The 121896-nt window shown below is 36.1% G+C and overlaps 1 protein-coding gene across 2 annotated transcripts; it reads left to right on the forward strand.

Annotated features, from left to right (window-relative positions):
* Positions 1 to 3980: 3980 nt before the first annotated feature.
* On the forward strand, positions 3981 to 120698 carry LOC122522599 (protein rhomboid). 2 transcript variants are annotated; one of them, XM_043643804.1, is made up of 6 exons: positions 3981 to 4093; positions 37321 to 37438; positions 94026 to 94168; positions 103997 to 104109; positions 115680 to 115835; positions 120372 to 120698. In XM_043643804.1, exons 1-6 carry the CDS (start codon positions 3981 to 3983, stop codon positions 120617 to 120619), a joined length of 891 nt encoding a protein of 296 aa, XP_043499739.1. In that variant the 3' UTR covers positions 120620 to 120698. The 2 variants fall into 2 exon arrangements, with proteins under 2 accessions (XP_043499739.1, XP_043499738.1); XM_043643803.1 differs by lacking the exon at positions 3981 to 4093 and adding an exon at positions 9522 to 10445.
* The last annotated feature ends 1198 nt before the right edge of the window (positions 120699 to 121896 follow it).

Genomic DNA, 121896 nt, shown 5'->3' on the forward strand with positions numbered 1-121896 from the left:
GTGTATCTTATTACACCTTTCGTAAAATTCACGTTTATCTTTTTCTTTGTCGAGGTCATCCAATTATCGATTTCTTTTTTTTGTCCCGATCCTTTTAAACGATACATATAATATACATATATACATACTTATTTTATATACTCGATTATCATTTTTTTTCTTGCTTTTCCTGATTAATCAGGATTTTTTTTGTTTATCGATTATCGCTATACTCTTATAAGATATATTTATAGCTGATTTATTTTAATTGTTAAAATACATCATTTACTTACTATACGGGATATATTGTAAATGATAAATTATATCGAATGCAAATTCAATCAAGTGTACAATTATTCCGGGAAAATTTTCAAACTTATTTTTATCAAAAACAAAAGCTTGCATGAACAAATTTTATTATTATTCGATTTATTATTAGTCTTTCGTTTAGAATCATCCCCTGTTAGTTTATATCAGTAGTTACAGAATACTCTGTGTGTATGTACGTCGAATATATGATAAATATTATGCGTTATTCGATCGTATTACATCGATAAAAATAAAAGCGATCGAGCATGTAGGACAAAAATATCGTCTCGATTTTCCCATATATTTTCCATATTCGATTAAATAAACCATTCGTTTATCTAACACATATGAAATATCCATTTTCCGAGTTCATCATCGATGAAGTAGAAAAAGAGAAGAAAAACATAAATAAAAAATAAATATAAAAAAAGAAAAATAATAATAATAATAAGAAAAATTGAAGAATACAATGCTCATTGAAATGTACAATTCCTGTATTTGACGAAATTCAAAGCAAGTAAGATCGATATACGCGAGAACTCTCGAAACAAATTTCTTCCGAATGAAATGATTTTTGAGAGATAGCAAGAGAGAAAGAGAGAGAGAGAGAAAAAAAGAAAGAAAGAGAAGGGTCTCGAAAGAGGAAACATTTCAAAGGAAGAATATTCTCTGAATGTTTGCCTGAATATACGCGGTTTTAAAACGATGCAGTTTGGAATATTCATAGACCGTTGTAGCATGTATAACGTACCGATAAACCGGACTAACGCGGAACCGAACGAAACGCACGAGCCTTTGCCAGAGATAGGACACTCCATTTTGATGGTTAAAAGATGCAATGGTAATTGAATTAATGAATCATTCGTTCTACAGAGAGAAATAGAAATGAAGTGAAACGGAGGCGGTCCGTGACAGAATACTTATTTGGATTACGGGATAATGGTACGGTTTGGTATTATGTAGCTATCGTTAAACATTTCAACAAGGGATAGTAAACGGCTTAATAATAATTCTCGTTCGCGAACAAAGTTCAACAAAGTAACGTATGATTAAATAATGGATAATAGATAGATAAGTAAAATAGGATAGAAAATAAAAAAAAAAATAAAAAGACAAAGAAAAAAAAATAGGCAACATCGTCATCGGCATTATTTGCATTAGTTAATCCGATAAATAATTCGTTATCACGTTGTTACACTGATAAGCCGATTAATTAATTATTTAACGATCGCATTTCGGACGGCTATTAATTATCAACCTGACTCTAACATTTTTTTTTCTTCTTGTATTTTTCCATTATCAAGTTTTCACGAGAAAGAAAAAAAAAGGACAAAAGAGAACGAAGGAAAAGATCTTCTATAATATTTGTTGGGTAAAAGATTTAAGGAAAGGAAATGGTGGCAAAAGACTTTCTAGTTCGCGATAGGCAGCGTATTAAAATGCATCAAGTTGCATATAGCTAAGAAGAAAGATCGATCCTGTAGCATCCCTTAGTGACTGTCAAGTTAGTAGAGTGGCATGGAAGCAGACTTTTCGTAATCGAAGAGCCTCGAGAAAGTAGACGGAGGGAAAGCTTGCTAGATAGTAGGAACGGGAATGAGAAGGAGGAGGATGGGAGAAGAAGAAGCAGGTGGAAGATGAGGTGGAGGGGAAGAAGAGAAGAGAAGAGAAGAGAAGAGAAGAGAAGAGAGAAACTCAGCTGCAAGGTGGAAGCGCCTAATACCACTATTATAGACAGCCGAGTAATCCTGCAGATGGGTCCTTCTATGACCGTGATTGCTCGTTTGAGACGACCAACCTACATACATACCACTGTACAAGCTTCTACCTAACCGACGTTATCTACGTCGATTTTCACGGAGACAACTTATTTTAGATTTTTTTATTTTTCCTACAACCTTCCTTGCTATTTTAACGAGAGAGAGAGAGAGAGAGAAGAAGAAGAAGAAGAAGAAGAATCGTTAAATGTTCTTGAACGAGGAGAAAGGATGAAAAATCGACTAAGTAAAGATAAGGAAGACCAAATTAGGTCTCTCTCTCTCTCTCTTTTTCTTTCTCTATCTCTCTTTCTCTTTTCTGCTTATTCACCTTCACGAAAGAGAGACAAAGAAAGAAAGGACGATTTGAAAGCAAATTAAATTTACCTCCAGCCACGAGCTTTACCTCTCCTTCTTATTCTATCTATCTCTCTCTCTCTCTCTCGGCCTTCTTTTTGGCAATCAAACGTGCAAGCAAGGAGGAATCAAGCGCATGCGTCGTTTGAACTCCCCTCTTTCCTCTTCACCCTGGTAAGGGGAACACTCTCGTCATACAGCAAGCAAGCAAGCAAGCAAGCAAGCAACCCCTTGGCGCATCCCCCGTCCATGGTAGCCGCAGCGAGACCGAAATTCGATCCTCTCTCATCCTCTTCCACCTTCGTCTAACTACAAGGAAGTTCAGTGGCATCGTAATCAGAGGGATACGACAAGCGAGAAGGGCCTGCTGAGACAGCGTTTCGAATTATTACGGTAATACGCGTATATTTGAAACGGGAATTGGAGGCTCTCGTCTTGCTTTTCACGTCGAAAGCTGAAACTCTCTCTCTCTCTCTCTCTCTAAAAGGGGAAGAGAAGGGGGGACGCTTCAGGCTATATTCTGTGTGGGAGATAGCAGGACAGCAACCATTTTACGGATCGCTTTGCACGATCTATTTGTTAATCGATTCGTTGGTCAATTACGAGAGCACGTTAAGCTAAAGCGAGTGCGCCCGCGTTTATCGTTCATAGTACGATAATTCGATATCGAATGGTAATGGGTAGGGTGTATCTATTATTACGAAACGTTTCGATAATTTTACCTATGCAAGAGAGAGAGAGAGAGAGAGAGAGAGAGAGAGAGAGAATTTAGGTAGAAATTTCCCTAGGAGGCAAGTAATAGTAAGTATACGTTTCTCTCTACGCTACTGAACCCAACGTACTACTTAGCTTTGTATACACCAACGCAAAGTACGACGAGTATAAGACGACGTTCTTGTGTTTGACCAGAGCGTGCACGCGCACAAACACCCGTACGATCACCTGCTTGCTTTCTCAACGTTAGAGAAGGAATACATGCATACCTGTACGTGTATACTTACTTACTTACTTACTTGCTTACATACACATATACGTGTATATGAGTGTATACATAAATGAGAAGAGAGCACACCTACTACGTAACTTAACGTCTCAGAGTTTGCTGCTAGCGTTCTTGCTTACATTTGCCTAACAGCGTTAACGGATCCTGATCCAAATATCAGACTTCGTGCTTCGAGGAAGACCGCAAGCGGCCTTACTCAAAATGATCTTGCCAAAGCTTCGGGAAACCGCCTCGTTTAGCAGCCTCTTCGGACTCCCTCGACTCGTGTCTTCTTTGATAGCAACCGTCGGATCGTTTGATCTACAGAAATTTTATGCGAGGGCAACGTGCCAAACTTTTCTTGCCTTCGAGCATCTCGATCTTATTTTTTCACTCTATTTTCTTTTTCCTTTCTTTTTCTTTTTCTTTTTCTTTTTCTTATTTATTTTTTTTATTTTCCAAGATAAAACGAGAACACCAACTTGAATGATGCTTTTTTTTGGTGAGATTCCACCAAACTCGGACTACGTTTCGCTGTTTTCTTTTTTCTTTCTTTTTTTTTTTCTAATGTACTGTTGTTTTTCCTTTGCTTTCAGATGAGCGGTAAACGTACGAGAAGTTTCAAATGCGCGGTCCACCATCGCGACCGTGAGGTGTGCTCCGAAAACGACTTCCATCTGCTGGTTCACGAGCCACCCTTGTTTCGCAGGTAATATTTAATCTATAATTCTTTTCTGTCATAAAGTTTACGATATTTCTAATGTTACATAACCAGTATCATTATAAAATATGCTAAATCAAACAAAAATCATAGGTGTGCAAGTACAAAAAATATTCAATACAATAAAATAATACACAAAATATACAATTTGCTTAAAACAAATTCTCTCATTAAGAATAAAATTAATAAACTTTTTCTAAGATACATTTTATCGTAAAATTATTAGGAAAAAAAATAATTAATCAACATTTTAACACGCAATAATCCCGTTTATCGAAATTACCTTTCGTTCCTTAAAATAGAATAAAAGATAAAAGAAACAACAAGAAAAAACAAACAAACACGACAAGAAAAAAGGAAAACCTAGCTAGCCGAGCTAAAGGTAGAGTATAAAAGGGCAAACTCAGATAAATCGATACTTTCCCTCTCTCTCTCTCTCTCTCTCTCCCTCTCCCTTCCCCCTTTCTCTGTGACATCTCGTGGAGACGGTAAAAAGGAGTTTTCCCGAAGTATAGAGAAAGAGAGAAAGAAACAATTTCTCTCTCTCTCTCTCTCTCTCTCTGACGAGGGGTGAATCTTAGCTGGGTACGGATACCTACTGGTAGAGAAGAAAGATGCGCAAGGTGAACGGATAAAATGAGATAAAATGAGAAGAAAACGTCGAGGTCCTGTGTTTTACTATTCCACTGGAATATCTTACAGTACGTACCGTACGTATCGTACGTATATGTATGTGGGGGATGGAGAACAGAAAAGGGTGGGAGACACGACCGTTCTTACTGTGTTTCTGCTCTGCATTTTATGCGCCGCATCGTTACCCATGCGAGGGAATCTCGAGCGTGGGAGGAGGGAAGAAAGAGGGCAAGGGATCGGGGGGGAGGGGGAGGGAAAGAAGAAGAGGAAGAGTGGCGACGTTGCTTGTAGCTCGTACGACCCGCGAACCATCAACGTCTTCCTGTTTCTCTTCTTGGCTCAACGACGAGAACGATCTCCCGTTCTTTATTCCTTCTTACCCACCCCCTCCCTCCCCCTCCACCCCTTTACCACGTCCCACTGATCCCCCTACTTCTTTCTTTCTTTCTTTCTTTCTTTATTTTGTTACTCGTCTTTCTTCGATTCGCGAACGAATTTGGAGGAAACGTCTGGCGCGTTATTTAAAGATTTAACTTCGCTACGAAAGAATATGACTTTGGATGAATGGATTTCTTGCCCCTTTTTTCCCTTCCATCGGTTTTCCTCCTTTTCTTTTCGTTCTTTCTCTTCTCCATACGCGAATACGGTTCGTTGTAGGAATCGCGTTATCCTTCGTTAAAATTGTAATGAAAGTAAACGATTGAGATGATTTTATTGATAATAATTGGTTGATTTAAGAACGTTTATCTTTGTTTTTAATTAAGGGTAGTATTATTTGAATGGAGTAGTTAATATCTACCGTTAACCCTATGGTAAAAACTAAAATAGAAAAATGATACTACTCGTTTTCATTTATCTTTTTTATTTCGTTTTTCAGAAACGATAGGTAAACGCGTAAGAAGTAGTACCTCCTCTTTTCCACCCGCGTTCTTCTTCATTTTCCAAGACTAATTACGACTTAAGCCAAAACTAAGAAACTAATTGTATGTAACGTCCGATCCTTAAAGCTCGTTATCTTCGTGATTAATGATGCAGAGCTTCTTTTCTCTCTCGAATGGAAAGTTCGGAACAAACGTGGATAGATATACTACTTCTCTTTCTCTCTCCTCGCGTGTTCCACGCTTTTCTCGAGTTTCGCGACTTTCAAGTATTACCAAGTTACTGCTATTACTACTATTACTACTATTACTATTACTACTACAATTAGATTTTCTCGTACTTTCTCGCCGTAGTTCTACGGGGAACGTAATGGTACAGTAAAAATCGTCGTTTTCTTATAAAATTCTATGCTCTTTTAATAATTACCAGAATTTACTTCGTTTCGTGAACTTAAGAATAAAAAAAAAAAGAAAAAGAAACTAAACGAAAAGAATAATCAAAGTTCAAGTATGGTAACGAAATAATTCAGTGTCCCCCAAGAGTCACTTTACTGACAAAAATAATCAATATTTATTTATTAAATACAATGACAATATTTTATTCCTTATTACAAAATATACACATTTTCAATTACATAATTGTTAAAAAATAAGTATAACAAAAATGAATTTATAATAGTATGAGTAATCGGTTAACGAACAATAATTACATCATTCAAAGATTATATTAGCGATTCGAATTGTCCGAAAATAGAAATCTTTTGCAAAAGTATTCGTTATCCGATTTGTTAGTTAACTAATCACCCACTGTATTTCAATTCGGTAAGACGATTTTATGTGGGATATTTAAATAATATCTTTATTAGGTTTAGAAATCGACTAACATTGTTAATAGAAATCAATCTTTTAATATAAAAACTCATACAGTCTTATATATATATCCAACATTTTTATCATGCACCTGAAACCATGAAAAAAAAAGAAAAAAAAGAATAAGAATAAGAATAAGAATTTTTAGCGAGATACGCTAGTAACAGTAATAGTTGTAGCCAAAGAGGAATGGTAAAACGTAAAAGGAGGAGGAGAAATGAGAGGGTGTTGTATATACACGCGAGAATAACCGCGAGTAGTATGCTAGCGCCAAGACTTAAGGGTTCTACTCACACCGAATTTCAAGTACACAACTCCGAACCTGCTCGGAATATAGCCTCTTTTCATATTTTCGTTGAAACTCTGTTCTCTCTCTCTCTCTCTCTCCCTCCTGCTCTCTCTTTTTCTCTCTCATACATTCGTAACTCCGCTACAACGATTTTCTTCGGCCCTTCTTCTACCTCAACACGAGACGATATTTTATTTGCAAGGAACCTGCCTGCAGGTTGCCGTGCTTCTCTCTTATCTTGTGTACACAGGAATTTCATCGCGGCACGGAGATTTCGTGTTGTTAAAGTTAGAGAGATAGACCGTGAGAAAGAGGGAGAAAGAGAGAAAGAGAGAGAGAGAGAGAGAGGGGAAGAGGGCTAATGCTGTGTCTCTTTCCTTGATCTTTCTTTTCCCCCTTACGTTTCGTCTATCTTTCATTAACTCTTCTCGGTTTTACCTCTCTCGTAGGGTTCCTCGACTATGTTTTACTCTTTCTCTCTCTCTCTTATTCCTTTCGCACAGACGATAAGATGAATTATTTATGAATAGCAGCCGGGAACAAGTCGTATCGAACACGCTCGAGGAACCCCTGGCACTGCTGCTCGACGTTTGATACGTATCCCACATTCGTCTCTTTCGTGATAAGTTTTGCTCTTATAAGAGACATGAATTTTCTTTATATATTTTACCATAACAATATTTTCTTACGATTCTATAATTAATATCGAGAAACCGAGTAATCGAGAATGTTTATATATTATCATTTATAATATCGCGACAAACGAAGAGAGAGAGAGAGAGAGGAAACGTTTGTACGAATTCATTTTCGTGGATTTTTCTTCGAGGAACTTGTAAATTTGTTTTCTTTTGTTTTCTTTTTTCTGTTTAATTCCCAATCAAACAAATTTTCTTGCAATTTTAATTACATTGAAATATATTTACATAAAATTATTCGATAATATATTTATTATCGATACGAATCGTTACGAATGAAAGTAGTGATATATATTCGTAAGAGATTCTTTTTTTCGTGAGGGTGCTTCTAAAAATGTCAAGAAACGTCAACGACGTTGGATTTTCTTCTCGTCGAAAAGAACGAGGAAGAGACTTGTAACGAGTTACGTGACTTCTCTTGTATATACTTTTCCAATTGCCGAAGGATTTTCTTTTAAAATAAGAATATAAAAAATAAAAAGGATAGATGTTACTTGAATAATACGAAACACGTATGTATTCCCAGATCACGAAGAAAATCCTAGTGGTGAAAACAGATATTCCTTGTTGAAAAATGACGTTAAAAGACAACGCCTGAATATCTTTTTACTCGCAACATCGAGTTGGCGTTTCAGTCTTCGTTCTTTCATAAAATAGATACCACAATTTTTTCTTACTTAGTGAATATAATTAAATACCTTTGTGCAATCTATCGTGAAAAAAATATACAACACCAGTAATATCGCACCATGTTAAGTATAACGAGCTTAAGTTTTTTTTTTCTAAAGAATGTTTGTGATAATTTCGTGCAAGTTTTCTTTTTTTTTGCTCAACGTATGAAACATTAGAATCACAAAAGTTGATCTTATGTAATTTTGTCTACATACAAAATTGTATTTTTTAGAAAGAAAATTTATGGAAAGGGATGAGGAATTTCAAAGGAGTACACAGAATGACAATAATCGATTATTTTGCAAACGTGTTTTATTAATTTATCGAAAAAGAGCATTTGGTGTAAAAAAAAAACTTGTCACAAAAAATTGTCACATAAAAGAAGAAGAAGAAAAGAAAGAAAAGCAGAAAATAAACAATTAGTCTTAAATGTCAGCAGCGTGGTCAATCGATCGAACGATAAAATCCTTAAAGGGCACCGGGGTTTTGGAAGGTAGATTATCCATAGCAGGTCCGAGTGGTCACGCAACTAACGTGTCTCCAGCTAATAGAGGGATAACGTAAAAGGTGACGTGGCAAAGTGGCCCATTGGTTCGTGAAAAATACGCAGGGCTCGTCGAGGGTGGCGAAAACATCTGCACCTGGTTTTCGTTGGCATCGTCGTCGTCATTCACCAGGTTGGTTCGAAAAAGAAAGAGAGAGAGAGAGAGAGAGAAAGAAAGAGGGGGAGACAGCAGAACAGCATCTTGCGTTCGAGACACCAAATATTTTATGGAGTGCATCACACTATCCGAAGAATCGAACGGCACGAGCAAACTCCATCGTAAATCATTTTTAACACCTATGAATTATTTCACCCACGTGTAATATATATTTCGTTCTTCTTCGATTTATATACGAAGAACGAGATGACACTTTCAGTAGTTTTCGACACGGAATATCTAACAATCGAATTTGGACGCGCACTGACTCGACGACGACGATACGTGTGACACTACTTGCGTTTGTTTGATTTCGATAAAAAGCTATAAAGGATAAAAGAATAGAAGAGAAGATAAAAAGAGGATAAAAATAAAAACAAAAAGAGATAAAGCAAAGGGGAAACGTCGAATGAAATTTAACGACGACGCGCACCGCGCGACGTGCGTCGAGCGAATGCCGTCCGTGCTAGGAGTCGCAGGGGTCGAGTCGGCGGCGCGTACGAGCGGCGTGGCTCGTGACTGGCTAGCGGAGCTCCCCACCAAGATCCGAGAGCGGCAGGGGCCTATCGGTGATGCGGTCTCCCCACCGAGCCCGTAGGACCGCGTGTGCACCCACGCAGGGCGGCTCGTGGCCGCTCGTCGCTCGAGGCTCCAAGCAGTCAGTCAGTCAGTCAGTCACTCAGTAGGCCCGCGGCGCGCCACGAGGTGGGACCTGCGAACGTACGGCATTGTACATGTGAAAACACGTTTTCTTCGGCCGCGATATATATCGCGCGCGCGCGAGCGCGCTCTTACACCTGTCAGTTTCATTGGCCGAATCAACGATCAATTATTTATAATCATTCTCTTTCTCTCGTTTCTTTTAACGAGAAATAAGAGAAAGAAAGGTGAACTTAAAGTTAACACAATAAGGAAAGGAAGGTTTGTCAGAATAGGGACCGTGGCGCGTAATCGAATTCCTCGTTTCGTCGAGGACGAGCGTGCGAGAGCTCGCGTATTTCGCGCGAGCGATCGCGCACCCGATCGCGAAAGGACGTCGTCATCATTGACGAACATCGATAACGACAAAACCGGTATTAGAAAATTACGTTACGATTTGTCGAAGGTGTTACTATTTTGGCTACCACGAGCTAGAAGTTTGAGGAATCATCGTCGTAACGCGGTCTCGCAGGAAAAAAACGCGTGACCTTCGCGATATCAAAAAGTGCCGCTGATTACTCCTGACGCTAGTGCTACTCTTATATCGGGAGGTGCTAACGAATGTGCAGCCACTACTCGAGAATTCGTAACTCGTGATTCTATCGATTATGGTGCTGCTGGTGTGCTGATACGAGATTGTACCTCCTCCTCCTCACCGGCAACGTGGAGACAAGAGGTCGGTGGGACAATGTGCGTGACCGCCACGCCACTGAGCGCGACCAAAATTGTGAAGGATAACGCGAGACAGGGAACCAGGACTACTGCTACTAATAATAATAATATTACAACTGCTACTGCCGTCAACATCACCAACGCACAAGTTACACAGGTGCAAGGATCTCACGGCACCACTACCAGCAATGTTCTTCCCGAAATGGACAGGCCACAGCACACGTCGATCATGTAAATAACAAACCACGTATTTTCTTCTTCTTTTTCTCTCTATGCGCTTTCACATTTTTTTTAACTTTGATGAATAACAAAGAGTTTATGCTACATTCTATTGTTTTCCCTCGATTCTTCGACTGTTCTCTCAATATATTGAAGAAAATTACATCCAACCGGTGCTCGTCCGTTTGATGACTGCTTTCGTTTCTCGTGACATTCGTTCGTTTCTTCTTGCGAAAGCAGGATGTTGTATTTCGAAATAAAAAAGACTAAAGACTCCCGAAATATATAGGAATCGAAAATAGAAACGCCTCCAAGTACCACATATTCGAAGAAACATTCTCAAAACGATTCGTATATTAATAACAATCATAATAATAATAATAATAATAATAATAATAATAATAATACAAATTTGATCAATCGGATATGTTTATGTGTCGGCAAGACATTGCAAACTATTCTCATCATTCTCTTCGAAAATTTCATATCTTCGAGAGAAGAAAAATGTAAGAAAGACCACGATTTGACGTAAATATTCTACAATAGTAATATTTTATCCGATTAGATGATATTCGTGTATTTAATAAAGTAATATTTAATAAAGTAATCCATCTCTATTTAACTCTATGTAAGAAAATTCACTTGTTTACTTAGGTAAACTTCACGTAAGTGATTCGCGTAAAATATATCCGCGTTTTTACTTAATTTCTATCGATATATACAATACGTTACGAGTGTTGTACGTGTTTGTTATGATGTGAGAGAGAACGAACGTTTCGAGAATCATTGTTTTCGTAGGATAGTACGATAGAAATCGAACGACGACGTAAGAGAAGACACAAAATAAAGGAGAAGGCAACGTGGATAAACAACGTACGATCTTTTCAAAGTCGTCCGTTCTTTGTCGGCTTCTCGTTTGCTCCTCTTCCTCTCTCACTCTCCTGAGGTGTAACGTCGATGTTGCGCTTTGTCTCACTTTTTCAACGGCGACCCAACGTGTAAATCTTACTTTCTTTTTTTTTTGTCCTTCCGTCTAAACGGAAGAAAAAAGTGCTATCTTATCGCGTGTCGAAGGTATACAACGTTCTTTGTTTTTCTTTTCTTTTCTTTTCTTTTCTTTTCTTTTTTATCTCCTCTTCTTCTTTTTTTCCCCCCTCTCCTCCGAATTTCATATTTTCCTCTAATTGAAAATACGCATATCAATAATAGGGGAAATTGGACGTAACGTATTACACTGTGTGTCATGCATATTTTATATATAAATAAATATACATTCATGTATGCGCATTTAGTAATAATTTATTCGTATGTATGTATATATATGTTTCAGTATGCATGCATATCTCTATTTCTCTTTCGGTGTAATAATGCAAAATATGTATCACCCTTTTAATCGATTCCGAATGAACACTTTCTATTCGTGTAATCACGTTTTAACATTTATTCGATAACTCCAACGTTATTTATTCGAATCGATAAAGGTATTATTGGTAGAATACACAACATATAAATATATATATATACATACACACATGCATATATATACATCTAGTATCCTATTCTACCTATACACGCCAATCATTTATTATATCAAAACTGATTGTTTGCGATGCATTTGTCGAACAACAATCTTTCTTCTTTTCATTCATTCATTCATTCATTCTCAATAACAAACATATTAACTTAAACGATTCATAAAATAATTCCAATCAACTACTTGAATCGAAAGAAAAAAGGTAGTAGCAGAAAAAATGGCGGGCAAATCACACACACGACGTACAAGCAAGAGACACGCATATGTATATGGATGGTGCACGTACACACTCGTATAAAAATGGTTTGGTTGGTGGAAAAGGTAGACAAATTTTCCTCGAGTCGCGATGCGTTACCAACGGACACTTCATCGTCCGTCGGCACCATCTGTCGAACGTGAGTTCTCAACCCTCCCTCCCTCCCTCACTCCCCCTCATCTTTCCCTCCTTCAGTCCCTCCTCTCTCTTTTTATCTTTCTTTTTTTTTCCGTGACATGGAAAAGCGGGACGCACGAAAGAGGCCTGTGCCGTCGACTCTTCTTTCTTTTATTTTTTCCTTTTTTTTTTTTTTTAACTTTTTTCTATGTATTATTTTGCTCTCTTTTCCTCACCCTCGCATATTTGTTCGCTTTTCACGTCCGACCTCTCCCTCCTCTCTTTCTTCTTGCCTTCTTTACTCACTCATTCTTTCACTCACTCACTCACTCATTCAGTGTTTTCTTCCTCGTCGATCCGATCGAACCATTAGTTCCGCGTTATAAAATGGTATCGCGCTATAAATTGGAATCGCCCAAAGCGCGAAACTTTGTCGAACGATAAAAATCTTTTTCTCCGTTTGTTGTGTTGTGTTGTGTTGTTGCTGTTGCGTTTTGTTCATCGGTTCGCCAGCGAATCGTTTTATTTTTTTCGTGAACGATCACAGTTAAAAGAAAGAAGGTATGAGAGGGAGAGAGAGAGATAGAGAACACTTTTCTTCCGATCTTACTTTGTTTTTTCTTTCTTTTCTTTATAAGTATTTTTGTGTGTAAGTACAGTAAAGTTTCGAAAGAAGAAAATGTTTTTGAAATAAAGGGTGAGAGAGAGAGAGAGAGGATTTTTACATGATGGCGGAAAATCGTAGAAAATATGTGCCAAGAAATTTAAAACCGTCGAAATGAGACGAGATTTCCTTTTTTGTACTCCTTTTTTCCGTTCTTTATTTTTTTTTATTATAAATTATTTTATTTTATGATTTCTTTTTGACGCGTGAGAGCGTACCCAACGGGTTTGAATTTCCTTTTCGAAATCCATTCTTTTGATATAACAAAAAGAAATAAAATACATGTATGTGTATTAAATTTTAACAATTTATTTTTCTCTGCTTCGTTACATTCGTCTTTCGGAGAAAAAACGTCTCTCTCTCTCTCTCTCTCTCTCTATCGTAGATATTTTTTCCTGACAAATGAAAATTGTCGGTATAGAGATTTATATTGAAAAAGGAAAATAAAAAAATAAAAATAGATTTAATACGTTTATTATAAAAATAATATACATGTATATGCTTAACTTAGGTAAAAGGGACAGAACTTTATTACGAATAGAATTTTAATGAAACAACTCGAATAGAAACGTCAATTAGAAAATGAGAAAACTTTTTTTTTTATGCGTCCACTACTACTACTACTACTACTACTACTACTCATACGTACACGTATTTAACTACAGAAAATTACAAAATAAAAGAAAAAAGAAATTTTTTTCCAATAAAAATGCAAATAAGTCGTAGGTACATATAAATTACTTACTATTCGCTTTTACCATATATTCGTAATTTTCAAATTACGTTATATTTCATTGAAATAAATTTAACGAAAGAAAAATAAAAAAGAAACATAAAACATGTCTTATCTTTGTAAGAGAGAGAGAAAAAAAAAGGAAAAAAATAAATTATATTTTAATTGTTAAAAACGTATTAGAAGAGGAGATAATCGTGACTATGGGATGATCGATCATTACTTTTCACTTTGCTCTCGTGTAAACTGAACAAAAAGTAACAGAAAGAAGAAGAAGAAAAAATAGAAATAGAGAGATAGGGAGAGAGAGAGAGAGAGAAAGAGGAAGAAAGAGGAAGAAAGAAAACTAAACGAAAGTAAGCACGCGACAGGTTGGTGCGTCACTCTATTTATCCTGACTAAGGAGAAAGGTAAATAAGAAGGACGATGCTTGTGTTTCGTTAGTGTCTCGGAAGCGGACAAGAAGAACGAAGCCTTCTATCTTCCTCGTTCTCTCTTTCTCTTTCTCTCCCCAACTATCTAACTCTCTTGTGTCGAATGCGAAACAAAAACACCATACGGGCAAAAAGTTTACAGCTCGATATATACCTATGGTGGGGGAAATAAACGATAGAGAATATATTCTAAAGAACGAATAAGAGTACATTTAAGTTCCTGGTTGGTTGTGTACATCTCGCAAATAGGGCAATTTCATTTTTAAAAGGGCCACTAAAATTCGAAAATGAAGTTAACGATGAATTTTTTTTGTCTTTTGAACTTTTACTTATCTTTTTTTTTTTTTGGAAATTTACTTAGGATTTTATTTTTGGAATAAAATTAGAATTATATATCACGAACGGAGGGTGGGGTGGGGGGTGAACATTTGCTAAGGTGAAACATGTTTCAAATGTTGGGAATTAAAAGGGACACTAAAATTCGAAAATGAAGTTAACGATGAATTTTTTTCTTTTGAACTTTTACTTATTTTTTTTCTCTTTTTTTTTTTTGGAAACTTACTTAGGATTTTATTTTTGGAATAAAATTAGAATTATATATCACGAACGGAGGGTGGGGTGGGGGGTGATCATTTGAAACATGTTTCAAATGTTGAGAATCACCGATAAAGTATTTAAATACTTTAATGCTTCGTTGTTTTACTCACTTCGATAAAATTCTTCGTTGAAATATCGCGTATTTCATGTATCGTAATTGTATTTATGGAAAAGAAAAAAAATATATCTTCTTAACAATTCTGAACGATTGAAAATATTAATAGGTTTTCCTCTTCTATGAAAGAAATTTTGTTGTAAAGTGACAAGCTTCTCGCTTGTTGCATTAAAGAACGCTTGTTTCAACACATGTCGATAATAACTTTTGAGCGCACTGTCAATTGTGCAAACACGATCGAAAATTGAAGCGGGACGGGAGGAGGAGGAGGAGGAGGGGGGTAGAATTTAAACGAAGGAAAAAAATCATTATTAAATTGAATCATTCTCTTGGAAAATTGTTTCGATGATTACTTTCGTTTCGTCGTGTATAAAGAATGTTATTTAATATTTTTCAATCTTTCAACAAAGTAAACAGGAAAATAGTGGAAAAAAGATTTCACGAGATATTTCGAATTTGTTCGTAAAAATAAATAGCTGTTCTTATCGTCTCGTAGAAATCAAAGGTTTATCAAGAAACAAGGAGTTTATTTAGAGAGTTTTAGACGAGGAGGAGGGGAAGGAGAGAGAGAGAGGGAAGGGTGAAGGGTGGTAAAGGGATAAAATTTTTTGTCTCGAGTGAAAATCGACGCGTCGCGGGCTAAAACTCGCGAACGAACTAAACTCCAGATGAAAATCCTCTTACGATCGTTTATCCCGATGGAAATAATCTCTTTTTCTTCTCTGAGTGGTAGAAAAGGGTGGAAGGGAAGGAAAAGAAGAAGAAGAAGAAGAAGAAGGAGCTACTCTTTAAGGCCTTAGTGGGTCTTCGTGCTACTCTCAAAAATACAGGATTTACATACTTAAATGTAAAATAGGGTAAAAATTATCGAACTCTGCTTGAAAAATATATGCTAATGCTGTCGATTATCCAAACCGACTTTGAAAAAGATTTACCTACCTACCTACCTGACTATGTATATATCTACTTACTTACCTTTCGTTAAAAGTAATTGTCAAGTTTAATTAATTGCTTTGCCTTTAGATTAAATTCCGATGAAAAATAAAATCGAGGGAGTACACGTGTAATATTTTCTTTTTTCGAATTTTTATTTAAATACACAAAATATGTTAAAAATCACTCTTTACCGAACTGACAAATAATACGAAATTGATTTTAACCATGTATTCAGAAGATCGTATTTTTAACAACATTGTAATTGATGATTTATATCTTAAAATATAAAAACAAAATCTATTGTTATTTTATTAACGCGTTAAATGTACATCTCGCGTATACACATATGCGTTATTGTAGACAAAAAATTATCTATGAAAAATGACTCATATATTTCACGTAGTCGGTTAACAGATTGTTACAATTAATATTTTATATTATATTTTGTTTTCTTTTTAACGAAGTAATTTTTGAGGGAGGGGGCGGGGAGAATACGCTATATAACTATCGTAGAAAATTATGGTCAAAGAAATTTCCATCGTATTATATTTTTCCTGTCTATCGCAGGAACGCGTTAGTGATTAGTATCGATCTTAAGAAATCGTAGGCGGCGGACGGGTGTGTTTTTCTTGTTACGTCATTCTTCGTTCCCCTTTTGACGCTTTTTCATTTATAATAGACGAGCGATTGTGTAGTATTTTATACTATATAAATGGTAGCCAATGCACGGAAAATGCTTTGCCTATAAGCGAACGTTTTAAGAGAAACATAAAATAACCATAAGCGGCGGGCAAACGTGTATCCGATGGTGCTCTACCATTTATTATAAGAGATTTACAAACAAAACCTTATTCGTTTTTTCGGATTTGAAAGTCGACGTATAAAGTGAATTTTTATGTTTAAAATACTTTTCCGCTACTACTATTACATGGTAAATACATGCACATGCGATACATATTCGTGTGCTGCATACGAACGGTGGGGGGAAAAGCTCTACAACAACAACGAAATAACGCGGGGAACTATTAAGGACGATCCCTTTAATATCTCACTTTACATTTTTACAATGGTGGAAAAATAATCTTCCCCATTGGTCACAAAGGAATATGAAATATAATCTCTGCGGAATTTTAACGAAAGAATTCTCGCGTAGATATACTTACTTACTTATTTTTAACACACACACACACACACGCACACACAACACTAACCTTGTTAACGCGTTAACTTTTTCTTCACTGATTTGGAATCAAGATTTCTCTAATTTTGTTGTCCAGAATTTTAACAAAACACTTAGTATTTTATAATAAATAAATATTTAATAGTTATATATAATAATTAATAATGCGAAAGAAACGTTTATTCTTAAATTTGTATTAGATAAATGAAAACAAGTGAAGGTAGTAAAATAAATGAACCTATGCTTATTTACTTAAATATAATTTAGTAAACATTGATTTAAAGATTCTAATGGTCTAAAAAGTTTCTATTTGAAACCTTTGTACTGTCGAGTCTTCATCTTAAGAGACATATCATACACTTCATAATTACAAAGTATAACAATAAAGTAAATAAAACGGATATTTTACTTTCCTTACTTATTTAAACTGTCTTATTTTTTAGTTAAAGTAAAGTTCAAATAAAAAATTTAGAAACGTCGAAAACTGTTGATAAAAAAAAAATTGTAATATAATTCGGAGTGCAAAGGTTTAATATTACTTACGTGGATATTACCTAATGAAATGTATAGTAGTGGTAGTAATAATAATGAACGGATTACGTGCGAGCTTTAAATTTGCTAAATCGCGACATCGCGAATCGTTCAGGGTTGCGATGTGGTTTGTCGTTAGGCAGCCGTTGATAGAGTTACTACTATCGCGTTCACGCTAATGATCAATTACGTTTCGTACCCATCCATCGATTTGTCATTACTAGCGATCTGTTTTGCGGATCGCACGCGGCCTGTTTAGCACCAGCCGGTCGTTACAAACAACGTCTCTGAAATTATCCTGGCGATCGCATGAAGAGCCCTATTTCACGATACCGACAAAACGATCATTAAATCGTTGACGTTTAGTCGAATCTAGTCGTCATTTTCGGTCCTGTTCGTTGATCAATTACGAAAACAGCAGTAGAAGGAATATACAACCCGTCCGTGTTTGTACGCGAACATCTAATTGGTTACTCGTTTTATCCAATTTTTGTATTATTAACTGGATCATCAATTAGTTTCGAATAGGAAACAAATTTTCGATTTTAACAAGTTCGATGATTATATTCTTTACATAACGATTTCTGTTTCTTTTTTTGTGCATTTTGTTGTTTTGTTTAATACAACGCTTCCGGACAACTGTTCGTTCTCGTTGAAAGATATTTTTTTATAATCAATAAATCGAATGGTTAATTGAGGAACAATGGATTGGTATATGCTGTTACCTACCTAGGCTCGTTTAAATCGAAATAATAATTTAACGTGAAACGTATTTAATGGTTTCGTTGCAATTTCGCGAATCAGAACGGAGAGCGTAAGAGTTCGTAACGAGTGAAAAATAATTTATACTTTTTTGGTGTTTGCGTGTCTTCCTTCATATTTTTGTTTTCTAGTGGAAAAGCTATTCGAAACAAATCGACGGAAATAAAGTCGAGAAAATGAGCAAAAAAAGAATAAAAGAAAGAAAGAAATTAAAAGTTTCTCAAACTACCTTAAGTGTTATTTTGTTGTTGTTCATCTTTATACGCTTAAATAGTAACACGTAGAATATTATATTTCTGGGTCGTGAGACATGATTGGTCGAGGACTAATATAATACGATAATAATAAATTTTACATGGTCGGACCCGAAAACCGGGCTATGGGGTAATAATCTAAAGCTCATGCGAAAACTCCCCTTTCGTCTCGTTGCACGCTTCTGAATTCACAAATTTAATATACTCCCGCCGCGTATTTACTTAGTCGCCCTCCGTTGAGTATTTTACTTGGACGCGAATCGCTCTTGGGACTGTCTATCGTTGTTACCTGAGAGAGAGAGAGTAAGGGAGAGGGAGAGGGAGGGGGTGGAAAACCAAGTAAATCCACAGAGACTGAAGCATCAAATTGTGTATCCTACCTACATTTCTCTTTATCTTTGTATATACAAATATTACATACGTATATGTGTATGCATGTATTTGCATATACGTACATGAATGAGTGATGTTTATATATACATATATGCATATACCTATGTGTATGCGTATAGGTAATATACGTCTACTATAGGGAATCGTTTAAAAGTTTCAAATGATTAATTCAATTTTTATAACTTTAGAAAATTGTAGATACCAAAGTGTTTTATATTGATTTGAAACTTGTTTACATTGATAATAAATATTTTTAAATAATTAGACGGAACATCGCTAAAACCGATGAAAACTTTTATGACCATTGAATAATAAATGATAGGACAATATCAATTTCCTCTACCTTTTTATTTAGCGTAGTTAATCGATTTGGCAAATGAGCGATTCGTGCGTACACCCACATACATATATCTTTATCAAAATATTGCATCTCAGTATCATCGATAATGTAATCGATTTTATTCACATGGAACAAATCGAAAAAAATGGAGAAAACTGGGAAACACTCGTTATACTACTATACCGTTTCGAGTTTTAACGTATCCAGAATGGTCGAGATACGAACACGCGCAACGGCCGATCGAACATCGGCACAGAATGGGAGTGAGAGAAAATACAGTGTCAAAAATCGTAGAACGAATGTTGGGAAAAATAAATCGGACGGAGTTGGTAGAAACGAACCAAAAATGCCGATGCTTTGGCTTCCGGATGAACGATTTTATTTGTATTTGGGTTCTCGATCGTTGGGACATACCTTTTTACGTACTGTTACTTTTTCTCTTACTCCCACTACTTTTTTTTTTTTTTGATCACTCGATCTAATCGTCGAAATAATTTTCCTCTAGTAACACTCTGATGTCGGTGCTTTAAGCCTAGCGTATTTAATTAATTATTTCGTCACGCGATACGCTTATATATGCCGATGAGATAAAATGTGTGCTATACACCTACGGTGAATAGCCTTTTCTAATGCTTTCGTGTTCTCTTTTAATCTTTTTATCTTTCCCTCTCTCTCTCTCTCTCTTTGTTTCTCTCTTTATTTTATTCTATCTCCATCATCGTTCTCTTTCGACGACTGGACAAAATTCGCAAAATCCCAAAGTGTGTGTTGTCGCAAACCAGTGCGTTAAATAAAATGACATTTTATCGTCGAGCCATTAATAAAATCCATTAAAGCGCAGGGGGGAGGGCCCATTGTTGTTTTTACGAACAAATCCTATTTATCGAGCTTGTACGTTGAATCTTGAAAAAGCTCCTGTCTACTACTACTACTACTATTACCGGCTATACCAATTCGTAGTTTACTCGATCGGGGTATTCCTATCTCTCTTTTTCACTTTCTATTCTGTATATTCGTATCTTGCTTACTCGCACGCTTGGAAGAGTAATTTTGCCAAAGCATGTGTTGGCGATACACACTACGAGTATAGGAGTATTAGTAGTAGGAGGATGAAGAGGAAGAGGAAGAGGAAGAGAGGGTGAAAGCTCGTCGACGAAATCGTGCGAAACTAGCCAAACACGGTGCCGTTTTAGGAGCGCATGTTCGCGTAAGTGCCCCCGAACGACAATGGCGCGATTTAGAGTTTGCACAGGCCGCTGGCCCGCACCTATCGTTTGCCCCTCTATGTCCCTGACTCTCCAATCTTCTCCCTCTCTCTCTCTTATATTTCTATCTCTTTCCCCCCTTTTCCTCTTCCACTTCCTATGTCTCTAATGAAGCAGTCTCGCAATCGCGAGACTTCGCTTTCCCGATTAACTCTCTACGATGTGATTGTGCTTTTCGAATATATATATATATACAAAAGAGAGAGAGAGAGAGAAGAGATCTCGGTTTAGAATGGGACTATGTAAAGTTAGAAACAAATTTTCAAAGTATAAGTGACCAAACAGAAAGATATTTATTTTCAATAATATCAGAGTATTTTGAAATCTGTATACACGTACACATTGTTACTATCTAATGGACGCACCTTTTGCAATATGAATTTAGAGATGTTTCGATTTTATGAATTGATTCCGAAAATGAGAAAGAAAATGGGGACGCTTAACCTTTCCTCGTATCATACATTTATACATATACATACATATATATATATACATACATCTATATAGAGATAGTGGCGTTGCGAATGGCAGGGACAACTCTATGAATATTCCTGTATATATGTATATTCGTACGCGATCATGCTACCATATAGAGGAAGAAAAATAAAGAGAGAGAGAGAGAGAGAGAGAGAGAGAGGGAGAAAGAGAATGAGAATGAGAATGAGAATGAGAGCGAGAATGGGAAAGAAGTTGGTTGTAAATTTCTTGCTTGGAACTGAATAAGTAAAAGCTATCTCTAGTCGGATCTAATTTTTCTCTCGGTTTTACAAGATATCTCGTTTCGAGAAGGAAATATAAGTTTTCTTTACTTCCATACTTTATTTCACGAAAATTTCAACAAACCACGTTTATTCATTTACAAGAGATCATTCACGCATACGAAATATGATTGACCCGTACTACTTATTATCAGTTACTCAATACTACCTTTCTTTTTGTTCTACTTTTTCTTCGGATCCGATCGAAATTCGAAGAAGAAAACTTTTGGAATCATTACGCACAAACTCCGATAACTTTTTAATCTAAATCTGATCTCTCAATACGATAACGATCTTCCAAAGAAGAAGAAAAAGAAGAACAAGAAGGAGGGATTGTAGGTAAAGAAGGGAAAGTCGTTATCTTTCTGGTACCTTAATAATATTTTACGAGACTTTCCGATGCCAAGGAAAAATAGAGAGAGAAAGAGAAAGAGGGAGTAAATAAAAGGACTCAAAAGGAAGGGAAAAAGAGAAGGGAAAGAAGAGAAGACAGGCAGCCGAGCTTTCGACGGTGAAGTGTCTTTCAAAAAAGCTCTCGTCCGTCTGTTGGCGAAGCTTTTCGAGAGCAATAGAAAGAAAGAAAGAAAGAAAGAAAAAGAGAAAAATAGAAATAGAAAGACGAAGAGACGTAGGTAACCGGGCAACGGGACAACCGGCAAGATGGACTTGGTTGGGTGAGTTGGTTGGTTGGTTGGTCGGTCGGTCGGTCGGTCGGTCGGTGAGGAAGGGTAAAGGGAAGGAAGCAGGCTGCTTGCTTGCTTGCTACCAAGCTGGCACCTAACAAGTGACAATTACCGGCACTAACGAGCACCAGGATTCGTGGTGTATAACCTTCGCGTTGAAGCTTTCGCTAACATGTCCAACCGGTTGCCTGTTACTCTCTTCGAGCCCTTCGTATGGCGTCTTTTCTATTTTCAACACCGCCCTTACTCTCTCATTGGTCCGTTCCCGTTTGAGTGTTTCGTCCTCTATCGACTGTTCCATCAACTTACTACTCTACTATACTCAATTTATTTTATTATTATTATTATTTTTTCTTCTTCTTTTATTTTCTGTTTTTATCTAAACAATTTTTTACGGCTTCAATAATGTTCACGTTTTATGGAATCATTTTCTTAAAAGATTATTAGTTAAAAGGTAATTTTAGACATCGAGTAAGTATGTATGGGTATGAATGATTTTAAGATTGGATTAGACTATACTAAATTACGCTTTTAAGGAATCATTCGAACGAAGATATCTATATACAGATATATACTTTCTCTCTCTCTCTCTTTCTCTTTCTCTCTTTCTTCCTTCCTTCCTCTCCTTTTCATTTCTTCCCTTCTCGAATTCCTCTCGTTATCGCGATTCATGCAAATTTCTACATTTTCGTCATCCGTTTCTCTCTCTCTCTCACTCTCTCTCTTTCTCTGTCTTTTCACGCGACACCAGAGTATTCTCGTCTTCGTAGAAATAGGAGTCTAGCAAGCCCTTTTAGAAATTCAACGAAAATTACTGGTGTGTGTATTTGTGCCTGTCGAGCGACATGAATTCGGAATATGAATTTATCCTTGCTTAAATTTAAAAAAGAATCTGTACCATTGTTGTACATATTCCATAAAAAGAAAAAGAAGAAAAGGAAGAGTAAAAAAGAGAGAAAATCATTTCTATCGCATGATCGACACGAACTTCTAACAAGGAACTTTAGTGTTAACAAGAAGTTAGTGTTAGTTCTTCAAGGATGAAGAAAGGATTTGAATAGAAAATAATACGACATATATTGTTGTTTGATTTATTTTATATTAGCAGTAATTTGTATTTTTTTTTTTTTTTTTTTTATTGTCAAGTAATTTCTGTTATGAAAACTAGTTCGTTGGATTATAATCAATCGACACAAACTATAAAGTTTCAATTTCATTCGGATTTATCGATCTCGTATAATCGTAAGCGTCGTAGAGGTGGATTAATCGAAATTTGTGAGATATTCGAAATTTGGGAGAAAATGACCGAATTCCGCGAGTGTAATCGCACGCGTTGGAATATGAAATCGTGAGATGGTGGAATACACTTGGTCGAGAGGAACAATGGCTCGTTTGGGGTCGCCTAGGTATGCGTACCTATGACGTATGGCCCAATATCCTAGGTACATGACACTATGTTCATACGACTACCCTCACCCTTATCCTCCCTGCTGCTTTCTCCTCTTCTCTTTGGTTGGTCTCTCTTGAACCCAGACAAGACTGTCCCGCTTATGTCCTTTCATTTCTCTAACAGAAATTCTCACCGTCTCAACGTTAGTAGTGTTCGTATTTGTTGAACCAACCCCGTGTTCGTTCGTGTTGTTAGGTGGATGTATTATTACAGTCACTCCGCAAATTATTCTATAATTTTTTATCTTTTTCTTTTTCTTTTTTTTTTTTATTCTTCTTCTTCTTTTATTTTCGTTAGTCCTTTGTATCGTCCATGACGGATTTTATATATCAAAGAATAAATTTTTAGGATAACCTCGGGAGTGTAGAATCTATTTTTAAGTACACGTGTGTTTGTGCACGTGTGCGTCGTGTATGTACGTGAACGTGTGTGTATATGTATGTGAATATATATTAAAACTGTCGGAACACGTTGGAAAAAGACGCAATATAACGAATGGGACGTTGGTAGAAATTAGACGCTTATAGAGCTTTCACAACATCTGATTTGTCTGTAGGAGACGTACCACCAAAGTTCTACATCGTTCAAGGATTATGATTTATTGGCTTTTCGCGCGACGTAGATTTATCGCGTGGTATTTTCTCTTTAATCTTTCTTACTTATCACGACAGTTGCAATAGACTTTCGACGAAAAATTTGGTAATATATTTTTAGAGTCTTTACGCACATGGATGAGAGAGGTCTGACCGCACCGTAGGGTTCTACTACTTAACAGGTAATAGTATTAATCTCCAATAACCCTCCATCGATAAATTTCACAAGGAAAGAAAAGAAAAATAAGAATCGTTGACCTAAGTAAACATCTTATTTTTAATTTACCATTTCTCTCCTACGTTGTAACAAAAAAGAAAGAAAAAAAAATAAAAAGAACAGTCGATATCCAGGTAGGAATAAATGAGAAAAAATGAATGTTGTTTTTCGTTTAACCTGAATAGAAAAGAAAATACTAAAAAAAAGGATTTACACAGATAGTTGTGATTGGTATTTCGTAAACTTCCATGAAAAGAAAACGTAGTAGACAAGGAAGAAGAATTCTTTGTAATATTAAATTTCCATGGTCGAGCGTGCAGTTCTTTTCTTTTGAAAAAGAAGTCTACACGAAAGAAAAAGAAATTCCTTTCGAGCCCGTTTCCATTGTCGTAGCTGTTCTCTCTTAATGGAATCCCCCTGAAAAACATTTTATTCTTTTTCTCTTTCATTATATTCTATCGAAAGACTACTGCATACATATATATATATATGAATATCTGGTATATCTACATATGAATCCCACGAAACATAGTAGTATGTAATAGATACGTATCGGACCGACGAACGGAAACGATTTAATCCGAACAGAAACACTTTTTCGAGCCACAACCCGGAGCCATCGTTACGACGAATGGTTCGCGGCTACGATTTCCGAAAAACATTTCGCCGATCGTTTATCAGTCGTAACTGAAAGAGTAGAAAAAGAAAAGCATCGTTGGATATATATATATATATATGTGTGTGTGTGTGTGTATTTATATATATATATACGTGTACATATGCAGATATATATCTCTAGGTGTAGTATACAACTAGGTTTGTACGATATCGCAAATACCACACGCGCGACCGATTTTCCAACCGATGGTTGTTATGTTACCTATCTATGATTCGTTTGACGTCAGGTTTGCGTTTTCAGGGGTATGAGGTAGTAGGGGTGGTTATTGTGTGCGGTGGTTTTTGTCGGATAAAGTAAAAGGATCAGTTCGATTAATCGCAATGAATCACAAAGGGATGAAAGATGCGATATAAAGAGCTTTCGTTGTCCGGGCGCATCTTTGGTGCGCCAACAATTAACGTGGATTGCAGGACTTGGAATGTGGTTTGTGGAAAGGGTATGGATGCTGTTGGTGCTGGTGCTGCTGTTGTTGTTGGATATACCTATAGGTACTATTATATAGGCTTGTATATAGGAACAAGAGGAGAGAGGGACTACCGAAAGGGTTAGGGATGGTCGTAGCTTCTGCTTCGCGTCCCCGCATACTATTTACGCGACATGTACACATACCTACATATGTGTATGTTTATATGTAAACGTGAGAAGATGGGTGTGCTGCTGGTGGTGGCCGTGATGGTTTACCGTACGGTCGTACATCATCGGCCGAGTTTGCGCCGATTTAACCGCCCCATCCGCAACTGCGACATACCGTCGACTATGCGACCGACTACTATGCGAGCGACTATGCGAACGATCATACAAGCTAGCCCATGTTACGTTATATTACGAATCACCGCCCTTGGTCAAGCTCATCCTCTTTTTCTTCCTCTTCATCCTATCAATAACTTTCTTATTATGTACATTAGACAGGTGACTAAATTGAAACTTTATAGATATTTACTCTTTACTTTTCAAACTTTTCTCTTGGTCTATCGAAAAGAATTTTTTGTTAGACAAGAAATAGATAGATACGTATGATATTTTTATGATATGAATCTGTGATGGTGATATAACTGTTTCGTATCTATAGGTATATCTATCCATCAGTATGTATATTAGCGTATGCAAGCATGATATATATATAACTTGCTAAAGGGAAATGAAAGAAGTAGAGAAAATGTATTGAAATCTTTGGTTTACTTTATCGATTGATTCTTTAACAAGTAGTCATAACTATGGTAGCACTCGATCGACCCCGATCCCTACTCGTTAAGCGAAAATAATGTTTATTTTAAAGATGAAAGATAATGGTAGATAGTAGGTTGATGATAGGTAGGTTGGTTGGTATATACAGAGAAAAATTCTAATTATCATATCTAATTATTTCCATTTGGTAACGTTGGATCGGTTATAATAAAAGAAGAAAGGAAAAAAGGAAAAAAAAAAAAAGAATGAAACGATGGACGGAAATAAGGGATGAGAAATCGAGAAAGAAATAAGGAAAGAAAAGAACCATAAGAATTTCCGGTACAATCGTTTCAATGAGATAGATTCTTCCTTTCTCTCTCTCTCTCTCTCTTTTTCTTTCTCTTTTTCTGACTCGACTGTACTCCCTCGATACATCGAATTTTTGTACGTAGCAAAAGCTACACCGGAGGGATATGAGATTGGATGGATGGAACTATTCCTCAAAGGCATCCTTCGGGATCTCGTCCTTCTTACGAGGTAGTTCCGTACACTCGAGTGCACCTTCGTGTCCAGAAAAGTATCTGAATATTCTGATATTTCTACAGCCGATGTTGCGCAGGAGCCGACGGTAAGAGCGCCCAACGTGACAGTATAAAAAGGTAAGAAGAAAATGGCGAGCTTAAAGAAAGAATAAGATACACAAGAAGGCAGACAGACAGACAGACAGACGAACCTTTTGATCTATTTCTTTCGGAAAATTGACTGGCTGGTCTCTAACATCTTTCTCTTTTTCTATCTGCTTTATAATGGGAGAGAACGTATGAAAGAATTTTACTAAAGGTGTTGCCTTTGTAATATTTGAAGTTCTTCTTTTAATTCCTTTTTCTGTTTCTTTTTTTTCCCTTTTAATTTTCTTCCCTTTATGGAAGTTGTATACATTTATTGTTATAGGTTTATAGAATTTTGTATATATAAAAGGGATAAACGTGGGACTTTTGGAACAATACAATACACAATAAAAAATCTTTTAAGAATATCTATAGAATTAAAGAAAAACTCAGCAGGAAAAGTTCTTTCTTAATAAAGATATGTCATCGACGTCAGTTTCGATGAAATAAAAAACCACAATTCAGGTATACCAATCTCTTAAAGAAATCAAAAGTAAATAATTTAACAAATTTAAATCAGTTATTTTAATCTTTTCCCAACCTATGAAGATTGCATTTTCGGAAGGGGGGAGATGAAAAAAAAATATAAAAGTAGAGAGAGAGAGAGAGAGAGAGAGAGAGAGAAAGAGAGAGAAAAAAATATTGCCATACCTCGCGTCTGTCTCCGACGGCTAGACAAATTGACGTTCGACGCGATGACGAAGTATTTTCGGTAAAAAGCAAAGGGAGTGAGAGAGAGAGAGAGAGAATGAGAGGGGAAGCTATTTCGCCTCGGGATAAAAGTGCTGTGTTCATTAAAAAGAGGGAAAGAGAGAGAAAGAGAACGATGCATAGGGGCAAGAAAGGGACAAAGAGAAAAGAATAATCGGATCGTTAACGAGAGTGGAATGACCGGTTGATCGTGCAAATTTGCAACAATTGGAGCTTTCATTCTTTCCTTGTCTGACGTTTATATCCGTTGCTTGTTGGTACTGCAACAGCATCAGCAGCAGCAGCTACTACTATTACTACTACTACTACTACTACTTTTCAATAGGAAATTGTCAAAGGTATCGAACGAAACCACTGGGTAAAACGTCTTTCACAAAATTCCTAATAAAGGCAAAGCGTGAGATACATGGGGAATCAGTATTCTACGTTTCTACAACCAGCAGTTGTTTCCTATCAATAGCGATGAACAACGCGTTCTTATCGGAAGTTCTCAATTTGTTTGATCAAACGTTACTACTCCTCCCTAGTTTTTCTATCGGATTCTCTCGTTTACTCGCTTTTACAAGCCAAAGATATCAGCTTTCGTTTCGTTCTCGTTCAACTCTCTTTTTCTTTTTTCTCTTGAGGAAAAAAAAGACGAAGAGAGAGAGAGAGAGAGAGAAGGAGGAAAAGTAGGAGTAGGAGAAGGAAGGGGGTGGCATTGCAGAGGGGTTGATATGGGAGGATGAGCGTGCTTTTCGTCGAATGCGAGAGAACCGAGGTGAGATTAGGTAAGCAGCTATCGTGGATTTCGGCAAAGCTCTTGCAGGTGTATGAGTATTTTATATATATATATATATGTGTGTGTGAATACTTTGAAAGTGTAAGAGCGTGGATGTGTGAGAGCTTTTTTACGAGGGACTCGAAAGCGAAGTACGTTTACGAGCTTATGGCACGACGTGCAACACAGCGGTATACAGACAGCATTATCGTCACCGTACGTAGTCCAGGCACGCGTCCCTACCTGCCAGAAGTCAATTTCCTCTCCCTTGAGGAAAGTCTTACCCCTCGCCTTCCTCCAACCCCAAAACCCACCCCACCCTATCTTCTACTTCATCTCACCATTTCTTATTCTTCTTATCCTCTTCTATCACGATTGTCCTATTCGCAAATGCGTCAATCGTTAAAACGTCTTAACACTTCCGATGATCCCTTAATTTGTTTTAATTTATAAAAATCGTTTTTTTAGTATAAAGAATCGTTAAATTATTAAAGGTTATTTGTTTTTTCTTATTCGACGATTGCCCGATTAATAAAAGTGTTATCCGTTACAATTGTGAATTTTTGTAAAAATCCACAAATTTGTTATAAATTTTGAAGAAGTCTGTTTTCATTAATCTACTTGTTAATGGAAGGACTCCAATGTTAAAATAGGTCGGGTATTATCTATCGCTATAGGAGAGGAAACTCGAGGATCGTAGGATCGCGAGACTTAATCGGGACATTAAAAGGAGGGGGTCTCCTTCTGATCGAACAAGCGAAAATCTTGTTTCCCTTTCTAAGGAGAGGAGACGATTGGAAGATAGGTTAGAACGCGTTTGATTTATCGCGCGAATCCCTCGCATAATACCTTATACAGGGGGAATGGGGGCGTTAGAACGTAGGGCGTCGAGAAATGGTAAAGTGATGAAGGAAGTGTCGAGTAGTAGGAAGATGAAAGAGAATACGAGATAGATAGAGATAGATAGAGATAGATAGATAGATAGATAGATAGATATATATATATGCTTTTGCGTTAGTGCATGAGCTACTATATAGGACTCCTAATAATCTAATACGCCACGATCTCGCCGCAATTTCATGCATTCTTGGGCACACACACGGCGTGGTCAAACGATTCGATCGAAACGCCACGCATTCTAAGCTTATATCCCCGTACATATGTATGTATTATTGGTTCTTCGTATATATGTATTGAGATATATTATGTGTGATAGAGAGAGAGAGAATCTTGATGTCACGATGAGATGAGACCGTGTGGTATCGACGAGATCACCTTTGCTAAAATTCACAGCCGTGAACAGTTTTCATGCTTACTCAATACCTCCTTCCAACTTCTCTTCTTTATTTCGTATTTCTTTTTTCTTTTTTTATTTTTCTACTAAATCGATTCGACGTAAGACAAGTTTTCCTATTGTCTCAAATATATAGAGCGATTTTGTAGAACATAAAATAGCACTTTGTTATTTAAATGACGTATCAACTGGAATAGAGTGATCGAAGCTAGTATAGAAATTTATTGTATTATATACTATGTTCCTAGGAAATAAGATTTATTAGTATGGTCGATTTGATTTATTCGATAAAGATAAAGAGAGAGAGAAAGAAAGAGAAGATCGTTTCCCCATTACTGTAGAATGATATTACTACTATCTACAACGTTTTATCTTTGATCTTACATTTTCTCTGATCGTTTATTTTAACATCGATAATTCGAATACGGTTGTGTGTATTGGGCTGGGGAACAAGTTTCTTCGTATTTTCATAGAAAATATTTCAAACAAGTTCTTTTCATATTTTTTTATTCGATCTATTCCAATTAGTTTAAAACTATTCTGTGATTTGATTAACTTGCGATCCAGTGATCGGTAGACGTTCGAATAACGTGCAAAACACTTTTTACCAGCCCGTCTCGTATTCTTCCCTTATTTTTTTGTCTAATCAAATTTTTCATACCTTTGGTATTTCTTCGTTCAATCATTTCCATGGGGTACTATATTACTTTTGACAGAACTCACGAGTATTACAACTTTTGTTTTTTTGTTTTTTTCTAATTACGATACGTTAGCATTCAAAGGTACGAAAGTATTGTCAGATACGATTAATACTATCAAAATGTGATGCGATTAGAAAAATTACGAAGGAATATTTTCCCCAACCTAGTACATTTATATCATAGCATTAATCGCATCCTTCGCACGAGTAACACTATCTCTCTTATAATCTCTCTCTCTCTCTCTTTCTCTTTTTCTCTCCTTTTTTGGTTTTTATCTGAAACCTATTTCTACGATTCGTTCGATAGAAGACACGATATCATCAAGCGTCGAAAACGTCCAACGATCACGCGTTAATAGGAGGAGAACCGTAGTCGCGCTTTTCCTTCGGATTTAGCGTTCGCGTGCACGAGTTAAAAGACCTCCTGGTATATATATGTATTATATTATATATGTAATAGGTATATACAGGTATATAATAGAAGGAAGCAAGAGTGCTGCACCTTGCGTATTCTATTCCACTTCCGATTTACTACACTCAATTCGCACGCGACGATTTTCAACTATCGCTAAGGATTTATACGATTACTTTAGATCGTACTTCTGTGTAATAGGGTTTAAAGGGTTTCTTACTTTCATCACGAGATATTTTTCTCCATGAGAACACGTTGTTATATAATCCTCAAATTTCCCATTATTGAAAATGAAATTAACATCGGGAACTAAAATAATAGAATTAAAGATCCATTGAATTTAATTTAAAAAGAAAATAAAAAGAGGATAATCAGAGATATTTATTTTTAATAGTGAGAGATAAGAAAGATAATTAATCGTGTATTTTGTTTCATTGTTATTTTTTTTTTCTCTCAATAAAAATCTTTTAAATATGCTCTTTGATACGAATGTTGTATTTATTTTTTTTTAGATCAGATCTCGCTTGGTTTTTATAATAGTTATAATAATAAATAAATATCCTTATTGTTTAGAAAACATGTATTTTAGTTTAGGATAACGACGAAAGATAATCTTTGATGATTTGTCAAAAAAGTAAGAGAAAAAGTATCGAAGTTAGAGAGATCAAAAGAAAATGGGATCAAAGTTTGACTACTATTATACCGTAACGATAATCGTGTGAAAGGCAGGAAGGTCTCAAAATGACTTGAGCCCTTCTCTAAATCGGATTAATTAGATACGATAGGTCGAGTAAGTAGCTAAAGTCATCGTCGACTTACTTTCTCTTAGCTACAGTCAATTTCTTACTTTTCTTTTCCTCTTGGTTATCATAGAAAAAAAAGAAGAAGAAGAAGAAGAAGAGAAAGAAAGAAAGATAAATGAAAAAAGGGTGTGTTAAATTTTCGTAAAAGTTTGAGAAGAGACGTTTTACGGAAAACTCGCGTGTAACCAATTTGATGATATCGTTGCTGTCGTCTTTCCTGGTTGTATTTCATCTTACGGTTACTGCGAAAAGAAAAGGAGTAAAAATTGAAAGAAGAGTAGGGAGGAGGAGGGCTTGGAGAAGATTTTGAAGGAGAAAAGATAAAGGAAGGGAGAAAGAAAAAAATGAAAAAGGGAAAAGAAACGTCTCGAGAAGTTCCGGAGACAATAGAGTTATGTATATATGTATGTTAGTGGAAAGGAGAGGTACAGGAAAGTGTATACAAGGAAAGGAAAGAAGATTCGCTACAAATGCGACCGCCATTGTCCTTCATCTTTACTTTCCTTCCTTCCTTCCTTCCTTCTTTCCTTCTTCTTCTTTTTCCTTTTTTGTCTCCTTCTTCACCCTGCACCTCAGTGATAAGGATAGAAGACGTTCTGAGAAATGAGGAAACTCGTTTTCCAACGTAGTTTTCCTCCTGTATGTACGAGACAGAACATTTAGAGAAGGATTCGATGCAGTTCGACGTTCAAATGTCTTCGTTCCTTCGTTCGTTCGTTCGTTCGTTCGTTCGGTTTTCTTCTCTTCTTCTTCTTCTTCTTCTTTTTCTTTCTCTTCGTCTTTTCGTTCAAGTATATATATATATATATATACCGAAAGAATTTTATCCGTATTCCAAGAACGTGTCTTTCGATTTCTCGAATATGATCGAGAGAACATTTTTAACGGGACGGGAGAAGAAAAGAAGCAAGTCGTCCTCGAGACGCAGAGTAGTCGGGGTGTGCTTGGTATTTTTCGATCATACATGGAAAATCCTTACAAGAGAAACGAGTAGACATTTTAGTGGAAATTTTGTAAAAGAGATAAAATAAAAATAGAAAAAAAAAAAGAAAAAAAAAATAAATATCGCTCGTGGATCAATTTCAAATGAAGATATATGAAAATAAAAAAAAAAGTTAAATGATAATATATATATATATATATATATATAAAAGTCAAACAAGCAATAAACGTTAACGTTTGTCGCAGATAATAATAACTCAATAATATAAAATTGAATCTACGTCTAAGGTAGTTTTAAATCGATAGGAGTATGATCGTTGGCAGTGATCGAAGTTTTGCTATAGTCGGACGTAACGTTTTACGCATCCAAGACTTTCTTTTATATCAAATAATATCGTACATGTGAAAGGGAACACGTTTATAACAAATAAATTGGAAATACTAATAGAAAGAGAAAAAGAAAAAAAGAAAAAAAAAAAGAAAAAAGAAAAAAAAAATAAAAAGGGATAGAATCTCGTACGATCGAGATTTCGTAGGATTGATGTATGGCGGTGGGGTTTAGTAAATTTCTCGGTTTATGTTAGATGTGGGAAGGGGTTGAAGCTTCGTCTCGACGCAGTAATTCGATAGCTTCTGTTTCGCAACTAATTACGCCCTTGAGAGCTATCCGATCACCCTCCATAGGTGGTTGCCGCTGCTTACGGACGCTCGTTATCGTGTTTCGTGACACGTAGAGATATATAAATTCCGAAGTAAACTATATATTCTGTATTATTACACAAATACGCGGGGACTACTAGACACTAGGTTCGCTCAGCTTCTAGAACCGCGGAGGAATCGAAACGTATGTAATAAATGCATAGATATATATATATTATATATATATACAATCTACTCTATTGCATTACACATATATAGATCTATACGTACGTGTACACTATCAGCCAAAAGTCTGAATTCGTTACGTAAATTTCGTGAAACAAAGTATTTATCAGTATGTTAGATTTTGACGAAAATCAACATGCAATTTTCAAACTTTTTCATTATCGGTGCATCAATACACACGTGACATCCCAGAATGTTTATATTAAAATAATTTACAAATAGACAAAACAATCTCAATAAGAGAGGGGATGCAACCGCGAAGATCAATTAAGACATTTTAACGTAATACACTTTCTTGTTTACATTACACATAATACTATTATTATAATAACGAAAAATAATGAAACTGTGATGGGCAAAAAGTGATCGTGCAAAAGACGCCGCACACTTATCGAGCAATAAGAACCGTACAAATCGTTTGAAAAATTTATCGATATAGAATATTTGATTTTTCTTAAAAATCAACAAATGATATGAAACTTTTAGCTGATAGTGTATGTGTACGTATGTATGCATGTTAGTGTAGGATATACATGTACATTCATACATACGTATACATACATACATACGTGCATACACGCACATATATATGCATATATACGTACGTATGGATATTTGAAAGCAAAGTCATTCCCGAGGGTGACGCCTTTGGTATAGTAAAGGCTCGGAAGGAGAATAGAGAGGAGGAGGAGGAGGAGGAAGAGGACGAAAGGGTGAAGAGGGAAGGACAGTTTATCTCCGGCACCATAAACGTGCTAGATATTATGGATAGTGGACTGAGTTACGGGCCAATATTTCTTCGTAATTATTCTACGTTCCTCGGTAGTAGATAGCATCGGGGGATAACGGCTATATGGCTGCTTGTACGAGTCGAATACTCGCGCGCGCGAACGATCCCTTCTTCCCTTTTCTCCTCCTTCGTTGACTTACTCTTCTTTTTTCTTTTTTTCCCCCTTTGTTTTTTTTCTTTTCTTTTCTTTTCCCCTATTTTTTTGTCTTTCTTTCTTTTTTCCCTCCCCCTCCGCCACCCCCTTACAATTTACCTTCCAATTTTTTTATTACCCCGATGAGACAGACTTTCCAACGCGATATTGGACTTCTTTTTTCATGGCTTCGATCCAAAGAATTTATTGCCGGCATTTATATCCTTGCACCGAAATGAACGATATGACCTCTTTCTCTATTTCTTTCTTTCTTTCCTTCCTTCTCTCTCTTTCTTTCTCTTTCTCGTTTCTTTTTTTTTTATTTCGCTCAACCGAATACACTTTATCGCGTTCGATCGGAGTTAATTTCGAGTTCGTATCGATGATTTTTCCTCGAATAACAAGTGGCTGTTATATAAGATAAAAAATTGTCAAGAAAAAGAGAAAAAGAGAGGGGGTGCTGGGTGGTTGTATGCAATGCTTGACGAACGAGGGGGGAAAAAATATGAAAATAAAAAATAGCAATATTAACATAAAATGAAAATCTTTTCTTTTTATTTATATGTATATATTTTGCGGGAATATTTGCGGGATGGTAGAATGCGAGAGATGTGATTCAACCGAACGAGTATTGAATTCGTTATGATCATGGCCGATTAAAAATGAGCGAGCATCATCGGGCCGGTGAATCGACATTTTTCCAGCGCACACGAAAGCACGCGGCCCAGTGTTGTTCGGGCGCTTTCTAGCGGCTGCTTTTACGAATAGCGCTTTGCTGCTGGTGCTGGTGCTGGTGCTGGTGGTGGTGCTGGTGCTGGTGGTGGTGCTGTTAGGTGGTATTTCTAAGCGTACGTGAAACCGATTTAATAGAAATGGCTTTTTACATAACGAGATTTTCATGTACGCCAGGAAACGCGCTCGATCGTACTTTGACCCGTTTTTATCGAACGAGCATATGTATCATTCGCGTATACACACGCGTGTATACGTTCTACGTGTATTCATGTGTGTGATATATATATATATATATATATATATATATATATATATTGGAAAATATTATCGATGTTCTCGTCGTCATTTTGCTCGCAAAGATCGATGATGTTTTATCGAAGAGTAGCAACGAGATGCTGCTGCTGCTGCTGCTACTGCTGGTTGACCGCGGTTTATGTCGCGTTGAAGCGAGTAAATAAGTGTACGGATGATGGTGATATCCATCCATCCATCCATCCTCACCCCCTAACTCCCGAAATATGAGGAAATCGAAAAACGAGGAGACGATGATACGAGAAGCTACGAAAGCTATTTCCGTAACGAGACGTCGGGTCGCCATAAAAGTGTGAATCCTACACGAACTGCTGCGATGCCACCTTATTCTTCATCTATCTTTTTCTTTTAGGATTCGTCGTCCCATCTATCCTATCCATTCGTATATATGTATTGCCTTGACCACAACGTTTGTGTCGATAAAAAATATATAGAAGAAAATTCTCACAGAGGCAACGATTTTATATTATACTTTTATCGTTTTTTTCTTTTTATTCGAAATTTCAGATCAATCCGATATTACATACATTTTGCGATCGTTTGATCTAATATAAATGCGCCCTTTTAAAAAAGAAAAAAAAAGAAAGAAAATTCACATGCCACCATTTCGTATTTCTTCTAATTTTTACCTGTTTATTTATATTTAAAAATATATCTTCGCGTGCGAGAGCAAACTTTTTTCTGATCGCTACAACGCTGTTCTTTCTCTCCTATTTTTGTTTTTTCCTTTATTTTATTTCTATATGTTTAACATATTTCTTTCTCTCTCTCTCTCTTTCTCTTTCTTTTCTCATTCGAATCCCTTCGGCAGTTTGTTCTATTTTTTGTTTTCTTTTGCTCTTCTTCTTCTTTTTATACTACCGAGAATAAAGGCAGAAATTATTATTTACATTTCTACGTTGTTTCCTACTTATATTTTTCGAATTAACCATTTACAAAGCGAATTATATAAACTTTTCGGGACTGTTTTGATAAAATTACACGTAAAATACCAACAGCGAAATTGAAGAAACTATTTCCTAACTGGTATAATTTAGTTCCCTTTTTATCAAAAGTACTGAGACCAATTTATGAGAAATAACGTGGAATATGCATGTAACGTAATATTTTCTATAAAAGTTCATCTAGGGAATATATATTTTTCCTCTCTTTATTTATAGTAATTTTAATTATTATTACATTGTTCGCATCTGTTATGCATATATGCAAAACGCCAGTGATATCCGGAAAAGAATATTATTTTCATACGCGTAAATGAGATCCTTTTGTCTATTTATTATTTTTTTTTTTTCGTTTGCTTAATTTGTTTTTCTTTCTTTTTAATTTTAAACAAATTAATTAAAATGCAAGGATAGATTTCGAGAGCGTGGAAAGGGTAGAACAATTTCACGATTTCAATGAACTCGTTAGAACGCAGACAGGGACGAAGATAGAAAGATATTTCTTGGCCCTTTCCGCGATCGTTTTCATTGGCCTAAGGGCAAAAGGGAAGGTGTATTTGAGAAGTAGAAAAGTAAAAGGTGGAAAGGTAACGATCGATGGCAAAAGTTGAGCGTAATTGTTCGCGAGAGTGTTTTCCCATTCTTTTTCGTTCACTCATACCATTCTATCCTACTCCCCCCCCCGCCCACCCTTTTTCAGAAGGGTACGTTAGGGTAGGTGAGTCTTATTAGGAAGAAGAACTCACGGAAAAGTTAATTTCTCGTTATTTCGCTACCCCTGGCAACGATTAACCGAGAAAAGAGGTTCGAGAACAGAGAAAAGGTGCATTTTTGTGTAGGGAAAATTCTTGGAAAACGTAGAAGGATTAGTCGAAGAAAAGTCCCTAAGGGCTAAGGATTCATTTTGAAAGTTCTATTTTTCGTTTTTTGATTCACCTTATCGAATAAACGATTAGCTTCACCGAAATCCCAAATCGTGATTCGTACAACAACGACCCGATCTTATTTTCAAATTGTACTCTTTCTTATTTTTTTTTTCTGTCTGCTCTTTCTTCGTGTGTCTCGAATAAAAAAATAAAATAAAAATAAAACTCTAAGAGAGGAAAAGTGAAATTTAAAATGGACGAATATTTTATGTTTCAGGATGGTCCGCATGATCGGCGACGAATTCTTGACAGAAGAAAGGGACCGAAAATATTACGCCGACCATTATACCTGTTGTCCACCACCCCTCTTCATCATTCTCATCACCCTAGTCGAGGTGAGTGGGTAGAAGGAGGGAGAATAGTGTAATCCGTAGTTTGTAACGAGCGTTGTACAGAGGCTACTGGAGTGTCCATGTTTATATAGACGGAACACTGCTCTTTGATCTTCGGCCGTGCACGTGCAAGCCTTGATTAGTAAAATTTTAACGAGACTAATTTATACACGGACGGTCCACCGACATTCGCCTACACGCGTTCACAATTCTAATCTACTACCGTCAACGTGTAGTACGAGCTTTGCAATCAAATTTCAAGATTTTAGATCTTCGTCGTCTAATTAATAAAACGAAAATAAGATCCTACGTAATTTCTTTTTCACGAGTTATCCTTTTATACTTTTGAATTTATTTATTTACTTTACGTTACGCCGCATATTTTTTATGCTTACTTTGATGATAATAATAATTCAAGATTTGTATTTTTTTATTATTGATATGTATATAAAAAAAGAAGATATAAAATTTAAGACTCGAAGCTAAAACAATTTTTATTGATAATACTTGTTTTACTCGAATTGGAACAATATTTTGTGACACGAAATATACATATTTTTCTTATATCAGAAATTACTAAAAGTAATAATATTTATCGTTATAGATTTTTAATCTTTTTTTTGTTTTAGTTATTATAATTAAAAAATAAAATGTAATATCTCTGTGAAATGAATCTTTCAACCCCATTTAACGATATTTACCACCAGGCTCCACTCGTATATTTGTATAAATTCATTTATTGCTTATTTAATTTCCACTTATTAATTAATATGTAAGAGGTGTGTTGTACAAGTTGGAACGAATCTTCTTTCTTTTGTTTGTTTTATTTTGTTATTAATTGAAAGACGATGGTTTGAAGGGGTTGGACTCTCCACTTATTGGTGAAACGAACGCAAACAATCAACAAAAGAACGTCGTTGGTATACCGTATCAATTTACCAATTAATGGAGATTTCGTTCTTCCTATTATTTGGCCAACTTTTTTCTCATCCCCTCTACTCCTACCACCCCTCTCTCTCCCTGTTCCGAGCTCGGAAAGGGAAGAAGAAATTCTCTGAGCGAACCAATTAGCAGATTGTCGTTCGAGCGTGCACCGTGTTAACGTTCCAGTCACGATCGATTCGAACGCGAAACACGGATATTCGACGTTTGGAATGCCAAAAGGGAAAAAAAAAAGAAACTCGCTTTCGGGATCGCAATCTAGATGCACCTGGAAGAACAAAGGAGCAAAACCATTTACTAAGACTAAGATCGGAAAAGATACGTCGCGTTTGACCATTTACTGTGATTAAAATGCGAAATTTAATATTTCGACGAATGAACGAACATGTTAACGTATGCTCGAAGGAAATATCCTATCACGTATTTACCCTTATTTTATTTTTCAATTAATATGTACGACCATATTAAGTTATTCGTTATATACAAAAAATTTCATTAAAAAGTGTGCCATCGTTACTTCGTTATTACTACTCATAAAATATTCATTTAATATGACATATACATATATATAATATAAAAAAGAATAAATAAATGTATATATATAAAGAAATATTTCATTTATCTCGCAGATAGAAAAAATAAAGTTACGTCAACGAAACTGCTAATAGCTTCAGGAATAGTTTAGTTGGTGGGTTGGTAATACGAATACATGGAATGAAAATACTTGGATGGTAGTAGGAGGAAGAGGAAAAGATCGCTTATGTATTATACATAGAAGTAAATGTCCTAGCTCTCTTACACACACACATATACACACTTACTCGCGGTGAAATATATTGTTTATACGATAACTAGCGCTGTCCTCCGCTACTCGAGTATCCCTTGCCACCATATTTCGCGGCAATGAGCACCGGCAAACTTTTATCTTGGCCGAGGGCTGATAGATCGTTTCTCGCGAGCACCGTTTTACAACACGAACGTGTATATGTGTGTGTGTGTGTGTGGGTGGGTGGGTCGAAGGTGCTACGCTGCCTCGTGGCCTCTTCCTTTTCCTTTCTTCCTACTCGTGCCAACGTGAGTAACACTACCAATACCACCACAATAAGAGAAAAAGACGTACGAGTTGGAAAAGGACTCTCTCGTTCGTGGGGGGGGATGGGGGTAGGGGTTAGGTGGAGAGGAAGGGTATACCCCCATCGGTAAAAGGGAGAAAGCCAGTAATCTTTCGTGCGGAACCGACCTTTATTTCTGGCTGTCGCATATTTTCTTTCTGTCGGCCCTTCGTAAGTAACTGAAAGAGAGAGAGAGAGAGAGAGAGAGAGAAAGACAGATATAGAGAGAAAGAGTCTTTCTTGCTCGTTTCGCAAGAATCGATCGATAATCTTGATCCTAGTTCTTCTAAGCCAGTCTTCTATTCCCTCCCTATCCTCTACCCCCTTTCCACCCATATCTCTGTCTTTTTTTTTCCTACCTTCTTTACTTAAGTGCACCCTTTCTTCTCTACTTTTTTCTTTTCTTTATTTTTGCGTCCCCCTTTCTTTTTTTTTCGCTTTCTTTCTCTCTCTCTCTCTCTCTCTGTTTCTCTCTGTGTTTACATCGTATCGATATCGTTAGAGAATACACGGTTATCTAAACAACCGTGAGGCTTTACCGATCGATACCATATTTCTCTTTCCTCTTTCGTTTTTCCTCCTCCCATATTCATCCACCTTCCGCTTCCACGGTCTCTACAACTCGTTCCCTCATCGTCGACATAGTTTACATCGTCTCGTCGTACGTTGAACGTTAGCCTCGAGGCTACGTCCACGTGACGACGTACCTATTCTCTCTCTCTCTCTCTCTACTTTATTCTTTCACCACTTTTTCTTTTTCTTCCTCTTCTTCTTCTTCTTCTTCTTCTTTTATCCCTCTTTTTTCTTTTTAGAGTTCTTCTTCTAGTGTTCTTTTAAGAGTTAGTTAACTTTACAAAATTTCTCTTACCAAAATTGTTTATGTAAACGATGAAACAATTATCTATCGAGTTTTAATCTTATTCTTTCCGGAAAGAAATTTTTTTTTATTTATTTTAGTTTTAACGTAAATGGAAGGAAAAATAAGAGACAATGAAATTTTCCCGTTTATTATATTTAATCAAAATTGTATGATACTATAACACACACACACATACACACACAGGGTTAAACTAAAATTAGTTTTAACGAGTAAGAAGAAAAAAAAAATATGAAAATTCTAAAAGCCAACCTCTATCGACGCTACTAACATGCAAAATAAAAATGTACGCGTAAAGATTGCTTTTTTTCTCTTCCCCTTACTTTTCTTTTTTTATAGGACAAACTAAATTACCACATACACACGCGGTGGTCTCGGAAAAATAAAAAAAAGGTAACGGTAGATCGAATCAACCGTTACGAATTGATCTATTGATTCTTGACAAGAATTACGAATAAAATTGTGGATCGATGAATGGTAATCCTTTACAAAAGAGCAAAGTGTAAACCTTGGAAATTCGATCGTTTCTATTACTCTACGGGTTTATAGTAACTAGGAAGTTTATTCTCAAAGGGCGTGTAGCAAGTGCTTCTCTCCGATAGATAGAAATCAAGCTAGAACAGACGGATTTCTGGTCTGTAGCGACCAAGGACGACCTTGAGATAAGGGTGCCGGATATTACGAAGGAACGGAACTAACTGTTTCCATCTCTCTTCCTCTTTTCTTTATCGTACCTCATAGTTCTCTATTCCCTCTCCGAAGCAAGCTGCGACCCTCTCTATCTATACTCCTCTAACCTTCCTTACCTTCCTCATTCTCTTTCTCTCTCTATCACCCTCGACAAACCCCCTTCACCATAGTACGACTACTCCCCGACTAAACTAACCTCGTTACAGAGGAACGATATTACAGGAGCGAACATCGTAGTCGCGCTTAACTGCAAACCGTTGGAAGGACGGATATTAAGGGCTCGTTTACCGTGGCGAGAAAAGTATGGCTTTACCAGTGGAAAAAGCTACAACGACGAGAGAGAGTTTGTGTATGTGTGTGTATGTGTGTGTGTGTGCGTGAGACAGAGAGAGAGAGGGAAAGAGAAAGAGAAGTGAATAGAAATTTGTTCGATCGACGTTTTATCGAGGAAAAAACAAAAATAAAATATATATGGGGCATTCAACGTCAAATCGACCACCTCTTTTGACCCCCCAGCCCCTTTCGATTTGGCTGAAACTTTTTTATATCATTTTCTATCCCATTAAAAAAACCTTTATAGAAATATTTATAAATTTATTTAATGACCTCAGTTTAATTATACAATATCGAAAATGATAATTAAAATAAGGTTGCAATGCACCATAGGTCAATCTTTCAACTAAATATAATTAACAATTTATTTAGATTTCCTTGCTCGCTTAAATGATTTACAAACAGTATATTGTTCTGAATTAATATAATTCCTTATAAAAGACATCAAAAAAGAAAAGGAAAAACATCCCGATAAATCAATTTTTTGCAAAGTTATGGCTATTTGAAAGCAAGAAATCCATTTTTTCTTTTTTTTTTGGAAAACTAATAATTTTTTTTTGAGTTGGGTAAAAAAATTTGAAAAAAAATTCTCACTGTAGTTTTCAATGGGGTAGAAAATGATCAAAAAATTTCAGTCAAATCGAAAGAGGTCGAGGTCAAAAGTGGTCGGTTTGATGTGGAATGCCCCGTATATATATATATATATACGTATACGTGTTCGATAGAAAGAATTTTTTTTTCTTTTTTCTTCTCTTTTCTTTTCTACTTTCGAATAAGTTTGTTTTTTTTTTGTTTCTTCTTGGACGATATATATTTTGTTTTTTATACGCGTAGAGTTCACTATGATGAAAAATGAATAATAGGAGAGGGATCGAAGTTAAGTAACTATGTGTATATATGTATATATGTATATATATATATATATTTATATGGTGGGATACGTTATATATTGCGTCACGCGCGGCAAAAGTGTTTGTCGTGATCTCGTTGACGCCGCCGTAGGGTCCACGGAAATCCACTACAATCCCTCGCGAACACGTCTATTCCATTGTCCCTATGATGTTCTATGGGATTTTGAACGTATAGATTCGATGACAAAATAAAAACACGACAACGAAATAAACGGAGACGAGAATGATAAAGCGAATATATATCTCTTCTCTTCTTCCCATAGTTAATTAGTAATTAATTTATAATAGTAATACTGTAATTATAATTTGTTTTGATAATGTTATCGTTGGAAACAAAACTTAATCTTAATTAAACGGATTAAAAATTCGTTAAGGTAATTCTTCCTAAAAAAGAAAAAAAATATATATATAATTACCGAAGAATATTAAATTAAATAGTAATGATAATAATAATAATTAATTAATTAATTTGGTATAGAGTCAGTATTAAAAAAGGAAAAAAAAACAGCTTATCCAGATTAGTCAGATTGTAAGATATTTCGTTCGTATAAAGTAAGAAAATTCGTTCTATCTCTTGATAATATTATAAAGAAATAATTAGGTAGTAGAAAAGAATACTGCGTTTTTAAAGGAACATTCGTTAGAACGGAGAGAAATTCATAATATCTGACAGGTTAAATGTAGTTATACAAATATTCATTTAATCCATGGTACAGCCTATTAGGAAGAAAGTCAATAACAGCGCTAGCCGAGGGTATTACAATATTACTCTTAAACTTTATTCTCTCTCTCTCTCTCTCTCTCCCTCTCATTCTCCGCAGCGTTTTCTAAATACAAAAGCCGCGGAGGTAGTAATTAAGTATTCTTAAAGTTTTGAACACTTTCTATGATGCTTTGAACATTTCTTTCTTTCTCTCCCTCTTTCTCTTTCTCTTTCTCTTGCCCCTTTTTAACAACGAGTTAACCCAATTCGATTTTAAATGCGCAACGTCGCGCATTTCTACCCGATGAATATAGCACTTACATTACTTACTTACTTACTAACTTACTTACTTACTTATTTATTTATACTATCAACGAAACAAATTTATTCTTCCGTGGAATGTTGAACGCTGCTCGTTAATCTATCGAAAAATAATCGAAAATGTGCGACGAAGCAGGTAAAAGAAGGTATCCGTAACGTCGTGTTGTTTCTCTCCAACCCCGCTTATTATATTATATATCCGCGAAAATATAGTAATTTCGTGATTCTCTCAGCCGTGGCCACCAGAGAGATAATATTTTACTCAAAGAGACGTCTTTTTCTTTCTATTTTTTTTTTCTTTTTCTGTTTTTTATTTTCTTTCTCTACACGCCCTCTCCCTCCCCCTTCTCCTCCTCCCCTCTCACCCAGTCCCTACACACCGTTACAGGGAAAAGTCGTTACTTCGAAAGTATAGTAGCATACCGGCACCGATTGCAACAAACAAATCGTAGTAAATTTTCACGGTCTAAAAGTACCATTAACGATGATAAAAAGTACGTATTATTTTTCCTCCTACTTTCCCTCCCCCTCCCCCCTCAACTCCCCTCTATACTCTCCTCCTCCTCCTCCTCTTTTTCTCAATCTTTTTCGCGAGCAAGAGTCGCGATGCCAGAACGTGCTGCACGGTTTTCCTTCTTTTTTTTGTTTTCTTTTTTTTTTTTTCTTTTTATTTCTTCTCCTTCTTCTTCTTTATTTCTTTTTTTCTCTTTCCCTTTTCCTGCAACTGCAACTTTATAATTTACTACGACGGGGTAATAACTGTAACGAGCGTAGAAGGAAGAAGAAGAAGAAGAAGAAGCAGGAGAAGGTGAAAGAGGAAAAGGGAAACAGAACAATATACGGTAAAGAAAACGGTACACCAGTTTGTTCCTACGCGATTCGAGTTATTACGAAACCAGGAAAGGAAAGAAATTTACGTTGATGCACGATCGGCCTTGTTACGCTAAGAACACATTTTTCCATATAGAAACAATTATTGTTTCGCACGATATTACCGCTATTTACTGATTCACGTGTAGAAAGTAATCAATTTATTTATATTTATAAACCGTCGATTGAAAGTTTGATCACACCTATAACTGCATTTGCATTACATTGCAAATATAATTAATATGTACAAGCTATAATGTTACATTTTATTTAAACATTACTCTATTCTTGCACGTTATTTTGTATACAAAAGCGAATATAATTTTTATCATTTATTAATATATATATTAATTTTGTAGTACTTTTCAAATTTCTTCGACCCCATATGAGGTTTATAGTTGAAGTAGGACTACAATTTTTGATCGATAATGCAATACATACGTGGATATGCGTATTGTAGTTTGTACACAATCCGTGACCATGCATTCACACATACATACGCGCACACACCGTAAACTCGTAATCCATAAAATAGGAATTTGACTGGAAGCGTGTCGAGTGAGTAGTACATACGTCTCGTTCGACGTAACATGAAGATCGGATCCTCCTATCCGTTACCTATACACGGATCGTTTGCGTCCTTTCCTTTTTTCTTTGAATCTGACTCTCTCTTTTTCTTTCTTTATCTTTCTCTATCTTTATCTCTTTCTCGTCGCGCTTTCTTAACTTCAGCGTATCAGAAAATCTAAGTACCATCTACTTGGATGGTACGGTTCTTTCTAAAAGTCTTATCCGTGTTCTAGTCTTACCATTAAGTCTCTTTTCTTTTCTTTTCTTCTCTCTTTATTTTTCTCTTTATTTTATTATTTTATATTCGATCGATAATCCGTCGTTTCTATTCCTAATCGTTTATCGTATAGAAAATAAAAAACTAAAGAATCTAATTGGTGACATCGCAAAACCAACCGACGTATTATATTATATCACGAAATTCGTGATGATAGATCATTACGTATTCGCAATTCCGCGGATTAATTTCGAACGCCTCTAACTAAGCCGACTTTACACAAATCCGTACGGCAGTAATACCACACGTTACGTAAAGCAAACTTTCCCGCGTGTTCTCTCGAGTCAATGAAATCTCAAAGGAGCTTCCCCGAGTTCTCTCTGTCCTCCTTTAGTGCACGCCCATCCACCACCACCACCACCACCACCACCATCTACGTTCAGAATTTACGAGAAATTTTAGAACACCGAAAACGGCTCTCGAAACTATCTTCATTTCTCTTTCTCTCTCTCTCTCTCTCTCCCTCTGAAAAGGGGTTATTCGTGCGTAGAAGTTAATGGTGCCAAGAATACGTACGTCGCGAGGACAATTTTTAAACCACCAATCTCGAAAATAGACAAATTCTTACTTTCATTTATTTCTCATTCTTTTATCCTTTACAGAGTAAGAAATTACGCTATGGTATAATGGTTTTTTTGATTCTCCTTTCTTTATTTTTATTTTTATTTTTATTTTTAATACCTTCAATAAGAAAATGACAGGACGCGATTCCCCCGAGTAACAGTAATTATATAATATATACTATAAAATACATAAAAATAAAAATTAATTTTCACTTCTACTTTTTTCCAGATCGTTCTTTTTAATCTCATATCATTTAAAACACTTTTAAATAGAAAATTGAAATTACAGTAAATAAAAAACGTGTCTTAAAAGGGACCCGCTAAAATCGGTTGACCTCAAGAATCCGCAAGGAACGTAGAGTTGCTTGCTTGCTTACTTGCTTGCTTGCTTGCTTGCTAGCACGTTGCTTTAGCGTGGTTAAAGTTTCGTAAAGCGTGATAGTGGTAAAGAGACGACGCGGGTTTACTTTTGACAGTTCCACTCCCCGCGGTGTATCTTTAGTCTCAAGGCGGACGGCTGCACTCTGCCGCGGTGTTACCGCCAGTTCGCATACCTGCGTCTATTCCTTTCTCTTTCTCAAAAGCGTGCAAAAGGAAGGAGGTAAGGTAACATACTACTACTACTACTACTTCGATGGCAAGAGGAGAGGGTTGACAGTGACGAAGAAGCTGTTAGGAGAGGGGGGGACTGCTTGTATCGTGAACGACGGCTTTGCAACCGTTCCTATGCATCCCACCCACACACGCACGTGCAAATACATATTTTGCATGAATACACACACACATTTAAACGAATAGACGCATGTAGCTTATGCGTAAATGCTCGTAGGACGGCGGCACCCTTGTCGTCGTTGTCGTCGTCGTCGTCGTCGTCGTTGTTGTCGTCGTTTATGTGTCGCAGCCACTTGAATAAACATCAATTTGATATCGTTGGATATTGTGTCATCCGCGTGCATTCGCCTCTGACGCTGCACAACGCTCATAAATACAAAGGGGCGTGCGCCTGTCTACACCTGTGCTCGCTTTACTCTATCTCTATCTCTCTCTCTCTCGCTGGTTCGCTCATCCCCTTCATGACAACAACGACAGATACACGCGCCTGCGTTTCTATGGTCGAACGAGCCAATGCCATAAGAGAATCATGTCTATTCTACTAAGAGCCTCGACTATATTAGTCCCCTTTATTATTCTCGTACTTTCAACTTCTTACTTGCAAAAAATTTAATTCACTTCGCGTATTTATATCATAAACCGTCTCGACCAAAAATTATTTTTATACTTTATTGTTAACAATCGACCTTGTATCGATGGTAAAGAAAAATGAATGTTAAAATCGTATACCTTAATTCGTATGTAAGTAAGCGTAATAATATGGAGATAAGAATTAATATCGGAAATCTCGGACGAAATCTTTCTAGATATATGAAAATTTAGGTATTTGTGAGCGCGTGCGCAAACCTCTCTGAACGTCTCGCCCTTAGGTTAAACGTGAGCGTTTCCTCGCTTCGCGAGCCACTTGAATAAACATCAATTTGACGAGGCGCGATATGCGCTCGTACAATGGGACGAGCTCTCGTGATTGTGGGGCTATGTTTGTTCTATCTCTATCTCCCTCTCACTCGCACATTCTCGCGTGTTAGTTCACTCGCTTCAATAGATATACGACTAGGTGTACGCATAGATAGAGTGAGCAAGAGATATATAGATATATATATATATATTATATATATATAGTAGTTAGATATCCTAGTCTTCTAAACTCGACGAGGATGTATTGTAGTAACGCGTTTCTATCGTCCCGTGGCCCATTTGTGAAATTCTGCCAATTCGAAATTCGGATTACGGTGGCTCGTTCGGATCATTGGATACGAATAGCGCCGATCGAGATTATGCGATTGATTTTCTGACCAAAAGTTTGGCAGCTCGAATATTTGATCGTAATGTTGTTGATGGTTTGTGCACGGTTGGCAGATAAAAAGCGATGAGAAACACGTGGGATACTACAAAAAGAAAGCGGGAATAAACCTATTGGAGTTTTTGTTTTTTTGTTTTGTTATCTCTCCTTTGTTTTCGATAGCTTTTTCGAGCTTTCGTCGAGAAGCACAATACTAGGCGGCAAATATACAAAGGGATGAGCTAGGAAAAGTAAATGGGGAGGAGAAAGAGGAGGAAGACGACGATTAGGTTGTGTAAAATAACAGGTGAAAAGAGATGAAAGTGTTGAGAGAGAGAGAGAGATAGAGAACACAAATTTGGTTGGGCGGGAAAAAGAGGATTCTGCGGGATCCAGCCCTTTGGCGTCTTTCCAATTTCGATAATCTCATCGCGACGATCATTATTATGCCCATTATTGGTCTCGTTATTTAGTGCACGGTAAATCCCAGGAAACCGCATCCGGGTGTTCCGGCATTGAACGGTTAAACGCTGGATCGAAGAGAAGCTCTCTGACTCGAACGAGTTTATTGTTCGTTGGGAGGGATCGAGAACTATAACTCGCACGCGTGCGCGAAAACGTGTATGTGTGTGTGTGTGTTTGTGTGCGGGTATGCGTACATATATATAAACATTATCTATACGTAAGTATGCGTTTGAGATTGTGAGAAAAAAAGTGTTGTTTAAAATTGCACGACTTTCAAGTTTGAAACATTTTTCAAATTTCTCTTTTCTTTGCCCTCGAACCAGTCGTCGCGTTTATGTATCACGCGGAAATAAGGAAAAGAGAAAGGGAAAGAAGAGGAAGGAGGTGGTAGGTAGGGATGGAATGGAGGCCGAGAAAGGGTCTCCGGAGAATATAGTATAACTTTTCTAACGAGCGACATGTAAAGTCAAAGGATTCCGTACCTTGAGACCAAGCACTATAAACATAAACTTTTTCCATCGCTTATTGCACTCAAAAGTCTTCGGGAAATAACTTTCTCTCTCTCTCTCTCTCTCTCTCCCTCTCTCTCTCTCTCTCTCTCTCTCTATGAAGAGTCGTAAAAATAGTTCGACCTCTTTTAATAAATTTTCGAAGCGCGACGGGGCCCCACTTGAGGTAGTTTTGTGTTCACTCAGATAGACAGAGAGAGAGAAAAAGAGAAAGAGAGAGAAAGAGAGAGAGAGTGCTTTCCAATGTTGTTTTTACCTCTGTTCTTTTCCTCTTTCAAATAATCGAGAAGATCGAGTGCTTTCCACTCGAACGTATTTCTGTCGCTAGAGAAATCCATTTTTTTCTCTCCTCCTTTTTTCGTTTTCAAGGCACCGTTAGAGCTTTTTCTTCTTTCAAGAAGAATTCGAAGCTTTTCTGAGTTTTCTATTAAATTTTTTTTTCTATTTTTTTTTTCTTTTTTTTTTTTCTTTGTAATCGAATTATTACGTCGGTTCGCATCGTTTTCGTTTGCTGAATACGATTTTCAACGATATTTTTGCACCATAATTGAGTAAATTAATATAATCTCATGCATTGTGTTTTGCGTGACTCGTGGAAAATACGGATTTATATTATTTTTGTATTCTTCTGACATTTTCCTCGAAATCCCTTGTATCATCGCTTTGACAGAAGCGCAGCCACGTTTAATCGGGATTAATATCATTATTGTTGTAATTATTATTATTATTATTATTATTGTTATTATTATTCGACCTTCTTTGTAACATATAATATCATTGTTCTTTCCATTTTTGCATAATAAAACGGTGGCGTCGTGTTATTTTTGTTAGCATTCGGTGGGGGAAGGGGCGGGAGGAGGGTTGGGGGAGGGATTGGAAGAGGAGAAGAATTCCAACGGATATATAAATTCAACGATAATCCGAAATTACGCGCGTCCCCATAACTATATTCATGCAAATCGCGCAGGCGTTTATAAAATGTTTCTCCATGATCAGGGGGAGGGATCGGTGGTTGGTGGTGGTGATCGTAATTCGAACGGTCGCGAAATAACGACCAGGTCTGCCGCGCTTTATTTTATCCTATCGTACCGTACCGTACCGTACCGTACCATACCGTACCGTATCATACCTTGCGTAATTTCTATTATTCGCTCGTGCTTTTAGAACGTGCCATCTCATGTGCGACTAATAATTCGATGATAAATTTCTCGCGGACGCGTGCAACGCAAGATACTAGCTTGGAAATTTCGTTATCGATGTATCGATTACATCTGTCGCGCGAAGCGTGCACGCGCGCAAGAAATATATATATATATATATATAGAGGTATATGTTGTATTTATAATTATCAATAATAACAATAATATATTTGTTGTAGATAAATGTAGTTGGGGAAACATTAAATACGATTTTCGTAACGATGTGTTATACGAAATTGTCGTTCGTAACAAAATTCTCATTTCTTTTCATTCATCTCGACGTTTTCGTATTATTATTATTATTTCGTTATAAATAAATAAATAGAAAATAAAGGACAAATAATATTTGATTTATAGAATTTTAAATACAACAAAGAAGAATGGTTAAACTCTCTTTATTTAACAGTTTTGCGTTTTCCTTTCGGTGATTAATAATTTCAATGGAACAATGAACTGGTTCGTTCGTTCGTTCGTTTTTTCGTTCGTTCGTTCTCGAATGATTAAATAATAATCTTAACGGAGACTGACTAATCGACGGATAATGAAAATCGGGGACGTTTCAAGTAGATATTGAAAATAGATATCCAAAAGCAAATACCGTTTGTTCGTCCGTACGTTCATTTTGCTGAAAGAGAGAGATGGACATTGGTTATCCAGGAGACGTCGAAATTTCTGGATAATTGATATGATGATTATACGAAACGTTCTCTACGTTCCTGTGAAAGTTTGCCATATATCCTGGGAATATCTCGATCGGTAACAGGGGATATAATCGTAACGATATTACGAGAATCCCATTTCCTTGGAGAGTTAAACTGTAATACGCTCGGTTAAATTCCTTTCGTTAAATTTGTTAAAGGGATACGTATTATGTGTGCCAATACTTATATATCAAATATATATATATATATGTCAATATACAGTACACGTATAACACGATTCATAAAAACGATTAAAATTATAGAAATTATAATTTAAATATGGAAAATTGAGATAAGTTAATGCAGTGGTAGTTTAATAAATTATCTACCATTTATATTCGATAGACACTTAAACCCATTACTACGGCAAATGATATATATATATATATTTTTTTTAATTAAATCTTAAAGCTTATATCGCATTCGGTACAGCTTGGCAGATAACGTTATAATAATTTTCCATTTCATGACATCAACAACGTAGTATCATGTTAAGTAGAAATGAAATATTTTGTATTTGTCTTTAGTTGCGATCAACATTTGGACGAGTTGATCCAAAGTTGTACATTGTAATTACGCATGTTAATAGAATTCAATTATCTAACCGTGTTGTATATAAATGCAACTCGATTACTGAATAAATATTCCTTAAGTTTATTTTAGTATCTAATTTTAAATAGAATATAGTAAGATACGTCAAATATGTGCCCGCCCGACAATGATAGTTGTTATTCGATCATTTTCGTTTTTTATAGAGAAAAAAAGGTAAACATAACATATATAAAACTTTTCAATCCGTGTACGTGTCGACGTGTTATGACGAAGGGGCGGGGTGGGGGTCGGGAGATGGAGGAAAAGGAAACTAACTTGGAAGAGATGTGTTTTGCTTTTCTCGTGGTTCTTTTTCTAAAAAAAGAGAACGTACTCCTTAGAGGAGGAAGAGGAGAAGAAGAAGATAGAAAAAGATAGAAACGGTGAAATCTCGTTGATACACGAATGTAAACACATTAAAAGCGCGTGTCCTCGGGAGAAAGAGACCAGAAGCCCCATTCTCTGAATTTAGAGAGTGCGAGGTACAAGTGCCGGGGTAAAAGAGGAAAAGTAAGAGAAAATGGTTGTTATCGGTCGAAGAGGAGAAAACTCGTGAAAGTAGTACGCAAGATGAGAGAGATCTATCGTTGCCGTAGGGCGCGCTAGAGACGCCCTTAAAAGTCGATCGGCTTATCGGAAGGTTGCGCTTATCGTTTCTCGCGACTCGAATACGATGTGTGCTACTCTAGAAAACATCGATCTTTAACGGTAACATCGATATCATCCTAAGTTATATACTTCTTTACTTGGGAAACGTTTCCGCGTATCGAAATCAGGATTCGATCTAATGTTAGATAAAATGGATTCTAACGTTTATATGTCTTTCGATTATCAGTTTGTTTCTAATCAAACGAATAGATCTCCTTTCGTATTATTTTATTTTCTTCTATCTTTCATTCGTTGTACTAATTTCGTTATCGCTTTGTAATCGAATATCGTAATTATCGGTGGTAACAAAATTATTATTTTATCCGTATTATCATTGGGTGTATCTTTTTTCTGTTTTTGTTAATATCGTTGCCTCTTGTCAAAAATTTGTTATTTAATAAAATATTAAAATGAAATTTACAAAAAATACCGGTGCCACGCCAAAGTGGCAAAAAATAAATTTTCTTTTATCTGTATCGCCGCAGGGTGTTTTTTTCTCGCGATATTTTTTTCTTTTCTTTTTTTCTTTTTTATTGTCATCCCATCGTAAATTTGTTCTATTCAAATTTGAATTTTTATTTTATCCCAAATACTTTTTTATTTACCATCTTCTATTCGATTCTACAGTACATAATCTAGATTTATGCAAGACATATATTCGTCCCAGCGAGAACTACGATTGCAAAAGTTTAAACCTTTTTTTATTATAATCGTAATGAGTCCGATCGAGAAATTGTTAAATTTACATTCGTTATAAAACCAAAGTAATTTATTTCGGTTTAATATTATCTTTAATTACTATCTACCAAACGATTCGATGAGAAATTCAAGCAGAGCGAGATATTTAAAGAAACTGATATCGCGGTACATCGAGGTAAACGTTTATGTCGACTGAATTTAATTATGAGAGAGAGAGAGAGAGAAAGAGAGAATAATTTTCGAGCGTTAGCACAACCATTCCGCCGCTAATTTATTTCATAAAGCGTTAAATCTTTATAAATGCTTATAAAAAATGTATTAATTATCTTCTTCTTCTTCTTCTTCTTCTTCTTTTCTTTTTTATTTCTTTCCTCTTTTTCTTTATTTTATTTTATTTATTACTTTTTTTCTTAAGCATCAATAATAATTTTCTAAAAATTAGATTCGACGAGATCCATCATACTTGTTATTCGCGGTTCCCATTAACTCGTACATTGAATATCTACATTTCTAATTGGAATACGCTTTCGTTTCATCTATTTCGATAGCATATACAAAATGAAATGGGAATCGCTAGAATATATTCGAAATTACTCTCGTTCCTATTAGAATTGGGTTGTAAATACACCATATATATATATGGTATATATACGCATAAATATTTATGTGTCAGCGTTAAATTGTATAATTCATTTAAATCGTGGAAACCCATAAGTTTTTATCAAAAATAATTAAACGTTTTTGGTAAAACACACAAAATAAATTTGTATTATATGTATTTTATATATATTTCTATTTTCTGGTGAATCGAATTTAAGGAAAATTAGGATCTATGTGAAGGTGGAACAATAAGGTTCTATCGTATAATAGATCGACCATACACACGTAAGTATGTACTTGTATAGAAGTTTTATCGAACGAACCTTCTTCTTCTTCTTCTTCTTCTTCCTTCTCTTCTATTCTATTATTTTTTTCTTCCTTTCTGGGAAAATAGCTCGGCTTTACTCTCAACCTGTCGTCTTGAAATACTCATTCGTTTTACGATCGGTGATCGTTCGCGATTAACTCGTAAAAAAGAACAACGTACCGGGGAAAACGCGAGCGAGGGTTTTGTTATATAGAATAGAAAGAACGTTACTCGGGCAACGGGTTTCACCCGGTATTCCACCTTCTTCATAGAATTCGAATTGTCCATTTAATATTCTATAAAATCGTTGAAAGGAGGAGTTATCGATACTCGATCGGCGGATGGGTACTTAACACGCACGGAACGATATCGTCACCTTTCTTCGTTTACTCCGAATTACTAGTATTGTAAAGTGCGCATATTTTTTGTGTTATGCCATTTCTACGAACTATAAATTCAAATAAATATAGATATATACAAATAAAGAAAGAAATTGTCTAGTTGATGTGATCAGAGGAGGGTGGGGGGGGGGGTAGATATCTTTATTCTCGTCATTTGAATCGTATCTAAGAAAACTGTGTATCGATCGTATCGATAAAGGAGAAGGATATGTCGCGATATCGAGGCCACGCACACAATGACAAAACACAGGAATGTGTTTGTTTAATGTTAATGTGCCGGTTGACATGATGAAAAGAGAAAAGAAACACGCTGCCGTCTTCCTCTTTACTTTATCTTTCTTTCTCTATTTTCTTTCCTCTTCTTCCTCTTCTTTTTCTTACCTTCTACAAATAAACTTGCAGGCTTCGTATGTTTGATTATTATTATTTTTTTTTTATTTTTTTTTTTATTTATATTTATTTAAACTCCTAGCATCGAAATAAACGATACAAGTGAGCGGCCAATCTCTTTTCGACGATTACAAAATAAATTAGATAATTAATAGAAAGTGGATAAGATAGAAAGTCAGTCAACTTCTTCAACGAAAGCAAAGGGTAATATTTCTTTTCCGTTTAATTAAAAAAATAGGATCAATGTCTGGTAAAAAGAAAGAGAAAGAGAAAGAGAGAGAGAGAGAGCAAGGTCGCCCGAGTTGTAATTTCGAGCGTAGCTACGTATAACCGGTTGATTATTTAATATTGTATAATCCACGACTTGCTATTATTCTCCATGAAAAATGGTTGCAGCTACGTTCGAGACAGCAATTTCCTGAGCGATTAGCGCAACGAGCATTAAGTATGGAGAACCCGGAAGGCGTTTCTTTTTAAAGATTCACGACGCGCCGCGTCGTGGGATGATGGTGAACAGAGTTGGTGGTTGTGATGATGGTGGTGGTGGTGGTGGTGGTGGTAACGGTGACGACTACGACGATGGTGGCGATGGTGGTCGAAAGACACGTTCTAAGTGCGTGAAGTGTAGAAACGACTACGACGACGACGAGAACGACGTTGGTGGTACCAACCAATCCCCTTCTACAACCCCCGTCTTCTTTTCCCAACCCCCTTCAGTCGGTGGTATTCGCCGTGTCGACGTCGAGCCTGGTGCCGTCGGCACTTGCCGTTGAAAAAGAATCGATGTCGTCGTTTTTATCGAGCGACATTCCACCTGCACCTCCCCAACTGTCACCCCACCCCTCCACCACCCACCCACTCACTCCCTCGGTTTCTTCTCATCCTTTTCATTCTCCTTTTAATACACCCCATCGGCCTCGCCTAAGGTAGATTCCACTTTCTACTTTTTTTTTCCCCTTCCTTCTTCCATCTTCTTCTTCTTTCTTCTTCTTCTTCTTCTTCTTCTTCTTCTTTATTCGTTTTTTATTCCTACCGTTCGACCCTCCGTCCGTTCGTCTAATTAAGGTGCCAAGCATGTCACCACCACCCCGCACGCACCGTACACCCCAATCTTTCTCCTGTTCCTTCCCCCTCTCATACTCTCGTAGACTTCGGGAATCCTTTTCTCTCTTATTCTGCTAGCATTTCTTCTTCTTTTTATTTTTCTTTACGTCATCTCTTTTCGACTCAAACTACTTTTATTCCTTCTTTTCCTTCCTTCCTTCCTTCCTTCCTTTCTTCTTTCTTTTTTCCTTTTCTCTCTTCTTTTCTTCCTTCCTCCACTCGCACTTTTTACCTTCTTTTCTCCCCTCCCTTCTGTCCCCCTTGCCAATTCTTCCGTCCCTCCCACTCCCGTCCTCCTCCTCATCCTCCACTCAGCAGCCTCGCTAGTTTTTTTCCCCTCTACTTTTTCTTTTTTTTTTTAACTCCTTCTCCTCCACCCCCTCTCCCCCCTTCTCTCCGCCTTTTCACCTTTCTCTCTCATCTCTCATATTTCTTTTTGTTAACCAATCCCCCATCCTCCTCTCCCGAACCACTACCAACTCCTTTTCCTCCAATTCTATTCGTGGTCTTATTCTCGAGTCTGGTCATCGTTTTAAACTAATTTACTACGCGCGCAAACTCGATTTTTCGTTCTAGAAATATCATCCACCTTTTCTTTTTTCCCTCTGGACGCGCACGTGTCGTGAAAGTATTTTTATTGGGACCAGGAAATTCAAGAAAGGTATCTTTAGAAATTAATCCGCCGCTTTTTAAAATAGATCAGATTCTTTTTTCTTTTTTTTTTTTTATGCGTGATTTTTCGAAACGATAAGCTAACGTGATTTGTGAAAAAGAACAAAAAGAAGAAATTAAGTTTTTTTCTTTTTTCTTTTCAAGAAACTTTATTTAAAAATCTGTCGTTTTCCAGAGAAACCGTTTTGTAACATCTTATTATTCAACTTGTTATCGGACTTCCGCACAGAATTCGCAGGCCGACTTCTCCCGACGTCTCGGCACATTTCCGGGAGTATATATTAAGCGATTCTTGAATCTTGTCATAACTCGTTACTCTTTCTTACAGGCTATCGTCGTAGTTGCCATTTCATCCCTCACTCCCTCCCTCCTACTCCCTTTCTCTCTTTCTCATACTTTCTCTCTGGCTTCTGTGTTCGCTTGGACGATTTTCCCCTTTCCACCAAGTCGACGTTCACCACCCCTCGTCGTTCAATTATACACGACTTCGCCAAGTTAATTTCAACACTTGGACTCTCTTCCTTCGTTCCTTTTCCTCGCAAATAATCTACTTTCTTCCCACTAGTAGATAGACACGCTCATGCCCATGTTATAAGGGACGACAACGAATTTCATTTTACTACGAGAAAGTACATAAAATTGTGGAAAATATCCGTCTCTCTCTTTCTTCTCTTTCTCTCTCTCTCTCTTTCTCTATCTATCTATCTATCTTTCTTTTTTCTCTCTTTAATTCTTCATTTTTCATCGATATTTCTTGTTGAAAGTTACGCGCTTTATTTTTCACGTTAACACGATTATATTAAATCACGAGAATTGATCTTATTCGTTCGATTTAACCCTATGCTACTGTCATTGATAATTCTATTCTTATTTAAATTTATCCTTTCTCTTTTACAAATTAGTTTCCTATATTTTTCTCACTTTGGATTTTTGGCTTAACGATTGAATTTCTTTTTTTCTTTTTTTGAGGGGAAGAGAAAGATATATATGTACTTTACCATCCTTCTTCGATCGAGGAAGAAAGGAAGAAGACTGGAAAAGAAGTTTTGATATAACCAATGAAAGAGTAAAAAGAATAAGAAAGAAAAAAAAGAAAGAAAGAAAGAAAGAAAGAGGGAGAATAATCTATAAAAGTTTTTTGTTCCACGTGGAGCTTTTCGATAATCGAGCTCTCTTCTACCGGAAAGATTATCGGCCGTAACGATCGGCTAGAGAGTCGTCTGGCTAGTTTTAAAAAAGAAACGTATGAAACGATAATAATATCTTCGATTCTTTCCAATATTTCGATCGCGAAAAAAAAAGATGGAAAAAAAAAAGGAAAAAAAAAGAAAAAGGAGAAGGGAGGGCAAAACTTACGAACTTTTCTTTTCTCATTTGTATTAATCGTTTCTCGAGGACTGACAAGTTTCGGAAAAACCATTGGGGGATTGGATATACCAAGAAACTTTTTTCCCCTGTCGTTTACATATCACCTATATACTTACGACGCAATCGAAACTGGAAACCAAAACAAACCAAAATTTAAAAAAAAGAAAAGAAAAGAAAAATAAGAAAATCGAGTTAAAATTTTGTTCCATATCAAACGACAATGATAACTTCGATATTATTAGACACATCTTTTATTATCTTCGTAATTAAATTTAATCCTCATGCATTACGCATTCAACGTGTATCATAATAGTGACCGATATTAATATAATAACAAATATTAATAATTAATAAGGAACCGTGTATGTATATCGCATCAAATTTTTATATTATTAATCAAACTAAACTAATCATATATATACATACCCTAATATCTATTAACGTAATCACTAAACGTATACTGTAGAACACAAAAATTAGACCGACCAATAATGTGTTTGAGTTTCACATAAAATCAATATGAATAATTTAAGAAAACAAAAGTGTTGTATAGAAAGTTATAGGAACTTAACATGAGATATGGTCTCATGGTGAAACAAAGTGGCTGACTACACCATGCAACTAAATTTGTCTCTCTCTCTCTCTCTTTCTCTATCTTCCATTCTCTTACCTAGAAATTACTCGGTTTACATATTATCTTGTAGCCTCGGAGTTCTCTACACTCTATCCTCCCTCTCTCACTCTCTCTCGGTAGGACTTGGTAGTGTAAACTACGTAGGACCAATAAGCTTTCGGAAAGCGGTAAGCGGCGAACCGTGGCGTAGGATATACTCTAGCGCACCTCGTTTGATCCTGCTATACTCCGTTGGGGCTTTCGAGATCACGGAGCTACCGCAGAGAGAATACGGGATATGGTGCTGCGGCAAAGGAAATGAACAGCATTCGAGAGGAGAGTCAAATAGGAACGAGAGAACCAGAAAGAGAGAGAGAGAGAGAGAGAGGAAAAAAAAGTTCAGTCGGCGTTAGGATACATTCGCGATTTGTATTTCGAAGAAAGTAAAAGATAAAAGGAGAAAAGCAAATGCTCAGTAGTAGTAGCATGCAAGCAAGCGAGCAAGCAAGCAAGCAAGCAAGCAGACCCATGCCAAACCGAGTCCACGAAAAGTTTTTCCAATTAAGCGCGGGACCGTTAAGTTGTTCAACTCGTTCACCTTTATTAACGCGAAACGTCGATTAGTAAAACGATCGGTTCTCTATACGGTTGCGTTGTAAAAGTGTTCTCCCGCGCGTGCCATGTACGAACACGTTGCACATTGCACATGCATAGATGACGGTGGACAACGACACGGACACGAGGTGAGAAAACTTTTTCTTTAATCTATTTTGTAAATGTTAACTACGCTTTTGCGTTGATCGGTGCAAACACCTGATACCTAAACTTTTTCTTCTTTTTAATCCCCCTTTCCCCCCCTCGTTGTATTCTTATATATATGGAAAATAAAAAGGTCGAAGGATAAACGAAAAGAAAAAAAATAAAGAAAAAGAGGAAAGATAGTATAGTAACGTCTCTCGTTAGTATTTTCCTTCACGACTAATCTAGAAGATATCATCAGAAAGATCTTCCGAAACACAGTGGGGTAGGAGAGGATAGAGGATCAAATTAAACGGGGGAGGAGGAGATGGAGAAGAAAAAAAGGTAAAAGAAAAAGAGAGTGAAGAAGGGGGTGGTTCACTAGGACGACGGCGTGAAATCGTGGAAAAATCGGAGGGAAAAACAGAAACAGCTAACTCTCTCTTTCTCTTTCTCTCTTTCATCTTCCCCTTCACCGGATGTAAGGAGGAAGAAGAAGAAGAGGAGGAAGAGGAGGAGGATCTTTCCTGGATATCGCTCGAATACACTACTTAACCCCCGTGTCCCGTTTTAGTCTCGAATAAGAGAAATTCGAGGGTGGAGAGAGTGTAAGGAACGAACGGTACGAGAGGAAGGAAAGTTGGATGGGTTCTCACCGAAAGGAGAAGACCAAGGAGAGAAGAAGACGACCTTGTTCTAATCTCCCGACCTCTTAGCAGTCACCCGTGCGTGTACCAGCTTGAGGATCACCCAAGCCTTATTTCCGAGCCGATGGAAGAGGAGAGAAAACGTCTTCTAGGCAGGCTCCTTCCCTCCTTTCTATCTATGGGACTGGAAGTCCTGGCGACGGGATGTTTCCTGTTTTTGGTGAAAACGCGAGTAGTAAATTTAGGAAGCTTCTCTCTCTTTCTTCTGAGGGAAACACGAACAAGGGGGAGAGAAGATATAAGACGGTAGGAAAATAAAAATAGGGAGGAAGCTTAAAAGGATATATGACTTTAAGAGGATATTGAAGTAAATCAAATGTGATTGATCTATTCATTCATTTGTTGCTTTATTTTCTAGTGTTTTCTTTCTTTTTCTTTCTTTTTTTCTATTTTTCGTTACTTTTATTCTTGAAAAAATATCTCGTTAGTTATATCATCATCATCTTTTGTATGCTTTAGTTGTATCTTAAAGATCAAGACTTCTTTTCTTCTACGCGCTAAATATAGTAGCCCCTGTTACGGAGATAGTAGTTTCGCTAAGTAACTTTGAGAGAGTAGTTTCTTCGAGCTTTTCCTTCTTCCTACTTTTAGCACGTAAAAGCAATTTTTCTACTACATCTTTTCGTACCTATCCGGCCACGAAATTTTCACGATTTTCTTCCTTTAACTGTCTAAAGTGATTCACTTTAATATACAACATAGAGAGTCCCTTTCCTGTCGAGTTATATTTTTTGTCTTCCCTACCCCACATTCCAACTTCTCGATAATCTTAAGAAATTATTTTTCCTTGAAATAAACATTTTATTAATAGGTTCGCGAACATTCGTACTTTACTTTATTTTTGTTCTTATTTTTTATTTGGTGATCTATATAATAGTAAGAGGACAGTTAGAACGATAAGTACCGAAACACATAGTAGTGATGCACATTGTAATACTAAAATAACCGTACTCGAGCGAGACCAAAATTCTGTTCATTCTCTCTCTCTCTCTCTCTTTTTCTCTACCTATATGTAATCATAACTACGTTATCGATTAACCCTTTAAACACTGGACGATCGCGTTTGCAAGCTCTGGAGGAGGGATTTACAGAATGCCGTTGACGTTTTTGCGTTTTAACCAGAACAGAGAGAAACAAGCAAGCTAGCTAGCTAGCTAGCTTGCTAGCAAGCAAACACGGATCGGTGTAAATTTTCATCGGTGGGTTATGCTACAAATACGTTGCTTCGAACCATCAAGTCTTCTCTCTTCCTCTCTCTCTCTCTCTCTCTCTTTTTCGGTTAGCAGAGAGCGTTTCGGCCATTGCCGAGCATAAACGATGCCCGAGACTATTCTATCGGCGGATTAATCATACTCGCGTTATCGTGCGAATCATTTTCCCAGTTATCCGATGGGGGAGCATCGTTAGTCGCAAGTGTTGTTAACTTGGATATCTCGATGGGAGTTAAAATTCGATCTCGACGATCTCCGAGAGAGAGTAACGCGTTCGATAGATATAACTAATTTTTTTTTTTTATTATATATTTTTTAATGATTATTGCATTTGTGTAACAATTTATATTTCTAGATATATTTTACATATACGTTGTTATTTTTTGTCTGTTTAATTATTATTATTATTATTCTTATTGCTTGAAATATCTAAAAAAAAAGTTATTATACTCTTCCCTCTTATACGGGAATTAGTTCAAGTAGATTGGAATATTGTTGTATTCGTGTTAATGGGTCTTAAAGAATTTTTTTCAACGACATTGCATGCGCGAAATAATACAAATTTTATTTTGAATATTTCTACGATTTATTAAATAAATGTTTATTTCGTGTTCATTATTCCTGGCACTTTTTGTCGATAAAATATAATGTAATCTTTTTATTATTTATTCGTGGTTTTTTTTTTGTTTTTTTGTATTCATTAATTTTTCTTACTAGTCGTACGAAGATTGTAAAATATATTTGCGTTATTAATGAGACAGCGCGGTGTCAATTTAGTATCTAGGAGTTATACAAAAAATTGGTTTCATTCATTTAATATCCATCGGGAATAAGGGAAAAGAAAAAGAAGAAGAGATTTCGTTGGAACGCAATTATGTGTCGTGGAAGTCCCAAGGTAAGCCAGAAGTCCACCTCGGACGTCGTAAATCTCGACTTTTCATGGATTTTGGTCACGCATCTTGAATTATTAAGATCGACCTTCCGATACTCTACCGTAGTCGATCTAAACGTACCATCGTAAATTCTCAATAAAACTGGTACGTTTCTAAATGTACTATTGACATTCTATCTTGATTTCTATTCTACTTCTACGTTAAATATTTCGATTAAAATTATCTACGATAAAAGGAAAGTAATGGATAGAGATGGAAGGGTTGGAATGGGGTGATGCGTTGAAACATGGAAACCATAAGATTCGACAATAGAATAAAAGTGTAAAGAGAAAGAGTAATGTTCTAGGAGGTACTCGTTCTACCGTGAATTTCATTGGTGGTTTTGGTTTCCCCACAGATTTTTGGTCGAACGTCTCGAATTTACTGCCCAAAATTAGACGAGCCAGGAAGCTGCATGCGTACAAGCGGTCCACATGCCGGTAATTCGTTTTCGAAATCGCCACGTGCCACGCGTTCTCGTCAGAAGTGTGAGGGAAAGAGGGCGAAGAGCGAAAGGTCGGGGGGGGGAGAAGAGGGTCAAAATGAAACGTCCTACCGCTTTACATGTGAAACGCCATATGGCAGTTCCGCGGTACGTCCGACCCACGTGCCAACGATTTTCCATACCCATGTAACCGAAAGATGCACGCGACGAAATTTAAAACACGCCCCTCCTCCTCTTGTGATATTCAAAAGATTTCCTTTTCTATATTTTTTGTTTTCTTTTTCTTTTTTCCTTTTTTTTTTTTATTCCGTAAATCGTTACGCGCGAACACCCTTCGTTTCAAATTATCGTCGAACACGATAAACATCGTTCGTCCTCCTCCTACATTTCCTATAATCGAATAATTTACCCCGTTAAACGTATCTTCCTTTATAGGAAAATTTATTAGATTTCGATCACTACATATACGTGTCTAGAACAATTATTACAATTATTATTTTTAATTCAATTTCTTTTTCTTTCGCGAAGAATACAATAATTCTAAAAAAAAAAAAGTAATTAAAAAAATAATTGTCTTGTATTTGTATGTAAAAAAAGAAAAAAAAAAAAAAGAAGGATATAAAACAAACTTTCTAATTTCGTCTAATAAGGCAATTATCTGTCGTAAAAGTTGTAGAAAAAAGTAGTAAAGTCAAACGAAAGAGTAATAATGCACGCGACTAAATTTAATACGTCATTTATGATATTCAAAAGATATTTTTTCTTCTTCTTCTTCTTCTTCTTCTTCTTCCATCCCCCAATTCCACGACCCTCGTCGTCGTCGTCGTCGTTGTTGTCGTTGTCGTATCCAATTAACGTCAAACGTTGAACGTATAGATTGTTCCTACTATAATTTGTAGCACCTATATAACGTATTGTCTTGTTGAGTAAAATTTGTTTAGCTTTTGAAGCGACGATCGATCAGACTTGTCCCGAACAATTATTGAGATAATCCGTTCGCGAGAGAATGCAAGCACGCTTGAATACTGCCGAAAAATCCTCGTTCCTCTCTCTCTCCTTCCTCTCTCTCTCTTTTGACCGCACACTCGGAAGATTAGTTTAAAATATTACCGTGCTGGCCATTTGTCGAGCGCGTCTATATCCGTGCCCGTCGTTAAAGAGAGATAGCGTTAAAGTATAAATTTGATCTTACGTTTAGATAAAACTCTCTCACTCTCTCTCTTTTACTCTTTCTCTCTTTCTCTTTCTATTTCTCTTTCTCTTTTTCTTTTTCTTTACCCAGCATGATCCCGCGGTATAAAAAGAGAAAGAGACAGAGAGGAAGAAAGAAAGAGAAAAAGAATGAGTGAGATAGAGGAAATAGGGTTGGTGGGGTTGGAGTGGGGGTAGGGGGTTTAGGGCCAGTGTAAAAGAGAGCTGGCTTGGTCGCCCCTGTTTTCGTACTTGCTTTATGAATCCGTACGTTTCACCTCTCCCTTTCTCTCTCTTCCTCTTTCTCTTTCTCGTTTTCTTTTTCAAGACCAAAGGAAAGATAAAAGGTTGGATAGACGAGCGTCGAGAGATAAACGAACGTTTCGAAAACTCCGAAAGGAGGGTGGAATTGTAACGGAGGAAAGATAAAAAGGAGGGTTGAGGGTGGTCTATATCGCAACCTCGACGATTCGATCGAGACGAGAAGAGAAGAGTAAAAGTAGAGACGAGAGGAGAAGAAGAAGAAGAGAACGATGACGAAATAGAAGGTTTAAAGTTCGCGAAAGAAACAAAAACTCTCCGGGCCCCGGCTTAATTCTTTCCTTTTTACGATACCTACCATTTTCCGCGAGGTAAAAGGAACAGGAAAACAAAGAAAGAAAGAGGAGGAAAAAAAAGGGAAAAAAAAGAAAAAGATAGAATGGAAAGAGGGAAGAGAAAAGGGAGAAAATGCGATACAGGCTTTTACCGATCGTTGGAAATCTTGGTTCAGGGGTGCTTTCTCCAAAACCCTTCCAGCTATTTTCGAGACTTTATTTTCTCGACGAATTAAAAGTACTCTCAGCAGGTTCGCACAACGACGAGGTTCACCCTTTCATTCTCTCATTTTCTCTCTCTCTCTCTCTCTCTCTCTCTCTGTTTCGCTCCTACATTCATCTCTATACTTTATTTTATTAACTTACTTTTACGTGACATTCGTGTATGTTTTCCTTAGCGTTATTTTTCCTTTTTCTTTCCTTTCTTTTCTTTTTATTTCGTTATTTTACAGCTCGTATCACGGAAACGACATTCGTTTTCTCTCCTGAGTTTAGGGGAAAGCTAAAGAGGAGTGGGTGGTGGTGGTGGTGGTAGTAATAGTACTGGTGATATACTTAAAACGTGAACAAACTCGTTAAACGATAGGATCAATAAGATAAAATTTGTTTCTATCCTTGAACGTTATTATCGTTGATTATTTCTTTTTTCTTTTTTTTTTTTTTTTTTTTACTCCGAGGAAAAAATACGATAAATCGCACTTCTTCGCTGTTGGTTTAATTAAGGGGAAGAAGAAAACGAAGAAGAAGAAGAAGAAGAAGAAAATTTAATATCGGCGCGATTGGATAATTTAAAATTGCTCGTTGGCAAAAATTCGTACCTTGTTAAGAAATTGATATGATGGTCTCCTTGTTTTTTTCTTTTTTTTTTTGTTCGATCTCACCGAATTTCTTACAATGGCTAACACGTCACAAATTTTAGCGTGAAACCTCTACCACCGATACTACTACTATTCCACTATTACTACTACTACTACTATTACTACTACCATTCTCTTAATACTCTCGTTGGATTCTCTCTTCGTTGAGAGAAATTCGATTCGGCTCAATTTTACCGTTTGTAATGCAAGAACGCTTTCGAGCGAGAGGAACATTGGAGAACGCAATGCCTTATTCGCGTACTACTACAATCTACTATATATATACGTATATATATATATATCCTATGCTTTTAGAAACGCTGTAAGCAAATACCAAACATGCGAGAAGAAGATATACACGTAAATAAATGGAAAGAAATCTAATGAAAAAAAAAAAAAAAAAATAAGATTCTCGTGTAAAAAAATATTTAAGAGATCCGTATTATTTTAATTATATTTTACACACTTCAATTCCACTTCTCTTTTCATTTAATTTTTATCCAACTCGATATATATATTTTTATTTCTCTCCTATATATCCGTCTCATAAATGCTACAACGCGTATTCACACGATTTCACAATTGTGATTTTGAAAAAAGAAAAAATGAGAAATAAAATAAATTTGGGATTTATCGTTCTTTGTTTGCTTTCCTTCATGTTTTTTTTATTTTTATTTTTTCTAAATATTTTTTTCCCCGTTTATTTACCAAAAGTAAAAAAAAGATTTTGGTTATACTGAGGGAATACTAGTAGTACAATATTATATCGACTTTCACGCGAGTCATATTCTCTTAGATGAGCACAAAAGTTGGAAAGCAAGATTTTCTTAGTACGGTAGAAGTAGAAGTAAAAGAAGAAGAAGTAGAAGAAGAAGAAGAAGAGAGTGAGAGAGGGGGCGTGAGATGAGGTCTGGATAAAAGTGAGCTAGCGTTCTGGATTATGCAAAATCAACGAGTCAGACCCGTGTCAGCAGAACGACCGTTCCGAACAGTCGTCCTTGTCCTCGGTCTCCTCCCTTCTCCTCTCCTCTCTTCTCTTCAACCCCTTTTTCTTCGCGGCTCGAGTCTTTTCCTTTTATCTATCTTTTTTTTTTCCTTTTTTTTCTTTTTTCTTTCTTGTTTTTCTTCCTTTTATCAACGAACGTCGAAGACAGCAAGAACACGTCGTCTTTTTCTTCCTCAGCCTTTTCTCCTTTTAAACTCGCTACAGTTTAAAACACGGAATAAGATTTTTTTTTAAATTAGAAAAAGAATGGGAATAACATAATGGATTAAATCGAACGTTTCAATTAATTTAATTGATAATAATAATAATAATAATAATAATAACAATAACAATAACGATGATAATAATAATGATAATTATTATCATTTTATTTTTATTTTTATTGGTGTATAATGAAATTTATTGGAAAAGTTTATCAAATCCCTAAACAAGGAACAACCAATCGCAAAGTAATTGGAAAATCCTTAAAGGATTTCGTAGAATACTTGAAAGAAAAATTGATCTCAACCTTTCCTCATACCTTCCACGATTCGAACTTAGTAGATTTATATATATATATATATCCATTTCTTTTTCCACCGTTGGTGACTTGTCCTAAGAAATATTCAAAACGATGGCATTCTTCCCCTTTTACATCTTATCTCCATATTCCCGGGAGTTAAATCCGAGCTTCTCGAATCCAGCCCGAATAGTGCCACAGTCCGAGCGGTTTAAAGTTGCATAAAACTCTCTCGGACTCTACCAGAAGGGGTGAATATATATATAATATGTATGTATGTATATTTCTTCTTGAATTTCCATCGGTCGTTGGATTTTTGTAAATCTTTTCGAGGTTATTGTACTTACCAGGATATACATAACAAGATATGTATCTGTAATAATCCAAGAATATTACTATATTACGTAAAAGACATATATATACACACACATACACACATGTGTATGCGAGAGAGAGAAAGAGAGAGAGAAAGAATTTGTGTACGTAAGTAGTTTTTGATGCGTATCAAAACGATAACTCAGCGAACGAAACCCTGAGATGGTAAAGTTTCGAGTATACGTAGGTTGCCTTCAACGATAAGGGACTTCCAGAAAAAAAAAGAAGAAAAAAAAATAGGAAAAAAAAAAAGGAAAAGGAAAACCCCCAAGTTCTACGTTTGTCTCTCTCGTTTTGTTCTTTCTATTCATCTTTTTCTCTCTTCGGATACATGAACCTGGGAGAGCCAGCAGCTTTATCCCGTTCTTGCGCATTCGATTCTTATCGTTCTCTTTTTCTCGATGCGAAAAGAAAAATGTTGCAGAACAAACCGGACTGCTTTTTTTTTCTTTCTTTCTTTTCTTTTCTTTTCTTTTGTCTTCCTCTTCTTCTACCACTCCTTCCGTTTTCTTTTTTCTTTACAAACCCCATCAACCCCCCCATTCCCTTGTTTTTCTCTCCTTCTATTTTTTTGTTGTTTCTTTCTTTTTGTTGTTGTATTCTCTTTTTTTTTTTTTTTTTCTTCTTTTTCTACTATTTTTTTTTTACTCGGTCGTAGATTGCATTTCTCCGCTAAAACCGGAAGGTACCTTCATTTGGACTTTGCCCTTTAAGCCAGCATAAAGCTCCCAAGAAGGTTCCTTCGGATTTCATCCTCCTCCTCTTCTTCCTCCTCCTCCTCCTCTTACTCCTCTTTCCCTTCCTCTCCTCTTTCATCCGCTTGGATGCTATTACATAAATTCGGGTAAGACTAAGATCCGTGTAAACGTCAATCTCGTCGAACGAGGGCAAGTTCTCGTAAAGTGTCTATGGGGGTCTATGTATTCTCTTTCTCTTGGCCATTTGACCGAGTCATAAAATAAAAAATTGAAGCCCAAACAAGAATAGCAACTAAACGTTCCTTCGTAACTGTTATTCCTCCAGCCTATTCCCCGTTTCCTAACATTTTCCCATCCCCATGGCTTTCACATTAATCCTTATCATTGAGAGTTTTATATCGTTTTTTCCGTTCGCGTTTCAACGTTATTACTTCGTCGATATCGAGATCTATGTTTTAATAATACAAATGCGAATCACTTATTTTCTCTTTGAAAATTACTTTCCTTTTTTTTTTTTTTCTTGTAAATATAACATTGTTCGCAAGAGATAATATTTCAATTATCATCCTTGGCTATATATTGTTTTTAATATAAATTTGTATTATTAAAATGGTATCACGCGAAATAGATTTTGTTGTTGTTGTTTACGACTAATATAAATTTCTGTCGAAAATTATACAGACAGATACTTTCTGTTATATTTGTGAACGATGGAGAAAATTGAACTTATCGTGTATAAGTAACACCTTTTCGTTCTAAACACGAGTTACCTTTAATATACAGGAAAAGGTTCTTCCTACCAATATACCTTCATAACGCGATGTAACGAAGCTTCAGGAATAAGCAGGAGCCCTTAGAGACTTGGGATCTATCTTTCCGTTTTTCTTTCCTTTCTTCCTAGAGGGTAAGAAAAAAATACAAGAGAGAGAGAGAGATGTCCCGTTTAATCGGAGAGACGATAATAATTTCGTGAACCCGCACTCGGGGTATTAAGGGATAATTCCATTCTAGCCTTTTTCTAGATAACACAAATACGGGTCCTTTTACTCCTACCCACCACTACTATGACCCCCGTTCGTTTAATCCTTTTCTCGTTACCTCTCCCTCCCGTACCCTATCATCCGATATTTCTCTCTCTCTCTCTTTCTCCCCCTCCGAAACGGCACAAATAACTTTCTTGTTTTCTTTCTTGCCGGCCAATTCTAGTCTCTCGTGTCTCTTTCTGTATCTGCGCAGCAAATGCGCCAACCAACCACCTTCTCATTAAAATATACGGGTGTTAAAGTTACAGATTTTTTGTTAAAGTAAATTGACTCGATAAAAAAAAAAAAAAAGAAAAAGAGAAAAAAGAAAATAAAAATTAAACGAAACGAAACAAAAATAGGACAATTATAAATCCAAAAGTTTTCCCCGAATTCTGGATAAACGTGTGATTCCCATAACGCTCATAATAGAAATAAACTTATTAATTTCAATTATAAATCGAAACGGGAATAATATTCCAGTTCGCGATAATTATCGATTTTAATGAACGAAATTATTTGCTCGTTCATTACGATTGATCATAGAATGTAATACTTATGTATATATACTTACCTATTATTTTTCCTATGGGATAATAATAATAATAATAATAATAATAATAATAATAATAATAATAATAATAATAATTGCGGAATTTACCTGGAAACTAGCTTTTTGCACTAACTTTTGTGCAAACTCAACGTGACTATTTTGAATGAACGCAAATATCGTTCTTCGTTCTTGAAAAATTTTCTACTGCGCTTCTCTTTTGCTGATCCATCATTTTCCAAGCTTTTCACGCACCTACTCTCGCTTCTTCTTCTTTTTCGAATAAGGTTTTCAAGTGACGAAAGCAAGAGAGGGATGGGATGAAATGGAAAAAGCAAATCATTACGTTTCACACTCGAGTCCATCTTAAAAGTTAATCGAACTTCTTATTCATATAGAAAAAGAGGAGAGAGAGAGAGGGGGAGAAATATATGGGAACCCTTATTATATTTATGATTCAACATCATATACATTACCGACCATAATTTTGAAGTTTGCCACGTAATTTCAATAGAACAGGATATTTATGAAGATAACATATAAATGTCTTTGATTTAACCGAGAACGATTTATTTTATTTATTTATTTATTTATTTAATAATATTTTATTGACCCTAGAGCCTAGGCTCCCTAAAGGCCACTAATTACAGTAAAGTACAATATAATGTATAGATAAAACAAAACAAAAATTAAAATTATGTAATTATTATTAAACTTATCATTATATTAGTAGTAACGCACAGTAAGTAGATAAATGTAAAAAGAAAATAGTAAATAATACATAAATAAAAGTATAACAGTTCTATAATAGTGGTATAGTAGTATTAGTATTGGTTCGAAGCAATAAACATATGGTTTTAAAGAAAAAAAAAAAAAAAATTAAATTAAATTAAATCGTAATTCACAAAACACGCTGAATATTTTAAATTATAATAAATTTAATTTAAAAAAAAATAACTCATAACGAATATGTTTTGAATTGGTTTTTCTTTATCAAATGCATATATTTTTTTATCGAATTATTCTTTCACAAAAAATTTACTACTATTTTATTTGTTAAGGACAGTCCGCCGGACGTGTTCTGGGCATCCCGACGATTAGTCTCGTCGAGCGTTTATAATTAAATATTTCTCAAAAACTTTTTCTCCAAAGTTTCCCAAAGATGTTTCAAAGTATTATAAAAAACAAAAGTTTATTTCGCGGATTGTCATAAACTTAGTTAACAAACTTTACAAGACCCATTATGGACGTAAGAATATGGTGAAATCTCTTAAAAAGACATCATTCAACTTGATTTATATATAATATTTTATATAAAATGACGATAGATTATTACAAGATCATTTCACCACGGTTAATTCGAAACTTTTGTCCGATAGTGTATTATATGCGCCCTTCAATAGAAATTTTACTTCTTTTTTTCTTTTTTTTTTTTATTATTACTTTATATAATTCTTTGATATTATCGTTCGTACGCAAAAGAAAAAAAGGGAAGGAAGAATTAGGGGGAGGAAAAGGAGAAGGCAAGGCTCGATGAAATGGGACGATTTCGCTCACGCGAAAGTTGCATTCGCGATTGACGTGCGTAAAGAAAACTATAGTCGCGTGCCCCGTAGCTATTTCGTCGCATTCTTTATTACCATTCGTAGAGTAAGAGAGAGAGAGAGAAAGAAAAAACAGGAAAGGAAGAAAGAGATAGTAGAGGCCAGTAGTAGCATAGCAGGTTGGTGGGGGGAGGGGATACGTTGACCTCTTTCTCTCTTTTTCTAACCCTTTTTCCTTCCTTTTCCTATTCCTTTTACTTCCACTAGTATAATACTCCCCTTTCCCCCATTGTAGAAAATTATGTGGATCGTAGAAGAGAACGTCCAGGGAAATTCACAGAAAAGAAGAGGGTGGTGGTGGTGGTGGTGGTGGGTGGTGGTGGTGGTGGTGGTGGTGGTGGTGGTGGTGGTGGTGGTGGTATCGCTGCTGGCACGTCGTCTTTGCAATTCCGAGTGGACACGTAATGCTCTTGTACCATGGAACGAGAACCATTGCAATCAACTTTGTTTCTACTTTGGGAAGACGTTAGATCGATATCGTTAAAATAATTCTCCTTAAATTATTTGCTTGCAATTATTTTGTCCGTGTCCCATTTTCTTAGAAATAAATAAATACTCGTCGATAATTGATAATTAATTCGTCTAGCGTACGATACATGGAAATTCGTAATATATATTTAACATTTTAAAAAAAAAAAATGTAATATCATTTATAAAATATTCGTGCGTTTATTATAAATCCGTCAAAAGATTTTTCTCGTGGCAATCATCGAGATCACATCCTCCCTACGTATATCGAAACTTTTTCTTCTGCTATTTTTCTTTTCTTTTTCTTCTTTTTCTCGCCCCTTTTCCTCTTTTTTCTTTTTTTTTTTTTCTTTATTTCTTTATTTCTTAAAAAGCTTTTTCTGGGAAAGAAAATTTCATAGGACAATATGGAAATGTCGTATCTATATTTTTAGCAAGAGTACCATCTGCGAATGTTCCAAGCATAGAGAAAGGAAAAAAAAAATAGAGAGAGGAAAAATAATACGAAGTCGGCGGCTCGGGGGAGAAAGCGTAATTTGATTTTCTTGTTCCTTCTTTTGCTTTCTTTTTTTTTTTTTTTTTTTTTTTTCGTTCTTCCATCCCCCGTCTCAAACACACGTTAAGTAGATATATATATATATTCTTTCTTTCTTCAATTAATCTTTCATAAACGATAGAGCTTTCTTTAAAAGGTCTATTTTTTATTATTTTTTTTTTCCCGATCATAAATTTCCTCCATCTGTAATTTCTTTTTTTTTTTCAACATATAACACTTCTCACGTTAATAGTACGACATGATTTGAGAAGAAAAGTGAATTTCGGTGCCTTATGTTAAAAATTAGGAAAAGTCAGCCCCTTCCAGTTTTCTTAAAGCTTTGTCAAAGATCACGTATTTTCGTCTGCTCTTTTGTATAAATAGTTTGGCATGACAATCTTTGTAGAAAGAAAAGAAGCTTATAAAAAGATGAAAAAGAGAGCGAGAGAGAGAGAGAGAGAGAAAGAAAGAACGACGGACAATACACGCGAGAGCTTTGTTTGTATGTATAACGGAAGATTATTTATCTCGAATGAATCTTACAACAGCGGCAATCCTCCTTCTCTTTCTCCTCCATCTCCTCCTCCTCCTCCTCTTCCTAAAACTTTAACTCCACCCCCTTTTCCATCCTGTCTCTCTTTCTATTTCGACTTTCCTTTCAACGAGCAGAGACTACTAGCCAACATGAAAAGCAACGAGAATTAGAGAAAGAAATAAAGAGAGATAGGAAAAGGAAGAAAGAGAGAGAGAGAGAAAGTAAAAGAAAGAGAAAAAGAGAAAAGCAGGCTTTGAGCTCGGATTGTGATTATAATACGTTCGAAGGCTTTTCGTTGTTTCAAGGAGTCGTGTCACCATAAAATAGACGGGACGATATTTCATCGAACATCCGATTTTATCCACTCTTGTGGTCCCCTTTCCCCCCATTTCCTCTTACCTTACTTACTTTTTCTTACTTTTTCTTACCTTACCTTACCTTACCTTTACCTCTTGCTTTTCAATTCTTTATTTTACTTTACTTTACCTTTCTTTTCTATACTTTTGTATTCTTTTTTATTCTGTTTTATTTTTTTTTTTCAATCTTTACAAACGAATAGTTATATAATCACAGCGATAGGTATAAGCAGGATAAACAATTTATTTGCTTTTTCTTTTCCTTTCTTCGAGTACCAACGATATTTTCTTCTCCTCTCCTTTCATCTCTTCTCCACTTCTCTTTTCTCTTATACCTGCCCATCCTTGCGATTGAAAAAGCTATACTTTTTATAACCACTAGGTAAGCACACAAATAATTCATACATTTATACATACGAATGTAGAATTATCGAACCGATATAATAAAAAAAACTCGAATATTATTGAAGTATATTTTTGTCGATGAAATCGAGTCCACCGTACTTGAATTTTATTTTCTTCTTTCTTTATTTCATCGTCGTCATTATTTTATTATTATTATTATTATTATTATTATTATTATTATTTTTATGGAATAAATGGAATTATCGATAATTACAAAAAAAAACTCGAAAATAAAATAAAAGAATATCCTTTAACTCAACGATGTCGAATTTAAATGTCTACACAATTGACTGACATGATTAATCAGATTTTCATTTCTATTTGTTTTTGCGAATACGTTTAGAAGGGACTGCGGTGTGCCATTATTATTATTATAATCACTTTACTTACTACATTCAACGCTAGATTCACTAGGAACTAACGCAATATTACTAACCGAGGTTGTCACATGATTTAAGTGTGTGTCAAAAAAATCGCATAACGAGATTCCTGAACGTGAAACTATTCTATTGGGTTAATGGCGTCCCACTTGGTGCAACGTTTCTTTGCAAATCGTTCTTGATTCATCGATCCTCGAATTTTGAAAAGCATTTTTCTCCTTTACGATTTCGAAGCTCGGAGATATGCATGCGCATCCGAGAAATTTCTTCTTCCAATGGGTTCGACTTCAAAAAACCGGTCGCAGTATATTCGAGCTCGCGGTTCGCGGTTCATTTTTTCCCATTCGCTCTTCTTCTTATTTCAAAAAACGTTTCTCCGTCTAACCATTTTCATCTTCTTCCATCTCGTTGCACTTTACCACCACCACGACAACCAACCATCATATTCGAACTCTTTTATATATTTTTCTATCTTTTCTATCTTTGCGTGTAATACGTGTATGTATATGTGTATGCGTGTGTTGTGTGTATGTATGTATGTATGTATGTATGTATGTATCTGGCATTTTCGATTTTTCTCTTTACGATTCTTCCCGCGGCAATATTTTCGTATTTCACACCCGTCCTGAGAAAAAGATACGTTTGTCCTCGTTTCGCACTACTCTTTCCTACAACTATTGTAGTAATAGTAATCTCATAACCTACGTTTTATTTTACGTTTTTCTTTTTATTTGTTTTTTTTTTTTTTGTTTTTTTCACGATAACGAAATGGGTTCGTTATATTTCTCTCTCTCTCTTTCCTTTTATTTTTTGTTATTACCTTATACTAATTCCAATCATTCGAAACAACATACGGGAGACACAAACGTGAGTTACGCTTTTAATCGATAAGCAAACACAACGGTAATTCGTAGTAACTCGCACGATATTTTCTATCCTGTCCCAGGTATTTTAATTGATTAAATAAATCCAACGATAGCACAGAACTAATAATGTCCGATCAAAGGATCGAGATATTGTGTATATCATCTATTCTATGATACCACTGTAACAGAGAGATAGAAAAGGATAGAAGTATAGTGGGATGAGAGATAGAAAGAGTTGAAGGGAAAGGGGGAAAGGGAAGAGAGAAAAGCGGGAACGTATACTCAAAGCTTCATTGTGTGTCGATGATGCACGATACAAACATACCTAGGATACCTGTACTAAACTAAACATTACGATATACATACTAGAACTCCACAAAATTAGTCGCTCGTGCGGCGTGTTTGATCGGAATAACGTTATTACTTTCTACGAATGACGTGTTCTCGTATAACGAAATGACAAAGGGAAAGAGTAGAGAAATAGATAGATAGATAGATGGTTTGATTGATAAACACAAAACGAGATAGAGAGATATTTATAGAGGGATGAAAAGGAACGAAGTTGAGGGCAGAAGAGGATAGGGGGGGAGGGGCTAATAGAGAACGAGTTTGATACTCGCAAATCAAATAGAAATCCTAGTTACGTGCAAAATATCATCCATACCCCCTCCTCCTCCCCCCTCCCCGCCCTGTTATTGTTTCTACGTTTCTCTATTAATATTGTTGGTATATACATAATCGTAATAATGTAATGAAACGAGCGATTAAGTGATACGTTTTGCGTCAACTCATTATTATATCAATGGTTTAGTCGCATTAATGGATACGGTATCATCGCGGTAACGATGTTAATTGCATCAATTTAAGGCACGAGAAATTGGTAATTATTCTATTACGGGCGATATGAGAATTTTATTGGGTGAATTTTGTGTTATATTTTCTTTTTTTTCTTTTTTTTTTTTTTGTTCTCTGGGAAACAGGGAACAGGGGTTGCAAACGTATGAAAAAAGTGTTAAGTTAAGACACAACTTTTCCAAGTTTAGATCGCGATTTACCCAATATAAGGGGGGGGGTGGAGGAGGGTAAAGGTGATCTTACAAAAAATCTTCCCCAATGATTATTCTTTTAATACTTACGGGTATTTCTTCTTTGCGCTTTTTGTCAAACCTGTCGTATGGAAAAAAAGATAAGGAAAAGAAGAATGAAAAGTCGGAATAGAGAAATGAGAAAGAATATTTCCTTCTCTTTTCTTATATTTTTCACGAGGAAATATATAAATATATATATATATTTCGTATGCTCTTTGGTACGATGTAAAAGGCAAAAGAACAGGTATTAGAATCCTTTAATAAAGTCGAGTCAGTCTGGTAGAAAAGGGATCAAACAAACTAGCAGTCAGAAGAGAGAACCAACCATTTTGCTTTGCATGTCTCTCTCTCTCTCTCTCTTTCTCTCTCTCTCATTCTCTCTCTCATTCTCTCTCTCCATTTCTTTCCTTTCACCGAAATTAATTTTTCAGTTATCTTTTTTCTTTTTCTTTCTTTCCTCTTTTTCGGGCCTCTTTTAAAGAAAGAAAGAAAGAAAGAAAGAATAAAATATCTCTTGAAACGAAAATATAATCCGTGACTGAGCGTTGCGTTATTTTTTTTTTTTTTTTTTTTTTACCGAGACACGCATTCGAATGAGAGAGCCTCGAGGAAAGATTCTAATTGAAAAAATGAGATAATAATATGGCAATCTAGAACAAGAAGAAGGAAAAGAAGAAACCGGATGGTGACGACAAAGTTAGTAATAATAGTGGTAAATTCTCTCGACACAACGTCAAAATGGTTTTCCATTCATGAACACTAAATTTATCTTCTTTATTTTGTCTTCTCTCTCTCTCTCTCTTTCTTTCTCTTCCCGTATTCTTTTCTCTCCTTTTACACTAGGCAAAAACCGCTTGGTACTTCCCTCTCTTTCTCTTTCATTTTGGCATTATACAAAGTTGAATATTTCGAAGGACGCATAGTAGAAGTCACGTTTGTAGATCGTAAAATTAGCATGGAACGCTAGCTTTTCCTGCGAAATTTAACCTTTTGAACGATGTTCTAGAACAAGCATGCGCTTTTGCTAATAACACGAATGAGAGAGAGAGAGAGAGAGATAAAGACAAAAAAAAAGAGAGAAAGAGAGATGTAGAGCAGTGTGTCGCGCGAGTCTAGTACCACCATGTAGTATGGAACTTTGTGCGTTGCATCGTTGGCAGAAGCGTTCGTCGTGTTTAAGCGCTCGTATGTCCGTTAATGTATATCTATACATATGTAGGAAGTAGTACCTATACCTTTATTCGCACATAGACATCAAACAAACCTAGCCATATATACACACGCATACGTTTACATATGTTCCAGGGAATGTACGTTAAGGAATCTCACAGACAATAATTACGTACACACGCACAATATGTATCACAGTGACAATAGGTGTACTCGGTGGCATACGCACCGCTAAGATGGATGCGTAGCTACCTGATATCTATGTATGTGTATGTAGATGTGTATATGTGTATATATAATACGTTACGCGTACATACCGTAAGTGGATGGAAACGAAAGGGGTTGCGTATCCATGTAAACACGTATGAAACAAAATACACACATACACACATATACTTATACATATGCACAACTTTATATGCTCTCTTTGAGACTGTTTGTGTGTGTGTGTGCATGTATGTGTGTTGAGCTAGCAAGGGGTGGATGCGAGCCGAGGGTGAAACTAACGTTCAGCCGGGGTACCATATAAACTTGGCCGCATACAAATTTGCACGGGATCGCGTTAAACCGTTGCCAGTGGCCTCGGACTACGAACGATGCGAATACCTCGGTCATGGAAAGACTAGCAAGAGAAGAGAAGAGAAAGAGAGAGTTATATAGAAAGGTAGGCGTGGTTGTACTACTGTATTTCTCATTCGTTCCGTTGAAAACCTTTTCTCGGTGACCCGTTATCGCTTTTGATGCTACCGAAAGTACCCTCTCGGAGGGTACCACCATTCTTTACCCTCCCGTCAATTTCGGCAGCACGAAACACCGGAAATTTTGTCGAGCGATCGATGCTAAAAAGAGAGAGAGAGAGAGAGGAAGATAAACAGACAGACAGACAAAAAGAAAATAACTGTCCAATTGGAAATGGCGTTTTGAAATAATAACATTGTTTCTGCGAAATGGTAGAATTTAAAAAACGAAAAGTCCTCGGTGAAATTAACCGAATCACCGTCACCGAAGCGAGCTTTTTATAGGATATCGAGCAACAAAAAAATAATGAATAAATGTATCTAGAATTTTTGTGCGTTAATATTTCTTACATTAATCGTGTATTTTTTAACCAATAAGAAAATAAAGTGTCTTCCCGAACGTTCCGACAATTTTTATTGGTTTAATGGATAATTCAATAAAGAAAGTTTACACGGAGAGAGAGAGAGGAAGGATGGATAGCGAACCGCTTCATAGTAATTTTGTTCTCGGATGTAACGACAAGGAGACATCTATGTCGCTCCTGGTGGATACTTTGCCGAGATTAAACGTTCCGCTTGAAAAGATGAAGTAAACAAAACGTAAGTCTAGTGTGCTCGGACCCCGTGGCTGGGCTCTCGCCGATAACGAATTTCTCTTCGTTACCGAAACTCGTCGAACTACGCGTACTCCTCTACCACGTTCGATAACTAAAGAGTCACTTCTCTTCCTCCCCCAGCCCCCCTCCCCACCTTCCTTCTCCGTTCAACCTACTCGTGATTACGCGACTCATTAAGAACGTTCACTTTCCTATGAGTTTATTTACTAGAGTTTGCACCGTCAATTCTCACGGTCGCTTGGACTCGTTCTAAAAATAATAGCTTATCCCGTAATTTGATTATTTTACACGTAAAAAAGAAATATTACTTTTTCCTTTTACAAAAGCACAATTAATATTGTAGAATAATTTTTATGCAAATTATCTTTGAAACGCAGTTCGCGTAAAAAAAAAATTCTTAATCTTTTGCGAATGAATCCGTTAAAATCGAATTAAAAATATGACAAGGAGAATCTATGGTGCAAACGCGTAGGAAAATTATATTCTTAATAAAGAATGTTTGTATGCAGTTGTAAGATAAAATGAAGGAAAAAAAAATACGCGTAATTAACTAGGAAAGAAGCATTAGTGTGTATTTATCTTTGACGATACCAGTTATTTTGTAAAAGTGGATAATCGATGTCTCAGATCAGTTCTTCACCAAGTATAAACATCGATAAGATAAATCAAGAAAAAGAGAGGGTTGGGGGGAAGTAAGATTCCCCTTTAATGCGCTTTTAGTTCATTTTTTTGTTCTCCACGCTCGTTGCTGAAGTCACACACGTCTCAGGCGATATTGGTTGAACAGCCTTAACAGGAGACAGTAATTAATTGCCAGAGGCAAAGCTCGTTGACGCGTGCTACTGACACTATCCACTTCCTAGTTTAATCCTGCCACTGTTAAAGACGTCTATACAGGGATCATCGTTCCGTTCTATGGAACGAATATATCTTTAAACCAGTTCGGTTAATTACGATTTTATGTTCCGTAAGATAATTAAGAAACTTGACACTCGAGTTCCGTTATACAACGTTGATTAGGATTATTACTCCTATCACTGTTGTCTGATCAATATCGGACTTGTACTACTTGCACGCTAAATATTTTAATATTAATTAACGAGCGCGCGATCGATTATAAAAACAAAAATATAATATAATATATAAAGAGACAAATACTTACGTTAATATTCTTCATTTAACGCCGGGATCCTTTTTGGGATTTCAAATTAGAGAGGAACGTGCTTTGCGAATGGACGAAAACGTCGAGTGACGCGAGTGAAAAAGAAATATCGACTCGATGGAAAATTTGCGGACCGAGAAAAATTTGCATCCTACGCGCAGGACAAAAATAGTACCGTTACATGGTCATCCATCGATTTTCATCCGGTGCGAAGAGACTGAAAACAAAATTTTGAACTCGCACGTCTCATGCAACAAAATACCGGTGAAATAGAGGAGGTAGGGAAGCAGCAGGGAAAAAAAAAGTTAGGAAAAAAGTTTTCAGGAGGAAGAGAGAGAATGGTGGGGAGGGGTGGAGGGGTATAGGTAGGGGATGGGTTAGAGTTTGTACCGCACCACGCTAGTTTATGCCGTGCAAATATTTTTTTACTCTACGAGAACGGTGGCGGCAAACGCGCGGACAGATTAATTTTCGATACGCGATTCGTCCGTATGCCGATATGCATTTCAACACACACGGACACACACAAATAGCCAAATACCGAAGTAGTAGAAGTGGTTTACGTTTTCACCTTGTGTGTTTCGTCGTTCGTGTAAACAAGATCGTCCAATATTTTTTCCGAATATCGATTCCTTTTTTGGATCCGGGATCCCCGACTGCCGTGCTATAGTGCAATGAAGTACGTTCCGATCAAAAGTAAATAATCAGATAATTGCTGCTGTCGTTCGCTGCTGGCAACACACGATGCTTACAACGATGACCGATTATATCGCGACCTTTACTACTTCGGAGCGTTCTCTCCGACACGACGTTCAGTAGTCACGCCAGGGCATAAATCAGACACGGTAAAACGTTTCTCCTCGACGATCTTTTTCCAACGATTCTCTACAAACCGGCGCAAACGCTAATTACAAAACTTTATTCCGCACGATACTACCAGCTCGTCTCGCGATATCTCGCGATAAGAACATTTTTTACATCGATTCTTCGATAGAAAAAGTCGACCGCCAATGATGACGATGGGTCTAAAGGGAATGCGGGATATCTACTCGAAAGAAATATTGCACTTTGGGAAAGGTGTCGAAGCGTGGAAGACGATCGTTTTCATTCAATAACGATTTACCTTTTGACGAAAAATTCACAAAAGATAGGTTTATTATTATTATCAACCATTTTTACATAAACATATAAATATATAATCTTAAAATAAATGGTCGTGCAATTTTTGAGCAAGTAGGGTGTCTAGAAAATGATACATCGACGATACTTTCAGCTTAATATTTTCGACATCGGATAGGAAAATACGAAACGAGACAGGACGCGAAAGCCGCAGTTACAGTAAATCGTCGAACGTTTCGGACTAGTTTACGAGGTGAGCAGAACGTTTGGAGAAAAACGAATATGCGAAAGAGAGAGAGGGAGAGGAAGAGAGAGATGGCGGTAGAACGAACTACGAGAATACCCAAGAAGGCGTAGAAATAATTTTCATTCCCTCGACCCCACAACTAACACACTCTCTCTCTCTCTCTCTCTCTCCCAGCTTCCATCGGGGCTTAAGCTTTGCGAATATGGCCCGGGGTAGTCGAAATAGTCGTGGAAAAACGGCTAGGAATTCGAATCGATATTTTCGCTCGTCGCGACACTCCGAATAAGAGCGAACGAGAAAACGTAGGTTTCTCCACGACAGGGATTTCGTAACTCGAAGGAAACTCGTGGAAAACATGGAGACGTAGTTTCTTCCTTTTCCTCGCTTTACCCTCCACCTACACTTCCTCTCTCTCTCTCTCCTCCTTTGCGCTCCTCTTCTCTTACCTCGAGCTCACCTTCACCCCTTTTATCCCTTTCTCATCCTTCCTTTTATACAGATTAATCATAGAGAAAGAGAAAGACGGAACGTTAGATATTCGAGAGGCAATCGGTATGTAATCAAAGGGTAGATTTATGAGCCGATATTTTTATCATTCACCTCGGATTCCAAGATAGAACTTTTGCCATCGAATTCTAAAGATGATTCCTTCCTTCCTTCCTTCTTTCCTTCCTTCCTTCTTTCCTTCCTTCCTACCTACCTTCCTATCTTCTGTCCGTTCTTCATCTCCGTTATTCTCTTTCGAACGTGGATAAAATTTTCGTTTTCGTGTCTTCTCTTAACTGAGAGAGAAAGAGAGAGAGACCACAGTCAAGTCCTTGGTATCCCACGACTACTAACCCTCCTACCTGTCTATCTATACCAACCAACCAACCAGAGCCCACGCCAGTTCCGCCAACTTCCTTATTCTTTTTTAAGTCCGTTACAACTCCCGGAAGTTCATTAGAGCCTTTCAATGCTTTCATTTGCATACCTAACAATATTATACCGCATACCCCGACGATAGATCTACCGTCGCTACCTTTTACGTTCTGTTTGCCCGTGTTCTTCGCTGGTGTGAGTTAAAACGAAAAGAAGAAGGAGAAGAAGAAGAAGAAGAAGAAGTAAATGTAGAAGTAGTAGAAAAGGAAGGAAATGTTACAGAGGAACCGACGGCGCGTTAGGTAGAATCGGTCGGTCCTACCTTTTCTCAGGACTATGCTTTCACGCGAAAAATAATAATAATAATAATAATAATAATAATAATAATAATAGTAATAATAATAAAAAGAATTTCTCCGAGAGGGTTTAAAAATGATGGAAGGGTAAAAAAAAGTATAAAGTGTGGGGGATCGGTGGAGAAGGGCAGGAGGGGTGGGGGGATGCTTACACGAAGATAAGAATGATACATTTAGGTGGATTCGATCGATATTATGGAGCAACTTTGATGGAACTTTCATCGACTTATTCGCAAAAGGAGAATAGTGATCCACATAGGTTTTCGTATTATCGGAGTCCATCCGTTTTCTCCACCGAGAGCGACGACCGACAAAAAGCATCTAAGCCGGGAAAGATGGCGAAGGATCGTAGACCGTGAAAGAGGCTTTTTGCTATCGACGACACGGAAAAAAAAAGAAAAGAAGAAGAAGAAGGGGAGAAAGAGGGGAAAGAGGAAAAGGGTGGCACGAGAAGAAGACGAGACGCGTTAAGAAGAGAATCGAACAAAAAAATTGGATTAAAGTTTGATTCGTTCGCATGGTCGCGTTCTACGTATCTAAGGTGTTTCTTACGTTTACATACGTTTTTAAATTATTTTATTTTTACTTTACGTTTATTCTTCTTGTAGATATATATGCGTGCGCACGTGTTCGTATACGAAACGTACCTACTGTAACGAATTTATCAAAATTCATTGTAATAAAGTAAAATGCGTACTGGGTGGTCTTGTGTTGTCGTCTTGCTTTACGACATTTTTATTAAAAGAAGAAAAATCTTCATTCCCATTTAACATTTGTGTGTGTGTGTGTGTGTGTGTGTGTGTGTGTGTGTGTGTGTGTGTTCATTTTAAAGAACGCGTTACTCGGACCTGATTTATTTTTAACCCTCTTACTCTCCTACGTTTGCGTAAAAACCGTAATGTCTCTTAATGTTTTCTCTCTCTCTCTCTCTCTCTCTCTCTTTTTGTCTGTCTGAATTACACTTCTGCTTAATAATGGAAAAAGAGAAAGAGAGGATGAGAGAAAGATAAAATTCGTTCTCTATTGTAGAGATAATATAATGGAAATAATCATTTAAATCCCACATTAGCATTCGAAAGTGATTAAAATCTGGGCTCAGCTTAACAGAAAAAAAAGGTATTTTCATTAAAAGAATGTTTAAATAGATATATAATTAATATACAGGGGATAATGTTATTTTTTTTTTTTATATTTTAATATTCTTTATATATATATAATTTGTATATTTTTAATTTATATTTCGAAAAATATATTTTTGTGTGTACTTGGGAAAATATATAAGATGTATATATTGTTAATAATAAGATTATAATTCATTCCCATATTAAAGGACCGATAGGAAAGAAAGAGAGAGAGAGAGACGCATACCGTCCAGTTTTGAAGAACACCAGGGACAATTAAATCGAACGAGTACTTTCATTATCATACGAGAGAACTTTCCTTGCGAATAAGGAAGGCCTTTCTTAATTACAATACAGAAAATAAAGAACTGTTACGTTAAAGTTCTATATTTTGTTCCTACTTGACATCCTTTCGCGTCTCTTTAGCATTGTCCATCGAATTAAAAGATTTTTTAAATGAATACTTAAAATCTTTTAACGCATCTTCGAATAAAACGAATTCAAATAATTGTCAATTAAATCTAAAAAATTATCTTACTATTTTTACAAATATTATTTTCTTTATCCTCATGTAATCCGAATTTTATTAAAAATGTCTGACCATATAATAATACCCCTTTTTCTTATACTACTTAAATTGAAAAGAAAATTACTATATGTTATAACGATACGGCTACTTTATACTCTTACAAATATTACCGAGGGTTAAATAATCAAGCAGTACACGATACTTACTTAATATTTACTTACTTATAAAAAAGACATTTCTCGAGGTATCGTATACTCTCCCTTCGTATTTTCAATCAGAATCATTTCCCCAAAGTGTGCTTCTCTTTTCCCTTCCCAAAGTAAATATAAAATAGTCGCTAGGGGAAAGGATTCGATATCGCGATACCTCGATACTTACATCACATTGAACGTCGTCTTCGGTTGGTAAATACACGGAAGTTCACTTAAAAGATGCCACTCTTCATTCTATCTCTATCTTTCTCTCTCTCTCTCTCTGTTTCTTTCTTTCTTTCTCTCCCTTATCATCATCCCTTTACCACCCGTCGTTCCATCTTTCGTTTAGTTTCGTTCCATTTCGTTCCGTTCCGTTCCGTTTCTCGATGTTCCTTTAACCACGACTGCGCTGTCTAGCTCCCCTTTTTGAGAGTCCTCGTTCACTTGCTCTTTTAGCTAGCAATCGTAGTTAACTAATTAGTTACATAATTAATTAATCTTCCTCTTTAATTTAGCTTGAGGCAGTTCCCAGAGAGAGAGAGAGGGGGTGGGGGGAAGGTGCACCTTTTTCCTTTCTTCCTCATCATCCTGAAAACGGTCTCTCTCTCTCTCTCTTCCTCTCTCTCTCTCCCTCTCTTTCTTTCTTTCTCTTTCTTGTTCTTTATCCTTTGCTAACTTTTCCAAATTATGTTACAGGATGTTTGTAATATCATTTTTTACAAAATTAGTAACTAAGAAAATATATGAGAGATAATTTTAATTATAAAATCTTGGTCTCGCGTTAACTCACTACCTCGCAACAAACCAATCAACCTCCGTCCCCGTCCTCGTCCACGTCTCCAATCTATGTCCATGTAAATTGTGATTAAATATTCATTGAATAATTAAAATGATTATTTCGTTCAACGTAATTCCGTCCATCGGTATTTCTACTAATATTTGTATTAAAGAGGAAAAAAAAAAAAGAAAAAAAAATACTTTCCCGAGCTTTCACATTTTGTTAAATACACGTCCTTAACAAATTTCTTTCTCCTAATATTTCTTTTTTTCTTTTTGCAACGATTTTTTTTTCGTATATCCATTGTCTCGTATATCAACGTTTTGATCGTATTACAATACTAATTATATGCTTTTTTAACGGTGACCATCGAGCTCGTCTTCACCCCTCCTCTCTCTCCTCACATGCGTTAGTTCTAATATGTGACCAAAATAAAAACTGGCGAAACAAACAAATAAACAAATAAATAAATACAATTATTTAAATTAAACCAAATAGGAAATTTTATGATCGATACTATTTCCCACATTACGTATTTAGTTTACCGATCCTAAATGTAACGTGGTTGAAGATAATTAGAGTAAACAGGTTCAACTATATCGAAGTATTATATTTATTATTTGATCGTTCACCGGCTACCGGATGTATATATATATTTCCCTCTCTCTTTCTCTCTATCAGTCTTTCGTTCTTCCCCGTTGATTAAAATTCATCGAGAGCTTGGTCGAACTTTAATGTAATTCCAAGATAGGTCTTTAGTTACGTCATCGTCCTTCCGTGTTAAAATTCATTAAACTTGCTCGAGGACTTAAGGCGATCGTAAGATTGTGGAGTTATTCGTTATTCGAGCTAAACCCCCTCCCCCTCCTCACATTTCCTTCTCCTCTTCATCCTTTACACCCCATCTTCCTCTTCCTTCTTTTTAAACGGACCAAAGTCCGTTACCATAGTACCAAGTCCGAATACCATATCTATTTTCAATGTGTATCCATTTAAGTAGTATCTTTATAAATGAAACATTAATTATATTCGATCAAAAAGGAACTTGCTGGTTAACGTTTCTTCTGTTTTTCTTTTTTTTTTTTTTTTATTTTCTTTTTATTATTTTTTATTATAGTAACACATCGCTCGCTCGTATTCACGCAAGATCGGACCTTTTTTTTTTTTTTAAATCTTTTTTTCTTTTTTTATCGACAAAATTTCAAGCACGTTTCCGAACAACGATAACGACAACGGGGGGGGGGGGAACTGGAGTCCCACAAAAAGCTCCATTTTACTTTATTTTATTTTATTTTATTTTTTTTTTTATTTTTTTTTTTTTTTTGGTATCTTTTTTTTTTGTCGTGTGTGTTTTAGTGGCGTCACGTCACTGTGTGGGGACTTTTCCCATCTACAAATTTTATCAGCCTGGTTGGGTGGGGTAAATCCATTGTTACGATATTTTGGTGCCGTTCATTCGTTCATTCGTTCGTTCGTTCGTTCGTTCATTCGTTCGTTCGTTCGTTCATTTTCAAAGTACTTACTTTCAAACGCACGAACCGTCTAATTAATTAATCTTCCTTTTAATTTCGCCTGGGCCCCATTATTTCGTCTCTTTCTTCTCTCTTTCGATGATCCTCCTTCTTTCTATCTCTTTTTCTCTCCCTCTCTCTCTCTCTCCCCCGTTTTGTTTCATTCGGTTCTAGAGGGCTTTAATAAATTAGTTCCATCCTCCCTCTAACTCCCTTCATCCCCTCTCTCTCACCCTTTCTTTCTTTCTTTCTTTCTTTCTTTCTTTTACACGTACTTTCACTCTCACTTTTTCGTTTACTCTTCATTCGGTCCCACTAGTTTCCTCTTTCATTTCATTCGCGGCTTACAAATCTACGCAAAGATTCTCGTGACACCATGGAAAAAGAGGGAGAAAGAGAGGAAGAGAGAAAGAGAACGGATTACTCTTAGCGCGAGTAGAATCCTGAATGCAATGGATGATCTGCTTTTTTTTTTTTCCTTTTTCTTTCTGTTTTATTTTTTATTATTTCAATTGTTAACTCTACGTTTCTTTTTCTCCTATTATTTTTGAACAGCTTTTACCGTAATTTCTAATATTGTGATTAAAAAGTTAACGAGAGAATAGACTAATGCGAATAATAATAATAATAATCAGGATAACTATGATAATAATTAAAAAATTGATGATACGTGTGCAATAAAAATAAGGGTGTTCCGGTTTTTAAATTAGAAAGAAAAAAAAAATAAAAATGTAAAATTATCCGCCGATGTTTCTTAAGAAAATAATCAGAATTAAAGGAAAAGAAAGAAAGAAAATAAAGAGAGAGAGAAAGAGAGAGAAACAGAGAAAAAGTGAGAAGCTAGGAAAATTTGGCGAGATGTGGCTAAGCGAATAAAGCTAGTAAAATGAAATTCCGAATATGAGAAAAAATAGAAGCTTTCGGAATAAAGGGGAAAGAAAATAGGTAGAGAAAGAATTGTGGGTAGAAATAATGTGTTTTATGTCGAAAATGACCTCTACTTTACTGTTTCCTTCTATCTCCCTTTTTATTCCCTTATCTTTCTCTTTTCTCTTTTTCTTTTTTTTTTTAACTCCTCTTTTTTCTTCTCAGGCGTAATGGAACACGAAGGGAAAAAAAGATAATAAAAAGTAGAAATAGTACTAGAAAAAAAAATAGAATGAACAAAGATAGAATGAAATGAGAGATAGATAGATAGATAGATAAATAGATAGATGGATAGATAGAGAGGGTAGGCGGGTGAGAAGCAAAAAAAAAAGAAAAAGAAAAAAGGAAACTTATGATTTCTAGAACATTAGAGATGCCGTTGCTTATAATTTAAATTTTACTTAGAATGTGGAGCAAGATAGATTCATATTTAACTTTCTATCCTATTATTACTATTAATTTTGTTACACTGGGATATTCTAAAAACTACTATACCTAAATAAAAGAAAAAAACAAAAAATTACTTTCAATTTAATAACTAAAATAACAATGTTATTTCATTCCGAGTACAATTAAAAAAAAAATATACGTTCGAGTAAAAATTAAATTATAATTGCTTATTTCGACAACATTTGACTTCTGGATGCAGATCCTATTTTGCATCTGCATGCAAAAATACGTAGAAAAGGACAAGAAATTATATAAGATAAAAAGAGAGTTCGTTGTTTTTGAACATATTATCCCAGTGAGATGAAGACAGGGTTTATTGAGAGGACACGCCACTAGAATATTCGCCGTCGTGGTTTTCCTGCGGCTTAAAAGCCAACGACAATAAGCAAATGCTGTAGAAAGATGTAGTCCGAATGCGATTCCGACAGAACGTTAAGCCGCCGGATAAAAGAAATCCCATCGTAGTTTCTTGACAAAGCGAACGCGTTCTAAGAACAAAGAGTAAACAGAACGCCCTACGAATGTTGTCGTCTCTTTCTCTCTCTCTCTCTCTCTCTCTCTCTCTCTCTCTCTCTGTTTCTTTCGGCCCTTCTCTCTGTGATTTGTCGTTCCTATATTTACGTGTGTGTATGTGTGTATATGTGTGTTTGCGTGAGTCGAGTTAGTAACACAACGTTTCACGATCCTCACATCAGTGTTTCATTTTTACCTCTCTTTATAGAAGAACCCTTTGAGTTTATACACCAGCTTTCAAAATTTTTCCATCCTACTGTATGAACGGTTTCGAAGAAAAAACAAAAAGGGTATAGGTATATGTATTATATGCTTAGAAAAAAAACTATAATAAATAGTCAAAGTGAAACGTTTTTTCATTATTAAGTCAGAACCAGATGTTTTTTTTTCTTTTGTTATAGAATCGAATAAACGAGAACTACAGTTTTAGTTAGTTCTACGTTTTTGAATTTGATTTATTTAAAAATCGGACTTTGCTGTTCGTTGTACCGTAGACTATACATATTTACGCTAAGATAGATAATCGCTACGCTATGAATTGTATCGAATTATTATGCTCACCGAACTGTATACATGTATATATATAATATATAATATATAATATAATATATGAAGAGAGAAATTATATATAAGCTGGGGTGTTCTAGCACGACGCACACGTGTTCGATACTTTAAAGTACCTCGCTCGTTCCCTCTTTCTCTATCTGTTTCAAATTTTCTTCAAACTTATTCAAGGCATAATTATAATCGTTATTTAATCGTTCTAATGCGCGAAATCGCACGACATAATATCGTCCCGTTGTCGCGTTTTAACCCCTTCGTTGCATACTACTACTACTACTATTACTACTACTACTATTGCTCACCCTCTCTCGCATTACGTAGAAGTTTTCGAGGTCCCGAATCACTGCGAGAAGAGAGGTAGTCGTTCGGGTCGTGCTCGAAATTCAGAAATACTTGCCTGTTTTGTTTCGCCAGTAACGTTCAAGCCAGCAATGTCTTTACTCGAAAGTTTCAAATTCTCTGTAGCGTTAGGAACATCGTCGTCTTCCTCCTCGTCGTCGTCGTCGTTGTCGTCGTGTAGTCGTTCTTCTCTTTCTATCTTTTATATCTTTCTCTCTCTCTCTCTCTTAGAAAACGAGTGCGCACTCGTTTCGCACGAGAAAGATGGTTGATGAGTGGGACGAGAGGGTGGAAAGAGTGGGGGAGTAGTAAGAGTAGGAGTAGAACGTAGAACGTAGACTCAGATTCAGGTTAATTACTCTAGGCGGACGAATCGTGACTCTGAACATGTGTTTCAAGATACGAGAATGTGCGAGAGCACCCGCGACGACCGTAATCCCTGCATTCTATGCGTTCTCTTTCCCCCTCCCCTTCCCCAACCCCCTCCTTTTTTATTTCTTTCTCTCTGCGCAGGAACACTCGCATACTTTCACCCTCGCACGCGCGCACACACACGTTTCCCAACGGAAAAGTAAAAGACGGAAACAGGTAGATAGTGGTAGGTTGGTCGGTAGGTAGGGGGAGAGTGGAATTCTCAAATCCAAATACGACCAATTCTATCCTCCGTTGAATCGACTCCGAGGCGTTCGTTCCTTTTCTCGTCTTCGAAAATTTCTCGACAAAAAAGCTAGGAAAAAAGTAACGATCCACACTTGCGCTAACACCACTCTCTTTCTCTTCCTCTCTCTCTCCCTCTCTCTCTTTCTTCATCTACTTACGTTTTAGAGAATCTAAAAAAGAGGGGAAAATTCTATGGGCCAAAACTGTTGGGATTAATCGAATCATTAAAATTAATTCGCATGCAAACTTTAACGACCTAGATACGAACGGTTCTATTGGAATATGCAATACGTTGTTCAGGTTTAAATGAATTCGTTAATTATTTTCATCGGGTACAATTTTTCTAAATGCAAACGTGCTTTTCGCATAGGTAAGTCACTTAATTTATGTATATGTGTGTATGTGTAAATTTACGTTTTCCACTTTACGACCAATGTCTCTCTCTCTCTCTCTTACTTAAATTCTCTCCAAATTCTCAGTGACATACGTAATTCGTTGAAACTATGAAGTGTCGATAGAAGTCCTCTGTTTGAATAGACGTTTATTGCGCACTTGGAATGAGGATATTAGGAAAGCCAAACCAAGGGGAAAACGAACTAATTAGTCAAAGTACACAAGTGCTAATGTAGTCGAGTAACGCAAAATGTTCAGAACTCATACGCCACGATAAGAAGAAAAAAAAAATGATTAAATGACTGTTTAATGAGAATAAGAAATAAATCGTTATAGGTTAATTATTATTACTTATTTAACGTTTTACTTGTTCAACGAACGAATTATTATATTGGTATATAATAATTTGAATTATAATGTACAATAAATGGAAAGTAAAATTATCTCAGAGACAAAAGCGTTTTATAATATACGTGCGAATATATACGAATATGTTAAATATATTTCGTGATACATATAAATGATATTGTACTGTACCCTATATATTTCGAAATTTAGAAAAGATGACTTTGGTCGTTCCGAAGGAAACTGTATGGGAAGAGAAGTTGATGCGAAAGAAATGAAGCAATTAGCCAAAGTACCAGCAAATGAAGCTTAATAAGGGTGCGCTCGTCCTCTCATGGTTAAAATACACTTACTGCTACGCGACCGGCAACTAAAAAAGAAAGACGAAAGGTAGAAGAGCAAATATAACGAGAAAAAAGAGAGAGAAAGAGAGAGAGAGAGAGAGAGAGGAGTTACGCGGAAGGAAAAATGTAAATTTTTTAAAAACCTTGACGAACATTTTCAAATATTTTTTGTTCTTTTTTAAATTTAATATCTTACTACGGCACACTTGCATATTAAATACTGTGAAAATCTTACGAAATTTTACACAAATTTTCATTTCCTTCGATAGACACAAATACTCGTCTAAATATATAAAATAAAAATATAAACGCAATAAGTAGAAATCTATACCAAACGATCGTCCCGAAAAGTTACGTTCTTTTTCTTAGCAAATTTTCGAGAAGTACCGATAAAAATAACAAAAAAAATCGTAAATCGTATTTTAGATATACACCTAATAATACTTACGTCAAAGGGAATTATGGAGTTGACCTCGTTATTTGTTCACCTCCGTTAAAATACGACATGGTACGCATTTCTTTTACGTTTAAAAGCACAACGTGGGAAATAAAAATAGATTACTCTCGGTAGATGGGAAAAGTTGTTTATTACCAATGTCATAATGATCCCAATTGTTGAACGAACGTAATGTTACACTGTCGTATGAGATTTCTCCAACCTCTATATTATTTGCTTTTCTCTCGTACACCGTTATTCTCTCTCATTCTCTCTTTCTCTCTCTCTTTCTCTCTCTCTCTCTCTCTCTCTCTGTTAGTCGAGCCCAAATGGCTAATATAAATCAACGCTTGCAATATCGTCGTCCCTTGCGTCTTAGACATTGCTTTTTGCTAAGAGAACCAGCTAAAATACGGGGATAGGCGTATTGTTTTTCCGCGTGATAAAATATATCCGCGTGGATGATACGGTTTAAATGCTTCCTCCTTTTCTTTTCCTCTCCTCTCGTTACTTCTCTTCTCTTCTCTTCTCTTCTCCATTTGCTCTTCTCCACTCCTTGCTTTCACCCTTTTCTTCATTCCATCACACAATCATAGATACTACACAACACCGAACTCGGTCGGACTCTTTTTTAATGTCGGCACCATAATTCCGCACGATTTAACACGAATTATATCGTCGACAATTTTTCTCTTAATCTTTTTCTTCCTATCATTTCACTTATCGCTAAAGGTATATACCTATCTTTTATATATATATATATTTTTATATTATTTTTTATTAAACTCTTACGTGGATTATGTTACGCTAAATTGAAACGGATTATCGTAATTTTTTTCAATATCCAAGAATATACCCGAGATTTCTACTTACATTAAGTAGAAGAGGGATAATAATAATTTCAAAAGAAATAAATAAATAATTTTTGTGGTAATATATATCTAACAATTTAAAAGATAATTCTACAAAAAGCGTAAGCAACAGGCTATAACACGAACATGCATTTACTCTCTACGTTATTTATATACGTAAATGTATATATGTGTATATATAAATATCAAAGAGATAGATAATTTCGTGTTCTCGAACGCAATAAAAGTAGAAAAATTTGCGAGATATCGTTACGGGACAGCAGGTTCCGTGTCGTTGGATGGGGTAACAAGAAGAAGAAGAAAAAGAAGAGGGTGGAGGGGGAGGAGGAGAAGGAGGAGGAGGAGAAAAAAGAAGGTAACGCTTCGAATCGAGCGAAGGCACGTAACTCCTTGAGAATGGAAACATCTTCTATCGAGGGAAGAAAAAGATGGCGATAAAAGAGAAAAAGGAGGGTTGGGAGGGAAAGAGGGTTGGAAGAAACGGGAAAAGGAGGAAAGGGTGGAGGAAGACACGGAGGAATGCAAATGGTCGTCGTGCAGGGTTCTTCTTCCTCGCTCGATATGCAAAAGAAGAAATATTTGTGTCGTACCAAGAAAAAGAGAGAGAGAGAGAGAGTGAAACGCAGTTTCAGAAAGAGAGAGAGAGAGAGCCAAGGAGTGCCATGGTGTGCACACTTTTTTTACTCTTTTCTACTTCGTGCAATGGAAGAAGACTCTAGTAAAGAGTAGTAGAAGAAGAAGAAGAAGTAGAAGGAAAAGGTGAATAAGGAAATAAGGCGGCTGGCTGTTCGTCGTCGATCGTTCGAATTTCTCGTGAAAAAGAAGGAGAGACGCAATCTTGGATAGCTGGCTAGAGGAGAGGATATGCATAGCTATGTGTCGTCGTCTGTACTCTCGCGAACGTTCAACAGTAGCAGCAGCTTTAGTACTACTACTGAACGAAGCGAAAGCTATAGGAACGTGGCATCGTTTTATTTTCACGAAAGACGTACCTACTTGCTGCGAATGTCAATTAAACAGTATGCTCGTCCTACGCTCTAAACTTCTATTCTATTTTTTACCTCGACCTCACCCCCACCCCCACCCCTACCCCCACCCCTGCGCCTGCTCCTGTCCCCGATCACCTCCCCTTTTATTTCTTGTTGTTCTTCCTTTAGCTCTATTCTATTTTTTTTTCTTGTTTTCACCTTTTTTTTGTAGCCTATTTTTTTTTTTATCTTTTTCATTCGTTTTTTTTTTTTTTTTTTTTTTTTGTTAAATTACAATTGACGACGCCCTAATGAAATTTCGTTCGGCTCGCGTTTCATTGGTGATCCGCGTCACGTTTCCCCCGTTGGTAAACGCACCGCGCTTAATCGTGCGTTCCAAAAGCACGTTTTTCCGTGCCGAACGGAATGTCCTAATTAACATGGCAATTTCGTTCGTCGTTACGCCATTGGATTTCTACGATAGGAAATGCACGCGAGAGGGGTCGGAAAGAGAAAAGAAGAGAAGAGAGTCGGAGAAAAGCGGTGGAGTTATATAAGTTCGACGATCTGTCGTCGTTGGCGAATTTTTTCTTTTTAAAGCAAAAAAAAAAAGGAAAGGGTAGGGAAAGAGAGAGAGAAAAACTACCGAGCATTATTAGACAATGATTTTCAAGTGGAAGAGAAAAATAAAAGGAATAAAAAAAAAAATGAGGAAGAAGAAGAAGAAGGGAGAACGCGACGTAGAGAATAATTTCCTACCCCTTCCCCACTTCCAACTCATCCTCCCTTTTCCCCTTCCGTATTCGATTTCGCAATGAGGGATATTTTCACGTTCAAGTTACGTCGTTTTGTATTCCTCCCTCTCCAACCTCTCATCTATTTCTCTCTTTTTCTTTTTCTCCGACACACACGACCAGATGCGTAACCAAGATAAAAAAGTTTTCCTATCCCCGAGTCGAATACGCAAAAACAACCGTCTCATTTATTATAATAAAAGCGGAAACTAAACGGCAAGTGCATATTTATGAAAGAAAAGAGTGGGCGGAGAAATTTCGTGTACAACGAACGAACCGCACGTGTACGGTTTTTCATGCAAGAAAAGCAAGCCCCGCGTGCGCATACGTACGCACGCACGCACGCACTCACTCACTCCACCTACGTTAAAGAATGGAAACGTTTATAACTCGTGCAGGCACAATCCTAGGAAAACGAGAGAGAGAGAGAGAGAGAGAGAGCGTGCTGAAGGACGACACAATGGGGTAATAGGAGGCGGGTGGAATTCGAAGGGGGAAGTTTGAGGGACTGCAGTTACGACACGGTTTTATTGCATTATTATTGTACTCTCGCACGAGAATGTTCAGTCTCGGATCGATACTTTATATTATTGTGTAAGGCAATCTGAAAATGACGATTCTGGTGAATAAATTGACTCCTTTTTTACAGTCCACAACGTATTGATATTAATAAATATAAATCATATTTTATATTTGTTTAATATCAATCGTCCGAAATTTCGAATTCAATCTTATCTGACTTTCCGACAAATATACTGATAATTTGAACGGCTGGATTTATATTGGATCACTAATTTTTGGCCACAGATCACTAAAGTCAAGCAACCTAGGCGTGGTTAATAAAACGAATGAGTGAAAAGGCAAAAGACAAAAACTTGTATGCCGTTGGTTTCAGAGATGCGGTAAAATGACAAAGATTTATTTGGTAGTATTGAATAAATGTGAGAAAATGTTCGTAGATAAGTGTCTCGAACCTGTGAACAGTTAGCAAATTATTATATTAATACAATTATATATGCTTTTTTATCGTAACAATAAGTATCACATTTTTGACCGGTTATAATATAATATAAATATTAATAAACTATTAGAGTATATAAATTTAATGTTAAAATAAAATGAATATTTTGAAATATACAATAATTCAACGTGTTATCCATATTGATTTTATATTTTGTTTTCCTTTCAGTTGGGCTTCTTCACTTATTACACCGTGGCAAAGGGCGAGGTTAATCCCTCGGGTCCAGTACCGATCGACAGTGTCTTCATCTACAGGCCGGACAAACGCCTCGAGCTTTGGAGGTTCGCCTTCTATATGTTCCTTCATGCTGGGTAAGTCTTTTAAAACCTATTTCGAATCGACCCACCCACCTCCATCTTCCTCTTTCAACCCCAAAAGCCCTATAACCTAACGAAAAACCAACTCGATCGTTCGCAAAAACATTAAGAGAAAAAGAAAGAGAGAGAGAGAGAGAGAGAGAGAGAGAGAATTTAAAATGGAGGATAGCATTACAAGAGCTACGTTCAACGAGAGAGATTTTCGTTCATGAAAATGCTTTTTAAAGGGCTCTCCTAGAGATCGAGTAATTTATTTAACATCGATACGATTCATGGACAATCGAGATTGGCCAACTCGTAAAAGTTTCACTTTGAATATATTTATTTTCTCTTTCTATTTCCTCGTTTAAAATTTTATCGACATTGTTTCCTCGATGATATCAATTAGAATATAAATAAGTAAGAATATTTGTTATCTATATATATTTAATTATCGTTGTTTTCCTTTATAGTTTTGTTTCTTTAAGGAATTCTTTATTTCAAGGATAATCGTTCATTAATCATAGAATACGCGATACTCGTGTCATTTGCAGGCAACTTCTATCCGTTTCTACCCCGTTATTGTTCTCTCTCTCCTTCTCTTGTGTTGACGGGAACAAAGCTGGGGGGTGTTGCAGAATCGATTGAATTTTTTCCCCCCTTAACAAGAAGGAGGAATGACATTACATAAGTGTGTACCGCACTGGCACGCGCGCACCTTCCTTTGACAATAGAAAATGGCCGGTCTTTCCCCCATTTTCCCTAGTTTCTTTTTGTCTCCTTCTTTCATTCTCTTTCTCACTGTGCGGTGTGTACCTATTTTCTCGCGAAGCGTTTTCCACTGTTCCTTCGCATTTCGAGTTTCTACTCGCACGACTTGCCATGCTACGTTTCGCGGCGGTGGTTTTTCCTCTTTTGTATCTCCCCTTCGCTCATTCTTTCTTTTTTCCTTCTTTTTCGTTTTCGTTTTCGTTTTCTCTTGCTAGCATACTCGCGCGAAGAGAGCGCGAAACCGGTACAAAAGTTTTCAGCACGAAGCTCTCTAAATTATTCATGGAAACGCCAGATAAGGCGACCGTTTTCCCTACGTGCGTATGGAACCAGAGCGATAAGAGTGACCCAGCATTTTCCACGCCGTACGAGCACAACCTTTCTGCTTTTCTCTCTTTTAGCAGTTTCATGACTTCCTCTCTCTCTCTCTCTTTCTCTCTCTTTCTTTCTCTTTATTTGTCCCTTCTGATATAAAATCATTATATATATAAACCTTTGCTATTGTATATTAACGTCTCACTCGAGGCATGCCAAGATCGCAAACACGATCACAAGTATATCTACACACATACATACATACATATATATACATAGATATATGTGTGTGTACCGAAAGATATATCGATAAACGAAATTCGATATTCCATGTAAAATAATAATAAGTTGTATTGATATTGATAAAAGAAATAATCAAAATGAGAAAAATAGGATAATAAATCAATAGACGGAAATAATTGAAAGAAAACGTTTAAAATAACACAGAGAGACGACTAGAGGAATTATTCGTGTGTTATAATTATTTTCTTTTGTTCTCAATTTAATTAATTAATAAAATAATAAGAATAATTAGGAAAAATAGTTGTAGCATATCGACGATAATAGAATAACAGATGCTGCTAGGTAACAAAAGGTACCAGAAAGAAGAAAGTATTAATAGTAGTAGTAGTAGTAATAGTAAGTACATATAGCGGGTTAGGGGTAGAGAGAGGCAGAGGCTGTGAGAAAGACGGAAGTAAAGGAAAAATCGAGACAATCGCGGTAATTGCAGGAAGCCAACGTGGCACATAGAATGAATCCAGATCGGACAATGGTATCGCCGAGTTCACGCTACGAGAGAGGAATGCCGAAAAAAAGGACGCATCCCATTCTCTTTTCATCACCATGTGTGTATGTGTGTGTGTGTGTGTGTGTGTCCCTTTTCGTCGTCCACTATCGATTTGAGATCTCAAAGGGAACCCGTTTTTTTGTTATTCTCCTTTGTAATATCATCGAGGCTTCGCGAATTTCGAGGCCTTCGAAAATTCCGAAATTAATCTTCTTTCATTTATAAATTTCTTTCTTTTTTTTTTGTTCTTTTGTTTTTTTACCTTTATTTCTTTCTTTCTTTCTTTACACATATTGTTCATATTATATTATATATGTATTATATATGTATTTGAATATTCCACGAGATATATAATGATAGTTCCTTACTTAGATCAAGAAGAAAATGATGATGATGATGAAAATGAAGAAAGGGAAGCCACGACATTGTATTTAATTAACGTGTTAATTTTCTGCTAACGTAGCATAACCGGTTACCATTAATAGAAGCTAACGGAGACACAAGCGTAACTTTTCCGAGTAGCTTCCAACCAACGATATATATATATATATATAATACTTCCTTATCTAACCTTTATCACCATATCAAGAGTTTTTAATTAGATGCATATTCGTATCAACTTGAACTTCCGATACCGCGCCGCCCCGTAAGTCGAGTCAAAGAAATAAGATAGAGAAGCTCAAGGGTGTGAATGAGAAAGACAGAGGACAAAAGATAAGAGAGAAAGAAAAAAGAAAGAGAAAGAGAGAGAGAGAGAGAGAAAGAAGATACGCTTACAGATATTTTGAAAGCACACTTTGCTAATGTGAAAAAGTTTGTCCAAAGACTTCCACGACCTCCTCCTCCTCCTCCGCCTCCTCCTCCTTTTCCTCTTCTAGGCGCTCGACTTTGATGTTTGTCGTAAATTTTGCGGAAGATATAACCACTTCTTCTTCTTCTTCTTCTTCTTCTTCTTCTTATTCTTATTCTTCCTCCTTTTCCTCCTTTTTGGTGGTCACGTGATACGCATCTATACGAAACCCGAAGGCTATTAGAACGAGATTGTTCTTCCATTCTCTGACAACCCTGCTAGATGTCTTTAAACTTTGTCATTGCTCTAGAAAAATCCTATATCCGTTGTAAAAATAAAAATATCCGTACACATATCTACGAAGAAATAAATACCGAAAAATAAACGAACAAACAGAAAAGAAAACAAAAGCCTCCCTCCTCCACCCCTCCCCCGTAAAAAATTGTATAAATAGATAAAAAAGAGTTTATTATAAAATTATTCGCATTATGTCTGATTTCTTGTTCTTTTTTTTCCATCCCGTTCTGATACAAGTCTCGAGCAGCATTATGCATGCACTCCGCAAAGATTCCGTTCACCAACGTCGTCGTCCTCGTTGTCTACGTTCCTGTTCTTCTCCTCCTCCTCCTCCTCGTTCTCCTCCTCCTCGTCACCATTATACGAAAGTCTCTAATGTCGCATAAATGGAGCCAAGAGGGGCCAACGGGGGGAAGGGATGAGGTTTACCTTTAATATCGTCTAGTCCACGTTTACCGCTTATACCTATATATATATACATATAACCGAGTTCCAACCACTACGATGATCACCGTCACAACTCTAACACTAACACAACTAATACTACAAATGGTGGTAGGTAGCTACTAAGAGGACGACGGAGGATGACGTAGCGAGTCTCGACGTACATCGGACGAAAACTTTCTTCGTCTATACTACGAAAGACCGAGCGCGTACAAATTATAGCAAGGGATAGGGTGGGGTGGTTTAGGGTAGGGTAGGGTGGTTGAGTAAGAGTATAGTAGAAGCTTGGCTCGAAGTAACAACTCAAGGGTGGTGGCGGTGGTGAACGCGCGTTACTAGTAGTCGAAGAAGGGCTGCTTGGCTGCTCCTTCTCGCACTTGAGTACCAAGAAAAGGGGCTAGAACCAAGAAAGAGGGGGATTGTTGAGAGAAAACGGGGAAGGGAGAGAGGGAGGTAAGGGCGGTGCTTGGATTTACTCGGCGTGCTTTGCAATTAGCCGTCAGGTTGTGGCGAACTTACCGTACTTTTATCGGTTACGACGCGGTTTCAAGGATTAATCCCTTTCAACTTGAATTCCTTTCCGCGAGTGTTATGTCTTATTCGATCTAAATTTCCTTTCCCCTCCCCCCTCTGCCCCCACTGCTTTTTCCTTTTTTTTTAATTTCATTTTTCTTTTAATATTTTCTTCTCGTATATATATATGGCTTTCTTAGTTACTTCTTACTTTCCAGCACTTTTTTTCCTTAACTTTGTTTAAACTTTCTCATATCACACGGGGAACAAACATATTTCTTTTAGCTCGTATATCTCTACAATGATTTTCTGCGAAACGTAAGATGGATCGTTTGTTTTTTTATTTTAATCCTTTTGAAACTCGTGATTTATTTCTTTTTTAAATTCTTCTTGCGCGTTCCAGTTACGACGAGTAATTTGTTCATATTAATCGTTGGGGAAACAAAAAATATATCAGATATTTTTATTCGTATTTATTATTATTATTATATTTTCTATCGATTCGATGTGGAAGGAAACAATATTGAAAATAAAAGAAAGAAAGAACAATTTTCTGTAAAATAATAAATATAAATAATACAATTTAGTGGGGAAAAGAAAAATTTTCGTTGGAAAAAGTAAGAGTTACTTATGAGAACGCAAATCGCGTTTTTGATATTAGAATAAAATATTAAATAAAAAATCGATCGAAAGTTAAATAAAATGTTAATCGATTCAAAATAGAATGAAAAAGAAACATATATCTCGTATGTTCTAATAAAGGGTTTCTTTTTTTAATTTTCGTTAATAGAATAACTATCGTACTCCTCCTCGTATACTACAGATCGATTCGAAAATAACGTCAATATTGAAATCTCGAACCGTTGTACGTTGAATGGCAAGTTTTCGATACCTTAATTAATTATCAGAGAACGATTGAACTCGCCTAGATGACTTGATTCCTCAGAGCGGCGATACGAACTTTCGACAAAGCTTTGTTTATCTACGATATTCGATCCGATTGAATTTCTAAAAATCTCTCTTTCCCTATTCCTATCCCTTTCTCTTTCTCTTTCTCTTTCTCTCTCTCTCGCTCTGTTCTATTCAGTTACGTAATAAATCCAACTTCTATTATTGTATCACGTGAAAACGTATGAAAGGATAATTTACTCGAAAGAGAAATGTAATATAACTCCGTACGATCTATACTTCAAATTCGAATAGATTCATTTTCTAATTACTTTAAATGTCAGAATTAGGCTGATTTCAATGTCGAGAGTAACTCGAGAAAATCCACGAATGGGAATTGCCGAACACAAACGCGTCCGAGTCACGCGAAGATTCGCGATCAACTACATCGATTACGTTTTAATTGGACGCTAATTAATAGTTCGAACGGTTGCGTTCTTATCCGTACACGGGATTATCTTTTATTATCCTTTTCAATTCAGAAATTAATCGGCGTTATCGATATGGAAAAAAAAATACGTGATCTTTTTTTTTTCGTATAATTTCACGAAAGAAATCACGTTCTCATTTACTTTCTATCATATATCTCTACTATATAATATACATATACATTTTTATATTATGCGGAGGAGAGGGGAGGAAAGACCGAAAAAGGGGTGGAATCGGTAAAATCTGTGTGTTCGACCCTTCTTCTTGCTACGCTCCATTTCGACGATTGCGTACTTACTACAAATCGATACCGATATATCTTCGACGTCTTCGAACTGGTAGAATTATTTCATGGAAAGTAGACAGTCCCCTTTTGTATACCCCCTCCCCTTTCGACCATGCCATTCTTCTTCTTCTTCTTTTCTTTTCTTTTTCTTTCTCCCTTAATCTACGCAATTTCTTTTCGCAGTAGCTTCTTATTTACATTAATTGTTGATCAATCGTACTAAAATTTAAATGTTGAAATTTTCTTATAATTCAAAGTGTAACTCTGCATGAATAAACAATTACATTCTCGTGCTAAGTGAAATAAATGATAATATCTCGTTTGGTCGATAAATATATATATTATGTATGTATGTATGTATGTATGTATGTATGTATGTGTATAACGTTGGTACGCGAATATTATTTCTAAGCAAATGAGAGACTGAAAAAGAGAGAAAAAGACGAATATATATATGTCATCTATAATTTGCGAACAGTTCGTAACTGAGACTAACGAAAGCTACTTCACTACTCGTTATATGAATATGTATACGAAATATATAAAAGGAGACACTTTTTCAACAACCGCATAAATCTCTTTTTTACTTTTTCTGACTTTTTTTTTATTTTTATTTAATTTTTTTGAACTAACAAATTGTTTTGAATTTGTGAATGCGCTTAATGAAATTAATCGACCGTAATTACAAAATATGTCAAAATCAAAACTCTTTTTTTTCTAATGACGATTGATTGCAATACCGATAAAAAAAAAAAAGAAAAAATTATCGGGAATAAATTTTTCCGCGAATAAACGATTTTATATTCCTTTCCTCTCTATTAAAAGGTAAAATTACTAGTGCGTAATCTATGACGATATCATCGAAATATGTATAATAATATAGATGTGTTAATGTTCGTTCATTCGTTCGTTCGTTCGTTCGTTCGTTCGGATACGCTCATTGAACGCGTTCGAGCGGACGTTGAGTTTCATATGATTACCGATTTATTTGCGCGATAATGGATGGACGATGTATGGCGACCATTTTCACGGCTAGCACGCGACGACGCTCCAACGATTTAAACGTTAGCTTTTTTGTTTTGTAACTGAATGAGCGAGCCCACCTCGCTCCATTTCAACGATTGCGTACAGTAAACCGCTTTCGTTTACGAATCGATTTGGAATTTCGACTATTTCTATATTTCTCTCTCTTTCTCTCTCTCTTTATTCTATCATTTCCTTGTTTTTTTTTATTATTTTAATTTTTTTTTAATGAAATATGTCATTAACCTCCTATTTTTCCTATAATTTTTATCCGAATTTGTACTTTTTCTTTTTTTGCAAATATGAATTTATAGATGTTATCAATTAAACGTACGAATCGTATTTCGTTAAAGTTAAAAATTGTATTATATACACGTAAGTGGTTTCTGTTGTCGATGAAGATATTCTCTCTCTCTCTCTCTCTCTCCCAAGAAAGATGATAAGTTCGATTCAATTGATAAACGACGATAGGACCTTAAGAGTGATTGCTTTCTCGTTGACCGCATTTTACAAATAGCAACGACAATACACTTTAAACTCATAACCAATGCAAATTGCCTATTTCCCAGAACCTCGTACCAACGAATTGATTTTGAAAGAAACAGAGAGAGTGAGAGAGAGGGATGGGGAGGGGGAGAAGAAGAAGAAAGCGAAAAGGAGAGAAGGTAAAGAAAAGGCGGGGGATCTTCATTTTCAGTTGGGTCCTACCAATAAAACTTTATTTTCATTTTTCTACCGTGGTGAAAATTTTCAAAAAAGAAAGAAAAAAAAGGAAAAAAATAAAAAAACAAGTAATGACGGGAGAGAAAAAGGTAGGAAAACTTTTAACAAATTTCACATCGAAAATCAATCATACGATTGAATGTAGAAAAATGGTAGGAATATAACCCGTGGTTACTGAAAGTAATTACACGTTTAAATTAGTTTAAACAAAGGTATACGCGAGGGCAAAAATATTTCTTTTTCCAAAAAAAAAAAAAAGAAAAAAAAGAAAATCACCAACTTTCGTCGCCACTTAATCACCTTTCTTTCTTCCTTTTTATTTTTTTTTTTTTAATTATTTTTTTTATTCTCTTTTCCTTTGCTGTACTTTCACATATCTACATATTCCTCTTGTATAAACGTATTACCATATTTCCAATATCCATTAAATACAAAACGATTCTAAAGTAGTAAAATCAATAACTATCTCTAATAATTCATAGAATAATCACGTTTAATACAATTACGAATGACTAAACTAAATTTACGAAAATTATTTAAAATAATATTTTATCAAAAAGTTATCGAAATTTATTATCGTTAAACTATATATATATATATAGTCTCTGACGAGAGAATTTCATTTTAAGCGTTCGATACTAAGTCGAGAATATGCATAGTAGATCTTTGTGATTTTCCACGCTCCCGGGTGTACAACATGGCGGATAAGTAGCTACGACCTTCTCTACTTACGTAGCCAAGTTACTCTCTCTCTCTCTCTCTCCTCTCTCATACTCACTCTCCGAGACTCTCCTGGGTAAAGAAACTTTCTCTACCTCACTCGCGAGATAAGATGCATAATTGCTCGGATTTTCCTCTGACGCGTTTCCAAGCAAGCCACTATTCTCTTTTCGTTCCTTTTTATTTCCCGTCCGATAGACACGGTTGGTCGGTTAAATCTCAGACTAGAAAGAACGATGATGCCCTTTTCTTCTTTCGCCCTTTTTGACTTTTCCTTACTCCCAACTTTTGTTTTCTATCTACACGATCCTGCTACATTTCATGCATTTTATATTTCTCTCTCTTTCTCTTTTATCATTTTTATCTTACCGCGTGTTTCCACGTAAGTTAACGTTAAGTCGAAATTCGAGTTTTTATCGAATAATTTCAAACGATCTTAACGTTTCTTCGAAATGAAAATATTTGATTTATATTTTATTCGATAAATCAATTTTTTCCCAACGAAATTTATTTATTAATATCCTCGAAATAACATCAATTCTCAGTTAGTATTTTCTTTTTTGTACTTTTTATCTTTCATAAATTCATATACGCCTTGGTTGATTAACAAATTTAGAGTCTAACGTAGAAACAATGTTCCATCGATCGAACATACTTTTCAACCCATTCTCCTCTACAAAATATCTCAAGAATCTTTATCGTGTATAGTAAAATAGATAAAAAAAAAAAAAAGAAAATATCACGTAAATTGTTTTACAAATAAAATAGAAATATTTTGTTCATTAGCCAAGAACAAATTTAGAATCTTTTAACTCCATAAAGCGACTTCAGGGACACATTATATGTATAGAAATATTATATTATACTTTAGAGTAATTCTTTATCTTATTATTATAACTAATCCTTAAAGTACCATCAGGTTTCACGAAGAAATGTTCAAGTATTCTCATTTAAATGAGCTCCCATCCCTTTTATAGACACACACGCACGAGAACACATACTTGTTACATATATACGCGTATGTAGATACGTTTTAAAGGGGGGTAATAAAGGAGAATGATGAACGTTAAGAAGAAGGGTATCTCTCTCGTCGTCGACTATTTGGAAAAAATTGAAGATCTCCGGTTTTGGAGTGCGAAAAAAGAAGAAGAAAAAAGAAAAAAAAAAGTATATTACATCTCGTTTATCGCCGTTGTCTCGTTTCGCAAAAGCGTCGGCTTTTAATTCTTTCATCCACCTTAATCCTTCTTCCGTGTCAAGCGGTAACTCTTTTAATCTTCCCCCGTGGGCTAATGTACGACCCCTTGACATCTTTTTGCTAAATGTTCCTAGCTTTGTTTTCATTTTTCTCATTCTAACATTGAGGAAAAACACCGCAAAGTCGTCCACTTCATCCGTCCACCTTCTTCTCCTTCCTCTTAGTCTTTTTCTTCTTTTTCTTTCTCTATCATCTTTTACAGTACTTATTTTTCAGCTTCCTCATTTCCGTGTCATAATATTACTGCTAATAATGTACATTCTTCCGCTTCTTTTTTACTTTAATATCTCATCAATCTATCTCAATCGTTTCAATCCATTTCTAAACGCGTGCTGTTCATTAATATTACTAAAATCGTTCTTGGCATAATCATTTTTACATTTTGCGTTATTATCCGTGTCTCCCATAATCCTATTACCTTTACAAAGATAAAAATATTATTATAATAATAATAATAATAAAAGGCAAACGATAAAAAAAAGAAGGACACTTTTTAACACGTTTATCATTTTTTTCCTTTCTTTTTTTCTTTTTAGGTGGCTTCACCTGTTGTTTAATCTGGGAGTGCAGGTGGTCGTGGGACTTCCACTCGAGATGGTGCACGGAAGTTTGAGGATTGCCGCCGTTTATATGGCTGGAGTCCTGGCCGGTAAGTTAATCATTATGATTATATATCGTGACAATAATTATATTCGCTATATTAACTTTATACGATATATATTCTCTCGCTCTCTCTCCCTATCTTTGTCTAATTTTTTTTTTATTAATCTCTTTCACTTCCCTTCTCTCTCTCTCTCTCTCTCTTTATTTCGATAACGAAAGAACATGTATTCATACCATACCGTGGCATATTAATTTCGAAATAACACCGCGTTAATTAGAAGGCCTTGTAATTGGAGAACAACATTTGTTCCTAGCATGAGTATAGTGTGTTGATTTAAGTTTGCATTATTTGTAATTATATTAATTATGGAATAGCATCGCGTGCATTTCCCGAAAGAACAGGTCTCGTTCTCTCTCTCTCTCTCTCTCTTCTCTCTCCCTCTCCCTTTCTTTCTTTTATGTACATATAGGAGTACATTTAGGTAAACGCACTATTGTGTTCACAGCGACACAACCGTTTCATACTCCGCTACTTCGTGCCCCGACTCTGTTTCGGGATTTTCAGTAGAGGTGGTGATGGTGAAGGTGGTACACCTCCTATCCCTCTCTTTCCCATCCTCTTCCTTCCATCTTTCTCTCACTCTCTTTCTCTACACGAAGAGACAGTAACGTGGTGGTCCTGTGCTCTCTCGCTCTCTCTCTCTCTCTCTCTCTCTCTCTCTCTCTCTCTCTCTCTCTCTCTCTCTCTCTCTCTCTCTCTCTCTCTCTCTCTCTCTCTCTCTCTCTCTCTCTCTCTCTCTCTCTCGTCTATATGTATATATTCGTGTACACCTAATTGCCATTTGCATAAATTCGATTAGACGCAGATCCCTGGTTATTAGCAGTCATGAAAGTAAAACGTTGCAAAATAGGGCACATGAATAATAAACCTGACCGGGAGATTCGAGAATAGACATTGGACGTATCCCTGGGATATAGGGGAGGAATTTTCAAGGGGTGGAGAAACGCAAACGGGTAAAACTTAAGGAACGGAACGATCGGCTTATCGCCTCCCTGCCTGCCTGCCTGCCTCTTCCTCTTCTCTTTTCCTTCTCCTCGTTTTAGATAATGCCGAAGTCTGTTATTAGAGAAATCGTGTAGCGATTTACCCGATACCACGATCGATATCTATACTACGATTTTTTTTTTATAATCTTCAATAATCCAACATTAAAAATGTTATTTCTTTCTTTTTCCTTTCTTTCTTTCTTTCTTCTTTTCTTCCTTCTAATTTCATCCTCATAATGGGGAAAATAAATTTCAATTTAATGTAGGGAAATAAGAAAATAAGAAGCAAAAAAAAAGAAAACAAGAAAAGAAAAAAAAAAGAGAAAGAAATCCACGAAACAAATATTTCAACACAACTTTACAAAATAATAAGAATTTTGTCTACCGTAACTAAACGCATATTTTATTTTTCCATACTTTTTAACTCTTATCTTCTTATCTTTTATAATAATTATTATATTATATAACGCTATCTTTCTTTCTTTCTTTCTTTCCTTCCTTCCTTTCTTCTTTCCTTCTGTCTTTCATTATTTCCTTCATTTATTTTTATTTAATCAATTTTCTTTATTAATTATAATTAATTCGTAGGTACGTGTGCGCACACACACAGAACACACGCATGCACGCACGCACGCGATCTTTGTAATTTACGAAACGCGAGTTTCATAAGCATAGTAAATATTGTCTTGGTCTCTGTTTCTCTTCCCCTTCCCCTTCCCTCCTCGCCCCTCTTCCCTTTCTCTTTCTCTCTCTCTCTCTCTAAAAAGGGCGACAGCTTGTCTGGGGCCACCGCGACAAGATTACTTCGTATGCATCGCGGTCGCGACGATGTAATGCGATTGCTGTGACGCAAGTGCAACGACATCTACCCTCGACAAGCCTTCTCTATATCTCTTCCACAATGTTTCCCTCAACCCTCGTCCGCTATTTCACCCCCTATCCTTAGTATATACCACACGTTTCAACCCATCTCCACACCACTTTGAATTTCTTCTTTCTATGGGTACCATTTCCCCCCCTTATCTCTTTCTTCCTCCTACTACTTTCTCTCTTTCTTTTTTTTTGACTCTACACCCCTCTTAAAAATTTCTTATCCAAGATTTATTGGCATGTAACGTATATTCGTCCCCTTCTTTTCATTCGCCAAAAAAAGAATATAGAAAACAAAAAAAAAAAAAGAACGGGACGAACAAGAATGTATTTTGCAATAGAGAATATTTTATTCTTTCCTTTTATCCTTAATAAATGTTTTTTTCTATTTTTTTTTTTTTTTTTTTATTATTTTATTCGCTATTAAAAAGTTAAACGCAATACCCGAAGTCTTCGAATTATGCAACAAAATAGCGATTTTATTTTATTTGCTTTTTACTGATAATTACCCTATCATCTAAGATTATTTATATTAGTCTCCGTTAAGTTTGAATTCTTTACGATCCTCCTTCATTACCTTCATTAACATCATTAAATAAAACGAGATACTCGTAAAGATACTTCTACCATCTTCCTTTAACAATCCATCCCTTCCTTCTAGTAATTAATGATTAGAAATGCGACATATATTTAGCAAATTTATTCAAATCGAAGTAAACGTACTTATCGATCGATGTGAGTACAAATATGTACATCTACCTCTCCTCTACTATATATATACATATATAATCATAATAGAATACGTTCCGTTCTACACTGGAGAGATCATTACAATATAATCCCTAAAATAACGATTATTCCATAAAAACATGATTTTGCAAAATCAACAATACGCCGTTAACTGGATTCGATAGGTCCATAAAACAACAACATCGAAAATGCGGAACGAATCATTGAGAAGGGCTTTTTTTTTTTTATTAAGCGGATGTTGAAAAGGGAGATACAGAGGGAAGAGATAAAGAACGCACAATTCGCATTCGATGAGTCGCGTGTTCGTCGGAGATATTCGCGTATGAACTACTGTATATAGTAGTCAAACTCGTTATCTGTCCTACTACTGCTGCTGGGTTTGTGCATAGGCTAGTCATTTCTACTTCGATAATTCGACTGCGCCAATGGTCGTTTTCTCTCTCTCTCTCTCTTTCTCTTTCAAATGTGAAACGTTTACGAACAACGCGAAAGGATTGGTAACGCTATTCGGTACGAAATGAACGACTGAAATATAAATGGTCATCGCTCGAAAGTATTAATTGCACTTTGATAACGAAACGCGAATACGTTCGGAACACCATTCCTACAACTTTTATGTAATTGTACTTTCGATCTACGGATCGTTTGAGAGAATACGATAGATAGTAGGTATGGTATACGTATTTATAGCTATAGTATTACCTATCCAATTGGATTTGTCAAAAGTTCAAGTCTAAAATATCCAAAAGTGTTTCTATTCGGTTTCAACTTTATTCGAGTGAACATTTTCTTGCTTTGTTTTTTTCCTTTCTCTTTCCTTTTATTTTGTTTCTTTTTTTTACCCCGTTGACGTAGTTTGGATTTTAATTGATGGTAACTGCATAAAACTTTGATTGACTAAATGGAGATACGTGGGTACTTTAAGGTACCACGTTTCAACGTAATGGGTCGATAATGGTGTTGGAAAATGAATGTAGAACGATCGCTAAATAAAGCCGTATTTTCGTGTGGGGAAAACAAAAATTACAAATAAAAATTCAAATTAAAAAAAAAAAGAAAAAAAAAAAAAAAAAGAACAGGAACGAAAGAATCGTAAAACAAACATAACAACGATAGATACATAGATATGTACGTATGTATGCAAAGGTAGTAGGATAAAATCATGGTAAAGGAAACGGGGAGAAGAGAACGCAACAATTTCAATCGCACGCTTCGGGATTCAAACTCGCTTTTGTATTCCATCGGGTGCTCCGACATTTTTCCCTTTCCTCTTGTCTGGTTTAATATTTCCATCGAAAAAATGTCGAGGGCATTTCGAGCACCAAAAGGATATTAAAATCACGTTGAGTTGGTGAGAAAGGAGAAAGAGTGGTGTGTACCGGTGGTGTTGTGGTACTAGTGTGGTGGTGGTGATGGTGGAGTGGTGGCAAGAGGGGGGGGGTGGAGAAAAAGGGAAAATCATTCGAAACCTGCCGGTTGAAACTTTGCGCGTTTTACGTTTGCGCTATCGTTTGCGTTTGCGTTTGCGTTTACGTTAGCGTTAGCGTTCGGCATTTCGTGCGGGAAACAGAGAACGTTGCTACGAATGATCGCTTCTACGATAGGGAAAAAAAAATAAAAGGGAAAAAAAGGTTCAATGAAAATAAAAATAGAAAAAAAAAAAAAAATAGAAGGAAAGAGAGCGCGAAAAGATAAAAGAACTGGATGGCGGTCGATGTCTCTTTTTTTTTTTTTTTCTTTTTTCTATCTCTTTATCTACCTCTCCCTCTATCTCTCACTTTTTCTATCTGTCGCTATATCGACAAGTGAGATAGCGAGATTCGTCAACTGATAAACCAAGAATTGTAAAGGATGTGAAGCAACGACGCGTGAATATGGTCCGCTCGTATCTACGCGCGTATTCTCTACTTTCAAAATAAAACCCGAAAGGAGAGAATAAAATAAAAAAAAGAAGAGAGAGAGAGAGAGAGAGAGAGAAGAAAAAACACAAACGAGATATAAAGGATAAAATAGAGAAACAGAAAAGATATAAAGAAAAAATAACAAAACGTTAGGTGTGGGGCCGGAGTGGGGGGAGTTTGTAGTTCTCTTTTGCCTTTTGCGATAATGCGGGGTAGAACAAAAATTTATATAAATAGAGAAAAAAGAAATCTCCGTAATGAGGAACGTCGATAAAAAAAGAAGTAAAGAAAAAGCATAGGGAGTGAAATAATAAGTCCGAGATCACACAGCACAACGCGTAGACAAAATTGGGGAAAAAGGAAAATGATTTCATGATAATGTTGAAATAATTCCCCAGTTTATTTCGCGATAAAGGAATGAATGAATGAATGAAATGAATGAGATGAAATGAAGGATTGGTGGGTTAAATGTTGGCAAAACGGGGTACAATGTAATAACGATGCACGATATGAACCGAAATCGATTGGAAGTTCGATTCGAGTGGGAATATAATTTTTTATTTCTTTCTTTTTTTTTTTTGTTCGCCGATACCACAGCACAAATCCACTCAACTTTTACCACCTTTCGATAGCTCGAACTGTATTTTTTCGAGGGTGCGTATTCGTATCTCGATTTCGGGAGTTCACATTTATATATGTGTATATATATAATGTGATACGTGTATGTGTGTACATAGTATGTAAAGCTTTCAAAGTACGATCAGAATCGAACTGTCGTTACAAAAAAAAAAAAAAAAAAGAAAAAAGAAAAGAAAAAATAAAATAGGACAAAAACAAAGAGAGAAAAGCGGGGTTATTTTTTTTTTATCCGACCATGCGTAGAGTAGTACGCGTAGCATATTTTTAAACCGACTGCAAGCGTCTGTTTGATAAGGGACGCTGGATTCCCATCGTGGATTACATACATTTATCGAGCGGGAATTAAGCGAGCTTCGTGTCACGAACGAAAGCGAGAGAGATGGGAATCGCGATTTTCCATACCAACTCTCCCCTCCTCAACCCTCTACCAATTACCCTCTACCTTTCTTTCTACACACACATATTCTAATATTTTCTTTTTTTTCCCTTTTATCTCCTATTTTTTTTTTCTTTTTTTTCTTTTTTTTTTTTTTTTTTTTTTTTTTTTTCTTAAAACCCCATCGATTCATACTTTTGTCGATCGGTATTCGTTTCGTTCCAATGCGTGTATGACGACATATATTCTATGTATGAAAGAGGATCCCCAATGATCAAACGTGTTCGTTCCAGGATTATAAGATTTTTTCTTTTAACTGCTCGCGTACGTTGCTTCAAATATATATATATATATATATATTTTTTTTTTTTTTTTTTTTTTTCATAATTTAATCGGTCTACAAAATATACACGATTATGAATATTCAAACAAAATTACATACAAGAGCGTGCTTCATAGAAATTTATGAAGTTTAAAGAGTCACTCCGTGAAAAATTAGCTAAAATTCGTTTCAATTAAAAAAACATCCTTTGCCCTTTCGTATGCATACTCCATACAGTTTTACAAAAAGAAGAAAAAAATATTACGATCCTACAAATATCGTTTAGTAATAGTTACGATCCAAATGTGCATCAAAATTTACTTTTAGTTAGTCAATATCTCGTTAAAGAAGAAAACAAGGGAAAAAAGAATAAGTAATAAATATAATAATGATAATAATAATAATAATAATAATAATAATAATAATAATAATAATAATAATAATAATAATAATAATGACACTGTTTAACGTCGATACTTTGGGAATACGTTATATTATTGTATAATAACTTGAAAATAGCATCTTGTCCGTATACAGGACAGGTAGATAGAAACTGTTTCTTTCGCAATGGTGACACGCAGCCGATTCGCAGAGTCACGAAGGGTCCCCGGAGAGAAGCGTGGAGAAAATACAGGAATAGTAAGCAGCCATTGCTGTTGGTGGTGGACAGTATTCACGATGCATCGTACAACAGTAGCCTCGATCCGTTGGTAACGACGTAACGACGTCGAGACGCGTTCTACCCTTCACCCCCTTACCCCCACCCCCACCCTAACCCCTCTATCTTCACCACCAACCATCTCTCTTTCTCTCACACATATATTCATCTATCTATCTATCCAACTATCTCTCTCAAACATACACACACATACGCACACGCACACACAGAGAAACATATGGTTCGTACACACCGTTTGCAGAAGAACGATGCAGCTTAGAATTTCGCATCGCGTTATGCCCGGACGAACACGTAATGGCGGTCGATGCACGGAAATAGGAAAGAGAGGCCCGACCCTCTTTCTCTCTCGCTCATCTCTTTGTATGTATTTGTGTATGTGTATGTGTTTTGTGTGATACAAGAGCTTCACGCCATACTTCGCTTTACGAATGCATAGTTGTACTTGCACTCACCGCGTTCTAACTGTAGGACGTTCTATTTTCTCACTTGTGCATAGTCTAGGAGACACGAGGTGCATTCTATCCCTCGCCCCCTCCTCCTCCTCCTCCATCACCACCACCACCACCACTACACTCTCACTCGTTTCGCATTTCTTTAGAATTTTTCCTTCCCTCGCGATATCTTTTCCTTGATCGTCTGCACCTCTCTCTCTCTCTCTCACCCTACTTCTCTTATCTCTTTCTTCCTTTTTTTTTTCATTCTTCCCGCGAATACCTAACGGCGCTCTATCTCACGCACACTTTCCTCGCATCGTTCGGTATCCCACTTTTTTCCTTATCGATATTATTTGAGAAACGAATTTCCGCGTTTTTCCCTATCCCCCCCACCCCGTCCTCGCGAAAATCGAATGTAATTCATGTAAAAATATTTCGTGAAATATTCAACTGGAAATGGAGAAAAGAGTGGAGGAGAAGTTTCTCTCGATCATGGTACGCTTAGAAGTCCGCTTTCCGATCATACCCCACCTTCCTTCTTTATGTCGAATAATATCCTGCAAGGATACACGTATATGTATGTATCTTCTATGTATGTATATACTTATCATATACAGATATATATATACATATATTTTTCTTTCCTTCGTTCGTATCTACCATCACCCCCAACTCCAACCATCGTATCACCCCCCCTCCCCCATCCTTTCCCTGCTCCGACGTTCCTCTTACTTCGTTTTCTCATCGTACCTTCTTCTCGCGTGCCTTGTGCTTTTCTTTTTTCTCCCTGTTTTTTTTTTTATTCCTTCTTTTTCTCTTTTTTTATCTCCTCCCACGTACTCCTTTTCTGTACCATAGCAACTCACGCCTTCGCACACTCGAGAAAAGATAAGCTATGCGCGTTCAATTTTCTCATCATATATACCTCAGATAGCAATCTTCATCCCCTATTCCTTATTATTCGGTTTTTTCTTTTTCTTACTTACTTTCTTTCTTTCTTTCTTTATTTATTTATTTCCTTTCTTTCTTTCTTTCTTTCTTTCCGAAAGAGAACAGACAGTATAAATTTTTACGATCGTTAACAGGCATTCTTCCTTATTCTCAAGGGACTACTCTCCGTTAGTCTATGGAATCGTGGTGAGTGGGAACAAAAGGGGAGAAAGAAAAAATCAACAAGATACGAATAGTCAATTTAGCTTTGAAATTTGGAGAGAAGGAGAACGAAAATAAGAGGAATGAAAGAAAAAAAAAAGAAATTCGAAGAAGCCTTTCTCTCTTCTACATTTATTTTTGCGATGATAACCTATAGGAAATAATTCGAATACATACGTATTCGACCGTTTTCCTACTTTCCCTTTGGTTTTTATTTTTTTTTTATTTGTAACCCCCTTTTTCTTTCCTTTCCTCTCTTCTCTCTCTCTCTCTCTCTCTCTTTTTTCTCGTTTTTTTTTCTTTTTTCTTTTTTTACAATCGATTCCGACAGTGGCACACGATCCGCTGCACCTGTTGCTCGCATCGTCGTAGCCCGGATACGTTGTATCCGGAACTACTACCGCGGAAGTCGCTGCCTCGTTAAACTTCGTTTCAAGAGAGAACACAGGGAATGTGTCGCCGTAATAATAATATTTTGTTACTTTCAGTCAGAATTCAATTGAATTCTTTTTTTTTTTTGTTTTTCTTTTTTTTTGTTTTTTTTCTCAAACTGGAAGAATCAAATTTTTCTGAAAAATATAATATATCGACTTTTTGAAGTTACTTCTTTTGGCGCGTTGGGGAAAATGTAATGGGGAGTGATTTTGTTCCGAGCGTCTGGAAAAACGACACCATGAAGTTTGTCGATATTTACGACGCGCGGCAAAGCGATTTTAAGTATACGGCATGAAGTTGTTGTCTTCTCTTCTTCTTCCCCTTTTTTTCTCAAGCGGGTCACCCATCCAAGTACTAATCGTACTCAGCGCTGTTTTACTTAAATGATCGAAGCGGGAACTAATGCTGCAACCGTGCCATGGCTGTTGACGCGTGGAGTAATTCGATATATTTTTCTTATATTAACTGTGGACTGATATCTATATTATGATATTTTATTATTCTTTCTAATATATATAATATATCGATCGATTGAAAATATGTTTCTTTCCTTTTTTTTAAATAATAATAATAATAATAATAAATTTTTGTTTTGTTAAGTTATTTTTTGAAGTTATTTTTGAGTTTATTGAGGTTATGTTCGTTTTGGTACGGCAAAGAAGTATAACTTCTTACGTGCGTACATAAGTACACACACTAGTTTTTTTTTTTCTTTTTCGTTTCATCGATCCCGAATTTTTCCGATATGAATTATTTCGATTTTATTTTGCTCACCTTTCCTTTTTGTTTTTTCTTTCTTGTTTTCCTTTTTCAGATCGTATAGAAATATTTCGTAAAGATTTTTCTAAACCGAGAACATTAGTATTACGTAAACGTGTAGTACACGTTATTCTCGTATTCTTAGGTTGTTCATAAAGAAGAATAGTGTCGTGTAAGAAGTAGTAAACGCGAGAAATGTACATGTAAGAAGAAACGTACATGTAAAAGTCGTACGACTCGTACTCGTACCCGTACCCGGGAGTAGGTCGTTGAAATATTAGTTCGCGTCTTTGCACCCAGACCGAACCAACCCGCCCCGACTACTTTTGCACCGACCCACTTCCCTTTTCTTCTTTTCATCCTTTCTTCCCTTCTTAGAGTTAAAGCCAAAGGCGCACCTAACGAGGATTCAAATGAATTTCATAATTCCAGAAAAAAGAAAGAAAGAAAAAGAGAAAAAAAGAAAAAAAGGTGGAAAGGGATGGAGAGTAAAAAAAAAGGCGGTTGGAGGGGGAAGAAAAGGGGGGGGGTGACGAAAGAAGCAGTTAGTGCCGGGCAATGTCGAGTCATTCGAATTTATTAGATAATTATTTTTCTTTCTTCTTTTTTTTTTTTTTTTTTTTTCTTTTTCGTTAACTTCCCTTCTATCGTTTTATTATATCGAACACGATATTTATTGTATTCGTCTAATAAATATTTACCGACTCGCGCTTAATTATCCATTTCGTTTTCCTTTCTTTTCTTTTCTTCTTATTTTCTTTTGGTTTTTTCTCTTTCACCCCGTACCAACATTAATTAGCTGGATATTTAATTAAATGTTAGCGAAGGTAAGTGGTTAGAAAGAGGGTAATAGATAGTTATATCGTAATTGAAAAGAACATTCGAGTTAACAGGAATCGGTCAATTTCTATGTATAACCTGTTACCCTGTAACATTTAGTCACTCACGATTTAATCGAATCGTGATAGTATGGATGGACGCTTGTGTAATTTAATTTATTTGCCTTCTCGAAACTTGGTCGTCTTAAACCAACATCTCTCGAAAACCAAGTCGATCTTAGTTAAGCAGCTCTCTCTCGGATCGACGAGTTTGTGAAGTAACGTTGAAAGAGAAAGAGAGATAAATATAATATGAGCTATAGTAAGGGAGAAAAAGGAGATAGAAAGAGTATAAGGATACGATAAATATACATTTCTTGGAAGTTAAAATCTACATAAAAAACTATCGGTAAAAGAAATATAAATCATTCGACTTTAATTTCGCATAAAAATATCTAACATAAGAAGGATCGATTATCGCAAAATTGTTGCGAACAAAAGTTATTAAAAGTATAATATCTTTAAAAAAGAGAAAATAGTTGTATCAGATATCCGAGTATTTTATGCATAAACCATTATATAACAACAACAAAAAAAGAAACCCCCCCCTTTATATTATTTCTTTGATATACGTGTACGTAAAATGCTACTGAATGGTCGATTTGTTAATAGTTAGACAAAATTTAGTAGAACTAATGTAAAACTGTAATATCTAATTAAAAGTTTTAATATAGTATATTTCGGGATGTCGGATAACGTAAAAAGGAAATAAAAAGAAGAAGAAGAAGAAAACCCTAGTAGTAAATTCCCTTTACAATCTTCTATATATCATAATACAGTTAAGTACCTAAATAATTATATCAAGAGCCTGAGTTTATTTTGTACGAAGTAAGAAAGAAGAAGAAGAAGAAAAAAGAAAAAAGAAAATATAAAACCATTATTATTTCTTTGATATACGACCGGAGAATGTAAAACGTTACAAAAGGATAACTAAGAATGATCGATTTGCAACTGGTTAAACTTAAAGTTAGAGTATTACATCATAGCCAATGTTAAACTATATAATATCTAATTTAAAGTCTTACAAAGTAAATATAGTTATATCGGGGTGTCGGATTGCAAAAGAAGAAGAAGAATAAGAAGAAGAAGAATAATAAGAAAAGCCAAGCAGTAAATTCCTTTAACAATTTTCTATCAAAAATACAATACAGTAACAGTACTACACTTACCAACGTAACAGTGGGGTTTAAAGTAAGTTTGACGATCGTGGGAGTGGTGAAGAAGAAAGAGGAGGAGGAGGAGGAGGAGGAGGAGATTGGTAGAGGGTAGTTTGAGGTCTCGTGCGAAGAGACCGCGCGTCGACTCGCAAAACAGCGGTGCTTAAACTAAAGGTACTTTTCAACTAAGTTATACCTTGGTCTTGACTGTCTGCAGGTTCCCTGGGTACCTCGGTGTTCGACACTGACGTCTATCTGGTCGGAGCGAGTGGTGGCGTTTATGCTCTTCTAGCCGCTCATCTAGCCAACGTTCTTCTAAACTACAACAATATGGAGTTTGGCATAGTTCGACTTATCGGCATCTTCGTCATCGGTAAGTAAAATAGTAGTAATAGTAGTAGTAGTAGTAATAGTAGTATATCGTAGGATCAAACAAACCAACACACTGAACCACAATCTCTTCTCTTCTATTCTCTTCTCTTCTGTTCTATTCTATTCTCTTCTCTTCTCTTCTCTTCTTTTTTCCTCTCTGCCCCCCCCATCACAACCACCCCCACCCCCTTTTTCTATTCTTTACTTGAGTCCACCAGGACATTCATAACGTTTCACTCTCTTCTTCTTCTTCTTCCTCCTCCTTCTCTTATTTCCCAAAGGAAAACGTTTGCTGCTTTTATGCCGATAGAAACTTTTGACATTCGTAGAAAGTTCAACGTAACTTTTTTTTTTTCAACTACCAAATGATTTACACATTATTGATTTTTGTGTTTTTTTTTTTGTTTTATATATATATTTCGCTATATATAATAAATAATTTTGATTAGATGAGACAAGTGGATGGAGAACTACTTTATTTCTTACTAGTATGCTTTTTTCTTTTTTCTTTTTCTTGTTTTATTTTCTTTATGATTATTTCAACGGTGACATCGCACATTTTATTCTAGCGAATAATTTTCTTCTATGTCTTATAACGTTTCAATTAAAATTCGTATTTATAGAATTTGTTTAATATGGATATCAAAGTAACGGGGGAGGGGGGTCATTTGAACGTTGACGAATGATTATTTCGCGTTAATTAAAATATTTTGTTTACCGAATCCACAATGCTTTTCGGTTTAATATCATTCATCGCGAATAGGATAGAAAAATTCATGTCGCTGTCATGTCGCTGGTTGGTAAATTTATCAGGAAACCTTTAACCACGTTTGGATTTAATTTTTCGAAACAAAAGTTTCATTTCGTCGTATTAATGATAACATAATATACAACTTTGCAAAGGATGAAACATATCGATTATTTCGAAAAATATTTTTTTTTAAAAAATTTTGTTTCTTTTCTTTTTTTTTTCTTTTTTTTTATTTTATTTTTTCATTCGCTCGTTTTTCTCTCGCAACGCGTTCGCCGTGCTTTTCCGACATAGAGATTCCACTAAATCATAGGAAATGTTTCTCGTTAATCAAGCTTTCTTTATTTCTTTTTCTTGTTCCAACTGTCAGCAATTCTTTTCCCGTGATGGATACTATGGTCGAAAGTCTAAAACAACGATGTCGATTGTGTCCTAGACGACGACGACGACTACGAACCCAGCTCTCTACACGGGATGGGTCATAGTTCGCGAACGACGAGCGTGTGTGCATGTGATGGAAAGGAAAAAGTAGAGCAGGAAATTAGTGCCGAATCCGGAAGTTTTAATTAAAAGATAGCTAAAGCTTGCTTACTTTACCCCCTATATTTTTACCTACTGTCTACCTAAAATCATACATTTTCTTCGTTAATCTATATAATGACATTTGTGATATTAATCCAATAATATTCTATATTTATACACGAGTGACATATGAAACGTTATCATTGAATCGTTCAAATAAAAATCATTATTATTCGAAACGTTCTGGTTGTATCATAAATGTGATTTTAACCATAAATATAGATGTAAATGATGCAAATAGATGTAATTAATATCGTCGAGAACAATCTTATTTATTTATAATATCCTATTAAAATATACATATTATATATGACGAAATAGTTAATTCGTTGATGATACGTTTACATTTAATTTATTCAATTTATGATAATTAAACTTTTCGTAAACGTTATTTCTCTCTCTCTCTCTCTCTCTCTCTCTCTCTATACATCTGTCTATCTGCCTGTCTGTCTATCCGAATTGCTTATCACTTACAATTAGTATCGTTAATCCAAAATTAAATGAGAGATAAGTAAAGAAAATAAGGAACCAGAAGTGGAAAGGGAAGCAGAAAAACAGCTTTTGTAGGCATACCCTACTCATCGCGATCGAAAAGTTTTAATTAAAAGATAGACACACACACCGTTTATATAGAAGAGAAGCTTGCGTTTTTCGCAGACATTGAGGATAGACGTTAACTCGACGAAAAGTCTTTTGTTCGTTTAACTTATTTTATTTTATTTTATTTTATCTTTTTCTTTTTTTGTGTTTTTTTTTTTTTCTTTTTTCGTATTTTATTTTTCTTTTTGCTTTGATCGAAACTTCAAATTGGATTTAGTCTGTCGTCCGATAACGAAATCAGCTTGTCGTTCTGAAGGGGGGTTGGGGGACGGGGGGTAAAGAAGAGGAAAAGAACGACGACGACGACAACGACAACGACAACGACAACCGACGCGGAAGTTGTGCAGTACTTAATTGACGTAATCTCGTTGCGATGCAATCGATAACGATATCGATTACTTAATCAAATCCTATTTTTAATTATTCCGAGAGATCGAATATAAGTTTCATATTAAAATTCCCTTTATTTTGTTTTTTATTTTTCTATATCGTGTGTGTGTCCCCCCCTCCCTTCCGTGAAAAAATTCTGCGAATATAAAAGAAAAAGAAAAAAAAATAGTTTATATTTAAACGTCGTAAGATAAATAAACAAAATGGTCGAACTTTATGAGCTTAAAATACATTCGTTCGTGAGAAAAAAAAAAAGCTCTTCGTTTAGAGCTTTTCCCAGCATCAGAGGTTGGGGGAGGGCGTCGTTTTAGTGGCCCGATTTCAATGAAAGAACAAGAGTTCGGATGAGAGAGAAAGAGAAAGAAAAGGGGTTACACAAATGGGTGGAAACAAAAGCGGAAAAAGCGCGGGCCTCGGCACTATTCGGAAGTTTTAATTAAAAGATAGGCGATGACCGTCGCGATCGGTGGCGGTGTGGCAGTTCTCTCCGTTGATGAAAAGCACCAACAATTGGAGAGAGAGAAAGAGAGAAAGAGACAGAAAGAGAAAGAGACAAAGAGCGAGAAAGAGAGAAGAGAGATAAAAAGGAACGAATAACGAAAACGAGAGTGTGTGTATATATTCGGTCAAACACAGTGCAAAAAGCTTTTTGGTTTTCTCGATTACGAGCCAACGACGCGTCAAACACACACACATACGCACACACATATACGATCAAACTTTAGGGACAACATCTTCTTCTATGATACTTCTTTTTCCTCGCACACAAGTGACCTTTTTTAAATTGGCTAGTCCGCTATTACGACTCCGAGTACCTTGGAGCCGCGTAAAAAATGGGAAAATGTCAACGTGTCAACGCGCGATGTGTCGCGTGTGGTTTTCGGTGGTAATAAGAAAAGATAAGATCTGCGTACTTGATCTTATGGATTCAAGAAAAGAGAAAGAAAGAAAGAAAGAGAGAGATAACATGCACATACGTGTGTGCTTTTAAAAGAGAAAGAAAGAAAGAAAGAAAGAAAGCTGTCCGTCGTCCGTAGTTTTCTATTCGCGTCCGTACGTGTAAACGCGTGAGTGTGTTAGTGTACGCGAGATGGAAAAGAGAAAAAAGAGACGACGAGATCGGAGTCTGAACGGTGTCCTCATGCGGGATTCGTTCTTTGTATGCGTGTGTGTGTGTGTGTGTGTATGTGTCGTTACGATGACGACTACCACACGACTATGACTACTACTACTACGATTATAGCAACACGAAGGAGCAAGCTGTTTGCTATTTACACCCCTGAGACCACGACCATCCGGCACCTGTAAAAAAAGAAAGATGCTGAAAAGCTCTTCCCTCGACTACGCTTTGAGAGCTTTCCATGAAATAGCCACCGGCTGTGATACCCTCAGGCAATACACCACCACCTCCTCCTCCTCCTCCCCGCAACCTCCTCCTGCTTCTCTTCCACCTTTCACTTAAAATCCCAGCACCGTCCTTCTTCGCGTATTCCTTTATTTCGTACCTCCTTCAAACTACCACCACCTCTCTTTCTTCTCCTCCTCCTCCTCCTCCTTTTTCTTCTTCTTCTTATTCTTCTTCTTCTTGTCTACGTATTCTATTCGCGTTTCCTTACACTAGTACTTTCTTACATACTTCCACTCTCACGACATTTAATAATTTCTTTCTTACTTTCTACCTATACCTGGAGAAGAAAATTTTTATTTTTTAAATATTATATTTATTAACTAATCGCTCGTGTACGGCTATTAGACCGTGCGAAAATTTGCTAAACGTATATATAATAAACGTTTGAATTTTTTAATTAACAATCCTTGCATCTATATTATCTGTATATTCATTTAACTTTATTAACCTATTTTAATATAATACTTCTTCTTCGCTTTTATTGAGCTTTATTGTTTTTACAACGAGGGAAGGTTGCTAGTCTCACCCTTAATATTTACCTTATATTTTTTAATATAATACAATAATTTAATATTTATTTGAAATATTTTTCAATAAATCATAATTAAAAATACTAGTAAGCTAATTAATGCGTAATTATATTTAAAATTGAATTTTATATACTTACAGTTTTGCAACGTACTGTTGATAAATTTAAAGTTAAAAAAAGAAAAAGATAGATAATTATAACACAATCGATGAAATAATATGTCGAGTGATATTAAACCATAGAGAAAATAATGTTTCTTTTTTTTTTTCTTTTTCAGCTAGCGCCGACGTAGGTTTTGCCATCTACGACAGGTACGCTGCGGAACAAATCTACGCTGGTTTACCGGTCTCCTACGTCGCCCATTTAACTGGTGCCTTGGCAGGACTGACCATCGGTCTTCTGGTATTGAAAAATTTCGAACAAAGATTGCACGAGCAATTGTTATGGTGGGTGGCACTTGGTGTTTACGCGGCCTGCACAATCTTCGCGGTCATGTACAATCTAATGCATCCGAATTATCCATGACGTGAGGTCAGCTTCGCTTACGGTCAACCGAGAAACACGTAACGCGAAGCTGATATTATAAATCCTTGGAAGAGAAAACGAAAAAAGAGAAGGAAGAAGGATATAATAATAATAATAAAGAAGAGGAGAAGAAGGAGGAGGAGGAGGAGAAGAAGGAGAAGAAAAAGTAAAAGAAGGAGAAGAAGAAAGAGAAAGAGAAAAAGAAAAAGGAGGAAGAAAAATATAAGAAAAACCCATGCGCGTCGGACGAATAAAGATGAAAATAATATCCTCGAAGAAATAATATTAAAGGGAAAGCAGAGCAAGTGTTTCCACGTCTCCGGGATGACGATCTTGATACATGCTAACGTCCGTACCGTTGTCAACGAGAATCATCGAATAACGAGAAAAAGATGATGATTAAAAAAAAAAAAAAAAAAAAAAAGTAATGAAAAACGACAGATTTGGAAGAGGGAGGGAGGGAGGGGGAGGGGGAGCTTGCGTTTCCGTTTGCGTCGATGCGATTTCAATCTCTTCGTATTTTTCCTGCGTTAACCAAAGAATAGAGTATATTAATATCAATACACAGGGAAAATATTTTTGCAGAACGACAAAAAGGAAGAAGAAGAAGAAAAAGATTGATTAAGACGATGACGATGATATAATGCTGATGATAATGATGACGACATATTTTCGTTACCAAGCAACAACAACAACAACAACGACAACAAAAATGCGCGAAAACCAAAGAACCATAGTCTCAAATATCCTCACCCCCACCCTCCTACCACCACCATTACCAGCATCATTATCACCACCCTTACGCAGGAAAATTCGTCGAAAAGTTTGTTTATCCTCTGCATCGATTACGATATCCTCGTTTTATTTTTCTCTCTCGTCTTCGTTTAACGAAAGAAGAAGAAGAAGAAGAAGAAGATGATAATAATAATAATAATAGGAAAAACAGAAACGTCGTCATTTTTTTCTTACGGCTCTTGTATATTCGAATAAAGAAGAAGAAGAAGAAGAAGAAGAAGAAGTTGGGTATAGTATCGATCGTCGATCCTCGATGACGTTTCGATCGTTCACGCGTGTTTGTTCGCGCGTGCGCACGCAATCGTTCATTGTATACCAATGTAAATAGTCTTGTAAATAGTAAAAAACACAAAAAAAACAAGAAAAAATTTTGAAAGAGAGAAAGAAGATAGATAACGAGAATAAGAACAACAACGTAAGTAAAGTAAGTTTAAAAAAAAAAATAACGTCGTACCGTGTAAAATGAGAAAAATTTCATGAGA

The sequence above is a fragment of the Polistes fuscatus genome, unplaced genomic scaffold (genome assembly GCF_010416935.1).
Source record: "Polistes fuscatus isolate 324 unplaced genomic scaffold, CU_Pfus_HIC Scaffold5, whole genome shotgun sequence".
NCBI lineage: Eukaryota > Metazoa > Arthropoda > Insecta > Hymenoptera > Vespidae > Polistes > Polistes fuscatus.

Coding starts and splice junctions, on each gene's coding strand:
- LOC122522599 (XM_043643803.1), top strand. CDS start 10,231: ATGTGCGTGACCGCCACGCCACTGAGCGCGACCAAAATTGTGAAGGAT. Junction 10,446..37,320: donor CCACAGCACACGTCGATCAT/GTAAATAACAAA, acceptor TTTATGTTTCAG/GATGGTCCGCATGATCGGCG. Junction 94,169..103,996: donor TATATGTTCCTTCATGCTGG/GTAAGTCTTTTA, acceptor TTTTCTTTTTAG/GTGGCTTCACCTGTTGTTTA.